Source organism: Ricinus communis, chromosome 4 (assembly GCF_019578655.1).
Source record: "Ricinus communis isolate WT05 ecotype wild-type chromosome 4, ASM1957865v1, whole genome shotgun sequence".
NCBI classification, from domain to species: domain Eukaryota; kingdom Viridiplantae; phylum Streptophyta; class Magnoliopsida; order Malpighiales; family Euphorbiaceae; genus Ricinus; species Ricinus communis.
Genome location: NC_063259.1, coordinates 8,395,609 through 8,539,787, shown reverse-complemented (window position 1 = coordinate 8,539,787; position 144,179 = coordinate 8,395,609). Strand labels below are relative to the sequence as shown.

The following is a 144,179-nucleotide window of genomic DNA, read 5'->3' as shown; positions in this document are numbered from 1 at the left end:
CCATGTCCAAGATCATAAAATCAGCAGGAAATATAAATTTATTGACTTTTACTAGCACATTCTCTATAATACCCCTAGGATACTTAACAGATCTATCAGCTAACTGTATACTCATTCTAGTGGGCTTGGTCTCTCCTAACCCCAACTTTACAAATAATTTGTACGGTATTATATTAATGCTAGCCCCTAAATCAACTAAAGCATAATTAACAGATAAGTTACCTATAACACAAGGAATAGTAAAACTCACTGGATCATGTCGCTTTTTCGGTAACTTATTTTGAAAAATTGCCAAACATTCCTCATTTAGCATAACGCACGCCAAGTCCTCAAACTTCCTTTTGTTGCTAAGAATCTTCTTTAAGAACTTCGTATACCTAGGCATCTGCGAAATAACTTCAACAAAAGGTAAGTTTATATGTAGTTGTTTAAAAATATCCAGAAATTTACCAAACTGCTGTTTGACTTGCACCTAATCTAGTAGGGTACGAAATTTTGGGCTGATATTCCCTTAGTGGAATCTCCTTTGCCTCTTCCTTCTCTAGTTCTTTCACCTTGGTAGATTCAACTTCCTTGCTTGAATCTACCTGCGCATCAGCATCATTGTTAAAAATAGAAGAAGGACTAGGAACATACTTACATGACCGCAACATGATTGCGTTCACATGCTCCCTCGGGTTGGACTCTGTACTGCTAGGCAAAGTCCTTGGCTGCCTCTCAGCCAACATCCTAGAAATCTGGCCTATTTAAGTCTCCAAATTCTAAATGCAGGCCTGCTGATTCCTAAGTGCACTGTCCGTCTGCTAGAACCTATTGTTAGTAGAGGACACAAACTTCATCACCAACTCCTCGAGATTGGGCTTCTTCTCCTAAGGTGGAGGTAGTTGGGATGGACCAGCCTGCTGCTAGGGCTGTTGCTGATGCAATCTTTGAAAACCTAGTGGTCCCTAGGTGTTATTGTTCCTCCAACTGAAGTTGGGATGATTGCACCAACCGGGGTTGTATGTGTTGTTGTAGGGGATTGTTCTACTGTCTAGGTGTATTACCCATATAGTCTACATATTCAGGGTCAGCAGAAATAATAGAAGATGGAGAAGGAGAAAAAATGGAAGGTGAAACAAACATACCTCCCGCATTACAGTTTGCACTATAGTACGGGCCACCACAGAACTCGCAGCCAATCTGTGCTGAATGAACCGGCATCTAGAGCTGGTCTATTTTCTTTGCCAAGAGCTCCACCTGAGCTGCTAAGGCTGCTGTAGAATCTAATTGGTTGACCACTCCCTGCTTAATTAGCCGACTCCTAAAGGATTGCCATTGGTAGTTGTTCATGGCCATCTCCTCTATCAGATTTTGTGCCTGCTCCGACATCTTACTGTTCAAGGACCCACCTGCTGCAACATCTACCATCTGCCTAGTAGCAAGGTTCAAACCACTATAGAAAGTCTAAACCTGCATCCATACTGGTAATCCGTGGTGCGGGCAACACCGAAGTAAGTGCTTGTACCACTCCCAGGCATCATACATGCTCTCGTCATCGAACTGCACAAAAGAAGATATGTCATTTCTCAATCTAGCTGTTTTAGCAGGAGGAAAATACTTATATAAGAACTTATCAGCCAAAGAACTCTATGTCGTAATAGTGTTGGTTGGGAGTGATTGCAACCATCTCTTCGCTCGGTCCCTCAATAAAAATGGAAACAGCCTCAACCAAATGGCATCATCAGTCGTTCCATTTATCTTAAAGGTATCATAGTTCTCCAAGAAATTGGCTATGTGAGCGTTTGGGTCCTCACTCGACAGTCCCCTAAATTGTACACTATTCTGGATCATTTGTATCACGTTCGACTTTATCTCGAAGTTATTGGCTGCCACAGGTGGGTGCAATATACTGGTCAGTGTCCCCTTAAGAGAAGGTCTAGCAAACTCGTACATTGTCCTATTTTCATTCGCAGCCTTGTTGTTGTTGTCTCCCATCTCTGCTGGTCTATTCACAAAGGCTTCAATCTATATCCGCGCCTCCTTTTCTTCTTACAGACGCTTCCTCAAAAGACGGAAGGATCACTCTAGTTCAATAAGAGGGTCTACAGGAATAGGATTAGAGCTCCTGGTCATAAACTACCTGAAATTAAGAGGCAGCAACCAAAGAACACATAAATGAATAAAAGAATAAAGAATCAAAAGATAGAAAACAAAAATGGCTAGAGTAACACAAACACAAATTCACTTTAGTTCACACAAAGAGTTCCCCGGTAACGGCGCCAAAAACTTGATGAGCTAATGATGCAGCTACAATCTAAGGTAGTGAACCTATCGATGCTGACTAGCACTAATGGCGAGTATCAAGGTCGTATTCTCGGGAAAGGGTGAGCCTAGAACTACTCCAGCATCTTATGTTATCTAACCTTAAACTAATAGTAAAGAAGTTACTAATCTATGACTAGGTGCAAGCTAAATGATTAACTAAATGCCAAGCAATCTGTAAAGGTTTAATGAAACAATCAAGAAAAGAAAGCAAACCCAAAGGGGGCCTAGGCTAGTTGGATTTTAACAAAGGCAGAAATTAGATTGATTACCAATTATAATACCCGTGAGCGAATTCTAAATTGAATTCGAGTTCCCTCTCGAGAACACCAAATTCCTAAGCCTAAGAACCTAAATGACGCAATCTCTTCCTAACGATTGATTTTAGGTTAGCCTTAAGATTAATCCACTGCTATTAAGAGTTGTTAATTGTTAATCCGGCTAGTTAATTACCCTTATCTCTAAGTGATTGTTAATCAGTTCTTGCTATTTAAAATTCTAATAACTTAATGAATTTCTCAATTACTGAAAGCAATCTAAAGAACACAATGCACAACGTCTCATGAATAATGCAATATCTTATTAATACTGAAGGCAAGAAGAATACAAGAATTGATAATCAAAATCTCATAAACATGAAGTACAATACAACAAACAAAGGAACCCCAATGGGTTCAGCACCTCTAACTACTCATGCTAATGAACAAAATAAAATAAAGAAGAAATACATAAGAGAAAATTAGAAACATGTACACCATTTTTCTTCAAATCAGATGAACAATCTTCAATCTCAAAGTCTGAATAATGAACCTCGAATTGCCTTTTGAATGCCTTAAAATCCACTCCTGATCTTCAATGCGATGCTTGAACCATTGAAATTCGTCCTTCAATGTGTGAAATTGTCTCCCAAAGTCAAGCGTCAAAGTCTGAAAAGAGATGGCTCGCGTGCGTATATGACATCTAAGGTCAGGAATGCCGAACCCCTCAAAACAAAGAGGAAAAGCCTATATAATTAATTCAACAGGGCCGTGGTCAAGCCCGTGTTGGACCAGCTCGGGCAGAGTCTAGGAAGTTCTGAGCCTCTAAGTCCAAAATCAAGCCCTCCCTCCCTAACCGTGTGCTCGCCGGTGCTGAGCCACCACGGGCCGTGATGGCCTAGGAAACCATGCCAAAAAGCCAAATTTAAAGATCAAAGTTCAATGGTTTAGCACGGCCAGAGTCTAGGCCGTGCTGATCAGCATTGCCTTGACCTAGGTCATGCTCAACCTTGAAATGCAAGCCTTTATCCAATTTTGTTGAATTCCAGTCCGTTTTCGCATGTATCGCCCTCAAACAGTAATAGTGTTCATCAATGATCACTTGAAACATGAAAGGAACTAAAAGACAGGTGATTCTGGCATAAAACAAGATAAATATGCACAAAACGCAAGTAATTAGGCATAGAAACATGTGTAAAACAATGCACATCAGATTTTCATCAGAAAACTCCAAATCCTAAGGGTCATCTCCCTAAATTGCATCCTGAGCTAAGAACTCTGCTATAGCCCTACCTTTTACTACTCGATATGAAACTCTGTTAGAAGTACCAACCATCTTGCCGACTTTCCTATAAGAGATAGAGCTTTGAACAGATACTTCAGTGGCTCTATTTTTGAAATGGCTTGCACCTTATAAGACTGGAACTGGTGTCTCGATTTCCTCGTAACCCATATCATGTCCAAACACGTCTTCTCCATGAGGTTATACTTTAACTCATAAGGCAACAACTTCTTACTAAAATAATAGACCGCATGCTCCACGTCATTAAAACCACACTACACTACCATTACCCCCATGGCTTCCTCTTCCAAGGCCAAGTATAGAATCAATGGTTTTCCATCTTTCCATGGCTTCAGTACTAGCAACTTTATCATATACTCTTTAATCTTATCAAAGGCTTTCTCATAATGTTCATCCCATATAATGGGTTGGTGTTTCCTCCAAAGCTTGAATATGGGATCAGAGACCATTATGATCTTGGAAATGAACCTGCTTATGTATTGTAGACATCCTAGAAATCCTTTGATCTCTTTCTCTATCTTCGGTGCTGACATCTCCTGAATAGTCTTTACCTTGTCGGATCGATTTCTATCCCCCACTAACTGACTATATGCCCTAGTAACTTTTGTGATGTTACTCCAAATATGCTCTTCTTTGGATTAAGCCTCAAGTTATACCTTTCCACTCATTCTAAGAACTTATTAAGAGCTTGGAAATATCCTCCCCTTGTTTCAGACTTTACCATCATATCGTTTACATACACCTCCACCTCCTTATGTATTATGTCATGAAACAAGATAGTGGCTACTCTCTGATAAGTTTCCCCTACATTCTTTAGTCCAAAAAGCATAACCTTATAGTAGTGCGTACCCCATTTGGTAATGGATGACGTCCTTCAGCTTGTCCACCACTGCCATTATGATCTGGTTGTACCTAGAGAAACCATCAATAAAATAGTACATCACACTTGAAGCGGCACTGTCGACTATCACATCTATGTGAGAAATGGGAAAGTTTTCCTTAGGACATGTCTTGTTCAGGTCCCGATAGTCTATGCACATCCTTACTTTTACATCTTTCTTTGGGACTAGGACGATATTCGCCAACCATTCTGAATAGTCAATCACATCGAGAAAATTGGCTTTCACCTGCGTAGGGACTTCTCAAATGTTTTATGCCTATTCAGGTCTTAATCTTCTGATCTTCTACCTAATCGGCTTGATGTGCGAATAGGTTGGAATGTGGTGCTCACTGTTTTTCTATCTAACCTTGGCATGTCGTAATAAGACCAAGCAAACACTTCTTTTCTTCTTTCTATTATTTTCTCTAATTCTCTCCTCTCCTCAGGAGTTATATCATGAGCTATCAAAACATTCCTTGGATTTTCATTTATGCCTAAATTAAATGAATCAATCTGAATGGAATTAATGTCAAACATACACATGTCATGATTATTAAAATACATATTACCATCAGAAAAAATATCGCATAAGCAAGCAAAGTCTGAGTTTATATCATTAATCTTAGAAATAAAAGAAACATCATCTTCATAAAAATCGGACGTGACTACATCGTCATAGAATACATCAATGACATACTCCTCTATCAGAGTAGCTAGCTCTTACTGACTCAGCTTTTCAGGTAGAGAGATGAACTCTTCTAGCTTCAGCCCCTCTACCTTGGTGGTAACCTTCTCACGGACTTCCATGATACTTAGCTTGGCCATCTTATCAATGATTAGGTTCTTGAATATCTCGAATCCTGGCACCTCAGTCTTAGCTACTGTAATAGGTTCAACTCCCTAGAGTAAGGTTTGTAGTCCTGAAAAAATATGTCTTTTAGAGTCTTACCCTTTAGTTTAGCCTTGTCTTCATCTTCGTGGTACCCAGCCTAGGTCAAGTCTTTTGACCTTTAAAGTTCGGCAACTCTATAATGCCCTATTAATTCTTTCTCAGCCCCATTCCAAGCATGGAATCCATCTTCTTGAACAAGCTGGCTACTTTTGGGTCCATATAGTCCTCATAAAGAATAGCAACATAAAATCCAATAGAGGCTTCCAGCTCCTTGACAACTTCTTAAATGGCCGAGACAACTTTACCACCTTCCACGTTGGTAATCACTATTTCGCCTTTATGAGGGAACTTGACCTTTTGACGTAAAGTGTAAGGAACTCCTAGGGCGTGAAACCGTGGCCTACTGATGTAGATGATTCTATGCATATTTATTGACTGTTTATCAGTCATTTATTCATGTATTTGAGTCATATTTATTCATGTTTGATCGCACTTTGGTATGTTTCTGAGTTTTTCAGGTTTTCAGACTCCTTGATGGGAAATTGATTGATTTTCGGGCAGAAACCAAGCTATGTGGATGATTTATGCATACTAGATGTTTTTCGGATTCAATTCCTTGTTGGTGCACAATTCAAGGCTTTTGCACAGGCAGTTGCATGGCCATGCATATTTGCATGGCCGTGCATATTTGCACAGCCTCTCTTGCCCGTTGAATGGGCAGTGCATATTGGCACGGGCCATGGCATGGGCTAGGGCACTTCTGCCTATAAGTAGGCGCACATAAAATGAGTCGGGGTTCCGCTTCTGATTTCTAGACTTCTCTACGTGCGCGACCCCTCACTTCTACACCTCTGTTCTTGACATTTTGGGAGACCACTGTCATTTCAGAGGATTGATTTGGGAGATTCAAGCAAAGATTGAAGGTTCTAGACGATTGACCTAGACATCCGAGATCCATACTTGAGGCTGGCTTCAGAGTTGGTGCTTGTGACATTTCCACTCTGATTCGAGAGAAGAGAGGTTACATGTTCTATTTCCTTTTTTGTTGTTTATTTCCTTTTATATTTGTTTCTTTCATTATGAATAACAAAAGCTGCCGAACCCATTGGGGTTCACCTTTGTTGATGGATTGTGCTTAGTTATTAGATTTTTAAATGTCATTCTTCTAATCTTCTTGCTGTTTAGTAATAAAGTTTGATGCAGTTAATTTGAGACGTTGAATTAATTGTCTTTTAGGTTGTTTCTTGACATTGAGAAATGCTTGTTACAACTGGAATTTGAACAGTAAGAACTGGTAGTTAACACTTAGAGATAAGGTTAATTTACTCGCCGGATTAAGAACTAACAACTTCTAATAGTTCTAAATCACGCTTAACGCTAATCTATAATAATCTGATAGGAGAGATTCCATTAGGTTAGTGCAGGTTTAGGAACTCGGTGAGCTCGAGAGAGGAACCGAGTTCGATTTAGGATTTAGGCACGGGTAAGCAAGATTGGTAATTTATAAAATCAACCTTAGAATTCCATCACTTAGGTCCCCTTTGGGTTTGTTTCTCTTGTTACAGTTGTCTTTCGATTATTAGTTGTCGTTCATTCATTTATTTGCATTCATAGTCATTAGTTAATTAATTTAGACTTCTCACACCTTATTTCATACTAGATAACTACAGTAGTAACTTTAGGTTCACCCGATCTCCAGGGATACGACCTTGATACTCACTAGTGCTAGGCCACATCGATAGGTTCACTACCTTAGGTGTAGGTTGCATCAGTAGCCCATCAAGTTTTTGGCGTCGTTACCGGGGAACTGTAACGGTGAACTAAAATGAATTATTTTTGTGTTACTTTAGTCATTGTTTGTTTATTTCTTTATTCTTTATTCTTTATTTTATTATTTTTGTTGATTGGTGGTTGTTTGGTTGTCTGTTTCAAGTAGTTTATGACTAGGAGCTCTAACCCTGATCCCATAGAACCCTTATCTGACCTCGAGCGCTCTTTCAGATTATTGAGACGACGTTTACAGGCAGTTGAGGAGGAGGATGGAGTTACAGTTCAGGTTCAAGGAGCTGACGTGATGGAGAACCACAACCCCTAGGCCGATGACGATCAGAGGATGATGTACGAGTTTGCTCGACCATCTTTGGATGGGACGAAAACTAGTATAGTCAGACCTGCTGTAGCGGCCAACAATTTTGAAATAAAAGCCAATGTTATCTAGATGATTCAGTAGAGCGTGCAGTTTGGAGGATTCCCCAGCGAGGATCCCAATGCTCATATCTCTAACTTTTTGGAGATTTGTGACACATTCAAGATAAATGGAACAACCGATGACGCCATTCGGCTGAGATTGTTTCCATTTTCCTTGAGGGATAGAGCCAAGAGATGGTTGCAATCTCTTCCACAGCAGACAATTACTACTTGGAAGGCGTTGGCCGAAAAAATTTTATATAAGTATTTTCCTCCCGCTAAAATGCTAAACTTAGAAATGACATATCTTCTTTTGTGCAATTTGATGATGAAAGCATGTACGAGGCATGGGAGAGGTTCAAGGACCTGTTGAGATGCTACCCATATCACGGATTGCCAGTGTGGATGCTGGTTCAGACTTTCTACAGCGGGTTGAACCTTACGACAAGGCAAATGGTGGATCCTGCAGCAGGTGGGGCGCTAAACAGTAAGACGCCCGAGCAGGCTCAAAACTTTATAGAGGAAATGGCCATGAACAATTATTAGTGGCAATCCTCTAGGAGCCGACTAGTGGTCAACCAAGTGGATTCTACAGCAGCCTTGGCAGCTCATGTAGAGCTTCTAGCCAAGAAGATTAACCAACTCCAGATGCCAGTTCATGCAGCGAACATTGGCTATGAGTTTTGTGATGGCCCGCACTACAATGCGAACTGTACTGCAGGAGGTATGTTTGCTTCATCTTCCTCTACTTTTTCATCTGTTTCTGGTGTATCTTCTGATGTTGAGCAGGTTGATTATATGGGGAATGCCCCAAGGCATCAGAACGACCCTTACAATAACACATACAACCCTGGGTGGCGCAATCATCCCAACTTCAGTTAGAGGAACAATAATGCTCACGATCCACCTGGTTTTCAGAGACTTCATCAGCAGCCACAGTAGCAGCTAGCTGGGCCTGCACAAGCTCCTCCTCCACTAGAAAAGAAATCAAATTTAGAGGAGCTTATGATGAAGTTTGTGACGTCTATGGAGATGAGGTTCCAGCAAACTGATAGTGCACTTAGGAATTAGCGGGCCTCGATTCAGAACTTGGAGACCCAGATTGGCCAAATCTCTAAGATGTTATCTGAGAGGCAACAAGGAGCGCTCCCTAACATCACTGAGTTTAACCCGAGGGAGCACGTGAACGTCATCACTTTGCATTCAGGTAAGTTAGTTTCAGCTCCTTCTAAGCTTGTTTTTTATGACTCTACTATTAATGTGCAGGTTGAGGCGAGCAGTAAGGTTAAGGAACTTGAGGGACAAAAGGTGAAATTAATCCCAGTCAGGGAATATTAACCTAAGATTCCTTATCCTGCTAGAGTCAAACAAGCAGAAGCACAAGAGCAGTTCAGTAAGTTTTTGGATATTTTTAGACAACTGCATATTAACTTGCCTTTTATTGATGCATTGAAGCAGATGCCGAAGTATGCCAAGTTCTTAAAGGACATACTTAGTAGAAAAAGGAAGTTGGAGGAGGTAGCCTATGTTAAGCTTAAAGAAGAGTGCTCCGCAGTGTTTTAGACCAAGTTGCCAGAGAAACGTCACGATCCAGGGAGTTTCACTATTCCTTGCACTTTAGGTAATCTGTTTGTTGATGATGCATTAGCTGATTCAGGGGCTAGCGTAAATGTCATGCCCACTAGTTTGTTCAATAAGCTAGGTTTAGGGGAGGCAAAACCCACTAGGATGTGCATTCAATTAGCTGACCGTTCTGTTAAGCATCCTAGGGGGATTGTAGAGAATGTGCTAGTCAAGGTAGATAAGTTCATATTTCCTATGGACTTTGTGGTTATGGATATGGATAATGAGCATGGTATACCGTTGATTTTAGGAAGACCTTTCCTTGCTACAGCTAGAGCTAAAATAGACGTATTTGAGGGAAAGTTAGAAGTTAATGTAAGGGATGACTGTGTTACTTTTAGTTTACCCCCATTTGATAGTTCTCCCATTGACCATGTTCATGCCATTTGTAGTATTGATGGAATTGGTTCTGCATGTAATAAGCAACCACAGGATGTACAAATGGATGATGCTATACATGTTTCTTTCCCTGTTGATATGTGTTATTCATCTGAAGAAAACAACCTGTATCAATTTGAGACTTTGTGCTATGATACACCCGAGAAGGGTAGTTGCAAGTTTGTTTATAACAGGTCACTTAGCCAAGATTTGGAGTGGATGAATGGGCATCCCAACTCGGTGTGGAGACCACCTCCTTGGTCATCTACTGCACACATTGGACCTCCTCTTTGTGCTTATATGCCTCAAGCCCCAACTTACATTGAGCCCACCTTCTCAATTTGCCCGCGATGCAGGAATGCTACTGCAGAGTCGAGCTAGACGACTCAAACAAAAAGAAGTGCCTTCGGAAGGCATTCCCGAATCTATTTATGCTTTTTGAGTTTTTGGACATATTTTATTTATGTAGTTATTTTTTTTAGTTAGATATTTCAGTTTGTTTTTAGTTTGTTTTATTTTGAGATGATTTTATTTTATTGAACCTTTTACTAGATGTTGCTTGGAATGTGTTTATTCTTGAGTTTTGCAGGAGTTAGCCTACTCGATGCTCATACATAATTTTGAGGACTAATATTTTGGAGTGTTAAAGCACACATCAAGGGCAGTATCCAGTAGACTTTCTAGTTTTTATCTCTTTCTGTTGTCTTGTTTTTCTTTTAGTTTTCTAGTTTTTTATGGACTCCCATAATTTACTTCTTTGTGCATATTTTATCTCCTTTTTTTGGAGTGCGTACCTTATTTCGCACTGAGGACAGTGTTTCTCTCAAGTGTGGGGTAGGTACCTTAATTTTGTGCAGGAACCAATTTTGTTTTTGCTGTTTTTATTTTGCTTTCATTTCCCTTATTGATTGAGTCCATTCATTCTTACTGTCCTTATCTTGAGTTTTATTTTCAAGTAGTTGATGATTTTTCTCTTTTGAATGGATACCCTTATAGCTTTTATCAAATCTTGTTGAAAGAATGCAATGAACGAATCTCTTAATTTCAATCAAGCCAAGTAAAACTGGTGTTTTTCCTTAATTTTTTTCATTTTACTTTATCTTGGATATAGAACACTGTTAATATTAATGCTTATTAGATTGTTTGATTGTTTAAACTTTGGTTTGAGAATTCATGCAATTTTAATCCACTCAAGTGGTGAAGTTTTTATGCTCCTTTTGTTTTTTATTAGTGAGCATTGTATAGAATTTTTGTTTCTAGAACTTGCTTTATGATGACTTTTGAGATTACATGAATTTTTGATAGTCATGAGATGATTTGGGCACTTAGGAATTACACAATTTGGCCAAAAGTCTAACCCTGTTTTTCCCTTAGTGAACCAATTTTGAGCCTTAGCCTTTTTCTTTCATTATAATTTACCTTTGACACTCATTTTATCACTTCTATGCATTCTACCATTCTTTCTACCATTATTGCTGGAAATTATGTATGTTTATGCTGCATTTCATTTTGGATCAATTTGCATATATTCTGTAACGCCTGCATTTTCTCATCATCCATGTTATGTGCATTTACATTTAATCATTGGGCATATGATGGTATATCAATGATATTTTTATTTTATGAGAACAGATATATATTAATTATAAGTAGAGAATAAGAAGAATGATATTAGATTATTAATTTAGATAAGTTGATTAAGTACTTGGGTTATGTGTATTAAGCCTTAAGACTTAATTGAACCAATAGTTGAAGGTTGGGTAAATAGATTGGACTTAAAAGATACAATTAAAAGTTAGTGCCTATATATGGTTAGTAAGAATTAATTTAGGGTGATAAAAATAGTTTAGTAGGTGGTGGCATTAAGAGAGGAATATTGGAAATTGGAACCATGAGCAAGCTCATTTTACCTCTTCATTTCTCTAAAATTCGTACTTGGCCAAAAACACAAAATTTGGAATAAGAGAGAGGAGTGGAATACCTAGAAAAACTTAAGATTAAGATAGGATTTTGCCAACTATTGAAGGAGCCAAGCTAAAGCTAAAGGATTTAAGCATATTAGCAACCCAAAAGCTGAAATTGGTAAGTTGTTACTTGAGTGTTATTAATTTGTCATTAGGGTTCTTGATTACAAATTGGAAAAACTTCATTTGATGCTCTCATTGATTAATTAAAGGTCTGATTATCATGAATTAGTAGAGTATTGAATGATTGCATAAAGATTAAGCTTGATTTAAGTTTAAGTATGTTAAGATAGAAAACTGTCAAAATTCCAGCAACCTTGATGTTCTGTATTTTAGGCATAACATGGGTTATATGATTCCAAATTAAGCTTAATTGGTGTCTATGGAAATTTTAAAGAGTCCTCTATAACTTTGTAGTTTTGTGATTTTGCTATTTTTGCCGTTTTGGTTGCTTAAATTGAGCAAACAGATTGCTGCTCGGGTACAACTAGCTGTATGACCCTTGCTCAGTAATTTGAAAATAATTAAATCTATAGAAGTCGGAATTGAGTAATTCTTCTTGGAGATGAAACTAGACGCATAAATGGATATGTCTATTTAATATGAGATTTTTTTATTAAGCCAATTTTGCCCAGCAATAAATATACCTTGGTACTAAATTCTGTCTAGAAAACAGAAATGTTGGAGATTAGTTTTATGCAATTTATTGATGTTAATTTGAGTTAAATTGGTATTTAACTAGATGGGAAATGTTTATAGGATATTAAAACAGTAATTGAGAGTCTTAGAGGAAGAGTTAGACCTATGAATTAGAGAGGGGATGATCTTGTAATGCATTAGAACTCGCATTTACATGAATATTTGTAATATGCATGAAATGTGAATTGATGAATATGTTGACAGGTACTCAAAGGCCTGGAAAGGAAGTTGTGGAGAAAGGAGGTTCTTATATGCTAAAGGAATAAGTATATTTTGAGTAAGTAAATAGTTAATATTTGCTATGTTCATATATTTAATCAAATGTTCCGCAAATGGTTGCGTTTGCTTAATATTGTTTATGTTTAAATGACTGAGATGGAAATGATTGGTGTTGAGTGGAACAATTGTTATTGCTGAAATATGATATAAGTGAAATGATTGAATTGTGATGTTAAGTGCATATGTGCATGTGAATGGTGGATTCCCCTGTGAAAAAAAATATATATATATAAAGCCTTGGGAGGCTAAAGCCTAGAGAGGCTATAAAAGTGTATAATGTGAGATGAGGCGAAGCAGCTTACGTGTGTGTGATATGTGAGGATGAGGCGGAGCAGCACATTAAAGGGGATCCACAAGCCGTGAGAACTAACCATGATTGTTGAATTGTATTTCTTCTATGATGGTTGTAATGAATTGAGTAGAATGGTATGACTTTATACCTAAACTATGAATATCATGGAAAGTTATGTGATTGGGTGGAAATTGTATTAAGTGTATGTGATATAGATTATGTTGATTATTTATTTACTGAGCTGGAGGCTCACCCCTCTCCAAAATTTTTCTTTTCAGGTTTGTAAATAGTAGTGCATCCGTTGGTTGTATGCGAAGTCTAGCTTTTAGCAGTTCTGTCAAGTTGGGCCAGTTTTGTGAAGTCTCCTCCTGATGCATTTTTGTATGCAGTTATGTGATATATATGGAAGTATGCCTTATAAGGCATAAAAAGATGTTTGTAATACTTGTTAAATAATGTTTAAGTATAATCATATGTTTATATGTTAATAACCTTGTGTCTGGATTCTTAACAACCTACATATTGACCTATCTACCTGTAGTATATATTCTACGACGCTTGTATGCTTCCTGGCTAATGTTTATTGGTTAGCATGTGATGGGGGTGTTACATATTCACTAAGTTGCTAGATTTTTTTCGTAGATGCTCTCTTCAATCCAAATGGTACATATCGTTTTACTACTTTTGATTGAGCATTGTATTACTTCATCCTATGTTATCTGTTGTTGCAGGAGTAGTTAAAATAATAATAATAATAATACATATATGTATAATTTTCTTTTAGTTCATTTCAAGCATCATCTTATTATTGGAGCAACTTAGTGTTCAATTTTGGTACAACATTTAATCCTTGGCCATATTCTTGCATTACTTGTATAATTTTCCTGCAACTTTTATCTTACTTTCCATATTTTTCCATACCCTACCTTAACCCCATTACAACCTGGCTCAAGACCCTTTGATCATGTTTATTGACTATTTCACAGTAGTGGATATTGGATCTATAAGCAAGCTTATGGTAAGCACATTTTTCTGTATTTTTGCGTTGAGAGCTTGGCGATATTCTTTCACCTATATACACTTGTGTGTTTTGAGTGACATCTTGTAAGGCATGGTTCTCAAATTCTCAATTTGGATAGTTTATCATTTTAATTTTAGCAACTTTATTAACTTTGTTCTCTCTCTCAAGGATTCAGTGATTTGGGGATTTTGAGGAAATTCATCACGGAGTTTTGAGACTTGTTTTGAGCTAACCTCCTGCAAAGTATTTGAATGGGTTATTTGGTATCTGTTTGAGGAGTGAGTTGTTGATTGCTTGAGGACAAGCAAACGCTTAAGTGTGGGGTAGTTTGATGTAGATGATTCTATGCATATTTATTGACTGTTTATCAATCGTTTATTCGTGTATTTTAGTCATATTTATTCATGTTTGATCGCACTTTGGTATGTTTCTGAGTTTTTCAGGTTTTCAGACTCCTTGATAGGAAATAGATTGATTTCCGGGCAGAAACCAAGCTATATGGATGATTTACACGTATTAGATGTTTGTCGGATTTGATTCGTTGTTGCCGTGCAATTCAAGGCTTTTGCACGGGCAGTTGTACGGCCATGATATTTGCACGGCCTTTCTTGCCCATTGCACGGGCCATGGCACAGGCTAGGGCACTTCTGCCTATAAGTAGGCGCACGCAAAATGAGACGGGGTTCCGCTTATGATTTCTAGACTTCTCTACGAGTGCGACCCCTCACTTCTACACCTCTATTCTTAATATTTTAGGAGACCAACATCATTTCAGAGGATTGATTTGGGAGATTCAAGCAAAGATTGAATCTCAGACGATTGACCGAGACATCCGAGATCCATACTTGAGGCTGGTTTCAGAGTTGGTGCTTGCGACATTTCCACTCCGATTCGAGAGAAGAGGGGTTACATGTTCCATTTCCTTTTGTGTTGTTTATTTCCTTTTGTATTTGTTTCTTTCATTATAAGTAGCTAGGGCTGCCGAACCCATTGGGGTTCACCTTTATTGATGGATTGTGCTTAGGTATTAGATTTTTAATTGCCATTCTTGTAATCTTCTTGCTGTTTAGTAATAAAGTTTGTTTCAGTTAATTTGAGACGTTGAATTAATTGTCTTTTAGGTTGTTTCTTGACATTGAGAAATGCTTGTTACAACTGGAATTTGATCAGTAAGAACTGGTAGTTAACACTTACAGATAAGGTTAATTTACTCGCCGGATAAAAAATTAACAACTTTTAATAGTTCTAAATCATGCTTAATGCTAATCTGTAATAATCTGATAGGAGAGATTTCATTAGGTTAATGCAGGTTTAGGAACTCGGTGAGTTCGAGAGAGGAACTGAGTTCGATTTAGGATTTAGGCACTGGTAAGCAAGATTGGTAATTTATAAAATCAACCTTAGAATTCCATCACTTAGGTCCCCTTTGGGTTTGTTTCTCTTGTTGCAGTTGTCTTTCGATTGTTAGTTGGTGTTCATTCATTTATTTGCATTCATAGTCATTAGTTAATTAATTTAGACTTCTCACACCTTATTTCATACTAGATAACATAGCGAATAGTAGTAACTTTAGGTTTACCCGATCTCCAAGGATACAACCTTGATACTCACTAGTACTAGGCTGCATCGATAGGTTCACTGCCATAGGTGTAGGTTGCATCAGTAGCCCATCACCTACCCAATAACGAAGAAAAGTTATTGGGATGTTCAGGACAGTAAATTCCACCCAGGATTCAATGAGACCCACTTTTACCACTACTAAAAATCTCCATTTCACATCTATCTTTGTTTCGTCATAGGCCCTTATAACCATATCCGATAGTATTAGGTCTTTCATAGTCATCTCCAATGTAGGGAGTATATGAGAGGAACACACAAAGATGGCTGACACATTGTCTACCATCACACATGAACTTCTTTTCCCCTTAACTTCTACTTCTATATAGAGAGCCTTGTTGTGGTCTTTTCCCTCTAGTGATAGGTCTTCGTCCGAGAAAGTGATCATCTCGATGGTCTTATTAGTTACCGGTTTGATCACCTCCTCGAGAGTAGTTATTGTGCTAATACTTATACCAAATAAGGCCTAGATTAGAGCCTTTTTATGATCTGATGAGTGCAACAGTAGTTCCCAGATGTTGATCATCTTCTATTCTTTCTTCAGCTGCTCTAATAACCCATTATCCCTCCTTCAAGGGCTTTCTCATCAACTTTTAAACCTTGTGTCTTCATTACCCACTAGCTCGGCTTATTTGTCTGAATCACTGTCTGCCAAGATATCCTTAGCCCTGGTGTCTTTGACTTCACACTCGTCCCTAGAGCTGTACCAAATGTTAATGGCCTTAACTAACTTCTTCTTACCCTCCTTCCAAACCTCTAGAAGACAAGGTTCATAAGCTGCTTGATCATTATCTCACCCCCAACCATTTGGCATGATATCCTCAATTCGAATGTTGGCCAAAGGAGGCCTCGAATATCAGACTTTGAAATCAAATTTTCCTAAGAGCTGCCCTAATGGGTCTTCACATTCATACCGAAGAAGTTGCTCAACTTGCCATTCCCCCTAGTCTATTAAGTCTCTAACCTCGTGCATGAGATTGTTGCACTAATTTGTCACATGTCCGAAAGCCTAGTGATACTCATAATACTGGTTGTTGTAAGGGTTAGGACTGCTTTTTAATGATTGGAGCTTGAGTTTTCCGCTCCATTTCAGATGTTGAAATACTACGGATAATGGTGCCCGTAGCTCAATGAAGGTTCTTTATGGGCTATTTGGCTCTAGCTTCGGCTCGGGTCGAGATACGTCCTGGAAAGAGTTCATGACCTCCTCTTTATTGAAGTTAAGGGTGATCATGGACACTTGGTTAGGAGATGGTGTGTTATTGTAGTTTGGTCGGGGGTTTGTTAGCACCCATTGTCTAGATCTAGATATTGATGGAATTACGAAAAACTCTATGATGAAAGTTACTGCCTTCTCGAGTCTTGGAAGACGAAGGACAGACGAATCCAAGGTTCGAGTTTGGGTTAATCCAACCAAAATTACATTATTAAAATCAATTTGGAGTTAATTCTCAAGCAAAATAAAGTTTGAGGGTCAAAAAAACGATAGATTTCACAAGTTTGGGGAAAAAATTATTTTTTCAAACTTTCCATATGTATAGCCAATCGGCTCTGCATAGACCCGAACAACTTTCACAATGCCGATTTAGATTTTCTCATTTCAACGTCGTTTCTTTCGACACTTTTACGTCCAAATACAGATTCTAGAAGGTATTTGATGACAATCGATGGATTTTAGTGATATTTATTTAAATATTAAAGATTTAGTAATGGATATTTATCAATTCTTTAAAATAATTTTAAATAAAACTAAAGTCATCTGTTCCTCTAGGATTTTCTTAGAACCCTAACTCTATAAATAGAATATGATGCCTAGGGTTAGAGAGGAGGAGAGAATGATAACAGAAGGCAACAATATCGATTAGAGTACTGTGGATTTAATAAACTCACATTAATTATTAAGTAGATATTATTTTGTTAACTAAGAGAGAAGGTCACTAAGAAAGAACTCAGATTTGGAAACTTTTTTTAAAGATGACAGAAGCTTTCTCAATACCTCATCCAGCACTAGATTCTTAACTGATCTTCGATTAACCGCTTCATCATCACCTTAGACTCGCATAACAATCAACTACAGTGACAACCTGAGGGTTCCCCAACATTCATCCATCATCATCAACATCATTCTCTTATTAACTAGTTTTTCTGTTCTTTATGTTTTTCCTTAGAAACATGATTAGGGTTTCTTATTTTGTGTTATTTCCATGGTTGAAGTTATTAGATTATTGTTTCTTATGAATTTGCATGTTATAAATTTATTGAGTTTTGAAATTTGATAATAAGAACATTAGGGTTTTGAATGAATATGGTTGATCACATGATTGGGATTATGTGATTAGATTTGCCTTCTCCTTATGATTTTATAATCAAATTAGTTTATTAGGGTTATATGATTAATCTGCCATGTTTGTCCACTATGTTTTTAGATTCTTAGAGTTTGTATAACCTTTTAAAATTTCTAGCTCAATCTAATGTTATTTGATATTTTATTTTATTTTTATTTTATTTCCTTCATATTCTAATCATTTTTTACCTTATACGTATGTTAAAATCGACTCTAGGATGTGAAAATTGCAAAGAAATTGCAGAAACCCTCTTGAGTATCCCTACAGCCGATCAGCTCTATGGCTATAGCTAATCGGCTCAGAACATTTTCCCTTGATTTTTTGGCATCTCATGAGTTCTTGATGTATTTTTGGCGATTTTTGGTTTAATGTATGTTAAATAAATGTAACATGACTGCTTAATTTAAATTGGACATATAGACTTTAGGTTAGAATTGGAACCAACATGAAAACTGTAGTCCATTATCAATATTAATCGAGCTTAAATTCTAAAATCAAAATAGATTTAGTTGGCTTTACTATATTTTAGATAGGATTGGGCCATATTAGAATTAGGTTCACACAAATGGGCCTTATCATAATAAGTAGTCCATCTAGGATTAAAAGCTTGGTAAAATAACTTGTAATTGGGCTAGACTAAGAAGGACTTGTACATAATTAATTAGTAAGCTAGATTAACAATTTTTATGTGGGCTGGGCTTAATAAAAATGGGCTAGACCTAGGTGGACTATATGTGTTATTTGATACGCTTATATATAAACTGATGTGTTTATAGGGAATGATTTGTTAAACAATAAAATTAAAGATTAAGATATACAAATAAGGAAGTTGGCTTCCAGATCCATCTCTGGATTTATGGTGTAAGCTTTCCTATGGACTATGGACTATGTGAAATGCCACTCATTAGTAAAAGTGTCCTGGTGAATGACCCGACTTGCGACTCCCATCTTCGTGCTAGTCTCAGTGACTAGTTAGCATATTCCTTATTAGGTTAAAAATCCTTACAATGTCATAGTCACTAAAGACACTTAGGTGCGTGCCGAAAACCGCTGACCACACTGCCCTTCCAAGCTCTCGTGGTCCCTCTAATGAAAACCCGAAAGGAAATTAGTTAGTGAATTTTATACATACATACATGCATACGTTGTACATTGCATAAACCATTTTCTTACTCACCAGTCCTCGCCGAGGATGAAGACCTGCCTCCTTGCAGCACCAACCAATCGATGAACGTGCTCGAACTAGTCTCTCTGAACCTGTGTGGTTATTTGTATTATATGTCACCAACCTTTCAGGAAAAGAGACATGAAAACACAAAGGAGAATTTTTTACTTACGTGCATGCAAATGCTTAAATTAAACTCCAAAGGATGCAATGATCTATCACGAGCCGGTGCTCCATCGCACCGTAAGGGCTGTAGTATAAGACCATCGAATCTGGAGGGAATGTGACACTCCTTGGAATCACATCAAACGTGGCTATAGGAGGTGCTTTGTTGGGAACATAGCAGAGGAACCTAGAATATGGGAGGGCCTGGAACATTGGGCGAAGACCTGCTAGGGTACCCTTCAAGAAAATTTGACTTTAATATCCAATATTCGAGGACTCCTTCTGCCGAAATTTGAATTGAGGATATTGTGCCAAGTGGTTGAGGGTCAGACAATGATCAAACTGCTTGTGAGCCTTGTCTTCTAGAGTTTAGAAAGAAAGGGAAAAGAAGTTGATCATGGCTATGGACATCTGGTATAGCTTTAGGGATAAGTGTGAAGTCTAAGACACCAAGGCCAAGGGCTTCTAGGTAGATAGTGATTTTGATAAAGAACCGAGCTAGTAAGTAAGGGTAAGGAAGTTAGGGTACAAGAGTTGAAGCAAGATAAGCAAGCGCCTAAAGACGGGGATGCCGGGTTGTTAGAGTAATGGATGAATAAGAAGAAGACAGTTGATATCTAGGAACTGCTGATGCACTCATCGAACCATAGAAAGGCTTTAATTAAGGCCTTGTCTGGTATAAGCATTAGCACAGGAGCCGCCCCCGAGGAAATGATCAAAATGGTGACTAAAAAAACCACCGAGATGATTACTTTCTCAGATGAAGACCTACCATTTAAGGAAAGATACCACAATAAAGCCCTTTACATAATAGCAGAAGTCAAAGGGAAGAGAACCCCAAGTGTGATGGTGGATGATGGGTCAGCCATCAACATGTGTCCTTCTCGCATACTTCCTAAACTAGGGATGACTGCGAAACACCTAAAGCCATAAGATGTAGTTATAAGGGCCTATGATGAGACGAAAAGGGATGTGGAAGGAATGTTTTCAGCACTAGTGAAGACGAATCCTATTGAATGGGTAGAGTTCATTATCCTAGACATCCAGTAACTTTTGCATTATTATTAGGAAGGCCATGGTTCCATACCCTAGGAGGAGTTCCTTCCACTATACATCAGAAGGTAAAATTCCCTCATGAAGGCGAGATCATCACCAGCAACATCGAAGGTGGTAAGGTTATCTCGGCTATCCAAGAACCTGTCAAGGAGCTGGATGCCCCTGCTGGATTCCAAGTTGATGTTCTCTATGAGGACTACATGGATCCTAAAGTAGCCAACATGTTCAAGAAATTGAACTTCAAGCCTAGAATAGGGCTGAGAAAGAATCAGTAAGGTATCACAGAGTTGCTAGACTTTAAAGGTTAAAAGACACAACATGGATTGGGTTATTCTGAAGAGGAAGACGAGGGCAAAGCAAAGGGTAAGACTCTAAAAGACACATTCATTCAGGAGTACAAGCCCTAATCTGGGGAGCCTGAACCTGTTATTATAGCTGGGATTGAGGTACCAGGGTTCGAAATTTTCAAGAACCTAATCATCGACAAAATGATTGAGTTGAGTATCAACGAAGTCCGAGAGAAGGTCACCACCAAGATAGAAGAGCTAAAAGCTAGAAGAGTTCACCACCCAGCCGGAGAAAATAAGTCAAGAGGAATTAGCTGCTCTTATAGAAAATAACATTTTAATGTTCTTTATGATGATGTAATTATATCTGACATTTATGAGGACAATGTTTCTTTCCTTTCTAAGATCAATGATTTGAATAATTTTGCTTACTTGTGCGATGTTTTTCCTGATGGTAGTGTGCATTTTGATAATCATGATATGTAAGAGATCAATTCCATACAAATTGATTCATTTAATTTAGGCACAAATGCAAATCCATGGAACATTCTAATAGCTCATGATATAACTCCTAAACAGAGGAGAGAATTCGAGAGAATAATAGAAAAAAGAAAAATAGTATTTGCTTAGTCCTATGATGACATGCTAGGTCTAGACAGGAAAATAGTAGAGCATCATATTCTGACTCATCCGCACATCAAGCCAATCAAAAAGAAGATGAGAAGATTAAGGCTAGAATGGGCAAAGAAAATATGAGAAGAGGTTGCTAAGCAAGTAAAGGCCAATTTACTCGATGTAGTTGACTATCCCGAATGGTTGGCAAACATTTGTTCCAATCTCGAAGAGGGATGGTAAGGTCTGATGTGCGTGGATTACCGGGACTTGAACAAGGCATTGCCATAAAGATAATATTCCTCTTCCTCACATAGATGTAATAGTTGACAGTGTCGCCTCGAATGTGATGTACTCTTTTATGAATGGGTGCTTGATGCGTACTAAACATGACTAGCAATCTATAGGCAAGTGCACCTATTGAATGTAATATAGCTATGACAAGTATCAATATCGTATCCCACGGGAACTAAGAAACTACTGCTACTACATTATTCCTATTATCTAACCGATCCAAAGGTAGTGAAACTTATTAATTAAAGATAATCGAGAATGCAATTGAAAGCTGAATTTTAACAAAGAAAATAAGAGATGAAGAAAGACAATAAGATGAGTTAACCCAATTGGGGATCACTTTAGCTAGTTGGCTTACAAATAAAATATTATGAATTAATTTATTAAGAATTGTGATATGTGGATAATTTCTTGAATGAATTGGTCTCTCTCTCGAGTTAACCAATCCCTAATCCTGAAGATCTAAAGCTGGAATCTCTTCCTAACAATTGATTTTAGAACAACATTAATCTCTAAATTACTGCTAATAAGAGTGTCTAATTCTTATTCCAATAAGCTATTACACCTATCTCTAGGATGCAAATCACCTAATCACACAAGCAGTTGTCCAAGCTCAATTGAATTTCTCAATTACAAAGGAGTTCTCAAATTGATTCAACATTGAAGGAGAAACAATAAATTTATTATACTTGAATGATAACTACAATCTAAAATCAATAATCCAATCATTTAAGCACAAAGCAAGCCTAACATGGCTAAAGATCGCCCCAAAATGGGTTTGCTAGAATTAGCTACACATGTTCATGATTAAACTAAAACAGGAATTGAATACAATGTAGACAAGAAACGAAAAGAACATGAACACCCTTTTCTCAAATGGTGAGATGCTATCCTCTCTTAACTTTCTATTAACACTCTACAGCTCAAATCTCTTTCTTCTTTCCCTTGAATCTTCGACCCAATCCTCAATGACAGCTATCTTGATGATGTTGAAGTGGAATTTGTCTCTGTTTTCCTCTTCTTGATCGTTTGGAAGTTAGCTCTGGGGCATATCTTGGATACTTTAAAGTTCTATTCTTTTTTCTCTCTATGCTGCCCCTTTTTCTTTTCTTTTAATTTAGGTTTCAGGATTCAACACGGCCTGGATTTGGGCCGTGCTAGTCACCATGGCCTGGATTCATGTCGTGTTGATCTAAAAGTGTACTTTTGGCCTTCTTCAGCATGGTTTGGATTCGGCCGTGCTGAGAGCACGGGCTTGCTCCTAGGCTATGTCACTCTCAGAAAACGTGTTGCAAATTGCTTCTTTTTCACCATAAGTAAGCATTTCAGCACGCCTTCTGACCTTGACCATGCTTCTCAACACGGGCATATGGCAGGGCGTGTTGAATAGTCTAACACGCACGATTCATCCATTTCTTCCCGATTCTGGTCCGATTTCTCTCTAACTTAGATAATGTGCCTAGAAAAATACTTGAGACACAAAGGAAATTAAAACAGGGTGATTCTAGTACAAAAACACATAAATTGCTCTAAAAATAACTCAAGATCAAGCATGCAAATATGTGTAAAATCAAGGATATCAGTTCTCTAGGTACATCAGATCATGACGGCAATGGTGGACAAGTTGAAGATATAGTTTATCACTAAGTAGGGAACATACTATTACAAGGTTTTGCCTTTTGGACTAAAGAACACGGGAGTGACTAATCAGAGTGCAGCCACCACCTTATTTCATGACATGATGCACAAGGAGGTGGAGGTATATATTGATGACATGATTCTAAAGTCCAAAACAAAGGAAAGGCACTTCCAACCTCTTGATAAGTTTTTAGGACAAGTAGAGAAGTATAACCTGAGACTCAACCGGAAGAAAAGTGTATTCGAAGTTACATCAAGGAAGTTATTAGGGCACATAGTGAGTCAACGGGGCATAGAAATCGATTCGGACAAGGTCAAGGCTATTCAGGAGATGTCAGCATCGAGGATAGAGAAAAAAGTCAGGAATTTTTTGGGATGCTTGCAATATATCAGCATATTTATTTCCAATCTCACAATGATTTATGATCCTATCTTTAAGCTTTTAAGAAAGCATCTACCTATTGTGTGGGATGAACATTGCTAAAGGCCTTCAACAAAATCAAAGAGTATTTGATGATGCCACCGGTACTAAACCCGCCAAAGGATGGCATCCCACTGATCCTATACTTAGCCTTGGAGGAGGAAGCAATAGGGGCAATAGTAGCACAATGTGGATCTAATGACATGGAGCATACTGTCTATTACCTTAGTAAGAAGTTGTTGCCTTATAAATCAAAGTATAACCTCGTGGAAATGACGTGCATAGCCATGATCTACAAGAAAATTGAGGCATTACTTTCAATCTTATAAAGTGTAGTCAATTTTAAAAATAGAACCCTGAGTACCTATTTAAAGCTTTATCTCTTATAGGGGAAGCTAGCTAGATGATTAGTCCTCTTAATAGAGTTTGACATTGAGTACATCACTAAGAAGGTGATCAAGGGTAGGGTGTTGAGTTTTTAGCTCAGAATGCAATTGAAGGAGATGACCCTTGGGATATAGAGTTTCCTAATGAAAATTTAGGGGCAATCGAGTACTTCAATGGAGTTAAAACACAAGAGGTGCAGACTTAGGAGTAGTTTTGATCACACTAGAAGGAGAAATGTTACTGATGGCCAAGAGATTGGACTTTAGAATGAATAATAACATGGCAGAGTATGAAGCATGTTTATTTGGATTAGAAACGATTATGGTAGCAGGAGCTAAACAACTGATGTTCTATGGTGACTCCATGCTGGTAATCTAACAAGTCCTCGAGGAATCAGAAGTAAAAGAAGAGAGGTCAAAGTCGTATGTCAACTATCTTAGGACTTTAGTATGTAATTTCTCCAAGTGTTCCTTTATATGCTTGCCTCAAAATGAGAATCAGATGATGGATGTGTTGGCTACCCTATCATCTATGTAGGTCAATCCCTTGCAACTTTTGATGAAGCCTTTGGTGATTGTGAAATCAGGTGCACTTATTATCAAGGGAATCAGATAATGCAAGTTCAATTGGGACCGGAAGAGAAGCCATGGTTCTACGATCTGAAGAGATTCATAGAAAACAAGGAATATCTAGAGGAAGCGACTATCATGAAATGATACACATTATGGATTCAAGCTAGGAATTATACCAGCCATGAGGGAGTCTTATATAAAAGGATGGTGTCGAGTGTACAGATCCGATGTGTGACTAAAACAAAAGCTCAAGTAGTGATGGAGAAAATGCATAGGGGAGTATTCGGGCCTCATATGAACGACATAGTGTTAACCAAGAAGATCATGTAGCGAGGTTATTATTGGTCAACAATGGAAAGGTATTGTATAGCACTACTAAGAAAATACCGCGAATGCTAGTTTTATAGTGACCTAAGTCACATACCTCCAACCGAGCTACACAACTTAACATCTCCTTAGCTCTTTACAGCTTGGGGATCGACATTATTGGTGAAATAAAACATTCCTAAATGGTCACAGGTTCATAGTCATAACAATTAACTACTGCTCAAAGTGGGTCGAAGCTGAGTCATTCACCACCGTAGGGCAAGACAAATGGCCAAATTTATATAAAGGAACCTGATCCACAGATACAGATTCCCATATCATGTCGTGACGAATAATGAGATGTAGTTTATGGGTGAGACAGCAGATCTGTTAGCAGAATACAAGATCGAGCATCATAGTTCTTCTCCTTATTGACCTCAGGCGAATGGAGCGGTAGAAGCAGCCAATAAAAACCTGAAGAAAATAGTGTTAAAGATGGTGTGGAATCATAAAGATTGATCGTTTCATTTACCTTTTGCACTTTAGTGATATCGAACAACCGAGTGGACATCGATTAGACAAACACCATACTCTATGGTTTACGGGACTGAAGCAATTTTGCCAGTCGAGTTGGAGTTGAAGTCTTTAAGAGTTGTATTAAAGGCTGAAATATTATAGTATCAATGGGTCGAGCAAATAGACCAATAACTGCCCTTGGTTGATGAATAAAGGATGAAAGCCTTATACCACATGCAGTTGTATCAGAGAATAACAGCCAGGGCATTCAATAAGAAAGTGAAGCTAAGAAATACCAAAGCTAGTGATCTAGTATTGAAGCACACCAGACCTACTGCATTCGACTTGAGAGGGAAGTTCAGGTTAGATTAGGAAGGCTTGTACTTAGAAAATAAGATTTTTCCTAAATGTGCTGTTAAGATCTCAGACTTGGAGAGGAACGAGTTCACTGAATCAATCAACTTAGATCGTCTCAAGAAATACTATGTATAAAAAATAAATAATAGAAAAAATAACCTGCTGATCAGAAAACCTAGAAAGGCTGGTCATGCGAAAATTAGGGCAAAAGAGAGAAAATAATCAGCTAGAAAATCTGAAAGGACTGGCTGATGACAGAAGTTATAACTTGAGAAATCAAAATGTAGCCATATGGGCTTTTACTAAATGAATAAATTGTTTAGAATTGTTATCGAACATATATATATATATATATATATATATATATATATATATATATATATATATATATATATATATATATATATATATTTACCATTCTACACACTAACTAAAAGAAAAGCAAAGCCAAAAGTTCTAAGCAAAATAAATGAGATCTAAAAGAAGCATATTTTATATCTTCTTTTTCTCTTCAAAATCTGCATTCCTAGATAGAGCAGCTAGTTCTCGAGTCCTCTTAAATTAGGCATAGCCATGAGAAGTGGAAAAGTCTCAAAGGTGTGTAAATGGTAAATGCCTATAGTCCAGGTAAAGATATGCAATCACCATACACCATGAGTGTGACATGCTTGATTTCCCAAGTTTAATCTAATCATCGAAGAAATCCAGCCATTGTGACCCCGTGGGGTAACAACAGATCGAGTTTACACGTACTTCGGCTCGTACTTGTCGATATTCCTTAGGATGATCAGTCTCTGAAGCTTCTTGTGCAGCCAAATCTAAAAGAAAAAAGAAAAAATAAAAAAATAAGAGAAAAAGAAAGAAGAAAACTAAGTTAAGTTGAATACCCAAAAGGGTAGCTCGGGCAAAAATAAAGTTTGCTTAGTCGAAAATCCAAAAGGGTGGCTTAGGCAAAAGTTAAAACAAAAAGCCTGCTAAGTTGAAAATCCGAAAGAGCGACTTAGGCAAAAACTAAGCCAAAAGTAAAAATAGTAAAAGAAAAGAGATTTGGTTGCATACCTATAAAAGAATAAGGCTGCCGCCAAACCGTTGATGGATTTTGTACGTGTCTAACCTAATGATGCTTTCAACTAAAATAATTGGAATTGGATCTACTTCATGCTCTGCTTGGTCAATAATTCAAGCAATTCTGATATCTCCCTCTCCTTGAGGAGAAATGAATAGAATTTTAGCATAAAGCCAAAAATCCAACATTTGAATCTAAAAGGGTTGCCTTTTTCCTTCTTTTCACAGTAAGAGATCAACGAAGTAAGGGTAATGTACTCGCCAACATAATAGGAAAGTACCTTAGTTGGGGCCATGTCGAACAATTCCACTAGTTTGCCAAGAAAAGGCTCATTGAGTTTTGGTAGGGCAATGGGATGAGTAGAATCCGTGGGAACTCCAAGAATAGCAGAGAATTCTTCAATCCTAGGGCACAACTCTTGCCCATTGAATCTAAAGACATGGTCCCTTGGGCACTAAAAGTTGACAGCAGAATAGAGAAACCCATAATCAAGTTTGGTATGATGCCTAGCTTTGAAAGTTGAAAGATGAAATTTCCCAAGTTTAATCTAACCATCACTTTTTAGGGTTTTGAAGAGAGTTTGCAGGCTTTTAGCACTCTTTTAAGACATATTTTTGGCCTTTTGAAGTGTAAAATCGCATATGAGGAATTGAGGGGCTCACAGGTATATATAGGCCTTAAATCAGTGTCCAAATCGAACTCTGCAACTACAGAGCCAATCAACACTGTGCACAGCCGGTTGACACAATGCACAGCTGATCGGCTATACGCAGAATCGAATCGGCTAAGCACACAGCCGATCGGTTGTGTAGCCTTCCAATGTATTTTTTTAGCCAAGTTTGACAATTTTTCGGGCATCTTTTCGATTTGCGTTGCATATAAGCTTATACAAATGCGATAATTAAAGGAAATAAGCCAAATGGAAGTAATTTGAAGGCTAAAATTGATGATTTCATATACCTTCAACAAGTCAAAAGTTCTACAAAAGATATAAGAGTCAAAAGTACAAGTAGTAATAGAAGTAAAAGTACAAGAAATGGAACGCTCCTGCTCGAGCCCCGACGACTCAAAAAGGGAAAGCCAGCAAGGTGCAGATGGGTTGTGAGCCCATTAAAAGCTCGATCTCCAAGACCTAAACCTGCAAAACAAGAATCAGCATTCACAATACCAATAAAAGAAATTAGAAAAGAGAAGTTAAAATAAAACTTACATGTACGACATGCCAAAAACCGTAGATCCTCTTACTACCCCTGACTATAATATCCATTTGGTGATACAAGTATGAGAGAGCCGCAGATCCCCAATTGTAGGAGGAGACTTGATCCAAATCTCACAATGGGGCTAAATGTTGGAAGTTTAGTCAATTCCCCGAGTCATTGAACAAAGTCATACTAAAGAGGTACACCAAGCAGGCTCGGGCCAGTTGATCTACCTCCCAAGCATTTCAAGGATCAAAGCCCTGATAGTGGAAGGGTATGCTCTGATAAGCGATGCAGTACGTGTTCTTAAATGCCGGCAAGAACCTATTAAATTAGTGATGAAGCGCTCTCAGATGTTGGATTGTTGATCATAGATCGCATCATGAAAAGGCTTCGGGCTTGCTGGTAAAATCAATACCCGTGATGGCAGCAAAGGAAAGAGAGGAAAGTGTCAGCTCACCGACCAGGGTGTTCAAGGTGTGAGTAGTGTCCATCCACCTCTTGAGCAAGGCATAGATAGAGGTGTGGTTAGTCCTCCTGGTGACTGATGAAAGTATAGCTACAAACCGACAAAAGCCGATATCTCCAATCCTAGCCTGGACAGAGCTAGGGAGCTCTTCAAACCACTCACAAGCTCCAAAAAAACTTTTAACTAACCGGATCGACACAACGTCATGATGCTTCACTAAACACGACTAGTAATCTATAGGCAAGTACCCCTATCGAATGTAATCTATCTATGGCAAGTATTAATGTTGTATCCTGAGGGAACTGAGAAGCTACTGCTACTGTGTTATTCCTATTATCTAACCGATCAAAAGGTGGCGAAGATCATTAACTAAAAATGAATGAGAATGTAAATGAAAACTAAATTTTAATAAAGAGAATGAAAGTTTGGCAAAGACAATGAGATAAGTTAACCTAATTGGGGATCATTTTAGTTAGCCGGCTTAAAAATAATAAATTATGAATTGATTGATTAAGAATTGCGATCTATGGATAACCAATTCCTAATCCTAAAGATCTAAAGTTGGAATCTCTTCCTAACAATTGATTTTAGAATAGCATTAATCTCTAAATTACTGCTAATAAGAATGTCTAGTTCTTATTCTAGTAAGTTATTACACTTATCTCTAAGATGCAAATCACTTAATCATATAAGCAGTTGTCCAAGCTCAATTGAAATTTTCAATTATAAAAGAGTTCTCAAATTGATTCAACAATGAAGAAAAAAAATAGATTTTATTATACTTAGATGAAAACTACAATCTTAAATCAACAATCCAATCACCTAAGCACACAACAAGCCTAGTATGACTAAAGATCACTACCAAATGGGTTTAATAGAATTAGTTATACATGTTCATGATTAAACTAATACAAGAATCAAATACAAAGTAAACAAGAATTAAAAAGAATATGAACACCCTTTTATCAAATGGTGGAAATGCTATCCCCTCTTGAATAACTCTGGATCCAATCTCTACAGCTCAAGATCTCCTTCTTCTTTCCCTTGAGTCTTTAAACCAGTCCTCGGGAACAACTATCTGGATGATGTTGAAGTGGAGTTCCTCTCTGTTTTCCTCTTCTTGATCGTCTGGAAGGTTGCTCTCAAGGTTTGTCTTGAATATCCCAAAATTCTCTCTCTCCGTCTCTCTTTTGCTCCCTCTCTCTTTCTTTTTCTTTTCTTTTAAATTAGGTTTCAGGATCCAACACGGTATGGATTTATGCCGTGTTGATTTAAAAGTATACATCTGGCCTTCTTCAGCACGGCTTGGATTTGGGTCGTGCTGCTCAACACGAGCATGCTCCTAGGCCATGTCACTATAGAAAACCGTGTTGCAAATCAAATCTTCTTACCATAGGTAAGGCATTTCAGCATGCCCTTTGACCCTGACCGTGCTCCTCAGCACGGGCGGGTTGCCAGTCTAACGTGCCCGATTCGACCATTTCTCTCCAATTTTGGTCTGATTTCTCTCTAACTTTGCTGATGTACCTAGAAAAACACTTGAGACACAAAAAAAAACTAAAACATGGTGCTTCTAATACAAAAATACATAATATGCTGTAAAAATAAGTCAAAATCAAGCATGCAAATATGTATAATATCAAGGATATCATATCACCCCACATTTAAGCTTTTGCTTGTCCTCAAGCATTCAACAGTTTAGACCATAAACATGCAATCAACCCTCCTTAAAATTCATGCATTGGATTATAATTAAGCAACATTCAATCTATCCCAAATTAAAACTCAACTAAAAACTAAACTAACAATCTAAACAAGAGTAATTATCATGTTAGTGTATGAAGAAATTAAATAATACATTCAACATTAAATATTCAAGAAACTGTGTGCCTCACAAGGGATCACTCTATGCACTCGGTGTTTAAAAGGTAGTCATATATCCCTCAACACAATTATATTCAACCTACTTACAATAGACTTGCTCATAAATCCCATCTCCGCTACTTCAAATAATCAAATATCATAATCAAAAGGTCTTCACAAGGGTTGTAATGGGGCTTAAGTTTAGGTATGGAAATTTGGAAGTGAGGTGTAAATAATTTCTAGAATTTTTCAATGCCTTACTGATAGGCTATTTATGTTAGCTACAATCTAAGGCGGTGAACCTATCGATGCAGTCTAGCACTCATGGCGAGTATCAAGGTCGTATTCCTCGGGAAAGTGACAGCCCAGAGTTACTTCTTTGTTAACCTAAAATGAATGATGAATAATTTCTAAACTAACTAATAGCTACAAGCTAAGTTCTAAGGGAGATGCAGGAATAAATGGATAAATGAAATAACCAAGACAAGAAAGCAAACCCAAAGGGAACCTAAACTAGTTGGTAATCAAATAAAAGATAAAGGATTGATGAGTCCAATTATGCTACCCGTGGATGAATTCTTAACTGAATTCGGTTTCTCTCTCGAGATAACCAAATTCCTAAACCTAATAACCTAAAGTTGGAATCTCTTCCTAACGATTGATTCTTAAATTAGCATTAAGCTAAAATCTGCCTCTATTAAGCTTTGTTAATTCTTAATCCGGCTAGTTAATTATCCTTATCTCTAAGTGATTATTAACCAGTTCCTGCTATTCAAAATTCCAATTGCCAAATGGACTTCTCAATCTCATAAAGCAATCTAAACACCACAATTCACAACGTCTCATGAATAATGCATTATCTTATTAATACTGAAATCAAGAAGAATACAAAACTAACTCAAACAATCCAACAATATAATATTAAGCCAACATAGTAAAGAAATCCTAATGGATTTAATCAATCTAGCTAAACATGTTCATGTTTAAAACAACTAGGAAATCAATTACAATGGAAGAATAATGAAAATGAAACATGTACACCCTTTTCTCTCGAATTGGATGAACAGCTCCAAATCTGGATCTGCACTATGATTAATCTCCCTAATTGCCTCTTGAATTGCTCCACTACTGTTTTGCACTTGGAACCTTGCGATTCCAGGATTCTTCCTCTCTATAACTCTCTCCCGAACTCAGCACTATGCAAAAACCGAACCAACCGCAAGGGCTGGCCACCATGGCTCGTGGTGGAGGCAGTGGTGGCCTCAAAAACTGTGCCCAAACCATTGTTTTGAAGACCAAGTTTCGATGGTTGGTCACGGCCAGAGTCCAAGCCGTGATGGTCAGCACGGCCTTGACCTAGGTCGTGCTCAATATGTGCAACGCAGGCTCTTGTTCGATCTTGATGAATTCTCATCCATTTCCGCACGTATTGATCTATAATTGCTTAAACACCGATGACGGTCCTATAAATGCTCCTGAAATGCAAAAGAATATAAAGCACGGGTGATCTGAGAATAAAAGCACAATAATTGCTAAGAACATACCCAATAATATGCAAGCAAATATGTGTAAAACTGTGCACATCAAATTACCCCACACTTAAGCTATTGCTTGTCCTCAAGCAATTAACAACTCACCGCATAAAACTGCAGTTAGCAATTCCTTACAGTTTACGCCCTTAGTCCACAATAAATAGTATTCGACACATCTAAAAGGATACTCAATCATAAATCAAATTGCAAATCATTAACAGAGAACGAAAATAATATTAATGCATGAATAACTTAAATGACAACTCAATACAAACATCACGAACTAGTGCCTCACCGGGATCACTCAAGTCACTCAAAGTGTATATAAGGTGAAAAAAAAAATCCCTCAAAGCAAATGCACAAAACCCGCTCACCATAGGCTTGCTCAGAAATCATATCTTCGCTACTGTGAATAAGTAAATACCAAAATCAAAGGGTCTTTATCGAGGTTGTAATGGGGCTAAGGTAAAGGTAAGGAGATTTGGACAGAAGTGTGAAAATGCTGGAATTCATGCGATAAACAATAGAATATGCTCAAAGGATTAAATGCCTAAGATCACAAAAAGAATCATTCACTAAAATCCCTACTTCATAGAATAACGCTCGCAAATGCTCTAAATCCAATAAAGAGATGAATAATTAAAGAATTTTGTTTATTATATTTTTCTTCTTCTTCTTCTCTTCTTTTTTTTTTTTTTGAATAATGAACTAGCAACTTATTAGCGACCACTGCATACAACTTGAATAAACATAAAGAATAACAAATACAATTTGGATCAAAGGGAGCATCTAAAATATAAAAAAAAAAAAAACTTAGTGAATTCACCAACATAGCAACTGGCATTTTAATCCCACATAAGGTTAAGCAAATCACAAAAAGAAATTCCAGCATAAGGGTAGGGGAAAGACAAATGTAAAGAATGGTATAATTGAAGTGTATAGGTGTAAATTATGAAGAAAGGGTTAAGGCTCAAAACTGGCTAACTAATGGAAATATAAATGGTAGGCTTTTGGCCAAATGTGGTGAATCCTAAATCGCCCAAATCATCTCATGGTATTCACAATATTCATAGAACTTCAATAAGTATTAAAAAGCAAGTTCTAGAAGCAAAGTACAATGCACACTCAAACAAGAAATATAAAGAGCATAAGTATATGCTCAACTGGCTCAAACTCTCACTTTGAGGTGTGGTATTAGGTGCAATTGGTTCGCAACATCATTAATTGAATCATTACTTAGGAAACACATGCATATGACATTATCAACGTTCTAAGTTAAAATTCGACAATTCAAACAATAATTAAATAACACCGGTTTAACCCGGCAGAGCTGATGTGTAAAACACCATTAATTATTTTCCAAGGACAATGAAAAACAAAGAAAAGTAACTACAATTCTACAAAATAAAGTCATCAATCAGCTCAAAAATAGCATACTCAAGTGCATAAAGACATAGTGTCCTAACATCCCCTAAAAATACACAACACCTAGCGATAGTAATTTTAGATATGTCTAGAAACCATATGAAAGAGTGGGATTATAAGGTTTACCCACAACCACCCCACACTTGAAGAACACACTGTCCTCAGTGTAAAATGTTATGGATACCTCGCATGGGATGCTAAACTAAGAGAACAAAGGCGATACAAATCAAGTGCATGACATGTATAAAAAATAAGGTAAATAATTGCAGAAAAATAAAAATATCTAGGGGACTGCCCTGATCATCCATCGAGGCTGATGTAGTGGAAATTCAGTGCCTCCTTGGTAGAATCTGAAAACAATAAAATAAAGAAATAAAATCGAAACTAAAACAAAAATTAAATAAAATATGAAAACTAAAACTAATAAAATGTTTCAAAATAAAAGGTTAAAATATTGGAAATTAAAGATAAAACTTGGGGTGCCTCCCAAAAGCGCTTCTTTTTTATATGATGAGTCTTCTTAGCTGGACTCGTGGTGAAAAGCAAATGGTGGGGATTGATGACCATCCATCTTTCTTCCAAGCAAATGGCTTCAAGTATCCGCTTAGAGGACTAATCATCAAATTCCTCTTCCCGACGGTCAAGCAAGCTGCCAGTATGATGGGCAAAACTCGCTCCTCATCTAGTTGCACGTAGTCATGATGCTCTAGGCGCTCTTCCAATTTGAAAGCTAGAGTTTCACCAATTGGAAGGATCGACGGTTGGGCAATTTCTTCAGGAATGTCGATGGTTTTGTCTAGTCCTTGGCTTGGTTCATTTACTAGAAGAAACTCGAGCTCCTCCAAGACTTCTTCATTGGATAACTCGTGCTCATCTTTCATCATCGAAGGGACTTGTGGAAAATCCACTAAAAACTCCTCTAACTGTAACTCAGCATCATCAACTGTACGTTCCTGTTGGTAGTCTTTCAGAGGAATCAGGTTTGCCTCTTCCTTTTCTGGTTCTATCTCCATGTTCAAGGAGTCGTCCTGCACATAAGCATCATCGTCAAACATAATAGATAAACTAGAAAAATTCTCACCTGAACGCAAAGTGACGGTGCTCAAATGTTCCTCGGATTCAGTAGTGTTTGATGGAGTTCCCAATTGCTCTTCAACTAGTAACTTGAAGATCAAGCCTACTTGATGCTCTATGTTCTCAATCGAGGCTTGTTGACTTTCAAGTACCCTCTCTGTTTGTTGGAATCTATCCTCAAGACTTGTATAGAACCTCATCACCAGCTCCTCTGACACTAACTCTTCATCTTGAGTTGAAGGTGCAAGATTAGGCTGCTGATGTGGTTGCCAAGATCTTGGTGGTTCTTGGCCATCTAAGCTCCATCCAAAGGGTGAATGAGTGCTCCACTCTTGATTGTAGGTGCTTCCATACGAGTCATTTGGCCAACTTTCCATATAATTCACCCTGCAAAATGATTCCACTCGAGCTTCTAAAGATGCACGGGTATCCCAATTTTTAGCACTCTCTTGGTTCCTAATCCCATTTTCCAACGTGTCATACAAAGACTTTAGCATTGAACCTCCTTATCATCCATTACCTGAATCATAAACTTAACTAAATAAATATGTAAAAATAAAACAGAAATTAAAAAAAATGAAAAAAATGGCTAAATTAACAAACAACAAATTTCACTCTAGTTTTCAAACATTCCCCGACAATGGCGCCAAAAACTTGATAGGCTATTTGTGTTAGCTACAATCTAAGGCAGTGAACCTAGCACATATGGCGAGTATCAAGGTCGTATTCCTCGGAAAAGTGAAAGCCTAGAGTTACTTCTTTGTTCTTTGTTATATTAATCTAAAATGAATGATGAATAATTTCTAAACTAACTAATAGCTACAAGCTAAGTTCTAAGGAAGATGCAAGAATAAATGGATAAATGAAATAACCAAGACAAGAAAGCAAACCCAAAGGGAACCTAAACTAGTTAGCAATCAAACAAAAGATAAAGGATTGATGAGTTCAATTATGCTACCCGTGGATGAATTCTTAACTAAATTCGGTTTCTCTCTCGAGATAACCAAATTCCTAAACCTAATAACCTAAAGTTGGAATCTCTTCCTAATGATTGATTCTTAAATTAGCATTAAGCTTAAATCCGCCTCTATTAAGCTTTGTTAATTCTTAATTCGGCTAGTTAATTATCCTTATCTCTAAGTGATTATTAACCAGTTCGTGCTATTCAAAATTTCAATTGCCAAATGGACTTCTCAATCTCATAAAGCAATCTAAACACCACAATTCACAACGTCTCATGAATAATGCATTATCTTATTAATATTGAAAGCAAGAAGAATACAAAACTAACTCAAACAATCCAACAATATAATATTAAGCCAACATAGTAAAGAAAACCCAATGGATTTAACCAATCTAGCTAAACATGTTCATGTTTAAAATAACTAGGAAATCAATTACAATGGAAGAATAATGAAAATGAAACATGTACACCCTTTGCTCTTAATTTAACCCAATGGATTTAACCAAACCGTTGTTTTGAAGACCAAGTTTCGATGGTTGGTCACGACCAGAGTCCAGGCCGTGATGGTCAGCACGGCCTTGACCTAGGTCGTGCTCAATATGTGCAACCCGGGCTCTTGTCTGATCTTGATGAATTCCCGTCTGTTTCTGCACGTATTGATCTATAATTACTTAAACACCAATGACGGTCCTATAAATGCTAATGAAATGCAAAGGAACACAAAACACGGGTGATCTGGGAATAAAAGCACAATAATTGCTAAGAACATATGCAATAATATGTAAGCAAATATGTGTAAAACTATGCACATCACTTAACTATAATTTCAGCTCAAAAAGGGCTAAATGCCAAACATAGATAATTAAATTCATTGTAGTTCCCACGTCTCTAGAACAAGATGCTAAAAAAGTGAAAAATGAATGAATACTCAATAAAGAACTGTTTGTTTTTCTTTTCTTACTTTAATAAAACAATAGAACATAATTACTTTGGATTGAAGGGAGCATCTAAACTAAATTCTTAAAGGACTTAGTGAATTCAAAGTACAAATAAAATCGACATTTTATCCAACAACTCAATGAACACATTGCAAAAATTCTAGAAAAAGGGTAGGGATCAACAAACGAAAGGTTTAACAAGGTGCGATGATAAAGCAAAATGGTAAAAATGAAGAAAGTGAATAGGCTCAAACTTGGCTAGCTAATGGAAAATATTAACATGTTGGCTTTTGGCTACAATGGTGAATCCTAAGTGCCCTTATCATTTCATAACATTTGATTGATGTGACCTCAACAAGCATTACTGAGCAAGTTATTAAATAAGAAGAATACAATGCACACTCAAACAAGAAAAAAGGACAATTTATGATGTATGCTCAATTAGGTTCAAAAACTCACAATTTAAGTGTGTACATTTGCATAAGGTGTCCAAATACCATCAATCAAATCATTATTTCATCAATTCATACACAAAACACAACAACTAATCAAATTCAAATTTACTGACTTAAAGAATGGTCAAGTAACACTGGTTCAACCCAGCCACTATGATAAACTAAAAATAATATTTCAAAAGCAACAAACAACTAGGAGGAATAATCTTATGCTTAAAATCATAACTATCAATCTTTCGAAGATAAACAAAAATCTAATAAACATCCTAAGTATCCTAAATATATACATCATCAATAATACAATACATAATAATTGGAAAACATAAGAAAAAAAAAGGCAAAACAAAGGCTTACCCACCCCACACTTGAAGGACACACTGTCCGTGGTGTATAAAAGAGTTGGGAAGCAACATAATAAGTACAAAAAGGAAAAGAGATAAATATGAAGAAATACTGCCCTACTCATCCTGCTGGGCTGGTGGCGGTGGTGGAGGTGGTGGTGCCTCAGCTAGTGGTGGTTGAAAATACTCGAATGGCATATAAGACTAAAAAAATTAAATGAAAATGAAAGACTAAAACTAAGAGAATGTTCCAAAACCAATGATCAAAATATCAAAAATATAAAATAAAAGTTGGGGTGCCTTCTAAAAGCGCTTCTTTTTCTTAGTTGGACTCGTTGACCACTCCCTTCATATACGGGTTCAACTTGCGCTGCAGTTGAACTGCCAGGTTATGGATGTCGTCCATAAGAATCTTGGGAGAGCAATAAGTGTGGCTAATTCCTAGAATGTCAGCATTTCTCCAAGCAAATGCCTTTTGGTACTTCCTTAGAGAGGGCAATGTCATCTCCCTCACCTCGGGTGTCAAGTTTGCTACTGAACAGGCAAATGTCTTTGTCTCAATATGCATAGTCGATATGCTTTGGGAGCTCTTTGAAATCAAGAACTGGTGATTCCTCAATTAATGGCCTCAACTTCTGCACACCAACCCTGTCAATTACAGCAGACTTATTATCCTCTTCGTTTGGCTCATTTACTAACAAAAATTCAAGCTGCTCCAACACTTTCTCATTTGACAACTCATGCTCATCTTCTATTGGCAAAGTGACTTGTAGAGGGTCTTCAACCAATATTTCCTGCAATTGTGTCTCAACAACATCATTAAGTACATTAATAGAATACACAACATCATCATGATCTAAAGACTGTTTCATAGAATTATTCAAGTTAAGGGTGACAGTCTTATCGCCTACCTTTAGTTCAAGTTCTCCATCACAAACATCTATAATTGCCTTAGATATTGCAAGGAGATGTTTACCTAGAATCAAAGATACACTAATCTCACCATCCATGTCTAAGATTACAAAGTCAACAAGAAATATGAATTTATCCACCTTAACAAGCACATTCTCAACAATACCCTTAGGATACTTGACTGACCTATCAGCTAGTTGTATATTCATCCTAGTAGATTTTGTCTCTCCCAGCCCCAACTTAGCAAACAAGTTGTACGACATTATATCAATGCTAGCTCCTAAATCAGCTAAAGCATCACTAATAGTTAAATTACCTATAACATAAGGGATAGTAAAGCTCATTGGATCACGTTGCTTTTTCGGTAACTTGTTCTGGAAAATTGCTGAACATTCCTCGTTTAGCTCACGCATGCCAAGTCCTCAAACTTTCTTTTGTTGCTAAGAATCTCCTTTAAGAACTTCGCAATACCTAGGCATTTGCAAAATAGTTTCAAAAAAAGGTAATTTTATGTGCAATTGTTTAAATACATCAAGAAATTTACCAAACTGCTGCTCGACTTGCGCTTGCTTCAACCTAGCAGGGTACAAAATTTTGGGTTGGTATTCCCTCAGTGGAATATTCTTTGCCTCTTCCTTCTTTAGTTCCTTCGCCCTATTATCTCCAACCTTTCTGCGCATTAATCTGTTGTCCCATTAATATTGAAGGTATCACAAATCTCCAATAAACTCGCTATATGCGCGTTAGGATCCTCATCTGGCAAGCCTCTGAACTGAACCATTTGTTGCACCATCTGAATCATATTATGTTTTATTTTAAAATTATTGGCCGCGACAGTTGGTCTTGTAATGCATGTTGACGTCCCCTCCAACGATGGCTTCACAAAATCATACATCATCCGGTTATTTTCATTATTGTCGTTCGTGTTTGCTATCTCTACTGTAATGTCTTCTGATTCACTCTCATGTACAGCGTTTCAAACCTGAATCTCTTCCTCCTCTATGTTCAACCGCTTCCTCAACTGCCTGAGGCATCATTGTGATTCTGGTGTAGGGTCTACTGGATCAGGATTAGACCTCCTAGTCATACACTACCTGAAATAATGAATAACCAACAACACAAATGAATAAAAGAATAAAATCAAACAAATAAACAATAAAGAATAAATTGCTAAATTAACAAGAACACACATTTTATAATATTTCTCAAAATAGTTCCCCGGCAACAGCGCCAAAAACTTGATGCTTCGCTAAGCACGACTAGCAATCTACAAGCAAGCGCACCTATCAAATGTAATCTAGCTATGGCAAGTATCAATATCGTATCTCATGGGAACTGAGAAGCTACTGCTACTACGCTATTCCAATTATCTAACCAATCAAAAGGTGGTGAAGATCATTAACTAAAAATGAATGAGAATACAAATTAAAACTAAATTTTAACAAAAAGAATGAAAGTTTCAAAAACACAATGAGATGAGTTAACCCAATTCAAGATCCTTTTAGCTAGCCGGCTTAAAAATAATAAATTATGAATTGAGGATAATTTCTTAAATGAATTGGCCTCTCTCTCTCGAGTTAACCAATTTCTAATCCTAAAGATCTAAAGTTAGAATCTCTTCCTAACAATTGATTTTAGAATAGCATTAATCTCTAAATTATCGCTAATAAGAATGTCTAGTTCTTATTCCAGTAAATTATTACACTTATCTCTAAGATGCAAATCACTCAATCATACAAGCAGTTGTCTAAGCTCAATTGAATTTCTCAATTATAAAGGAGTTCCTAAATTGATTCAACAATGAAGAAGAAACAATAGATTTTATTATACTTGAATGAAAACTACAATCTTATTAGCGATCACCCCAAAATGGGTTTACTAGAATTAGTTACACATGTTCATGATTAAACTAATACAAGAATCAAATACAAAGTAGACAAGAATTGAAAAGAATATGAACACCCTTTTCTCAGATGGTGGAAATGCTATCCTCTCTTGAATAACAATAGATCCAATCTCTACAGCTTAAGATCTCTTTCTTCTTTCCCTTGAGTCTTCAAACCAGTCCTCAGGAATAACTATCTGGATGATGTTGAAGTGGAATTCATCTCCATTTTCATCTTCTTAACCGTCTAGAAGGCTACTCTTAAGGTCTGTCTTGAATACCTTAAAATTCTCTCTCTCTGTCTCTCTTCTGCTCCCTCTCTCTTTCTTTTCCTTTTTTTCTAAATTAGGTATCGGGATCCAACACAGCCTGGATTTCGGCCATCCGGACCTGCGTGACCTGGATCCATGTCGTGTTGATCTAAAAGTGTACATCTGGCCTTCTTCAGCACGACTTAGATTTGGGCCGTGCTACTCAGTATGGTCTTGCTCCTAGGCCGTGTCACTCTCGAAAACCATGTTGCAAAATGATTCTTTTTGCCATAGGTAAGGCATTTCAGCACGCCCTTTGACCCTGACCGTGCTTCTCAGCATGGGCGTGTTGACAGTCTAATGAGCCTGATTGGACCGTTTCTTCTCGATTTTAGTTTGACTTCCTTTAACTATAATGATATACCTAGAAAAATGCCTTAAGCACAAAGAAAACTAAAACAGGGTGATTCTAATACAAAAACACATAATGTGTTCTAAAAATAACTCAAAATTAAGGATGCAAACATGTGTAATATCAAGGATATCACGTCACCTTGAAAAGCCAAATGCACAGGTATTAAACATGATGTATGCACGAAGAGAACCTAAACAGGTAAGTATATGTCTATTAGTTAATATTTTTTTACAAAAATCCCTAAAAACCCTTTTTCGGACTATGCATGGTCATTTCGGATTATGCAAAGCCGATTGGCTCTACCTAGAGCTGAATCGACACTATGTAGAGCCGATCAGCTCTATAGGCTAAGGCACATATTTTTTAACACTTTTCACAATTTTTTTCATATTTTGGACAAATAACATGTATATCCAGTACATAAGTCAAAGAAAACAAAGTTTAAAGCTAGGAAAATACCTCTCCGATGGCCAAAAATGCTCGATCGGTGTCCAATTTTGCCAAAAATGGGATTTCCTCTTCCTTCACAAGCCCAAGGTCATTTTGATGAGAAATTGGAAAGGAAAACTACCAATTTGGTACGATTATGGTACATCTAGCAAATCTTGAGGAAGAACTCACCATTTTAGGACTAATTTTGTGGAACTTAGTTAAGAAATGAAAGAGATATTACGAAAAGAGTGAAAAAGGGTTTGAGAGAGAAAAGTGAAGAAAAATGGATAAAATGAATTAAGGATATAAGAATATGTACATGTCTTGAAGAGGGAAAAAATGTCATTTAGGTCTATGACATATCAAAATCATGTTTTAATCCAGAAGATCGATACAAGTCCTCAAAAGACACATAGAAGGCCAGTTGGCATCTCAAAGTGAAATTTTTCTAAAAATTACAAGTTTAGTCCCTAACCCATCAAAATTACGCTTTAGTCCCTAAAGGGGACAAATACCAATATAGTTTCTAGAAGACATCAAAACAAATCAGATCGTACCACAAGTCAGGAATTCTAATTAAAAGTACTTGAAAGTATAATCATTACCGTGAGCTGAGCCTTGGGTAAAAATAAAAGGCTTCACAAGTAAAAAATATTCTTCCTTGGCTTGTTTCCCTACTCAAGGGTCCATGCGATGAAGGGAACTCAATCATTACTTGTGAGTGATGGTTAGTGAGTATCGTAATTTCAAGGTTCGAGTGAACCAAAGAACCACTAACTGAAGCCATCAGGACTATAGGGACCAAACTGCACAATGTATGATAATGGTGCAGTGATGCAAGAATCACTCGTTAAATAATAAAATTGAAGACAAAGATACACTGGAATAAGCTTTTCTTATCCCTAGTGAAGTCGCCATTGTAGGCGGCAGTTTCAGGCCCACATCTAAGTTTCTTTAGTGACTACGACACTACAAGGCTTTTCAACCTAATTGGAAACACGCTAATTAGTCACAGAGACTAACGCGAAGATGGAGTCGCCACCCGGGTAATTCTCCAGGACATTTTTACTAATTTGAGTGGCATACTAGATTCCATATAGAACCTTCACCACATCTAGAGATAGATCGAGAAGCCAACTTCCTTATTTGTGTATCTTAGTCTTTAATTTTATTTTTTAGCAAGTTATTCCATATAAACACAAACAGTTTATATTTACAAGCATCCAGTACATAATATGAAGTCTTCTTAAGTCTAACCCATTTTATTAAGTCCAATCTAGATTAAATTTATTAATCTATTTTACTAATTAATTATGTATAAAGCTTAACCTAGTCTAGCCCAATTACAAGTTATACTTTAATTCCAAGCCTTTAAGCCTAGATGGACTACTTTTTATGTAAAAGCCCAATTATGTGATATTAAATCTAATATGACCTAATTAATTATTAAAATATGGCAAAGTCCACTAAGTCTATATTGATTTTAGATTTAGCCTAATTACCATTTGATTTACCTAATGGACTATAATTTTTCTGTTGGGTCCGATTTTTAACCTAGGTCTATGTGTTCAAATTTTAATTAGACAATCACATTACAGTTATTTAGCATATCAAGCATAAAGCAAAAATAAAAGTACAAAAACTTAAATCCAGCTATTACAACATTTCCTACAACTAAAAAAACGAAGGAAAAATATGTAAATACTAAGTACAGTACATAAATCAGCAAAAATATATTAAAAACTCAAAAATTAGGCTAAAACTGATTGGTCCAAGGCATAGAGTCGATCAGCTCTGCACTGAGCCGATCGACTCTAAAGGTTTGGATGGTCTTTCTGTGAATTTTTTCAACTTTTCACACTCATAAGCCAATTTTTACATACATAAAAGATAGAAAATTCGACTATAATATATAAAATTTAATAACCAACATAAAAAATAGAATCAATAATGAAAGCCTAAAAGTATGCAAACCCTATAAATCATAACTGATAGTAAGTAAAAATAACATTCTAAAGTAGATTCCCAATTTTAATCATGCAATTCTAAGAATCTAATTCAAATAAACACAAGCAAATTAATTATATTTCCCTAATCATTAATCTTATCATATTTAAAACTCAATAAAATCATACTATCAAATTTAAAACCCTACATGTTGTTATTATCATATTCAAAATCTAACAAGTTGTAGCATGTTAATTCACAAGGAAGACCTATTCTAACCACATAGATCATATGAAATAATAGTAAAACATCCTAACCATGTTTCTAAATTCATAAATTAATTTAAAAAAACAATAAGGCAAAGGTGTTGATGATGTGGATATAGGGAAACCCTAAGATTGTCATTGTTTGTTATCATTCTACAAGTCTAAGGAGATGAGGAGGCAATTGAGTCGAAAATAGGATGAGAATCCAGTGTGGCTTGAGATTTAGAAAAACTATTGTCATTCTAAAAAAAAGGTTTCCTAATCTAGGGTTGTTTCTTAGTGACTTCTAAGAAAAACCTCTTTGTAGGGTTCTCTAAAAAGCTTTTGTCTCTAGAAAAAAATTTTAACGATGAAAATCGCTAATTAGAGAGTTGCTAATAATGAATGTTGCTTCCTAATAAAAGTTGCTAACCCTAGATATAGGGTATATTGTTATATTTATAGAGTTAGGGTTTGGAAACTCTAAAAGAATTAGAATGATACGCTTTAGTTGTTTTAAAGATTTTTTTCTTTATCAGTCAATAATATCCAATAAAAATCTCAATAATTATCACAAAAACTACCGAGAAACTTATTTTTATATTTTTGGGCATTTAAATATTAAAAATACGCGTAAAACAGTATCGAATCATGAAAAATAACTAATCGGCATTGTGTAGAGCCGATTGGCTTTAAGGGCTAAATTTTTAAAAAAATTATGGCAATTTGGTCCCTGAACTTGCTAAACGACCATTTTATCCCTCAAAGTTAATTTTTTCTAATAATTAAATCCAAATTGATTATGGAAAAGTGATTTTGATTCAATTATTCTCAATTCTAACTTGGATTCGCCCGTCTGCAATCTTCCAAAACTCTAGAAATGTAATAACTTCCATCAGAAGATTTTTTATAAATTTTCTCAATATCTGTATCCGAAAAATGGATGCTAATAAAAGTGTTAAGGTTTTTTTGTAACTTTTGATTCTCTACTTTCAGTTTTGATGAACTCCAAATTATGTTTAAATAAGATTTGAGTGAGTAGGATATTTTGTTTGGTTAAGATTTTTATTTTTCTTCTTTTTTACTATATCTATTAATAATTTCAAAATTAATTTTTTTATTAATAAAATAAAGCAATTGTAACAAATTCTTTTTATTTGTCAAAAAAAGTCCAAATAAACCAAAAATACTAAATTTTGAACTAAAATGATCCAAAAAAGTCAATGATACAAAAAATTCAAAAGGATATATTTGACCCCCCAAAAAATTCAAAAACCTATTTAAACTTTATTTCGATAATTAATATGTAAATTTATTATATAAAAAAGATACATTTAAATTTAAATAATACTACTTTAAAATATTGTATCTATTTATTACATTAAAAAACTATTTTATTTTAAATTTGATAATTATTTTTTTATTACATAAATAATAACAAATTCAACTGCTATTTGCATAACATGTGTCTAAGAAGTTAGTTACTTTAAATATATCAATCTTGTATTATTTTATAGTTTTTCGTTATGGTTTTTAAAACAATAACAGATATTCTTCATTATTTTAAAGACTGGACAACATACATTAGCAGCTTCCAAGCAAATTCAATTGCAAATCTCTTTTCGAATGCATGTTAATAGATGGGAATAAAGTGATAGATATTTATCAAATTGTTACATATATCGGAAGTTCAGAGACCTCCCACAGACTTCTAAACCTGTAAAGCTCCATATGTGTGGACTAACCCGCTTGCTTTTCCTCACTAACCTTCCACTTCCACTTCCACAAGCATTATCTACTTTGATACAAATTTTACAAACAAGTTCCAATTCCGTCAAGAAAATTCGGCAGCCTCTGGAACTCTTGCACTTCGCCTGTGCATCAAATTTGGACTTGAGTATTCAACACCATCATCGGTCGATGAAATGTTAGATGATACAGAAGACTCAGGTACTGTGGCTGATATTGGATTTGGGCGAGTTTGATTCCTCTAACTCTGAGAAGCCAGTGATTGTGCCGTTGGTGCTCCAGAAGAAGGATGCCCTTGAGCCTCTTCAGCAAGTCGTCTCAGAAGATTCACAAGGGTAGGAAGAAACCTTGATGAAATGGAGAGTATCCCAGCCAACTGGCAACAAAATAAAGAAATTACACAAGAATTCCCAATAAATAGATGCATGAATTCAGCAGCATCTCCACTATACTTCATCTCTTTCTATCCTTGTAAATTGTTACCAGTGGGCTGAAGTATAAACTCACTTCTGAGTCACAATTTTCAATACAACTATTAAGAGCTTTTTGCAATAAGATGATGCCCTAGACACTAGAACTGAAGCCCATTTTCTGTGATAGGAGTTTATTGGGACATGGAAAAGCTATCAATTTTCTCTTGTTTTCATGGAGAAGTTCTTATAGTTATAAATTCTAATGAACAAGAAAACACAAACTGCTACATGGAGGGAGCAATAAATTACAAAATAGCTTGTGCTTATTCCTATGGCAGATCTGCAGTGATCACAACATATATAAGAGCATATTAATATATGGAATTTATACTTACAGTGCCATTTTGAAATTCTCCAGCAATGTCCATCTGTACCCATAAGGCTTTTGAAAGTAAAAATGCAACAAACAAAATCACGAGGTATAGTGGATTCCTGTTCAATAGAAGAGAAATGTCAACAAATGGAAATATTGGCTGGAGGACAAAATAAGGAAATATTTTCCTTTATTGAGCATAGAGTTAAAAAAACTTATGTTAGCAGTGATTACTTTAGCAAAAGCATGAATTCATTAAAACCGAGGACAATCATTGCTACAATTGCCCATGGTGGAGGTAACCAGTTGTTGCTGCGCCTATGCGCCTCCTGTGGAAGTTACAAGAATCATTTGTAAGACTACAGAATTGGTTCCAATCATAAGATGAGCATCACAATTGTTCTTCCTTGCATGAATAATCAAATGATGATGAGAATGCAAAAGAGAAAGAATACATGTACTTAATATTAGAAATTTTCCTCCATTATATGAAGGCATCTTCCATCAAATTGTTATGATCCTTGGGTGAGCTCACCCTAGAAGCTAGCTACTAGGGGGAGAGAGCCCAAGGACTTGTATACCAACATCATATTCTTCAATTAACTGATGTGAGTTGGATCATAATATATCATCATGCTTCAACTCCAACGTCCTCGACAGCTTTGCTCTATCAAAACTGGCCTGGCTCGTGGACCTTACAAGGCTAGTAGTAATTTTAATCTGGCTATATGTTCAGCTATCAGCATGGTGCCTCATGAGGCTGCCAGTAGTTATAATCTGGGGTATCGGTACTTTTAAGTACTGCCCAAGCTCATTCCAACTCATGAGGCTACAAGTAATGGCCTACAGCTAGCCACATAAGCAACTATTGGTTCTAATACCAAATGTTGAGACTCTTGGGAGAGCTCACCCCAAAAGCTAGCTAGGAGAAAGCCCAAGATCATATATACCCATATCATATCTTCATTAACTAATGGAGATTTAGATCATAATACAAATATATAGACTCAGGGCTCTCAATTTAGCTGAAGATATAAAGATAATCAGATGGAATGCTGGAAAGACTTAGTCGAGTTTGGGATATAGACTCGGGGCTCTCAACTAGTTTGGGATTAAGACTTATTCGAGTTGACTCTGGAGTGTAGACACACAAGTTTAAATGTTGTGGTATAACACCACCATGTACTTGTTATGCACTGACCCAAATTACAGGGTAACATGCATAGTGGAAAAATGATAGCATAGAAGTGATAATAACGAACCTGTGCTGAAATTGCTTGAGTTATGGTATACTCAGTTTCTGCTTTGAATTGCCTCCATAATGACTTGCACTGAACTGGTGTAATTAGAGTATCTTTTGGAGAAACCTGCATCAAATTTTCTTTGCTTATTCTTGTCCTTATCCAAATCATTGTCGTTCTAATTTCCATTGTACAAAATAAGCACATAGATGCATACATAAACCAACTGAAATTTTCAACAACCATACCTCTTCCCATGTGCTTGAAGCAAGGGGGTCAGAAATACCTCCTATGATTCTATCACGCGAATATAAAACAGCAACAGTTCCATCCATGAGAGAAGAAAAAAGTACATTCTCAATTTTATCTGGCTTCTCATCCAAGCGAATGGCTGTCATGACTGATAATAGTTTCAAAGACTGCAAAATAATTGGAAGATATTTCAGATGCTACTCAAGTATTGACAGACAGTTGGTCATTCATTAAAAAATTATGTGTTCTACCGCAGAGCGCGCATCCTTTGTAATTGTTCTTATATCTTCTTTTCCAGTCCAAACCCTTGGCATAGAATCGTTGTCATGACTGAAAACTGTTGAGAACCTGAAAAATGCTCAAAAACAGTAATTAACAAAGTAGACAATCAAAAGAAGAAATAGTTAGTTTTCCAGTTAAGTTCTCTACCTATCCTTCATGCGTATCAGAACCTTCCCTGCTTCTTCTCTTGCTTTTTTCTCCACCACATTTCTAGCATAATCTCTCAAAGTTTGCACCATTGCATCAATTTTAACTTTATCCAACTCAAAACTAGCAACAGCAGTTGCAAATTCTGATACAGCAACCTCCGTCTGTTGTTGCAGTAGCATTCTTATTGAAGCCCATGTGTCTTTTCCACCAGCTTCAAATAGAGATTCTACAGGTTCAGTTAGTGCCTCCGCAAGTTGTTTCTGTGTAAGTATATAGAGATCCGGTTACTTGACCAAATACTGTGAGCCAATTTTAAGAATACTCATAGATAAAAGCAGTCATGGATCAAAAAAACTGCCAAGAAAATTACCTCATATTTGTTTATCATTTCTGACAACTTCGAACTGCATTCAGATGATGCATGTGCCTCAATATCACGACGAAGTTTCTCACGGACCTTTGAAGTATCCCAATCAGCCTGTCTAACGGCAGCATCTGATAGAGCAGCAATAAAGGTCATTTGACAAGTTGAGGCAATTAAATAAGCCAAACATATCTTGACTACTAGAAACGCTAAATTCTTAGGATCTCACTTAATAGCTATTAGTTTGAACAAATTATTTTGTATGGTATCAGTGCTTCTGATACCAAAATTTCTAGAATTTGAATCCCTAGTTGCCCCCCCTAAATAAATTTCAGCACAACATATTGTTGGTCCATGCTTGTTCAGGCTTCAAGCCCGATAGGCATTCATGTGACGAAGTGTTAGAAACATTAGCACTAGTCTTGGGGCGTCAGCTACAGCTTAAGCTTTTAAGGATCAACTTCAATGACAAGGCCTTCATTAAATTAAATTAGTTGTCCTTTTATTTTCTCAATTTAATACAAAAAGTATTTTAAAAAAGAGTTAAAAGAGTATATTTACGAAATGAAGATAAAAATCCCCACCGAAACAAAAACGTTCCTGGCCCCTCCACCCCACCCCTCCCAATTCTCTTTCCTATAGTTTCACATAAGAATTTATATGATAGATATTTGATAAATGGGCTTGGGTAGAACTCATTCCCAAGAGCTAGCTCAAAGAAAGAGGGTGCCTAATTCGCATATATGCACCATAACAGCCTAGTAACTCGTCGATATGCCGGGTCCAAACCCATCATTGCAGACAAAAAGCTGGCTCTGATACCATGGCAAATGGGCTTAGGTAGAACTCATTCCTAAAGGCTAATTCAAAGGAAGAGGATGCCCAATCCACATATATACAACATAGCAGCCCAGTAATTGGGCAATGTGAGATAAATACAACTTCTAACAACATTAATTGTTACTTGTCTCTTATTAAGAATAAGAACATGAATGCACCAAAGAAAGGGCTACAAGTTGTACTATTTATAAGCATAGTGAAATGATAGAAATAAGTAATTGAAAAAATCCTATTCATAATTGCTCTAACAGCTTTTATATCTCAGATTACTTCCAAATTATAATTTATAACGAGTGCAGAATATATCCAGCTTTCAAGTATCAAACTTTAGGCAAGGATTTGCAAATGGGGGTAAATTTCATATATAAGCTAAATTGTAACCTAAAAAGGAACAGGTAATCCACTAGAAAAGGCATAAGCAGCATTCCATTTCAGCGCAGAATAAGAACATCTAAAAGCATTTATAAATTCATATATTTAACAGTTAATCAAATATTTTCCAAATACAAGAGCAAGCATATGTGATCTACCATGCACATTGAAATACCTGCATATCCTCTTTCAAACTCAAGCATGCAAGACTGACCACAAGTACGAACAGAAGCAGCAAATCCTTCTCCAGATTTCAGGGATTGTTCCAGACTAGTCTTGAAATTTTCAAGTGTTTTAGAACGTAAATGTCCCAAAATCGAAATATAAGCAGGGTGTACCAGCTGCATAACACAGAAGCAACTTGATCTTCAGAAGTCTTAACATGATTTTTAGTAGATAATTTGAGAATCACATATCTGGCACACACAAAAGAAGTGAGTTCTCATCAACTATGTAATGGGACAAGCAGGGTAGAAAAATTTAATTTGAAAATTCAAGCAATTCAAACTAGAGAGAGATGCTGTCCACAAATTTATAAACCTGCAATAAGAGAAGGATATCAAAATGGAATCTTTTGAATTCCATACAGTGTTTCCCCAAACTCGGTGTCTCTGTTTTAGTTCCATGTTGTCATATTATATTATTATAACTATCATATCTTAACAATTCAAAGCCATCATGAAAAGCATAATGATTCTGATCTACTCTCACTTTTTGCCATTGACCTTTCGAAAATTTAATGAAGCAACAATTCCTTAGATCTTTAGAGAGAGAAAAAGAGATGGCTGAAAGTTAGATAAATGCCAATACTCTTCAGATCTTTAGAGAAACTAGTTTTCCATGTATGTGCGTTATCCCGTGAATCTTAACATATTGGACTCATTATTATTTATTCAATCAAACTGAAATAATTATTAAATTTAAATTTAAAACACTGTTAGTATTAAAAAAAAAATAATCTCTAAACATTTGAAAGAAAACATGGACATACAATGGAACTTATCGAGTAAAAATATATACTTAAAAAAATCTCGAGCATAATCATGATATTTTTAAGATTTATTACCAATACTAATACCTCTAAATTATAGTAAATTGAATTGAATTTCTTTATTAGTATTATTAGTTTAGAATTATGTTATTTTTTTGTTGTTTTAATTATTTTAATCAAACTGTATGTCAAATAATCATAATTTAAGTAATTAACCAATTTAACTCAATTTCACTCATATCACTATATTTTATTAATTGTATATTTGTTTCCATAGGTTTTAACTTAATTTCTTTTAGTACATCATATAATTTTTAGTCTCTTATTAAATAATAAATTTAAATAGTTTGGAATAATTAGATTCATTATTATTCACCTAATAAAAAAATTATTTATTATATAAATAATTCACATTTTAAATATTGCACAAAACTCGTTATATTTATAAAATTTATGAATCTTGTTATTAAACATTAAATCTAAAAAGTAGAAAAGTATAATATTATATTTTTACATTTAAATGATATCTATTAATTTTTAAATAGAATATTCATGGGCATTTAATATTATTTCAGTTAAGTTTGAATAAGTATATAAATAGAATATAGAGTTAAAATTTAGTGTTTATGTACTGCAAATTTAATTATAATAATTCATTATTAGTATCTCAAGAAATAAACATTTTCTTAATAACTATTTATGAAAATAATATTCTAAAATTATTAATAGTTAAATTGTCCTAGATCATATTTTTTCTTTTTTCTTTTTAATTTTGAATCTCCATGTCATATGATATTTTAATATTTGTAGCTTAATTACATTTGCCCGTGACTCGTTATATTTTAAACTTGTAAATTAAATTATTAAAAACATAATTCTTTTTTAAAACTTGTCAAATTTATTATAAGCTATTATTGGATAATACATAACAAATTTCTTAATTAGATAGACAATTATTCTTAATGGTTTACCCTAAAAATATGGTTTGCATCAAATGCTTCTTCCGCTACCTATAATGAATACAAAAACTCTTTTGTTATAATCTTCTATTGTTCTATCTCTATACAAATTTTATCCTATACTACTACCCTTCATTACCTTTTCTATTAAATTATACTAGTCCAAATACAATTCAACTTAACAATAATTAACATCCTAATCCAAATACAATCCAACTTGACAATTATTAACAATTGAACTCAAAACATTTCCTAGAACATGGAAGTTACCATGATGGTAGAATTGTATATAACCATTAACAATGGGAATTAATATAGTTATAACATTAAACTTCTTACCTCCAACGCTTTTGTTTCCAACTGTTTCCGTTTTGCATTTCTTACACCTTCATCAAAATAAATTGCCTCCATGTCATATCTAGTTAAAAAAAAATATAATCAGTAAGAGATACCAAATCAAGTTGAAGACCCAAGATTATAAATTTTAATAATTACTAAGTAGCAACGAAGCAAGGTATTAACTTCAATTATGAGATAATATCAGATATGCAATCAGTCTAAATACTCTTTAAGATAACATTGACAATATTTCACATAAGACAATATGCACAGATGAATCTAATTTTGAACAGCTAGACTCAGTTGAGCATCAACCACCACAGACAGATGCAGCATGGTTAACATTATTTAGAATTGCCATAGATGTATACTTACTCGGATAGATAGGTTTCCAAGATAGTGCTCAGCTTTTTCCCGAACCCTGGCACTGTACCAGCTTGTACTGCTTCCACCAATGCCAACCAATCCTATAGAAAACCTACTTAGCTCACCAGATAACAAATTTCAAAATAGTCCAGAAACTCTTAAAGAAAGATAAGGAATGAGAAAATTATGCCAACAAAATACCTCATCAGAGATCAAGCAATTAAGCTTCTCATTGGCAATCTCTTCACAACGAACGGTGGCAACCATCACCTGGTAAACAGATTGAAGAAACATTTAAAATTGAAAATAAAATATATATTCACCTATTTACACAGAAAGAAGGCATTTTATTCACCTTGTGAGCAGGAAGATCCAAATCCTTATTCTCTTTTATAATTTTCCATATCTGCTGAGCACTAAAAGAAAATCCTGAAGCAGGGACAACCCCACGCCTATCACCAGCAAGTCCTCCTGGAGAAATAGAATGGAAGAATCGCTGCCTCAGTTGAGCAACCTGTGTAAGACATCACATTAGATGATGAGCCTAAAACTACCAAATACAATCTTTGAATTATGTGAACCATAATTAAGAACTATTGAATTTGGCCTCGATTTCATAATGCTGATTAGGGTGTGCGCTATTCGGTTTAAACCGAAAAACCTAATAGAAGTTCAGTTCGGTTTACGGTTTTCATTTTAAGAAATTTTATGTATTTCGGTTCGGTACGATTTTTGTGGCAAAAAATTGAAAAAATCCGAAGCGACCGAACTATATATATATAAATCAGTGTGGAGAATTATCAGTTCCTTGTGGTTAGCTTGGTGGTAAGCATTACTCCACAAGGACCTAGGTTCGAATTGCACTTTTGAAATGTTTCCTTTATTTTTTTATTCAGTTTTTAATAAAAATAAAATATACTTTAAAATAATTTCGAAAATTAGATTATATTTTTAATAAGTTTATATAATTGATTTAGTTGTAGCTAATATATTAAATTTGACATAGAAAATATTAGAATAGAAGTTAGTACGTCAATTTAAACAAAAAAAATATATATATATTATAAATTTTTTTATAGTACTTTTTTGAAATATATAATAACTTATTTTGAAGTTATAAAATATGTATATCAACAAGAAAAAAATAGAAGAATGAAAAGAATGGAAAATACATCATTAAAATAGTTTTGTAAATTCTATAACACATTATCTTTTTAATAAGTAATTAAAATTGACTTAATTGTAGCTAATATATTAAGTATGATATAGAAAATATTATAATAGAAGTTAGTAGTTCAATTTAAACAAAAAACTATATAATAAGTTTCTTATAATAATTTTTTTGATCTATATAATAATTTATTTTAAAGTTATAAGATAGGCATATGAACAAGAAAAAATTAAAGAAAGAAAAAATGGAAATCTAGGTACCGAACCATGGGCATCATTGTGGAGCTTAAGCATCTCAACCACCTGAACTATGCCAATCTATTGACATAAAGTAGAAACTAAATATATATTAACCGAATTCCGAACTGGACCGAAATTTCTTGTTTGGTTCACTCCGATTTCGGTTTTAGAAAATTATCATATTTCAGTTCGGTTCGAAAACCGAACTGACCGATGCACACTTGCTGATGACCTTTTTCTCTTGTCACTTTGAAGTTTAAGCTCTATTCAGTAAGGCAAATATATTCAAACTACAAAAGACTGAGCAAGATCAGCGCCAGGATAATGCTATAACACACTAGTAGGATTTTATTGCTAAAATAACAGTCTGGAAGTTGAAAACTGGCACAGGTGACAAACATACGCATTTGAGGCTCAGTAAACTGCTATTTTCATTATACTGGTTACCTGTTCTTTAAACTGCTCCTCCTTTTCTTCATAGCTAGGCAGTGCAATGACCTCTACCTTCATGTCAGATCAAAGTGAAAATACAGCTTGAGCTATGAATGGGGGAGACAAAATGATGCAGAACACATATAAAAATAAGAGAGAATATGCCTTCATACATTGAAAAAGTCACTGAGAGGAGTGTACTTATGAGCTTCGGGTTTAGCAACAGTATGCCATATCTGCAGAAATTGTATAGTTTGAAGATGCTGACTGACACCATTAATTCACAAGGGATAAAAGGCATAACCAGTATATGCAAAAACTACCTTCTGGATATCTTCCCTTAGAACAGGCTCCAAATATTCAAGTGGTGTCTACAAGGATTGTAAGAAACAAAGGATAAAATCTTTATGAATTAAAAAGTCACATTTTAATGGAGCAAAGGGTACTTGGAAAAAATTTATAGAAACTTAAGATATCCAGACCTTCGTTTTATCACGTATAACAAAAAGTAGTGTCGTTTTGCGTGGGCTGAACAAACGCATCATGACCTATACAATACAGAAAATGGAATATCACATAAATGGTCCTATAGAAGCATATTGGGTATAATAAGACTACAGTACCTGAAAAACTGTTTTTAAAAGAGGTTTGTTGGCAGCCTGTTCCCGACCAATGTCATGGCACCACCTGTAAATAGTTTAATGCCTTATTAAAATGACCAGTGACTACTAGAAATTTTGTGTTGGTACACTTGTGTCTGCATGCCTTATTATCCTTTAGTTTCATCTCTCTATGTCAATGACTCAATGTTGATTAAAAAATATCTAAGAATACGTTAACAATTTATAAAGTATCTGATCTGAATTTTATGCAAGATGTGGTGCTATATCAAATAGTAAATTATTCAGAACTTTAAATGATGGAATCACTAAAATTTAAACAAAAGGAGCCATCCAACCGAAGTCAGATATGACTGCTGTCTTGTTTGATCAAGCTGAATTGAGTTAGGCATGTTTCAAGCCTGTCTAGAAATTAAATCACTCGTTGTCTAATCAATTAGACAACAGAAGAAAATAGAGATGTTGAATAGATAACCACATATCCCATTGGAAAGAAGCAAATGGTAAGGAATTCTTGATGAAATCACATCACAGTCACAGGCTCACAGCACATGATCCTTCCTAATCTATGAGCCTATAAACATCAACAGCTAGACTTAAAAAAAAAAGGGTGATTTTTCTGCACAAAAGCATGTCCATTGCATTTGATATACTTGCATATAAACATGAAAATTACAAATATTTTGAAAACCAGATAGGGGTTCTATGCACTTTTCCATTTTGTAAACATGTTTTTCTTTTTTATCATTTGGCTTCATTTATTTCTTCTACATCGCCTCCCCCTTTTGTACAAAACTAATATCCTAAAAGTAGTACCCAAATGCTTCATTTAACAGTAGTACTACATTGAGTTAGGCATATTTTAAACCTCTGTAGAAATTAAATCACACTCATTTGCTAATCATTTAGACAACAAATTATAATAGAGATGTTGAATAAACAACTGTGTCTCCCATTAAAAAGAAGCAAATGGTAAGGATTTCTTGACGAAATCACATCACAGTCGCAGGCTAACAGCACATCATCCTTTCTAATACATAAACCTATAAACGTTGATAGCTAGACTTAAGAAAAACCAAGTGATTTTTGTGCACAAAAGCATGTACATTGCATTTTGAATACTTGCATATGAAACAGGAAAAGTATATATATTTTGAAACCTAGATAGGGGTTCAATGCACTTTTTCATTTTGTAAACATGTTTCTTTTATCATTTGGCTTCATTTATTTCTTCTACAAATGTGACCTCCCCCTTTTGTACAAAACTAATATCCTAAAAGTGGCAACATGAAATCCCAAATGTTTCATGTAACAGTAATAATACATTGATATTCACATCTTTTCACAGACTAAAGCATATAACAGAAAGTTCACGGAAAGATAAAACCAAATACCGATGTGGGTAAATTTCATTTATATTTAATATTGGCTGTATGTCACAATGTACATGCAAACACAAAATTAATTAATGAAGAAAATAAAGTGTGAATATAACAGAGTCATTTCAATAAAGATCTGACAAGTTTAAGGGGAACAATTTCCAAACATGTCATTCAAGCGAGGCAAGGGCCACAGATTTTTTAGCAACTTTTCTCAAGGACTACCCTGAGTTGGCCTGAAGCCACCATTAACTTCATGCAGAAGCAGTTTCATAAATATACATATACATACATACATATTTATGTATGTGTATATATATATATATATATATATATATATATATATATAGATGATGCATCCATCAGTTTACTAGGAGAGAAAGCTTCCTAGTCCATAATGATGAACTTACAGAACTCACATGTTTATCAGCACAATGTCAGCAATTGCCAAAGCGAAGAGGGCACTTTGTTTCTCAAATGCAGTGTCATCCTGAAAATGTAAATCCGAGATTGCTATAGTCAGACTTTGCCTTGAACACGAGATCATTAAATGCAGACTAAAAATCCTTACTCGAACCCATCTGGCCTTTTATGAATCTCTTCTCTCTTCTGCTCTTTCTCTCTCACAGACCCACTAGCTTATGCAGTACCCTATACAGCTATTTGATTTCACACACGTGAAAATGCTATGGGTGATTATCAAATTTTCCATAAGAATAAATTCAATATAAGCACAGATAGAGAATCCATAATTACATTTGGCCTCACTCTGTCTATCTCCCTCCTCCCTTCATCAAGTGGCAGATGCCCACACGGAACCAGGCAGCATTGAATTACATACATGCACACAGAGAAACATGCAACAACGTTTGGCCTCTCCATCTCACAAAAACTATTTAATTTTTTTGAAATAAGGATGTTTCTCATGCATGCGCTCAAGCACAGAATTTAGTAAAAACAATTAGCTATGACAATATCAGACATAAGTATAAGCATATAGAATGCTAGCATTTTTAAACAGAAAATGCAAAAGGAAAAAGTAGATGAGCCACCATCACTAAAACAAAGCTAGAATGATATAAATAATTAGCTCAGCACCTCGCCCCTTTCCCTCCCATCAGTTCCTTCCAAATCCATTGCAATTGTGAAAGGTTCAATTCCAGCATACCTCGCAATCCAAATTCCCTTGGTTGTTTGACTCCTGAAACAGTATTAGATTGTCTTTTATATTATGATAAATGCAAAAGCAAAAAGTGGTAAGAAGAAGCAACAAGGGAAAATCAACTTTCTCTCAAAACTAAGAACTTGAGACACAAAGGATAACCAACCTTCCTGTGTACGCATTCATCTCTCTGAAATTTGTATAGAAAAGATGATTCAACAGGGTGCTCTTACCTATTCGCAAACAGGGGCATATCAACAATGACATAATAAGTTTACAAAAAGGCATTACTATAGAGGCTTGAAAATTTTGTGCATTATGTGTGAGACAATCATAAAAGTTTAAGATATTAAGCAAATTAAGGGAATCATAGACAAGATACAGTTTAAAAGGTTACCACAATTACAACAGAAACAAACTTAAAGCAGAGCTAAACCCCAGTAACATAAAACATTTCAACTGAGAAGGCTCACTTTCATATTTGTAGAATGTATGAAACATTTCAACCAAAATTACATTAAACCACGACCACCACCGGTCCTCTACCATCAGCATCACTACATCTACCATGTAATTACCTCCACACCACCTAAAAGAACTGAGATAAATATTTAAGTGGAAATGAAGATTTTCATATATCCCAAGGTTAGTAGCATTATCTGTTATTATGATTCAAGTTTTTGTACTAGAATCCCAATTTTTTATCTATGGAAGGATTCTGAGGATGGGATCATAATGTATCCTAGAGATTTTTAAAAAATTGTAGTAAAGGCTCAATTACAATTAGGGTCCTAATGAACCATGCACAATTGAACAAACCCAATCTAAATTATGGCAGAATTTGCTCTTTTTAATTGCTCTGAACTTTTAATTTTTGTTTTTAAAAAAATTGGGTTAAGGTTTTAATTACATGAAGAAAATAAGCTTCATTATGATATATGACCTGCTCGAAATATTTTACTTAACATATATTTGGAAATAAAATCAGATGTAAGGTTGAATCCTTTAACAATCTTTCACATATCAATACATAGTTGCTTTAGAAATTGAAAGCATAAACTTGTCCTACTAGATACAGTATCTTAAATAAAGGTCGTTACATAGTTGTTTTTGGGCTTGCCATTGTGTTACAGGCTAGAAACTGGTCCATTATAGCCATTATACACTATATATACCACAATTTTTCAAAGCTATATGTAAATATGAGAATATAAGAAAGAATCCGATCACAAATCTTACATCCCACTCATAGCACCCTAAAATAACCAAAATGTGTTTACCATTCAGAACCCTGACTGGGAACTTTTTCTTTATTTTTAGTGCTTCAACTGCACTATTTCATGAAGAAACTAGAGATATTTTTAGAAAGAAATTCTGCGTTAAAATTTTAAATTATTGAGGATATAAATTGTAATTTGTTAAACATTAGAATTTAGGGTCCTACTCGCAGCAGACACATTAACACAGGCTAATATCCAGATTTACACCAATGAATCCAGAAACCTAATATCTGTGATCAAAGTTATAGTAGACAACGGAAGGGGAAAAGAGAAAAGGAGCAAGTTTTCCACTTTTCGAACAAAATTGTAAACTAGCACAGAAAAGAAAGCGAAAGTTAGGCATTAAAATATAAAACAAATAACTGTATTAAGATCCCAAAACTTTAAGTTAGCAATTTTTCTCTGCTCCAATGGATAATGCAGGAAGGAAAATGTTACAAGACCCTAATTAACATTGCTATAGTCATAAAACTGCCAGGACATAAACTACATAAATTCCAGCCTACAATCATTACATATGAGCTCCAGAAATTTACCAAAGTTAGGACAACTAGCATTGGACTGGAAGTAGAAACCTCTTCTGAGTGCTGCATCAGTTTAGTTCAGGTTGCTAGAGATGGCTTATCTCTAGAATAAGAATAAAGAATCAGCTAGTTCAACTATACCTAGAAAGATCTAATATTCATGCTAAACCAGTTGCACAAATAACATAACATAGTTTGAAAGATCGAATATACCAAGACAATTGACCAAGAGTATCAGAAAATTCAATCTAGGAACAGAACATTGAAAATTCAATCTAGGAACAGAACATTCTTTTTTTTTGCTAAGTTGGCTTCTTAGAGAATCAGCTAATTACAGATCTATTAAACGATGTAACTCTTAAATAGAGCTCATTCAATCAGAAAATTGTTACATTTTTCTTCCCAAAGAAAAGACTCATTTCTAATATGTACATCAGAAAAGAAAATCTCAAGACTCTGTGCTTTCTAAAGATTTAACTTTGAAGTTCACTAACATAAAGATCCCAAAATCAGCTAAAGCTACCAATCTTAATAAAGTTCAATCAGTTGAATTCGACTACAATAAATAGAAAGATTAAAAAAACATGATATGGGTCTTTTCCACAAGAACAAGATTTAAGTTACAATGAGCTCAATTCTACTTAACTTTATTAAAAATAATAAAAATGAATAGCCAAAATCAATTCACATCAAAAACCAATCAAAAGCAATTGATTAAAACGAAAACGAAAATCAATAGGAAGAAAGACAGTACCGCTACTTTGTGGACCCATGATTGAAACAACTGCATAGGAAAGACCACAATCGGAGAGTTTAGTAGTCCTAACGAAGTTGTCAAGACCAACCACATTGAAAACGCCATTTCCGTCAATCAACTGGGTGGAGCAGCATTCTTCGGCCATCAATTTTTGCTCAAAAACAGTACCAAAAACACTCTTTGAATAAGTGTTTTTATTCAATTGATTCTCTTTATTAAGTAAGCAGAAGAGCGGAAAAAGTAGAGTAGGAGAAGCAAAATAGAGTAGAGAGGAAGCAAAGAGAAATAGCAGCCGACTTCTGTTTGTCTGTTTTCCGCATCATTATGTACAGGAGACATTAGATGGAAGAATCTCGTTATGCGTAAAATTGCTGTTTTTTTCCCTTTCCGACTGTGATTTTTTACTTTCTTTTCCATTTTTTTTATTTTGTTTATTATGGTTTCAGACCCGACTCCATCCGTGATCTACAGAAAATAAACAATTAAGGGACTGATTACCATTTGTCTCCTATTCTTTTACCTTTTTAACATTTAAAACTTATAATTTCTTCAACCGTTTATGTTATAATTTTATACTAGAAACTTTCATCAATATAAGTAAATCTAATTTTATATTACTTGTTTTTTATTTTAATATAATACATAATATTTTATAATTTATTTATTTCACTCAAACTTCCTTTATCTTTTAATAAAAATAAATACTACATATTTTATTCAAAGTTATAGTTATGATATTATAATTAATAAAAAAAATTATTATTTAATTATTAGATTTATTAAATATCGAATTAATTTGAAATTATTTTTTTATAAAAATAAAATAAGATTTATTTAGTAAAGATTAATTTTAGCAGTTTGTACAAAATAATTATTTAATATTTTTTGGGTCTTATTTAATGTAGTTGTTCTTATAATAAGTATTCACATATTTTATTTCAGTATTTTTATATTTCAATAATATGAAATTAGTTGTTTATTTTCGAAGAAAGATGATAAATTCATTATAATAGTCTAAAGGGTTTTAATGAATATACACATAATTGGTATTATTATTACAACCAAACATCAACTATGAACTAAATCTAGAAATAATACTTTATTATAATGCAAATCTCATAATCATAATCACTTTATAAATTTTTTTACAATGTATTATGCATTCCTTCAAATTCATATCTACTAGTTAATATAAACATATACAAGATAACATATAGATTTAAACATATCCCTTCTATTAGAAAGTATGCTAAAATATGGTTAATTATTTAAAAATAGCAGCGACTTTTGTTTGTCTGTTTTCTGCATTATATATCACAAGAGACAATAAATAGAAGAATCTCGTTAATTATTGTTTCTTTTTGTTTTCTCACTATGACTTCTACTTTTTTTTTATTTCTCTTATTATACTTTTTACGGTTCCAAAACCCAACTCAATCAATGATCGAGAGAAAATAAACAATTAAAATTTGACTAATTAATATTTGTCTCATATTTTTTTACTTTTTTTAACATTTAAAACTTATATTTTTTCAACTTTTTATTTTATAATTTTATACTAAAAAATCATTTCCTTAAAAATTTTTTGTTAAATAATCATTAACTAAGTTTGATTTGATACTAAATGCTTCTTATTTTTTGATGTAATACACAAATTGCTCTTTATAGTTCGTTTATTACACTAGAATTCTCTTATCTTTTAATAAAATAAACCATTATCTCTTTCATCCAAAGTCAAGATAATTAAGAGATTAAATTGATAAAGAAACTCAACTTAATCTTTAAGTTTATTATTAAGTAGCATACTCATCTAAAATTATTTCTTTTACTAAATTAAGGTAAAAAATTTTATTTTAGCAAAAACTAATTTTAGTGTTTGTACAAAATAATTAACTAATATTTCTTAAGGTCTTGTTCAATGTACTTATTCTTATAAGAAACATCTATATATTTTATCTCAGATCCCTATACTTCAATCATATGATATTAATTACTTACTTTTCGATTAATATGATAAACCCATTGTGGTAGTTTCAAAGGTTTTTATCAATATCCATATGATCTGTATCATTAACATGATCAAACATTAACTATGAACTGATTTAAGGAATAATATTATATTGTAATGAGAATCTCATAATCATAACTATTTTATAATTTCCCTTACAATGTATTATGCATTTCTTGAAATTCATATCTATTAGTTAATACATACATACACAAGATAACATATAGATGTAAACATATACCTTTTAATTAACAGAAAGTATGCCAAAATATCATAGATTATAAAGAACGACTCATTGTCTTTAAGGCGTATACTAACAGCTTTTACATTTAAGGATTCTAACTAACTCATGAATCATATTCTCATATTTGTTAATTTCAAAGTTCTTAACCAATTGCAAATATGATTTAGTTAGAGTTTAATTGAATCAATGGTTGATTCAAAATTTATAACCACTTAAAGATTTTTGAGATATTCTAATTCACTTGTATATTATTGAATGAACAATTGTCTCTTAGTCTCATACCTATCATCGTACATATCTATGATACACTTTATCATGGTGCGAGCATCTAAATTGAAAAACAGCTTTGGTGTTTGAGTTTCATATTAGCCAACATCATATTTACAACTTGATCATCGTGCTGAAGAAGCTTGTTATATGCTAATATTTATTCTTCACTGGCTACTACATTCAAAGGTTGTGGTAAAGAAATATCCAATACATAATCATTCTTGATGTTCTTAAGAACAACTCTTAAATGATGATACCAAATGGGATTGTTGGCACCAATAAGTTTATCAACGTCAAGTATATCCTAGTAGGTGATGTAATGAATCATACTGAAATAAATTAGGTAGACGATTTAGTTTGTCAATTGTATCTCCATACAACTTCTACATTAGTTAGGTGATAACTTTTTGTCAAAACATATCATTTGATGCTAATTTATTAATTATAGAAATCTAGCATATCTCTCTAAAAGTAAAATACCTCTTTAGATTAATGGTTCTATCATTATATTGTTTCATCTAATTCTTGCCTCTATTAACATATAATCATGAATGACTCATCTGAATTATATAAGATTGTTATTTAGAACCCATAATTAAAACAGAGAACAAGTTTAGGTAATAGGCAATCTTGGGTAACTCAACAAATTAACCATGAATAAAGCTCTCATTTCTATTTTAATTACAGAAGACAACTTAATCATATTCTTAATATGTGACTTAATATTTAAAATAAGGGATGTTGAGAATTTAAAATTGGTTTATTGAAAGTCTCATGCTTTGGTTTGAACATGCAATTATCATATAAAAGGTTTCATTATTTTGGCATATGATCATACAAATATTATAAATCACATGTATAAATAAGTCTCAATATTCCAATCTAACGTACATAATTATGGATAAATCTAAACTTGTTTTCTCGAGCTATTGAAGAAAACTAAATGGTAATTGCCTTCATGATCTCTAAGTCCTAAATGATATCTCCTTTTCAATTCCATTTAGCGCCATTGCTCCATATGAATTATAAAATAAAACTCTATCTAAATTTTTTAAAGCTATATAACTCCTTTACATAGTAATAAGAAACCTTGAGTTACATTCAAAGAAAGTTAGATGAAAAGATAATTTTACAACCTAGAAAAATAGAGAAAATGTGAGGTACACGGTTCTTATTTCAAAAATATCAAATTTAAGGAGCAATCAACCATCCAACACAATCATATTGCTCTACTAATTTCATAACCATCCATCATACCATAACTATAATTATATATAAAAGCATACTTCAAATTTGAAAACATAGTTCAAATTATTTGACCTTTTGCATGCAAGACTAGCTAAAAGAGGTATAATGAATTAAAATATTTAATCAAAATTGAAAATTGAAACTTCTCATTTTAATTACTAAAAATTTTGGCCATACTGAAATTTTAATCAAAGGTCAAATTTTGACAAGTCAAGTCAATTATCCTAGTCATATTAGGTGAGTCAAAAATAAGACATAAATCCTTGTCTTAATTAAAACATCTTTTTAGTTGACTTTGATAGGCTATTTACATAGCTACAATCTATGGTAGTGAACCTTTCGATGCAAACTAGCACAAATGGTGAGTATCAAGGTCGTATTCTCGGGAAAGGGTGAGCCTAGACTACTATAGCGTCTTATGTTATCTAACCTAAATAAATTAATGAAGTGTTATGCTATCATTAATTATGAACAAACAATAAATTAAATGTCAAATTATCTGAAAGGATTTAGAAAAACTCTCGAAGGAAAAGCAAACCCTAGAGGACCTAAGTTAATTGGATTTTAGTAAAGATAGAGATTAAATTGATTATCAATTGTAATTACCCGTGGACGAAGTCTTAACTGAATTCGGTCTCCCTCTCGAGATAACCGAATTCCTAATCCTAATAACCTAAAGTTAGAATCTCTTCCTAACGATCGATTATCCGATTAGCATTAAGGTTTAACCCGCCTCTATTAAGCTTTGTTAATTCCTAATCCGGCTAGTCAATTACCCTTATCTTTAAGTGATTATTAACCAGTTCTTGCTATTCAATTTTCCAATTACTAAACGAATCTCTCAATTACATAAAGCAATCCAAATTCCACAATTCACAATGTCTCATGAATAAAGTGACTTCTCATTAATAATAAAAGCAAGAAGAATCAAGAATTAACAATCAAATTATCATAACATTAAGATTAATCCAACAATATAGGAACCCTAATTGGGTTCAACAATTTAGCTACTCATACTAATAAGCATCACAAAATAAGGAATAAAATCAGAAAAGTAAATTAAAGGGATGTACACCCTTCTTCAATAAGTTGGATGAGAAACCCTAATTTTCCAATTCAGAATAGCAAACCCTAATTTGCCTCTTGAATGCTCCCAAATCTTGCCTTGATCTTCAAATTGATGTTGAAACAAGTGTAATCCTTCCTTCAATTGATGAAATTGATCTCCCAAAGTCGACAATTGAGGTTTGGAAACAAATGATTTAAGTTCGTATAACGGAAATCAAGTTAGAAAATCGAACCCTAATTCACCAAATCGTTTTTGCTTATATAGTCCCTTCAGCACGGCCGTGGTCAAGCCTGTGCTGATCAGCACGGGCGGAGTCCAAAATGTGTTGAACCTACGCATTCAATTTTGTTGACCTCTTCCAGGCCGTGCCCTAGCCGATGCTGAGCCACCACGGGCCGTGGTGGAGGCCTGGTGGCTATGGAAACCATGCCAAAATGGCACTTCTGGAGGGCAGCTACTTGACAATTCAGCACGACCGGAGTCCAGGCCGTGCTCAACCTCGGAATGCAAGTCCTTGCTCAATTTGATGGATTCTGGTCTATAATTGCATGTATTTTCCCTCGATTGTTGATAATGTCCTTCGATAATGACCTGAAACATAAAAGGAATCAAAAGACAGGTGATTCTAGCATAAAACGAGATAATTGTGCACAAGAATGTAAACAATTGGGCATGTAAATATGTATAATATGATGCCTATCAAATCACCCCACACTTAAGCTTTTGCATGTCCTCAAGCAATCAATAACTCAATACATGCACAAGCAACAATCACCTTCCGAATCCATGCTAAAGTTCACAACTCAACCCTATTCAACATATAAAGAATGAAACTCAAGTAACTAACAAGTTATACACCTTTAAGAAAGAATTATAATGATATCATCTCGAAACACAACTTGCATAACAAATCAGCATTAAAGACTAAGAACCATTGCCTCACAGGAACCTCTCAAATCACTCACAGTGTTTACAGGTAAATAAGAAAATTCCCTCCATGCAGCTACACAAAACCTGTTTACCATAAGCTTGCTCATAAATCTCATCTTCGCTACCGCGAATGATTGAATACCAAAATCAAAGGGTCTTTTCAAGGGTTGTAATGAGGCTGAGGTAAAGGTACAAATATTTGGATAGAAGTCTAAAGTCTACTGAAAAATTATGCACTTAATTGATTCAGGAACTGAGTGCTAAACAATAAAAGTATTTGATAAGCTATTTATGTAGCTACAATCTAAGGCAATGAACCTATCGATGCAGTGTAGCACTAATGGAGAGTATCAAGGTCGTATTCCTCGGGAAAGTGAAAGCCTAGAGTTACTACTTTGTTCTCTGTTATATTAAACTAAAATAAATGATAAATAATTTCTAAAATTTCCTAATAACTACAAGCTAAGTTCTAAGTGAGATGCAAGAATGAATGGATAAATGAAACATCCAAGACAAGAAAGCAAAACCGAAAAGAACCTAGACTATTTGGCAATCAAACACTAGATAATAGATTGCTCAGTCTAATTATGCTACCCGTGGATGAATTCTTAATTGAACTCGGTTTCTCTCTCTCGAGATAACCAAATTCCTAAACTCAAGAACCTAAAGTTGGAATCTCTCCCTAACGATTAATTATTAAATCAGCATTGAGTTTTAATCCACCTCTATTAAGCTTTGTTAATTCTTAATTTGGCTAGTCAATTATCCTTATCTTTAAGTGATTATTAACCAGTTCTTGCTATTCACAATTCCAATTGCCAAATGAACTTCTCAATCACAAAAAGCAATCTAAACACCATAATTCATAACGTCTCATGAATAATGCATTATCTTATTAATACTTAAAGCAAGAAGGATACAGAACTAAACTCAAGCAATCCAACAATTTAATACTAAGCCAATATAGTAAGGAAATCCCAATGGATTATACCAATCTAGCTACACATGTTCATGTTTAAAACAACTAGAAAATCAATTACAATGAAATAATAACGAAAATGAAACATGTACACCCTTTTCTCTCGAATTGGATGAACAACTCCAAATCTGAATCTGCACTATGATTGATCTCCCCAATTGCCTCTCGATTTGCTCCACTACTGTTTTGCACTAGGAACCTTGCGATTCCGGGGTTCTCACCCTCTACAACTCTCTCCCGCTCTTAGTACTCCGCAAAGACCGAACCAGCCGCCAAAACTCTCCTCCTCCTTTTTTTTCTCTCACCCTATCTTAAGAAATTGCTTTCCTTATATACTTGTCCCAGCACGGCTGGAGTCCAAGCTGTGCTGAACCTTCGGATCTCGCAAGTTAGGTTTTCTTCCTAGCCGTGCCCCCGCTGGTGCTGAACCACCACGGGCTGTGCTGGAGGTCGTGACAGCCTCGGAAACCGTGCCCAAAATGCCACATTTGAGGATCAAAGGCTAATGGTTGGTCACGACCAGAGTCCACACCTTGCTGATCAGCACGACCTTGACCTAGGCCGTGCTCAATGTTTGACATGCGAGCCCTTGTCCAATTTTGATGAATTCCCATCTGTTTTTGCACGTATTGATCTATAATTGCTCAAACACTAATGATGGTCCTATAAATTCTCCTGAAATCTAAAAGAACACAAAACATGAGTGATCTTGGAATAAAAGCACAATAATTGCTAAGAAAATACACAATAATATGCAAGCAAATATGTGTAAAACTATGCACATCAAATCACCCCACACTTAAGCTATTGCTTGTCCTCAAGCAATTAACAACTCACCTCACAAAACTGTAGTCAGCAATTCCTTACAGTTTATGCCCCTAGTCCACAACAGATAGTATTCAACACATCTCAAAGGATACTCAATCATAAATCAAATTGCAAATCATTAACAGAGAATAGAAATAATATTAATGCATGAATAACTTAAATGACAACTCAATATAAACATCACAAACCAATGCCTCACAGGGATCACTCAAGTCACTCAGAGTGTATATAAGGTGAAAAACAAATCCCTCAAAGCAAATGCACAAAAACCCGCTCACCATAAGCTTGCTCATAAATCATATCTTCGTTACTGTGAATAATTAAATACCAAAATCAAAGGGTATTTACCAAGGTTGTAATGGGTCTAAGGTAAAGGTACGGAGATTTGGGAAAGAAGTGTGAAAATGCTGGAATTCGTGCGATAAACAACAATATATGCTCAAAGGATTAAATGCCTAAAATACAAAAAGAATTATTCACTAAAATCCCTACTTCATAGAATAACGCTCGCAAATACTCTAAATCTAATAAAGAGATAAATAATTAAAGAATTTTGTTTATTTTCTTCTTCTTCTTCTTTTTTATGAATAATGCTAGCAGCTTATAAGCGAACCGCTGCATACAACTTGGATAAATGTAAAGAATAAAAAATACAGTTTGGATCGAAGGGAGCATTTAAAATATTAAAAAGACTTAGTGAATTTACCAACATAGCAACTGGCATTTTAATCCCATATAAGGGTGAGCAAATCACAAAAAGAAATTCCAGCATATTGGTAGGGGAAAGACAAATGTAAAGAATGGTATAATTGAAGTGTATAGGTGTAAACTATGAAGAAAAGGTTAAGGCTCAAAACTGGCTAACTAATGGAAACATAAAGGGGTAGGCTTTTGGCCAAATGTGGTGAATCCTAAATCGCCCAAATCCTCTCATGGTATTTACAATATTCATGTAACTTCAACAAGCATTACAAAGCAAGTTCTAGAAGCAAAGTCAAGTACAATGCACACTCAAACAAGAAATATAAAGAGCATAAGTATAACGAATGCTCAACTAGCTCAAAATCTCACTTTGAGGTGTGGTATTAGGTGCAATTGGTTCACAACATCATTAATTGAATCATTACTTAAGAAACATATGCATATGACATTATCAACGTTCTAAGTTAAAATTCGACAATTCGAAAAACAATTAAATAACACCAATTTAACTCGGCAGGGTTGATATATAAAACACCATCAATTGTTTTCCAAGGACATTGAACAACAAAGAAAAGTAACTACAATTCTATAAATCAAGTCATCAATCAACTCAAAAATAGCATACTTAAGTGCATAAAGACACAGTGTCCTAACATCCCCTAAAAATATACAACACCTAGCGATAGCAATTTCAGATATATCTAAAAATCATAGGAAAGAGAAATATTATAAGGTTTATCCACAACTACCCCACACTTGAAGAACACACTGTCCTCAGTGTAAAACGTTATGGATACCCTGCATGGGATGCTCAACTAAGAGAAACAAAGGCAATACAATCCAAGTACATGACATGTATGAAAAATAAAGTAAATAAATACAAAAATAAAAGATCTAGAGGACTACCCTGATCATTCACCGAGGTAATGAAAATTCAGTGCATCCTTAGTAGAAGCTAAAAATAATAAAATAAAGAAATAAAAACGAAACTGAAAATAAAAATTAAATAAAATATAAAAACTAAAACTAATAAAATATTTCAAAACGAAAGGTTAAAATATTAAAAAAATGAAAAATAAAATTTGGGGTGCCTCCCAAAAGCGCTTCTTTTTTATGTGATGAGTCTTTTTAGCTGGACTCATGGTGAAAAACAAACGGATGCGATCGACGACCATCCATCCTTCTTCTAAGCAAATGGCTTTAAGTATCCGCTTAGAGAGATAATTGTCAATTTCCTCCTCTTGACTGTCAAGCAAGCTGCCAATATGATGGGTAAAACTCGCTCCTCATATAGTTGCACGTAGTCATGATGCTCTAGGGGCTTTTCCAATTTGAAAGCTAAAGTTTCACTAATTGGAAGGATCAACGGTTGGGCAACTTCTTCAGGAATGTCAATGGTTTTCTGCAGTCCTTAGCTTGGTTCACTTACTAGAAGAAACTCGAGCTGCTCCAAGACCTCTTCATTGGATAACTCATGCTCATCTTCCATCATCGAAGGGACTTGTGGAAAATCCACCAAAAATTCTTGTAACTGCAACTCAGCATCATCAACTGTACGTTCATCTTGGTAGTCTTTCAGAGGAATCACGTTTGCCTCTTCCTTTTCTGGTTCTATCTCCATGTTCAAGGAGTCATCCTGCACATAAGCATCATTGTCAAACATAGTAGATAAACCAGAAAAATTCTCACCTGAACACAAAGTGACGGCACTCAGATGTTCCTCGGATTCAATAGTGTTTGATGGAGTTCCCACTTGTTCTGCAGCTAGTAACTTAAAGATCAAGCCTACTTGATATTCTATGTTCTCGATCGAGGCTTTTTGACTTTCAAGTACCCTCTCTGTTTGTTGGAATCTATCCTCAGGACTTGTAAAGAACCTCATCATTAGCTTCTCTGAAACTAACTCTTCATCTTGAGTTGAAGGTGTAAGACTAGGCTACTGATGTAGTTGCTGAAATCTTGGTGGTTCTTGGCCATCTAAGCTCCATCCAAAGGGTGAATGAGTGCTCCATTCTTGATTGTAGGTGCTTTCATATGAGTTATTTAGCCAGCTTCCCATATAATTCACCTGTTTAAAGTTATAAGAACAATGAGCAAAATCACTGCACAATGGACAATCATTACTTAAATGTAAACCACAACAAAGTTCACAAAAATCATGAGATGGAAGGATAGGAGTGGAGAGTTGATCGGTAGCCCTGCAAAACGATTCCATTCGAGCTGCTAAGGTTGCACAGGTATCCCAATTTATAGCATTCTCTTAGTTCTTGATCCCATTCTCCAACGCGTCATACAAAGAGTTTGAATTTAGCATTGAACCCCCTTATCATTCACTACCTGAATCATGAACTTAAACTAAATAAATATGTACAAAAATAAAATACCATAAATAAATAAATAGATAAATAAAAAAATAGCTAAAGTAACAAATAGCAAATTTCACTATAGTTTTCAAACATTCCCCGGCAACGGCGCCAAAAACTTGATAGGCTATTTATGTAGCTACAATCTAAAGCAGTGAACTTACCGATGCAGTCTAGCACTAATGGCGAGTATTAAGGTCGTATCCCTCGGGAAAGTGAAAGCCTAGAGTTACTACTTTGTTCTCTGTTATATTAACTTAAAATAAATGATAAATAATTTCTAAAATTTCCTAATAACTACAAGCTGAGTTCTATGCAGGAATGAATGGATAAATGAAACAACCAAGACAAGAAAGCAAACCCGAAGGGAACCTAGACTAGTTGGTAATCAAACACAAGATAACAGATTGTTGAGTCCAATTATGATACCCGTGGACGAATTCTTAATTAAACTCGGTTTCTTTCTCGAGATAACTGAATTCTTAAACTCAAGAACCTAAAGTTGGAATCTCTCCCTAACGATTGATTCTTAAATTAGCATTAAGCTTTAACCCGCCTTTATTAAGCTTTGTTAATTCTTAATCCGGCTAGTCAATTATCCTTACCTCTAAGTGATTATTAACCATTTCTTACTATTCAAAATTTCAATTGCCAAATGAACTTCTCAATCACATAAAGCAATTTAAACACCACAATTCACAACGTCTCATGAATAATGTATTATCTTATTAATACTGAAAGCAAGAAAGATACAAAACTAAACTCAAGTAATCCAACAATTTAATACTAAGCTAACACAGTAAGGAGATCCCAATGAATTTTACCAATCTAGCTGCACATGTTCATGTTTAAAACAACTAGAAAATCAATTACAATGAAATAATAACGATTAATCTCCCTAATTGCCTCTCGATTTTTGCTCCACTACTGTCTTGCACTCGGAACCTTGCGATTCTGGGGTTCTCACCCTCTGCAACTTTCTCCTGAACTCAGTACTTCGCAAAGACTGAACCAGCCGCCAAAACTCTCGTCCTCCTTTTCTTTCTCTCACCCTAGCTTAAGAAACCGCTTTCCTTATATACTTGTCCCAGCACGGCCGTGATCATGGTCGTGCTGGTCAGTACGGCCAGAGTCCAGGCTGTGCTGAACCTTCGGATCTCGCAAGTTAGGTTTTCTTCCTGGCCGTGCCCCCACCGGTGCTGAACCACCACGGTCTGTGCTGGAGGCCGTGACAGCCTCGGAAATCATGCCCAAAATGCCACATTTGAGGATCAAAGGCTAATGGTTGGTCACGACCAGAGTTCAGGCCGTGTTGATCAGCAGGCCTTGACCTAGGCCGTGCTCAATGTTTGACATGCGAGCCCTTGTCCAATTTTAATGAATTCCTGTCCGTTTTCGCACGTATTGATCTGTAATTGCTCAAACACTGATGATGGTCCTATAAATTCTCCTAAAATCTAAAAAACACATAACACGGGTGATCTTAGAATAAAAGCACAATAATTGCTAAGAAAATACACAATAATATGCAAGAAAATATGTGTAAAACTATGCACATCAGTATTCACTGAGCCTTATTTGAAGTAAAGGATGCTCATAAGAGTTAAATTCAGAAGAGCTAAATGCGAAGAAGTAAGTAATAATTTTTTTTCTTTCTCTTTTTTTCTTTTTTTTTCTATATATATATCTTCCCTTTGTAATATATATACTATGTATATATATTACAACAGCTTATATAGGGGCTGCTGTGGTTATTGACATAAAAAATAAGAATAAATATCCAATTTGGATTGAAAGGAGCATCAAAGAATGACTGAAAAGATTAAGTGAATTAAAAACAATGTTAGGCACTATGATTCCATAAATGAAGAAACATAACACATAATTACTTAGTACACAGGGTGAAAGGAAAGACAGATGTAAAAAATGGTGTATGCGTAGTGATTAGGTGTAAATTATGAAAAAAAGGTTACGGCTAAAACTGGCTGACTAATGGAAACAGAGGGTAGGCTTTTGGTCAGATGTGGTGAAATCCTAAGTTGCCCAAATCATCTAATGGTATTCAAAAATTCATGTAACCGCAACAAGCATTATAGAGCAAGTTCTAGAAATGAAAGTAAGTACAGCGTACACTCAAACAAGAAAATTCATGAGCATAATGTGCAATAGATGCTCAATTTTTTTGGTTCAAAAACTCATGTTTGAAGTGGCTAGAATTTGCAATTAGTTCCTAGACTTATCAATTGAATCATCACATAAATTGAATATGAGATTGACATAATCAAAGTTCACAGTCAAAGGTTGCAAATTCGTAAGGAACTCAAGTAACACCATTTTAACCCGGCCAAATTGACATGTTGAATACAGTGAAATTGCTTTTAAGAATAGAAGATAAAGAGGGACAATCAAGTACTAGTGTGTAAATTAAGTCATTAATTACAAAAGAATAAACTAAACTTGAATGTCATGCAAACCCTAGGTCCTAACATCTTAAGAATGGTCCATTATCATTGCTTTTAAACAATTAAGGGATACCCAACCCACACTTGAGTATAACACTGTCCATAGTGTTAGAAATTAAAACTGGGTATAGCACATAACTAGCACATCATAATCTTTGAAGACTAAGTATAGCATCATACTTAGTGTTCATTTTGAAATGGCAAAGCATAGTGTTCTACTAAAATAAATTAACCTGAAAGGAAAAATGAAAGGAAATAACATAAAATTAAACATGCAAAAAGACAAGAAAATAAAATAAAATAAAATAAAGGAAGGAAAATAAAAAGAAAAAGGAAAAAGAATATTAATTTTTTTTTTTGTTTCACTACTAGTGGTCTGCTGATGGCGTATCCTCACTAGTTAGATTTGCTGGAAGATGAGCGAGGGAAGTCAAGGAGGGGCGGTGGTGGCTCGGTGGTCCATGGAAGCATCCCGCCGGATCAAACTCCATATCATCGATGAACTGCTGATTTTGTGCTCCAGCATCCATCATCTTTTTCATCTGCTCCACTATTAAGTCTGTCTGGGTGGCCTGCCTCTCCAACCTTGTCATAAGCTGCTAAAGCATACTGTTCAAACCATGAAACTGTGCCCTAGTCTCCTCTTATAACTGCCCAAACTAAGTATAGTGTTGTTGCTGTACATCATAGACTTGATCTAGTCGATCAGCCAAAGCACTAATCTGAGCACTCGATGTCCCTGCAGAATAAGAGGATGAGGCTCCAGATGTAGGCATAAACACTCTAGCTGGGTTAGGAATCCTAACATCCGAAATCCCAGCCATCGGATCTTGGGCTCCTCTAGTTGCTGCCTCTCTAGCCTCGCTGACTATTGTGTTCATAAGCCTGTATTCTATACCATGTGGATGTTGAGTAGCCGTGATCATCTGCATGTTGATCATCTGTCTGATCCCTAGTGGTGTCATGTCACCAATCTTTAAAAGCTCTGACAGATAGTCGTCCAATACATCCAGTCTCTTAGCTAACCTAGTCACGTACGGGCCAAAACAACAATGAATCTTCTTCTGGGCGTCTACTATAAATGAACAGATTTGTCGAGCCAACAAATATCCCAAGTCAAGCTTCTTCTGATATTGCAAAGCCTAGAGGATGAAGACATTAGTCTGTGTTACTGCTCTAAAACTATCTCCTCTGCCTGTAATGGTGTAAGCTAATAGGGTATGGAGATAGTGGAGATGATCCGAAAGGCTAGACGCCTTAGACCTGTTGGGGTAGTACAATTCTGGCCTAAGTACCGATGAGTCCCACATGGTGTCGTATGATATTGAGTTGATGTAGAGACATCCCTGATACTCCTCCCCCAAGATCTTCTGTTCAGTCCATAATCCCAAGTGCATGTCGAATTGTGGGACTGACATTGAGAACTCCCTTCCCCTAAGTCTGAAATAAACTGCATCAGGCTGATGCCAGTTTGTGATCTGTTGCTGCAGGAAGAAGGTGCTGAGGAACTTAATCGTAAGCTCACGGTGGGTTGGCTCAATGATGTCAAAGAATTGCGCATATGGTAGAGTCTCGAATAGAGTGCACACATCCTGAACCAATCCCACTTTTTCCAGGGATACGAAGTCGATACAATGACCCGCCATCACTTGCTTCCATCTCATAACTTGGAATCGACTTTCGTTATCTGCATTAGGGAATGTCCATAATGGATGATGACCAGGTGCAGGTGGATTCGCAGCTGGTGCTCTTCGGGCTCGGACTAGTTGCTGTTACGGTGGAGGTGGAGGTGCTGGTGCTGGTGAAGTGGATGAAGATGTTCCTTCGCCACGTGATCACTTGTTAGTAGCGACGCATTTCGATTGCTTTCTTCGTGATTGATCGCGATCCCTCATATTACCTAATGTAATGAATCATTAGTTATTCGAACAAGAAATCAAGTTAATCAGAAATTCTACCCAAAATTTAACAGCATAACGACTATAATTCGACTAACAAAAAACTTTAGATTTAACAAAAGACTAAAGCCCCAATCTCCTGCATAAACTAATTAACAAATACATTCCAGCCTACTTTATCGTGCACCAACTAACGCAACTTTATGCTAACAATTGTTCATAATAAAATGCCATAGACAAACTTTATTTTTGCCAAACCGCACACTTATCGTTTCATAATCGAATTCACAACAAACATAGCAACTAATATAAATTAAATCTAGTTGAGGTCATATGGAAATAGTGTAACAAAGTAAAACTACCAAAACATACTAGCATGTCCTAAATAAAGTATACGCATAAAAGAAAAACCAAATTAAAACAAAAAAAGAAACAAAAAGTGAAGAGACTCACTTGGAATTGCTGAGAAAGGTAAGAAGAATTAGAGAAATGGAAGAAAATAGAACCTTGGAGCTTAGAAAGGGGTTAGCAAAAATTTTAAAAGCTCCTCATTTTATAGGCACGGGGGTCAGTACGGGTGAGGGCAAGGCCCTGCTGATCAGCACGGCTAGGACTCGGCCCGTACTGAGCCCTAAAGCTTTAATGTTGCACCATTTGGCACGGGTAGGGGCACGGCCGTGCTGACCAGCACGACCTGGTATTGCTGCCCGTGGTGCCTTCGGAAGCCGTGGTGAGGGCTGAGTTTTCCTTTTTGCTTAAGTGTATATTCATCACGGGCTTGGGCACGGGCATGGTGACCGGCACGGCTTGGTGATGTAACCTGTGGTGCCTTCGAAAGCTGTGGTGAACGGCTGAAATCCCCTATTATACATGTGTTCTCTCATCACGGGCTTGACTCTGGCCGTGCTAATGAGCACGGCCTAGTGTTGTAGCCTGTGATGGCCACATAAACCGTGGTGAAAGGGTTGATTCTAGGCTTTCCTTCGCCATCTCGAGTCGCCGAACTCCCTACCTGTATTTGACATATATATGCACACATTTAGGCCATAAATCAAGTAAGTGAATCAAACGGGAAAGTCCCACTTCACCGATTACTAAAAATCCAACATAAGTTATTCCAACCCTAAGTTTATATAACTATGTTTAAAATAAAAAAGTAATTGTTCTAAAGTTCAACAAGCATGCAATGAATGATAATATAAAAGTGGACCGAAGAAAAGAACATAAAATTAGAATGGGAATGCCTCCCAAGGGCGCTTCTTTTTTATTCTTGAGTCATTTAGCTGGACTCAATATGAATCATCGTTGCAGGTAAAGAATCATGTTAACCCGCTGCTCAGAATCCAACGAGTTTCCGTGATACACGTTGAGCCTATGTCCATTGACTTTAAAATCACCCTTCTCGGGATAATGAAGCTCGACTGTTGCCATATGGGAAAGCTTGCTTAACCATGAAGGGCCCCGACCATCGACTCCTGAGCTTCCCTAGGAACAACCGAAGGCATGACTTATATAACAATACTCTATCTCCACTCTGAAACTCCTTGGGACCTTTGAGCCTCTGATCGTGCCACTTCTTTGTCTTTGCCTTGTAAATTGAGGAGTTTTCATATGCTTGTTGACACCATTCCTCCAATTCACCCAGTTGCCACTGTCTTTCCTTACCTGCAGAATCAAACATCAAAATTGCAAGTGTTAAGGGCCCAAAGAGCCCTGTGTTCTAATTCGACAGGTAAATGACAAGACTTTCCATATACCAGCCTATAGGGCGTAAAACCTGTGGAGGTCCTATAGGAAGTTCTAAATGCCTATAATGCATCATCTAGTTTGAGGCCCAATCCTTCCGACTTACACCCATAGTTCTCTCTAATATACATTCTAAACCCCTATTAGTAACCTCAACTTGCCCACTGGTTTGTGGGTGATATGGAGTGGAGAACCGCTACGTTACACCATAGCGCCTGAGTGCCTTCTCTAATTGAGCATTGCAGAAATGCGTTCCCCTGTCACTAATTAGCGCTCTAGGTGTGCCGAACCTAGCAAATAACTTTTTAAGGAACCTGCAAACAACTCTAGCATCGTCAGTAGGTAAGGCTTGTGCCTCCGGCCATTTGGAGAAATATTCAACAGCCACTAGGATATACTTATTACCATTTGAGGAAGGGAAGGTTCCCATGAAGTCAATACCCCAAATTTCAAATATCACAACTGTCTGCATACTGTTTTAGGGCATCTCATCATGGGCAGAGATATTACCTGAGCACTGACAAGCATCGCAAACCTGAACAAAGGTTCTAGCATCCTGGAAGATAGTTGGTTAATAAAAGCCTGCATCCAACACCTTCCTAGCAGTATGGTTCGCCGCTTGATGGCCTCCTGCAGGTCCTTCATGACAATGCCTCAAGAATCTGAAGACTCTCTTTGCCATAAACACATCGGCGGATGACCTGGTCTGTACACACTCAATATAGGAAGGAGTCTTCGCAAATGTAGTACTTCAAATCGGCAAAGAATTTCTTTTTTTTTGTTGATAAGTCATACCCTTTGGTAAGACCCTAGCCACATGGTAGTTAGCATAATCAGAAAACCAAGGAGAATCAGAATATACCTTTAATGAATATAAGTGCTCCTCTAGAAATCAATCATCTGTTGTGCTCTCATCAAGTGCATCCAAGCTCGGATTCTCCAGTCTGGATACGTGATCTGCTGCTAAATTTTCTGCACCTTTCTTATCTCTAATCTCAAATCTCAATGTCGAACTCTTGCAACAATAAAATCCATCTGATCAATCTTGGCTTAGCATCATGCTTATTAAACAAATACCTCAAAGCTGAATGGTCAGTGAAGACGATGGTCTTTGATAAGACGAGGTATGATCGAAATTTGTTGAAGGTGTAAACGACAGCCAACAACTCCTTCTCTGTAGTAGTGTAATGTTCCTAGGCTCCTGTTAATGTCTTGCTAGCATAGTAAATGGGTTGGAGCTTTCTATCAAACCTCTGTCCAAGCACAGCTCCAACTGCATAGTCACTAGCATCGCACATTAGTTCAGAGGGTAGCCCCCAATCAGGCGAAGCCATGATAGGGGTTGTGGTCAAAAGTTTCTTTAATAACTCAAAAGAAGATACACATGCATCATAAAAAATGAAAGATGCATCCTTAACTAGCAATTGAGTAAGAGGCATTGCAATCCTAGAGAAATTTCTAATAAATCTTCTACAAAATCTAGCATGGCCTAAGAATCTCCTAACAGCCCTAACAGAACTAGGGGGTGGTAGCTTAGATATTGTTTCTATTTTAGCTCTATCGACTTCTATCCCTACATGTGAAATCTTATGCCTTAGAACGATTCTCTATCTCACCATAAAATGACACTTTTCCCAATTTAGCACCAAGTTAGCCTCAATGCACCTAGCTAACATGCGTTCTAGATTTGCCAAACAGTGAGAGAATGAGTTACCAAAAATAGAGAAGTCATCCATAAATACCTCAATCGACTCTTCAATCATATCATAGAAAATGACCATCATACACTGCTGAAATGTAATCGACACATTGTATAAGCCAAAAGGCATCCGTCTATAAGCGAATGTCCTATAGGGGCAGGTGAAAGTTGTCTTCTCTTGGTCTTCAGGTGCAATTGGGATACGAAAATATCCTGAAAAACCATCAAGGAAACAGTAAAACATATGTCTTGCCAATCTTTCTAACATCTGATCAATGAAAGGAAGAGGGAAGTGATCCTTCCGAGTTGCATCATTAAGCCTCCTATAATCGATGCACACTCGGAATCCTGTTACCATCTGTGTAGGTATCAGCTCATCTTGCTCATTTCGAATTACTATCATGCCTCCTTTCTTCGGCACAACCTGCACAAGGCTCACTCAAGAACTGTCACAAAAAGGGGTAAATTAATCCTTCATCTAGGAGCTTAATTACCTCCTTTTTGACTACTTCCTTCATGTTAGGATTAAGCCGCCTCTGTGGCTGAACTATTGCTCTATAGCTATCCTCCATAAGAATCTTGTGAGAATATAAATTAGGGATGATCCCGGGAATATTAGCAATCTTGTAGGCGAAGGCCTTCTTATACCTCTTGAGCACATCTAGAGTTTTTGCTCGCTCCTTAAGTGTTAAATCTGCTGCAATAATCACCGGTAACTTTTCTTCCTCATCCAAGAATCCATAGCTTAAGTGCTTAGGAAGCTCCTTCAATTCTAAGGCCTAGGGGTCCTCAAAAGAAGACTTCACTTTCCGCACTTCTGACCTGTCAAGAGAAAGAAAAGGATCAGTAGAACAGCTAGGCTCAGTAGCCAATAAACTAGCGAGTTGCTCCAACACTTGGCCATTGGACAACTCCTCCTCCTCTCCTTCTAAGGCTACTTGCAAAGGATCATCAAGTAACATTTCCTGTAAGTGAGACTCAACCAAATTATCCACAATATCGATAGAAAATACAACATCTTCATGGTCTAAAGAGTGTCTCATAATAGTCGCTAGGTCGAAGGTGATGGTCTCATCGTCTACCCTAAGTTTAAGCTTTCCATCACAAACATCTATTACAACCCTAGATGTTGCAAGAAAGGGTCTATCTAGGACTAAAGGTACAATACTCTCACTTTCCATATCCATAACTACAAAATCTACAGGAAAAATAAACTTGTCTACCTTAAAAAGCACATATTCAACAATACCCCTAGGAATCTTTACAGTTCTATCAGCTAACTGAATGCTCATCCTAGTGGGCTTAGGTTCATTCAAACCTAATTTATTAAACAGACTAGTGGGCATTAAATTTATACTAGCTCCTAAATCAGCTAATGCACCACTAATAGGCAAATTGCCAATGACACAAGGAACAGTAAAACTCCCTGGATCTCTTCTTTTGAGTTGTAGCTTGTTCTGAAGAATAGCCGAACACTCCTCATTCAGAGTCACGAGTCCCAAATCTAAATCAGCTAATGCACCACTAATAGGCAAATTGCCAATGACACAAGGAACAGTAAAACTCCCTGGATCTCTTCTTTTGAGTTGCAGCTTGTTCTGAAGAATAGCCGAACACTCCTCATTCAGAGTCACGAGTCCCAAATCCTCCAACTTCCTTTTGTTACTCAAAATTTTCTTTAAGAACTTTGCATACTTCGGCATCTGCAAAATAGCATCAACAAAAGGCAGGTTAATCTGCAGTTGTTTAAACAAGTCAAGAAACTTACCAAACTGCTTATCAGCCTTATCCTGCTTAAGTCGAGTAGGGTAGGGAACTGGTGGCTGGTACTCTCTCACAGGGCTCTTCTACCTGTCTTCCACCTTTTCTCCTTCTATTGTTTTAGGCTCTGGATCCTGCCTAGCTTGCTTATCCTACATACAAACATCCTCATCATCAGCTAAAGGTAGAGAGCTAGACAATTGCTTACTTGACCACAAGGTGACAGCCTTGCAATGCTCCCTAGGGTTTGACTCTGTTGTGCTAGGGAGATCCTTGTGGCCTTTCAGACAGCATCTTAGAAATCTGCCCAATTTGACTCTTTAAATTCTGGATGGATGCCTGCTGATTTCTAAGGGCACTGTCTGTCGGCTGGAATCTCGTCTCTGTCGACGTGACAAACTTCATCATCAGCTCCTCCAAATTATATTTCTTTTTGGCTGGTGGAGGGGGCTGTGATGGTATAGCCTATTGCTGCAGTTGTGGTGGCTACTGATGCAGTCTCTAAGAGCCTGGTGGACCCTAGGCGTTATTATTTCTCCACCCAAAATTTGGATGGTTACGCCAGCCGGGGTTGTATGTGCTGTTGTATGGGTTGTTCTGCTATCTAGCGGCATTACCCATGTAGTCTACCTGTTCCATGTCAATAGAAATAATAGAGGAAGAATTATTACTAGAAGCAAACATACCTCCCGCATTATAGTTTGCACTGTAGTGCGGGCCATCACAAAATTCACAGCTTATTTGGGCTGCATGAACAGGCATTTGAAGCTGGTCTAACTTCTTAGTCAGAAGCTCCACTTGAGTTGCCAAGGCTACTGTGGAGTCTAACTGGTTGACCGTTCCTTGTTTGATCGGCCGACTCCTAGAGGATTGCCACTGGTAGTTGTTCATGGCCATCTCCTCTATCAGGTTCTGTGCCTGCTCCGGCGTCTTGCTGAGCTCCACATGCTATAGCATCCACCATTTGCCTCGTAGCAAGGTTCAAATCACTATAAAAGGTCTGAACCTGCATCCATACTGGTAGACCGTGGTGTGGACAACATCTCAACAAGTCCTTATACCTCTCTGAGGCGTCGTACATGCTCTCGTCGTCCATCTGCACAAAAGAAGAAATGTCATTTCTTAATTTAGCAGTTTTAGCTAGAGGAAAATACTTGTAAAGAAATTTTTCGGCCAAAGATTTTCAGGTTGTAATAGTGTGCGGTGGAAAGGACTGTAGCCATCTCTTTGCTCTATCCCTTAAAGAAAATGGAAATAATCTCAGCCGGATGGCATCATCGGTAGTTCCATTTATCTTGAAAGTGTCGCATATCTCCAAAAAGTTGGCTATATGGGCATTGGGATCCTCGCTTGGCAGCCCCCCAAACTGTACACTCTGCTATACCATCTGGATCACATTTGGCTTTATCTCAAAATTGTTAGTTGCCACCGTCGGTCTGAGTATACTCGTTTGTGTCCCATCCAATGATGGTCTAGCAAACTCGTACATCGTTCTATTGGCATCCGCCGCGGCATCTCCATTGTGATTCTCCATCCCTTCTGGTTTATCAATAGGTACCTCAACCTCAATCTCCTCCTCTTCTAATTGCAAACGCTTCCTTAAAAGTTTGAGGGATCTTTCTGGATCAGATAGAGACTCTATAAGATTAGAGTTTGAGCTCCTGATCATAAACTACCTACAAATGGAATGTAGCGACCGAAGAACAAAAATAGTTAAAACAATGAAAGAATAAAATAAAGCAAAATAAAGACAGAAAAATAAATATGGCTAAATTAACAAAAACACAAGTTTGTTCTAGTTCACACAAAAAGTGTTCCCCGGCAATGACGCCAAAAACTTGATAGGCTATTTACGTAGTTACAATCTAAGGCAATGAACCTATCGATGTAGACTAGCACAAATGGTGAGTATCAAGGTCGTATTCTCGGGAAAGGGTGAACCTAGACCTACTGTAGTGTCTTATTTTATCTAACCTAAATAAATCAATGAAGTGTTATGCTGTCATTAATTATGAACAAACAAAAAATTAAATGTCAAATTATCTGAAAGGATTTAGGAAAACTCTTGAAGGAAAAGCAAACCCTAGGGGACCTAAGTTAATTGGATTTTAGTGAAGATAGAGATTAAATTGATTATTAATTGCAATTACTCGTGGATGAAGTCTTAACTGAATTTAGTCTCCCTCTCGAGATAATCGAATTCCTAACCCTAATAACCTAAAGTTGGAATCTCTTCCTAACGATTGATTATCCGATTAGCATTAAGGTTTAACTCGCCTCTATTAAGCTTTGTTAGTTCTTAATCCGACTAGTCAATTACCCTTATCTCTAAGTGATTATTAACCAGTTCTTGCTATTCAATTTTCTGATTACTAAATGAGTCTCTCAATTATATAAAGCAATCTAAATTCCACAATTCACAACGTCTCATGAATAAAGTGACTTCTCATTAATAATAAAAGCAAGAAGAATCAATAATTGACAATCAAAATCTCATAACATTAAGATCAATCCAACAACAGAGGAACCTCAATTGGGTTCACAATTTAGCTACTCATACTAATAAGCATCACAAAATAAGGAATAAAATCATAAAAGTAAATTAAAGGCATGTACACCCTTCTTCAATAAGTTGGATGAGAAACCCTAATTTTCCAATTCAGAATAGCAAACCCTAATTTGCCTCTTGAATGCTCCCAACTCTTGCCTTGATCTTCAAATTGATGTTGAAACAAGTGTAATCCTTCCTTCAATTGATGAAAATTGATCTCCCAAAGTCGACAATTGAGAACTGGAAACAAATGATTTAAGTTCGTATAATGGAAATCAAGTCAGAAAATCGAACCCTAATTCACCAAAACGTTTTTACCTATATAGTCCCTTCAGCATGGCCGTGGTCAAGCCTGTGCTGATCAGTACGGGCGGAGTCTAGGCCGTGCTGAACCTACACATTCAGTTTTGTTGACCTCTTCCAGGTCGTGCCCTAGCCGGTGCTGACCACCACGGGTCGTGGTGGAGGCCATAGTGGCTACGGAAACTGTGCCAAAATGGTACTTCTTGAGGGCAGCTACTTGACAATTCAGCACGGCCGGAGTCTAGGCCTGCTCAACCTTGGAATGCAAGTCCTTGCTCAATTTGATGGATTCTGGTCCGTAATTGTGCGTATTTTCCCTTGATTGTTGATAATCTGAAACGTGAAAGGAACCAAAAGACAGGTGATTCTAGCATAAAACGAGATAATTATGCACAAGAATGTAAACAATTGGGCACGTAAATATGTATTATATGATGCCTATCAGACTTCCTAATCATGTTAGGACAAGGTTAATCCTTAGTCAACTAGGATTTGACTAATTAGTTTTCATGTAATAACTTTAGTCTTATCCTTATCTAAAATCCTTGCAAATAAGGAAACAACTTGTTTGTTCAAGATTAATGCTAAATACATATATATTCCCTAAACTTATATTGATTAGTCAATTTAACATTCTAAGTTTCAATTTAACTTAACAGATACATGAATTTTACTTTTTCTAAATATTTAAACACCTTTAATTTCAATTTAACGTAACATACACTTGAACTTTATTCTTTAGTAATATTTAAACATCTTTATAAAATACGTGCAGACGTATTGAATGAAGACACATGTCAAATAGTATTAAAACATCATAAATAAAAGTAAGTTCATGTGTTTATTAAGTTAAATAGAAAGTTAGAGTGTTAAACTAACTAAATGAGGTTCAAGGCAGAAATATGAATTTGACCTAAAATTAAAGATCTAATAAGGCTAATTAATCAAATTAATTAATTTCATGAAATTCATATTAAGAAAGAATCATATTTTCTATAAAACAAATCAAGAACAACAAGATTTTAAAAGCAATAATCAAGAAACACAACATTTATGCAAGAAACACAGGTAAGACCCAAATCAACCTTCAAGATTGTTTAAAGAACTTATCATCTATATGATTTAGATATGATGTACTATCTTAAAAGACTTATCATTATATCATAATCAAAAAGGCCAAATTCTACAAAAAGACCCATAATATGCACATAACTCATAAAATCAACTCTAGATTTTGTATTGCTTGCATACATGATTATTTTAAAAATTTATCTTCGAAACTCTTAGAAACTTAAATGTTAATTAATAATCTTATAAATTACATTATTTGTTGTATAAAATTAAAATAAATCCAACCCACAAACATTACTCGAAAACCCAAACCTTAGTCTTCATCTCGTGCATATAGTTTTATTTTGATCTGTAAGAATCTAATTGATTTAACTACTTCATGAACATCAAAAACTCAAAAAAGTTATTGAACTAATTACCTATATGGTTGTATTAATTAATTTTACAAAATCAAACGTCAGACATAAATTTGGTGATGTTTATTGACAGTTTATTTTGTCAGTAATTTAATTAGGTAAAATATTGCATATTTGAGGCAAATTTTACCGATGAAAATATTCATCGCTAATCTATCTATAAATCACTTAAATAAAATGACAACATCGTAATTTACATTTTAGGAGTTAGGAGCCCTAACTACTCAAATGTAACAGTAGCAACCATTCGAAAGGAAAAAAGAAAACCTTACTCTTCCTCCCCCCAACCTTAACTCCTCATATTGTAAATTCTATAACTGAACCAATCATATTTTTTGTTGATGATTGCATATAATACTTTGAATAAGATCTATAAAACACTTTTGATAAACTTTATTCATACAACATTGGCCAAGGATTCCATGTTAAAGCATATAAAGAAACATTAGGATAAGGTTCCAATGACATATTATCCCGGGCAATGAATTCTTTATTGATAACTCATTATTTTCGTATGACTCTTAGTATACCCAATGACTATCCCTTGAATACTCCATAGTTAGAAGGACATAATATAGTATCAAAATATATCAATCCTTATATAAGATAAATATACTGTTGTTTCAAGTCTAAGGATCATATATTACATGATTGTCCATAGACACTTAGGATAAATTCCATATGAACTACTACATAGGTTCATGTTTAATGAACTTATTCTTGTAACAAGTACCTATATGCTTATCTTGGTATCCTTATACCTCAATCTTATAAGATATATTGCTTACTTTTTAAGTAAGTGATAACACAATTTGGTAGTCCTGAGCGTTTAATTAATATCCCACAATCAACATCTAATTTTTGATCAAATATCGACTGTAAACATAATTTAGGAATGTATGTAATGAGAACCTCATCGTTATAAACTTGCTTTACAATTTTTCTTATTTTGAGTTTACATTCCATAGAGTTCATCTCTAATAGTCTTAATTAGACCTTGATTTTACCACGATAAATCTATACCATTAAGAGTTGAACAATGCCTTTAGTGTAATTGCATGTCATCAATGTAATGTATAAATTAACACAATTATCAAGTAACTCCTTGTCTTTAGAGTATACTCTAACATCTCACTCCCCCTTCTTTCTCGTTAATGATTGCTTGTTAGTGTCTCTCTCTCTCCCTTTTCTTATTTTTTTCTTTATGCTTAGGTTTAATCTTTTTTTTTTCTTCTTCTTAACAATCGAGGGTGCCACTCCCTTATCGTTCCCAGTGCTAGTCTCCCCCTCTACTGCTTGCCAATGCCATTGTCCTCCAAATAAGTACAAATCCTATTTTTTTATTTTTTTATTTTCTTATGTTTTCTTATTTCTTTTTATGTTTTGTAGAATTTAGTTTTCATACATGTAAATCAGTTTAATTTAATTTTTAGTATTTTTATTTTTAATTTTTTTCTGTTTTGTTTAATTAAATATATGTAAATTTATTTTTTTACATTTACTTAATTTAATTAAGTAAACTTATGATTGTTAAATTAGGTAGTAAATTAATTTTTTTAATTTAAATATTTTAATTAAGTAAATTGATTATTGTTATAGTAGGTGGTAAATTTATTTTTTAATTTCGTTAATTTACTTATGTAAGTTTATGTTTGTTAAATTAGGTAGAAAATTAATTTTTTTAATTTCGTTAATTTAATTAAGTAAATTAATGATTGTTAAAGTAAGTGGCAATTTTTTTTTTGCATTTAGTTAATTTAAAGAACCGTTCTTGGGACTTCATCATCATGTTAAGGAACTATTCTTCGTACTAGGTCCATTTTAAAATGAGCTATTTGGTCGAGGGCCCTAAGACATCACAATGATTTTAAGACTATTAAAAAAGTGGAGTCACCACTCGAAAGATCGGGACAAGTAGATGGTCTTGTATCCCTTATGGAGAGCATAAGATTCCTCATCTCTAAAATCCGAGATTCTAGGTTCAAAAAGTTAGATATGGGTAGGAAAGGCTTAAGAAGCACCCCTATCTATCTAGCCTCCACTAGAGTAGAAACTCTAAAATTGCAAAACAAAGGCCAAAATCATAAAAACGATAAAAAATGAGGGTCTACCAGACTAAAATTGTGCAACTACAGGCTAAGCTTGTGCAAGGTCAGTCTTCAAAACCCTAAGAACCTTTAAACGATAATGTTTACCCATGAAATGGCAAAAATACTGATTAATAAAATTAAGCCTGTGCAAGTTCAAGCTTCCAAAATTCCAAAATCATAAAATTACCACGTTTATGCCAATGGTCTAATTCGATGGGTCTAGGGTTGAACTCGCGCGAGTATAGTGGTGAACTCATACAAGTTCAACTCATAAAGAGCAAAACAAATGTGTTTCTCACCCAAATCACAAAAAATCGAAAATTTTCAAAAGAAAATAAAGAATAGAATTTTAAACACACGAAATAAGCACCAATTATCAAGTAAAATTCGATTTGGCCCTCAAATAGTGGGCATTAATGTAGAAGATGAAAGAAAATACTTTTATAAGAAAAGAAAATGTATAAAACCTTAGAAATGCTACTTAAGATATTTAAGAAGTATAGGGAGGTAAAGGGTTTTATGGTGTTTCTAGGATTTTTAGATGTTGAAGAAGAAGAGAGAAAGGGCGAGTAGGTTCTGATTTTAGAAAATGGGTATATATACGGGTATGTCTAGTTTATGTGTATATGAAGAAAGAGATTAATGGTCATATTTGCAAGGACCATAGTTGGAAGAAAAAGAGTATCTTATGGGATTTGTCATATTGGAGTTAAGATCTAATTAGACATAACTCAGATATGATGAATATTAAGAATGAAAATGCAGAATAGATGTCCAAGAGGTCGGGGTGAATTGGACTTTTCAAAAATTTTAGGTTGGATATCTATTACATTTAATTAGAATTCTTAAGTATGAAATCAAATGATATGATTAGTCGATAATATTTAGATTATTATTCCACTGATAGTGGAATGATCAAAATTAATTACTCTTAAAGCAATTACGTATTAACTATTAGATGACTAAAGCAGACTGTACATATATCTAACTATACTAGAAAGCACTCTATTAGATACATACAATAGTAAGGAAACTATTGTAATAGATACCTCAACTGCTATGAATTAGAACATTTTTCAAGCAATTGTTTTTCAATAAGATAAGTAAAAGAGAACAAAGCTTTAAATATCTTATGAAGGTTTGAAAACAATCAGATGTCTATTTAACATATTTTTTCTTATTTTTCACAATAGATATCTAATGGATGAGATGACTATGTCATATATTTAATTGAAAGCATGAGTAAAAACAAACACAATGATTTTAATTAGTTCGATACTAAGACCTAAATCTAGTCTTTAAGGATCACACTTTACGATTTTCTCCACTAGTTGACTCTATTAATGACTAGAGATCAAGCCTCACAAGGTTCTAATACTTAGACAACTTACCCAGTTTGAGTTATCCCTACTTTAACTATCCCAAATATATTGTTAGGCTTCTATCAACCTCTCACTTGCTTTAATAGGTGTAAATGTACTTTTTACAAACTTTTCAATAGAAGGCTATGTCCCCCATATAAGACAATAAGCTTTATGTTAGGTGCTTGGAGACCTTACAAGAAATTTTGACTTTAAAATAGTAAAAGCACTACCACATAATTCCTAGACAAATTAAATGCAAGGAAAACTGATTTGGGAAGCAATAAATATAACTACTTAAGAATAAAATAAGAAGATGAAGGGTGATAAATGTTTATTTTCGATCTTGAGAGTTTTGGAGTTTAAATGCTATTATATCCTTATTAATTTTGTAGATTGAGGCTGACGTGCATAAAATACACACATCTAAATGGGGTTTTTAAGATCAATTTTATGGATATTTGGATGTGAATTAGTATCAACACTCACCCTATGTATCTGTTTGTGTGCATTAGGTCCAAAAGAAGTCAAAGAATGAAAAAAGGAAAGAATTGGAGCATAATTGGACGTCAAAGCTGCCGAAACGAGCTAAGTACGAGCATCAGGAAGCTTAACATGGCTGTGTTGGTTTCAACACTGGCCGTGTTCCTAACACGGGCATCAACACGGCCGTGTTGTGTGCATCAAAACATCAAAGAAAAGGAAGTTCTTAGGGAGCATGGGCCCAGAGAGTAACACGGCCAGGAACACCAGCCCGTGTCCCCAACACGGCCGTGTTGGCGGCGACAGGGGGAATAATTAAAAGAACAAAAAGAGGAAAGAAAAAGAGGAGGCTAGGGTTAGAACGTCAAAAACCCTAATTTTTCTCTTTCTAAGGATTTTCTGAGCTGAAACCAAGAAAAAAGGAGACTTGGATCAAGGTTTGAATCAGATTCCCTTCATAGATTGAAGATTGAGCGAGGTTCGCTGATTAGTTCTCAAATCGAGCAAGAGGCAACTAGGGTTTGAGATTTCGAATTTGCAAATTTAGGGTTTTTTCATTCAGCTTGAAAGAGAAGGGTGTACATGCCTTTAATTTTCTTTTCCTTATTTTGTTCCCCAATTGCTTTAACCATGAACATGAGTAGCTAGATCTTTTGAACCCATTGGGGTTCACCTTTGTTGATGGATTATGCTTAATTGTTAGTTTTATAATTATCGTTCTTGCAATCTTCTTGCTATTCAGTAATAAAAGTTTGATTCAGTTAATTTGAGACGTTGAATTAATTGTTTATTAGGTTGTTTCTTGACATTAAGAAATGCTTGTTACAACTGGACATTGAATAGTAAGGACTAGTAGTTAACACTTAGAGATAAGGTTGATTTACTCACCGGATTAAGAATTAATAACTCTTAATAGTTTTAAATCATACTTAATGCTGATCTATAGTAATTCGATAGGAAGAGATTCCATTAGGTTAGTGCAGGTTTAGGAATTCGGTAAGCTCGAGAGAGGAACCGGAATTCAATTCAGGATTTAGGCACGGGTAAGCAAGATCGGCAATCCATAAAATCCATCTTTAGAATTCCATCACTTAGGCTCCCTTTTGGGTTTGTTTTTCTCCTTGCAATTGTCTTTTGATTGTTCGTTGTCCTTCATTTACTTATTTGCACTCATAATATTAGCTGGTACGTTAGAACTTTCACACCCTATTTCAGACTAGATAACATAGTAAACGGTAGTAACTCTAGGTTCACCCGATCTCTAGGGATACGACCTTGATACTCACTAGTGCTAGGTTGCATCGGTAGGTTCATTGCCTTAGGTGTAGGTTGCATAAAGAGCCCATCAAGTTTTTGGTGCTGTTGCCGGGGAAACCGTAACGGTGAACTAGAGTGTATTGTTTTTATGTTAATTTAGTCATTGTTTGTTTATTCATTTATTCTTTATTTTTCTTTATTTATTGTTATATTATTTTTAATTGATTGGTGGTTGTTTGGTTGTCGGTTTCAGGTAGTATATGACCAGGAGCTCTAACCCTGATCTTATAGCACCATTATCTAACCCGGAGCGCTTTCTCAGATTATTGAGACGACGTTTGCAGGCAGTTGAGAAGGAGGATAGAGTTACAGTTCAGGTTCAAGGAGTTGACGCAATGGAGAACCTCAACCCCTAGGCCGATGATGATCAAAGGACCATGTACGAGTTTGCTCGACCCTCTTTAGATGGGACGAAAACGAGTATAGTCAGACCTGCTGTAGCGGCTAACAATTTTGAGATAAAGGCCAATGTTATCCAGATGATCCAGCAAAGCATGCAGTTTGGAGGATTACCTAGCGAGGATCCCAATGCACATATCTCCAACTTTTTAGAGATTTGTGACACATTCAAGATAAATGGAACAACCGATGATGCCATCCGGCTGAGATTGTTTCCATTTTCCTTGAGGGACAGAGCAAAGAGATGGCTGCAATCTCTTCCATAATGTATTTATCACTACCGGAAGGCGCTAGTCAAAAATTTCTATACAAGTATTTTCCTCCCGCTAAAACTGCAAAACTTAGAAATGACATATCTTCTTTTATGCAGTTTGATGATGAAAGCATGTACGATGTATGGGAGAGGTTTAAGGATCTTTTGAGATGCTGCCCACATCACGGATTGCCAGTGTGGATGCAGGTTCAGACCTTCTACAGCGGGTTGAACCTTGCAACGAGGCAGATGGTGGATGCTGCAGCAGGTGTGGTACTAAATAGTAAGACGCCCGAGCAGGCTCAGAACCTGATAGAGGAAATGGCCATGAACAACTATCAGTGGCAATCCTCTAGGAGCCGACCAGGAAGACAGGGAGTGGTCAACCAAGTGGACTCTACAGCAGCCTTGGTAGCTCAAGTGGAGCTTCTAGCCAAGAAGATCGACCAACTCCAGATGCCGGTTCATGCAGCGAACGTTGGCTGCGAGTTTTATGGTGGCCCACATTACAGTGCGAACTATACCGCAGGAGGTATGTTTGCTTCATCCTCTACTACTTTTCCATCTAATTCTGTTATGTCTTCTGATGTTGAGTAGGTTGACTATATGGGGAATGCCCCAAGGCAGCATAACGATCCTTACAGTAATACATACAACTCTGGGTGGCGCAATCATCCCAACTTCAGTTGGAGGAACAATAATGCTCAGGGTCCACCTGATTCTCAGAGACTTCATCACAATGCAGAACATTCACTGGCTCGCACAAGCTCCTCCCTCTACCGGAAAAGAAGTCAAATTTAGAGGAGCTTATGATGAAGTTTGTGACGCTCTACGGAGATGAGGTTCCAAAGAACCGATAGTGCACTTAGGAACCAGCAGGCCTCGATTCGAACTTGGAGACCAGATTGGCCAAATCTCTAAGATGTTGTCCGAGAGGCGGCAAGGAGCTCTCCCGAGCACCACTGAGTCTAATCCGAGGGAGCACGTGAATGCCATCACTTTACGCTCGTAAGTTAGTTTCAGCTCCTTCTAAGCCTATTTTTGATGACGCCACTATCAATGTGCGTGCCGAGGCGAAAGGTAAGGTTAGGGACCCGAGGACAAAAGGTGAAATCAATTCCGGATGAGAATATCAACCTAAGATTCCTTATTCTGCTAGAACTAAACAAGCAGAGGCGAAAGAGCAGTTTAGTAAGTTTTTAGAAATGTTTAGACAACTGCATATTAACTTGCCTTTTATTGATGCATTGGAATATATGCCGAAGTATGCTAAGTTCTTAAAGGACATACTTAGCAGAAAAAGGAAGTTGGAGGAGGTCGCCTATGTTCAGCTCAATAAGGAGTGCTCAGCGGTGTTTCAGAGCAAGTTGCCAGAGAAACGTCACGATCCAGGGAGTTTCACTATTCCCTGCACTTTAGGTAATTTGTGTATGGATGATGCATTAGCTGCTTTGGGGGCTAGCATAAATGTCATGCCCACTAATTTGTTCAATAAGCTAGGTTTGGGGGAGGCAAAATCCACTAGGATGTGCATTCAATTAGCTGACCGTTCTGTTAAGTTTCCTAGGGGAATTGTGGAAAATGTGCTAGTTAAGGTAGATAAGTTCATATTTTCTGTGGACTTTGTGGTTTTGGATATGGACAATAAGCATGGTGTACCATTAATTTTGGGAGACCTTTCCTTGCCACAGCTAGAGCTAAAATAGACGTGTTTGAGGGGAAGTTAGAACTTCATGTAGGGGATGACTGTGTCACTTTTAGTTTACCTTCATTTGATTGTTCTTCCATCGACTATGTTCATGCCATTTATTGTATTGATGGAATTGATCTTGCTTGTAATACACAACCACAAGATGTACAAATGGATGATGCTATACATGTTTCTTCCCCTATTAGTATGTGTTATTCATCTGAAAAAAATAACTTGTATCAATATGAGACTTTGTGCTATGATAGACCCGAGAAGGGTAGTTGCAAGTTTGTTTTTGACAGGTCACCTAGCCGGAATGCGGAGTGGATGAATGGACATCCCAAATCAGTCTAGAGAGCACCTCCTTGGTCATCTACCGCACACATCAGACCTTCTTGTTGTGCTTATATGACTCGAGCCCCAACTTACATTGAGCCTACCTTCTTAATTTGCCTGCGATGCAGGAATGCTATTGTAGAGTCCAGCTAGATGACTCGAACAAAAAGAAGCACCGTCGGGAGGCATTCCCGAATCTATTTTTTTTGCCTTCTGAATTTTTGGACATTTTTATTTATTTTATGTAGTCATTGGTAGTTAGATATTTCAGTCTATTTTTAGTAAGTTTGATTTTGAGGAGATACTATCTTATTGAACCTTTTACTAGATGTTGCTTGGAATGTGTTTATTCTTGAGTTTTGCAGGAGTTAGCCTACTTGATGCTCGTACCTAATTTTGAGGACTAACATATTTTGAAGTGTTAAAGTACACATCAAGGGCAGTATCTAGTAGACTTTCTAGTTTTTATCTCTTTATGTCGTTTTATTTTTCTCTTAGTTTTCCAATTTCTTTTATGGACTCCCATAATCTGCTTCATTTTACATATTTTATTCCTGCCTACCTTATTCACACTGAGGACAGTGTTTTTCACAAGTGTGGGGTAGGTACCGTAGATTTGTGCAGCTTTTATCGAACCTTGTTGGAAGAAGGCAATGAACGAATCTCTTAATTACAATCCAGCCAGCCATTCCTCTACCACAGACTAGCCAACCCCCTGATATACCTGCTGATGCACCTCCTTTCACTCTGGAGCCATAGTCAGGGCAGTATTAGTTCTTTTTCCTTTTTGATTTCTTATATTTTGTACACTGGGGACGGTGTGTCCTTCAAGTGTGGGGTGGGTGATATTTATCCCGTCTTAGTAATTTGCTTATTCTTTGTGCAATTTTTTGTAAAATTTTGAAAATTTTTCACTTTGTTTCGATGCTCTTACTGTTGACTTGCTTTTGAAATCCTGTTTATATCCATGTGATCGGGTAAAACCGATAGTGTTGAGTCTTGCGGAAGAATGTAAGATAATTAGTTTGAGTTGTGCAATAAGTTGCTTTGGTTTATTTAATTCTGTTTTGATGATTTTTGTTTGGAACCTACTCAAAGGCACACTTGTGAGAAATTGAGCCTAAATTGTAAGCGTACACTTTATATGCTTGTATTTATTTCTTGTTGAGAGTGCCGATTACTGTCTTTACTTTTAGAACTTGCTCGGTAATGCTTATGAGGGCCACAAGGAGAGTTTAATACTTTGGTATGATAGAGGCACTTAGGTTTTTGATTCTAGCTAAATAGCCTTCATTCGTTTATTGATTCTGTAGATAACCCCTTCTTTCACCATTTCCTGTATCATATTCCATTACCACTTAGTTTTGTTCTGCTTTGGGTTATGATTTTGCATATGAGTTGTTTTTATTGGGAATTTTATCTTTGGAATAGCGTTGGAATCTTGTAGCAGCTTACTTCAATCCAAAAAGAAATTCACTCTATTATGTGAATGTTCTTCCCTTATTAAAAAAAAAGATAGAAGAATAAGAGGGAAAGGTGATGAAAAGAAAGAAAGTAAGTGAGCTAAACATTTTGACTTGATTCCTATTTCCCACCTTGGACCATCGGCCCATTGTTTACCCCTTGTGATCATCATGACTTATGTGCAGGTCATGTATTTTATTGCAGAACACCATAGGTTCAACTCTGACCAAATTTACCTACCCTTACCTAATCCCCATTACAACCTTTATAAAGACCTCTTAACATGGTTGTTGACTCTCCATAAGTGGTAGGAGTAGGATTTAAGAGCAAGCATATAGTAAGTAAGGCAGTAGTTGATGCATTGAGCGATTAAACACTACCCTTTAAACACTTTGAGTGATTTAGAGTGAATTTGGTGAGGAGTTGGTTCTGAATAAATTCGTTGAGACAGTATTGTGTGAACTATTGGCATCTTGGTTGTGATACTTGAAATTGATTGCTTCTTTTCTTTTTCTTTGACTTACGCTCGTTAAGGATATGTGCAGGAGCTCTCTAGCTTGTCTGTCAGTTTAGGTATTGTTCTTTAGTGGTTTATTTTCCTTACTTTACTTTTGATTGCTTGAGGACAAGCAATGAGCTAAGTGTGGGGTTATTTGATGTGCGTAAAATACACACATCTAAATGGGGTTTTTAAGATCGATTTTATGGATATTTGGATGTGAATTAGTATCAACACTCACCCTATGTATCTGTTTGTGTGCATTAGGTCCAAAAGAAGTCAAAGAATGAAAAAAGGAAAGAATTGGAGCATAATTGGACGTCAAAGCTGCCGAAACGAGCTAAGTACGAGCATCAGGAAGCTTAACATGGCTGTGTTGGTTTCAACACTGGCCGTGTTCCTAACACGGGCATCAACACGGCCGTGTTGTGTGCATCAAAACATCAAAGAAAAGGAAGTTCTTAGGGAGCATGGGCCCAGAGAGTAACACGGCCAGGAACACCAGCCCGTGTCCCCAACACGGCCAAGAACACAGTCGTGTTGGCGGCAACAGGGGGAATAATTAAAAGAACGAAGAGAGGAAAGAAAAAGAGGAGGCTAGGGTTAGAATGTCAAAAACCCTAATTTTTCTCTCTCTAAGGATTTTCTGAGCTGAACCAAGAAGAAAGGAGACTTGGATCAAGGTTTGAATCGGATTCCCTTCATAGATTGAAGATTGGGCGAGGTTCGCTGATTAGTTCTTAAATCGAGCAAGAGGCAACTAGGGTTTGAGATTTCGAATTTGCAAATTTAGGGTTTTTTCATTCAGCTTGAAAGAGAAGGGTGTACATGCCTTTAATTTTCTTTTCCTTATTTTGTTCCCCAATTGCTTTAACCATAAACATGAGTAGCTAGATCTTTTGAACCCATTGGGGTTCACCTTTGTTGATGGATTATGCTTAATTGTTAGTTTTATAATTGTCATTCTTGCAATCTTCTTGCTATTTAGTAATAAAAGTTTGATTCAGTTAATTTGAGACGTTGAATTAATTGTTTATTAGGTTGTTTCTTGACATTGAGAAATGCTTGTTATAATTGGACATTGAATAGTAAGGACTAGTAGTTAACACTTAGAGATAAGGTTAATTTACTCGCCGGATTAAGAATTAATAACTCTTAATAGTTTTAAATCATACTTAATGCTGATCTGTAGTAATCCGATAGGAAGAGATTCCATTAGATTAGTGCAGGTTTAGGAATTCGGTAAGCTCGAGAGAGGAACCGGAATTCAATTCAGGATTTAGGCACGGGTAAGCAAGATCGGCAATCCATAAAATCCATCTTTAGAATTCCATCACTTAGGCTCCCTTTTGGGTTTGTTTTTCTCCTTGGAATTGTCTTTTGATTGTTCGTTGTCCTTCATTTACTTATTTGCACTCATAACCATTAGCTGGTACGTTAGAACTTTCACACCCTATTTCAGACTAGATAACATAGTAAACGGTAATAACTCTAGGTTCCCCCGATCTCCAGGGATACGACCTTGATACTCACTAGTGCTACGTTGCATCGATAGGTTCACTACCTTAGGTGTAGGTTGCATATAGAGCCCATCAGAGGCTTGTATAAGCAATCAGAAACTAGTTGTCAAAGATGTAAACAGTTAAAGATTGTATCTTAAAAATTCTGACAGCTAATAAGATAGGCTTCTGCAAAGTTATATCTTTCTGTTTGACAATCTATAAAAAGCTACTAAAGAAAACCTGTGACTTGATAGACACCCAATTTGACAATGTGCAAAGCTGCTTTTTCTTCGTTCAAGAAAAACTAGTTGTTAGGGCGCATGTGTGAAAAATGTGCAAGTGTGTGAGAAAAAGATATGACATGATATAAAGCAGTTAGATGTGTCACAAGTAATAAGTAGATATCTGATGAAAGACAGTTTTCTCAAAGAGAAGGAATTTTAAGAATTTTGCTTTTATGCATAAGATCCACTTTTAAGAAAAAAATATGATTATAAGCGCGGGTTTTTCAAGGGTGCCTCCAAGTGATTGCATCTATGTCACTGTGTTAGAGGTTTCCTCATTTGTACTAAGCTTCAATCAAAAGTGAGTCATCAGGGAAGAGGTCTCAAAGGATCACGACAATCACGGTGATTGTGAATTATCAAAGAAGACTAGGGGTCACCACCTAGTAAAATAACTAGGACAAATAGAAAGGGGCGAAGGATGGTGGCTCAGATTCCTCATGGAGATGCTAACATATTCCGCCTCTCTGAATCAGAGATTTGGGTTCAGACAGCTAGGTATGTGTTGGGAAGGGGTTAGGTACCCCAACACGCTCGGACACAGAGTCCGGCCTCCACTAGACTCTAAAGTTTTTAATTTCCCTAATCGTACTAATCCTAGCTTGGTTGCTACTAATTTTATTATGATGACATTTTGTTATCTTATTTAAGCATGCAAAAGTGAGGGAAAGAAAAGACTAGCCTAACATACATCTACTCAAAATAGGGAAGGCCCGTTAGTGCTACTAATCCTAGAGGAGGTACATTGGTACCTTAATTTTTATCCAACATGCCAAGGTGGCCAAATAGAAACTGGTTTTATTAAGCATATGGGTGTCAGGTTCATTTTATCTTGGATTGATTAGGTGACTGAAATAGGAAAGGCAGGGGACTCGCATTGGTAAGTTGATTTATTTTAGCTAACATGTGAAGTGATCAATCAACCTAATTTGGTTTATCCATTAGCATGTGAGGTGAAATCTAAGCATACTAAACAATAATCAAATTCAATCATAAAGAAGAGAATAGAAGAATTAATGGACTACAACATAAATTAACAATAAAAAGAAAAATTAACTAACACTTTAGATAGTTCTAAAACTCATACATAAATGAATAACATGTAAGCAATCAAATCCACATTTATCCTAAATCCAGTATAATCCTTATTAGAGAATTAGATCAAGCATAAGGAGTCCCAACCTATGATATGAAAGGATGAAGTTAATTTCATGCTCATAAATCCAATCAAGATAATAAAATGCAATTAAACATATTAATCATGCAAGTAATTTATAACACGCCAAAATTAGAAACTAATCATATAAGACTTAAACCTAGCTTATTATTAGAATAAAATAGAAAAATTCCACCTAATGAACCCTAGACATGCCCTTAATTACATTCTTAACTTACCTAAAATGCAAATTAGATATTAAAGACTTAAGATACCAAATTAGTCATTTTAAGCCTTAAAAAGGTAAACTTTATATTTATAACTTGAAACCCTAGCATGCAGCAACTAAACCAGAAATTAAATATACATATTTAATCTTAAACATCAAAGTAATCATGTATATTAACCTACTAAAACTCATTTAAACTCAAAAGCATATGCCAATTCTAAAAGCAACCTAAATATATCAAATAATATTAAATATACTCTAAAAAACTGCTAGACAAAAGCTAATCATGCATAATAGTCGGTATCTAAAACATATAAACACATATTTAGCCCTAGAAATACTAAAAACCTCATAAAAAAGGAAGTTTGAGGCTCCTATCTGCTTACCCTGCGTAGGGTAAGCCTTAACCGACATGGGCTAAGCAAAAGCCCATGTGGGGTAAGCATACATAAGCTTTAAGCTTTAGGTTTTTAAGGTTTTCACACAATATTCACCTTACAATTTGGTTCAAATCATCAAAAATGATAAAATATGAATAAATAAGTATGAAAGCAAGATTATCCCAGAGTTTGCAGCCCTCAGGGTACTACCTTTGGTAGATGAAGGCAAAAGATGAGCTTTGATGATGTGAGGATCTTCTTAAGCTTTTGGGATACTAACAGGATTTCTAAAGGCTCCTAGAATGGATGGAATGAACCTATAAAAAAGGAGAACGTGAGTAGTGTGAAGGTTGAGGGACTTGGGGTTTGGTTTTGAAAAGAGGAGAGGGAATAAGATATGTGTATCTCTTAGAAGCTAAAGATGAACATTTTAAGTGTTGCTTTAAGGCTTTTATTGCTGGGGAGATTTAGGAATGGTGTTTTAGTGATTTGGGATGTGTAAAGTCCCTATTTTTAGGTATGGGGTAGGGGTATTGAAGGTTGTAAGAATTTGTGTGCTTTAGGAAGAAAAAAGTGTAGCTTTTAAGGTTTTTCTAGTGTGTGTATGGAGCTCCAAGCTTATTGGAACTTTTGGGTTTCTCTTCTCAAGTGGTAGTGGTGAGTGTGATTGAAAATCCAAAATTTTATGGCTAGGGCTTATGGGAGAGAAAAGGATTTTTTATATGGATATTTTAGGGTATTGGGAGCACTTAGTTGTTGTTTTTTAATTGGTTTGAGCAATGGAAGGTAAAAGATTAATTTTTAGTGTTTTAAGAAAGGTATGAATTAGGACACGCGTCCCATATGGGGTGATCGCCTAGCCCACGTGGGCTTAGCTTAAGGCTTAGCCCATGTGGTCTAGGCCTTACCCACGTGGTTTAAGGTGGTTCTTTTAAGGTTTCAAGTCCTATATGCCTCAATTTGGAGTTTTTAGAGTTTTAAGCTCTTGGTTTAGGCTTTGTAAAGTTATAGAATTCTATTTCAAGGTTTTGATTTTAGGTTTTCAGTTTCAATTTTCAAGTTTTAGGGTTTCGGGATTTTATCAGTTCATTCCAAAGTTTTTGAGCATCCTTTGGTGTCTTTGAGAGTCTTTTTCCTCACTATATCAAAGCTCACTCTATTAGGCTTGTCCTAGTATCATCCTCCAGCATATATAACGGAAGAGCAAGAGTTAAGTAATAACAATGATGTTTACTGTGTGCACTAAAATCAAAATTTAAGATTTTTCAATATGCATGAAAATAGTTTTATTGAAAAATTGATCCATATACAATATATCTAAGAGAATCTTTAATCTATTTGGAGATAGCTGACTTAGACATCTATCCTTTGGATTTGTCATTCGCTTCAAATATGGTAGATGCCTGATGATGGTATCCACGCACAGTCTTCTCACTAGGACATTCTTATACCTGCATTGTTAATTATCTGCATATATAATATCAATCCACACAATGTTTAATTATCATCAAAACTTAGAATATTAACTTCTTGAGGCTAACAATCTCCCCCTTTTTTATGATGAAAAACAATCATAAAAAAACTCAGACACTATAAATATATTCATATATATATATTTAACTCCATGTAGATGACTAACTATGTCATAAGATGTTTGTACTTGTAACTTATATGGTTAAAACAAATAAATGTCTAATCAAACACAGTTTCAGAAGATTCACAAGGCTAGAAAAATAATCCATAAATTATATAAAGAAAGATTAGCTAGCACTACACTAGCAATGGATTAAATATATTCATATAAATTAGAAGAAATAAAGAGATCAAAATTACTCAAAATTCTATTAAGCATTGCTCCTCCTAAGGATATGCCTAATTATCTTGAAAACATAATAGCTCCTCCTGAGCCATTCATAATATCAACATAGATTTCCCCTCCTTGTCATCAACAAAAAGATGAGATACTTATCATGAATACATAAACTGCTCACGCTAAAAAATTGCTTGAAAACCATATAGATATGGAGGAGTTAGAAAGAAAGATTTTGAGGCTAGGTTGTAAAGGAACTGATTTAAACATTTTTCTCTTTCTTTGGTGGCTTGGATGCCTTAGCACTGTTGGTGCCCTTCTTTTCTATCTTCGCCTCAATAAGCTCCACTAGCTCTAGATTGACCTTCTTATGCTTTCTTCCCTTCTCGTCTTCAGTGGAGTTGTCAGTATTCTCATTCTCGGATGCCATCCCTTTCCTGCAGTAGCAACCTCTCCTACAAATGTCCCTTCTACATTAGGAAAGATGCGCCTAAGGCCTTTAAGTATCCAAAAGTCATATGTTTCCACATATATGCCTGACTATCCATGCTCATTTGAAACCCTTAACCACCATTGACTTAAAATATGGGAACTCATCCTTAATGCTCTTCTATAGGGAAAGGAACATCTTTTCAATCTCACCCTGCTTTTCCTAGATCTTCTTCATCTGCTTGAAGACTCCTACACTCGGCTCAAGATCTATAAACAGTTCCTAATTTGATAAAGCAGTTAGGCAACTATTGAGAGCTGTAGTGAGTCGACTAACCATCTCACTTAGAAGTTGTTGATCATCTCTTCTAACTAAGGACCAGACATTTGCCTCAGCTTTGCTCTTCCTCTCATTTTTTTTCTCAGTTAGATTTTGGGCTCATTTCTGAGGCTTCTGATTCATCCTCCTTAATATTAGACTCCTTACCCTTATTAGATGTCTGACTCTCAGTCTCCTCAAATCATTCTTCTTGGGCTTCTAATGGTACTTTAATGTAAGCTTTCTTGGCTTTCTTAAGCATTTTTTTCCATATAGGTCAAACTCGAGCAAAAAGGCCGTATTTAGGTTCAACAACCTTTCTTTCTTCTCTTTGACAGACATTTCATCTCTATCATATGTCTTATTTGATGCCTTAGGCTTCTCAACCTTCTTAGACATCTCATTCTTATCTGACTTACTGTTTGCATCAAATTCCTCATCAATCAAGTTTAAATCCATTTTAATCTTATACCTTTTTTTTCCTTACTTCACCAACATCCTCTAACGACTCACACTTTGTTTCAAGCAACTCTAATTCACCATTCTTTTTATACTTGCTATTCTTAATAGTGAAGTTCCTAGATACATCACTTGATTCTAAATCCGTTCCATCCTTAGGTGGAGCATTAAAATGCTTGAATAATTATGTCAAGTACATATTACAGGGCATGCCACTAGCATGATTACGGTTGGTCATCACATTTAGCAAAATATAGTATAAATAAAGTTTTTGCTTTTTGGCAATATGCCTTATGATCTTCAAGTCAAATTCGGTTATGTAATCCAAACTACCCATCCTAGCGCAAAATATTGAGTAAGAAACTTATGGAGCATTTTACTAATGTAAAGCATAGTTGGTAAATAATTATTACCAGGTGTGGGTTGATTAACTCTCAACTTTTAAATGAATCGCTTCTTGTTATAACTGGAGATCTCCTTGTCACTTGTGTGCTCGATTATCCTGGTTCCTTTAATCAGTAAACCCAATACCTTCCCTAGTAGCATAGGGGTGCTCTCCTTCACCTCACCATTGATGCTTACCTAAACAAGCTCATCTATCACTTTGAGAATGGAAAGGTAGAACTCGAAAATAGAATTTCTCTATCCTTTGAATAAATGGAACCCAACCTTGGAACTCAAACCATACTTTGAACTTTATGGACTCGTCACAAAAAAATTTCTAATAAAAAACCCTAGGTTGAACCATTTTATATTTATCATTTAGGATGGAAATTTTAGGTGGTTGGTTTGATGTGTTGAGGTGGAGGTGGTAGAGGTACTAAGCTCCTTCGCTTTTCTTTTTGACGCCATAGGAGAGGGAATATAGGTTTTAATGAGTGAGAAATAAAAGAGAGATTGTTTTAGTCTTTAGGGTTTCAGTGTGGAAGAGAGGAGAAAAGATGAATGGTTTTGATCTTTTAAAGTTTTGATATGAATGAGAGAATAAGGAAATAAAGAGACAGTTTTAAATGGGAAAGAAAAATTAAAAAGATCTGATGAGAATAAAAATAAAGATATGGTGTATCTCTTAATATCCTTTAGATAAAACCCTTGATGCACTTCTTTTTTTAAAATTTTCTTGATAACCAGTTTTCCTAAATACATGCACCCACTTTCTCCACTTTCTTTTTTCATTCTTTTTCCTTAGTCAAGTCAAGCCATTTCCTTTTCCAGTTTCTCTTTCTTCTTTTTCCCTTTTTATACGCAAGAATCTTTTTCTTTTTGTACTTATGATATTCAAATCTCAAAATACATTTTGACATATATAGGAAAGACACTTAAAATTAAAAATAAATTTTCCAAAGCAATTAAAATAATCACATAGTAGAAAGAAATAAAAATGATTTAATTTTAAAATACATGAGGGGGATCATGATGATAATTAAAAATAAATAATTATGACAAAGTAAGAATTATGAGATGATGCCAAGAGATCTTTTGATTTTGCAAAATTTATCTTCTTTAAGAAGCTTTATTTAGATGTATGTTAGTTGCTCATATGATGAAACAAAGTCTAATTGGATGTCTCCTTTCTGAACATGATCTCTGATGGAGTGATATCTTACTTCAACGTGCTTGGTCCTAGAGTGCTGAACATGATTTTAGATAAGTTGATGGCACTGGTGTTGTCATAACGAATAAGTATATGCTTATAGATTAGGCCACAGTTTTCTAATTGTTACCTCCATGCTAGTAATCCAACAAGCTCTCAAGGAATGAAAAGTGAAAGAAGAGAGGCTGAAGCTATATGTCAACTATCTCAAGACTTTAATGTGCAATTTCTCCAAGTGTTCCTTTATGCACTTGCCTCGAGACGAGAATCAGATGGCAGATGCATTGGCTACCCTATCATCTATGTGGGTCGATCCCTTACAACTTCCGATGAAACCTTTGGTGATTGTGAAATCGGCTGCACCTTGTTATCAAAGGGATCAAATAATGCAAGTTCATATGGGATTAGAAGAGAAGCCATGGTTCTACAATCTGAAGAGGTTCATAGAGAGTAGGGAATATCCAGAAGAAGCAACTGCCAGGGAAAGATACTCATTGTGGGTTCAAGCTAGGAATTACATCAGCCATTAGGGAATCCTGTATAAAGGGACGGTGTTCGGGTGTATAGCTCTGATGTGTGACTAAAGCGAAAGCCCAAGTAGTGATAGAGGAAATGCATAAAGGAGTATGTGGCCATATATGAACGACATAGTGTTAACCAGAAAGATCATGCGACGAGGTTATTATTAGTTGGTAATAGAGAAGAATTGTATAGCACCGGTGAGAAAATGTTGTGAATGCCAGTTGTACAGTGATCTGAGTCATGTACCTCCGACTAAGGTGCATAACTTAACATCTCCTTAGCCCTTTGCAGCATAAGGAATCGACATTATCGGTGAAATAAAACCTCCTTTGAATAGTCATAACTTCATAGTCGTAACAATCGAATACTTCTTAAAATGGGTCGAAGTCGAGTCATTCACCACCATCGAAGTAACGCAAATTGCTAGATTTATAGAAAGGAACTTGATCTGCAGATATAGGGTCCACATCATGTTGTGATGGATAATAGGGTACAGTTCATGGGTGAGACAGTGGACCTGCTAGCGGAATACAAGATCGAGCATCACAGATCTTCTCTGTATAAACCTCAGGTGAATGGAGCGGTAGAGGTAGCCAATAAGAACCTGAAGAGAATACTTTCGAAGATGATATGGAATTATAAGGACTAGTCGTTTCGGTTACCCTTTGCACTTTAGAGATATTAGACAATCGAGTGAACATGACTAGGCAAACACCATACTTTGTGGTTTACGGGACTGAAGTAATGTTGCCAGTTGAGTTAGAGTTGAAGTTTTTGAGAGTTGTATTAGAGGCTGAAATACCAGAGTATCAATGGGTCGAGCAAAGATACCAGCAATTGGCTTTGGTTTATAAGAAAAGGATGAAAGTCCTATACCACATGCAGTTGTATCATAAAAGGATAGCTAGACATTCAACAAAAAAGTAAAGCCGGGAAAGATCAGAGCTGGTAATCTAGTATTGAAGCATATAAGACCTACTGCATTTGACCCAAGAGGGGAGTTTAGGCCCAATTGGGAAGGCCCGTACTTAGTAAAGAAGATCCTGCCTAAAGTTGCTGCTAAGATCTCAAACTTGGAGGAGAATGAATTCATCGAACCAATCAACTTAGACTGTCTCAAGAAATACTATGTACAAAAAATAAAAAATAGAAAAAATAGCTTCTTGATAAAAAAACCTGAAAAGGCTGGTCAGGAAAAAGTCAAGGGCAAATTAATCAGCTAGAAGATCTGAAAAGACTAGCTGATAACATGAGCTATATCTTGAGAATCAAAATTTATCCACTTGGGGTTTTACTAAATGAATAAATTGTTTAGAATTTTTATCAAACCTACATATGTTTGTTTACTATTCTACACACTAACTGAAAGAAAAAAAATAAAGCTAAAAGTTCTAAGCAAAATAAATGAAATCTAAAAAGAAGCATAACTTCTATATTTTTCTTCTCTTCACATCTGCATCCTAATATAGAACATCTAGTTCTCGAGTCCTCTTGAATCAAGCAAAGCGAAGTGGAAATTTGGAGCTAAACCCAAGCCTTGAAATTGTCATATGTGGTCAGATCGTCCTTGAAGTCAAGGCTTTGCTCTATGTCTCAGCAGGGCTAAAGTCTCCTGATCTTACCCAGGAAATCTTGTCTGAGTGGGAAGCCTTCGAATTTAGGCGGGAATTCTAAGATTCATTGTTTTGCCCATACTAGCGCCAAAATCTAGAAGGTGTATAGAAAGTGGATGCTCATAGTCCAAGTAAGGGTACGAACTCACCATACACCATGAGTATGACATGCTTGATTCTCCATGAAGGGCAAGTCCAATAAATGAGTGTCTAGAATGCCTTTCATATAAGAAATCTAGCCATCATGACTCCGTGGGGTAACAGTAGATTGAGTCTACATGTGCTTCGGCTCGTACTTATCAATATTTCTTAGGATGGTCAGTATTTGAAACTTCTCCCACAACCAAATTCGCAAAAAGAGAAAATAAGAAGGAAAAAGGAAAAGGAGAAAGAGGAAAAAAGAAGAAGCTAAGCTGAAAATTCGAAAGGACGGCTTAGGCAAAAATAAAATCTACTAAGTTAAAAACTTGAAAGGGCGGCTTAGGCAAAAGTTAAGACAAAAGCCTGTTAAGTTGAAAATCCAAAAGGGCAGCTTAGGCAAAAATTAAGGCAAAAAGGAAATTAGTAAAAGAAAAAAGACTTAGTTGTGTACCTATAAGAGAACGAGGCTGCCACCAAACTGTTGATGGGTTTCGACATGTCCAACCCAATGATGGTTTCGGCCAAGATGATTGGATCTGCTCCATGCTCCACCTGGTCGATGATACCAGTAATTCTGATATCTCCCTCTCCTTAAGGAGAAATCGGTAGAAATTGGGCATGAAGGCAAAAGCCCAACATCCGAATCCTAAGAAGGTGTGCCCATTTCCTTATTCTCACAATAAGAGATCAATGAAGTAAGGATAATGTACTCACCAACAGAATAGGGAAGTACCTCAACCGGGGGCATGTCGAACAACTCCACTAGTTTGCCAGGAAAAGGCTCACTCAGTTTTGGCAAGGCAATGGGATACGTAGAATCCATGGGAATGCCAAGAATAACAGAGAATTCTTCGATCATGGGGCACAACTCTTATCCATTGAATCTAAAGACATGATCCCTTGGGAACAAAAATTTGACAGCAGAATGGAGGAACCCATAATCATGTTTGGCATGTTGCATGGCCTTGAGAGGTGAAAGATGGAATTTCCAAGTTTAATCCAATGAAAGAAAAAATTTCCAAGTTTAATCCAATGAAAGAAAAAATTTCCAAGTTTAATCCAATCTTCACCTATTAGGATTCTGAGGAGAGTTTGTAGGCTTTTGGCAGTATTTTGAGACATATTTTAGCATTTTGAAGTATAAAATCAATGTTAGGAAGTGAGGGTGCTCATAGATATATATAGGCCTCAAATTAGTATCCGATTTGAACTCTGCAAATGTAGAGCCGAATTGGCTAAGCACACAACTGATGGGCTGTGTGGTCTTCCGATGTGATTTTTGGTGAATTCCAATAGTCTTTCGGGTGCTTTGTTGGTTTTCATTGCATATAAGCTCATATAAATACAATAACAAAAGGGAAATAAGCACAATAGACATAATTTTAAAAGGCCAAAATCACAATTTTATATCTTTGAAAAGTCAAAAGTCTACAAGAGTTTTAAAAGCCAGTTCTACAAGTAAAGAAGGAAAGTACAAAGAAGATCAGAAGCTGGGCTTCTCTCCCAAATCCTCCATCCAATTGTCCGAGTCGGTGTCCATCTCCTAGGTCCGCAAGGCCGATAGTTGAAGTGTCAGAGTGTCAATCCAACGCTGTTGAGCATCAATCTGACACTGCCAATCGTCCACTTGCCCCTAGAACCCCTCATGGTCGCTCTAAGGAAAAATTGAAAGGAGATTAGTTAGTGCATTTCATACATGCATACATATGACATTGCATAAATCATTTTCTTATCGCTAGTCTTTGCCAATGACAAAGAATTGCCTCCTCGCGGCACCAACCAAATGATGTACGTACTTGAATTGATCTCTCTGAACCTGTAATTGCATAATATGTCACTAACCTTTTAAGAAAAGAAGATGTGAAAATTCAAAAGAGAAGAGTAACTTACATGTGTGCAAGTGCTCGAAGTGAACTCTACGAGGAGGCAATGCTCCATGGCGAGCCGATGCTCTATTACACCGTAAGGACTCCAATACGAGACCATTGGATCTGGAGGGAATAAAATGCTGCCCAAAACTACATTAGACATGGCTATAGGAGGTGCCTCAAAAGTAGCACTAAATGAAAGAGCCTGTGATGTGAGAAGGCTTGGAATGCTGAGCAGATCACCCCTCAGTTAGCTCACAAGCAGCAAGAGCCTGGTTGAGGCTCTTTAAATAAATGATTAGGAGAGCAGGATGTAAAATGAAGAATTCCAAGTAAATCTAGAAAATACCTGATAGCTTCCCTATAAAAGATGGAGCTTCAAATAGGTAATTCAAAGGGTCTATTTTTTAAATTGCCTGCACCTTGTAAGATTGAAAGTAGTGCCTCAACTTTTTTGTATTCCATATCATGGCTAGGCACGTCTTTTTTCCACGAGGTTATACTTCGACTCATAAGGCAACAACTTCTTACTGAGATAATAGACTGCATGCTACACATCATTGGATCCGCAAAGCGCTACCATTACTCATATGGCTTCTTCCTCCAAGGCTAAATATAAGATTAGCGACTTGCCATCCTTTGGCGGCTTGAGTACCAATGGCTTCATCAGATATTCTTTGATTATGTCAAAGGCCTTTTGATAATGTTCATCCCACACAACAAGCTGCTGCTTCCTCAAAAGCTTAAAGATAGGATCACAAACCACTGGTCATATGATGGTCTATGTTAAGCTTACCCATGAGACTCATCTCAAATTCATCCTAGATGTTATTAGAGAATTGCTCATATAAAGAATTATTAGTAGACCCGAATACATATAAATTTGAACTATTAACAAATCTTTTGACTTTCATTTTATAAAAAGGGTGGTATCAATTTTTCCTATTGAAAGTCCTTTTTTTATTTAAAAGAAATTTGCTTAGTCTTTCATACTAAGCCCTTGGGCTTCTTTTGAACTATAAAGAGATTTAGTGAGTTTAAGAATATAAAATCAAGTGGTTGCTTAACATAGACTTCTTTATTTAGATATCCATTTAACGATGTTTTTTTTACATACATTTAATAAAGTTTAAAAATCTTGAGACATGCAAAACACATTGAAGTCTAATAATTTCAAGTCTAGTTGTAGGAGTAAAAGTTTCATCAAAATCAATACCTTCTCCTTGGTTGTAGTTGTAACATCCCATTCCATATTGGAAAATAATTATGGGTTTGATGTGATTATAAGAGTTTAAATGAGTTACTACTAACACATAAGGGGTTAACTTTTAGGCCATATCGGTAGGCCTAACTTAATGCAAATCCTATAAGCACAAGAAATCCTACTCTAACTAGGAATTCTAATCCAACTACAATTAGACACGAGCCACTCAAATATGATGGACCAATGACTAGATCTCGCATGAAGAATTTTAAGGATGCCTTAGGAGTGCTCTTGAAGCAAGAGTTGAAGCTTGGGTTGGAGATCCAAAATCTAAATGAAATTGCGCTTAATCAAGATAATGGGCCTCAAGATACTCTTGTCAACTTAATTCAATATGATCAAGTCAAGATAGGCCCAAAATTACCAAATTAAATTGTTTGGAGTCCAATACTCAAGAATGGGTTGTCTATTACATATTACTTAAGCCCAAATGTCATGTTTAGTTTGTGCGCTAGGATTGGACAAATTTAGGAGGTTATTTATCTTTTAATTTAGTCAAATTTCTCTCTAAATGGGATGAGGATAGGCCACAAATGTATTTTAATTTTATTAGAAGTTTGTTTTACTTATATCTTTTAGTTGGGAAGGTTACCTTTATTCTATTCGAGATATAATGCCTTATTAGTTTAGAATTAGGGTTTTCTAAGGCCTATAAAAGCATAAAAAGAATTTTCTATGTTCTTAAGTCGTTGATATTGATTATTTGAGTTAATTCTCTTCTTTTGTTCTTTATGAACTTAGTGAAATTATTATGTGAAGGCTTGGTATTTTGCAAGCTTAGTTTAATCTAAACTTTTATTTATATTAAATATTTATAATTAAGGTTCTTAAGTACAAGTTATTTAAGGGTCTGTTGGAAGTTAGAGTTTGTTTGCTTGATTAGGTGAACAATCCCTGACAAATGCATCAAAATTGAATACGGGTTTGGCACAAGTTACCCACATTCGTATCATTTGGTATCAGAGCTTTAGCTAATGATTAATTATTATCCTCTAATTTTTTTGTTAATTCATTTTCGTTAGTATAAATTTTTTTAAAAAAATCTCAATTCGTTATTTTCTTCCTTGTTATTCATTTTCTTGTCTAGAGTATTTTTCTTATTCAATTCGTTTTCTGATGTGCGTAAAATACACACATCTAAATGGGGTTTTTAAGATTGATTTTATAGACATTTGGATGTGAATTAGTCCCAACACTTACCCTATGCGTTTGTTTGTGTGCATTAGGTCCAAAAGAAGTCAAAGGATGATAAAGGGAAGAATTGGAGCATAATTGGACGCCGAAGTTGCCGAAACAAGCTAAGTACGAGCATGAGGAAGCTGAACATGGCCGTGTTGATTTCAACACTGGCCGTGTTCCCAACACGGTCACCAACACGGCCGTGTTGGATACATCAAACATCAAAGAAAAGGAAGTTCTTAGGGAGCACGGCCACAGAGAGTAACACGGGCATAAACACCAGCCCGTGTTGGGAACACGGCCACCAACACGGCCGTGTTGGCGACGATAGGGGGAATTAGTTAAAAGAAAGAAGAGAGGAAAGAAAAAAAGGAGTGAGGGAGAACGTCCCAAAACCCTAATTTTTCTTTCTCAAAGGGTTTTCTGAGCCGAAACCAAGGGAAAAGGAGACTTGGATCAAGGTTTCAATCGGATACCCTTCAAAGATCGAAGATTGGGCGAGGTTCATTGATTGGTTTTCAAATCGAGCAAGAGGAATAAGAATCTATTCAATTCGAACAAGAGAAATTGGGGCTGTTTACTCTCATCCAAGGGTGTAATCGGTTTTCTCTACCTTTTTACTCATTGTTGTCATTGAATTCTTGTGGATTTTGATAATGAACATGATTAGCTAGATTGATTTAATCCATTGGGATTTCTTTACTATGTTGGCTTGATATTATATTGTTGGATTATTTGGGATAATTTTGTATTCTTCTTGCTTTCAGTATTAATAAGATAATGCATTATTCATGAGACGTTGTGAATTGTGATGTTTAGATTGCTTTATAAGATTGAGAAATCCGTTTGGCAATTGGAATTTTGAATAGCAAGAACTGGTTAATAATCGCTTAGAGATAAGGATAATTAACTAGCTGGATTAAGAATTAACAAAGCTTAATAGAGGCGGATTAAAGCTTAATGCTAATTTAAGAATCAATCGCTAGGAAGAGATTCCAACTTTAGGTTATTAGGTTTAGGAATTCAGTTATCGAGAGAGAGAAACCGAATTCGGTTAAGAATTCGTCCATGGGTAGCATAGTTAGACTCACCGATCCTTTATCTTTTGTTTGGTTGCCAACTAGTTTAGATTCCCTTTGGGTTTGTCTTCTTGCCTTGATTATCTCATTTATCAATTACTCATGCATCTCCCTTAGAACTTAGCTTGTAGCTATTAGTTAGTTTAGGAATTATTTATCGCTAATTGTAGGTTAATATAACAAAGAACAAAGGAGTAACTCTGGGCTTTCACTTTCCCGAGGAATACGACCTTGATACTCGCCATTAGTGCTAGACTGCATCGATAGGTACACTGCCTTAGATTGTAGCTAACACGATTTAGCACATCATTTTCCTTGTTCTTTTTATAGTCCAATTCATTTATATTTGTTTTATTTAAATGCCAAATTCGTTCTTTAACATATAAAAGTAAATCTATTCTTTTTCTTTATCCTAGCAAATTTATCATCTTTCAGTATATCTTTACTTTATTCATTTGTTTGCAAGTCTTAGTGTCTTGTCATTGTAAACTTGCAGCAATTTAACACAAATTATTATTTGGCTATAAGTTAGCGTAGCACATATAGAAAAAAAAAAGAAAGCAAAAGAAAAGAAAGAAAAGACACCAAATGAAAGAACTATGATTTGTGGTAAAGTTGAGTTTGTTGAATTCAATTCGGTCTAAAACACATAGAGTCATTGCTTGAGTTCAAATTCAATTCCTTTGTCATATTTCAATTGTGATGTTTCTTAGAGCTTCTCGTTTGGGGGGATTTTAAACACCTATTCCAAGTTTTATTATTGTTATCTTGATTGATTCTTGTCTTTGTTTGTTACATTTTCTTAATTCTTATAGTTAACTTTAAGTAAATTTTTTTGCTTTGTTGGATTGCATTAAGTTTAATTTGATAATTAGTAGCTTAAGTTCCATAAGAACTATAAGAAAATAATTCAAGGGGTAAGAGGCAAGTGGTGAGCTCATTAGAGGATAAAAGTCTAATTTAGTGAAACACAAATGTGAGTGGAATTCTTTGAGTGTAAACACGTGAAAAGTGTTACTTGTGAGGTTTATTTGTTTCTTTTGAGTTCTTATTATAGGTTATCATGGTTGATCCACCGAAGCCAACCATAGCACAAGTCATGGAGCATTTAGAGAGACAAGTGTAAGAATTTGGTGATCGAGTGTACATAGTGGATACATATCAAAATGCCACCAATTACAACACCAATAATATAAAACCAACACGTATTAGACCAGGTCATAAAAGGAGATGGTATGATGAAAAAGATGAGTCTATTGATGATAATGTACAAGGGCATTGAATGCAAAATAATAATCTTGGGAGTATGAAGATGAAGATTCTTGCTTTTCTTGGCAAAAGTGATCTCGAAGCTTATCTAGCATGGGAAAATAAGGTGGATTTTATGTTCGATTGTCATAACTACTCCAAGGATAAGAAAGTGAAGCTTGCTATTGTTGAGTTTACGGACTATGCATTGGTGTGGTGGGACCAACTAAAGTATCAAGGAGGCGAAATAAAGAGGAACCTATCTCTACATGGCAAAAGATGAAGAATGGCATGCGAAGGAGGCTTTTGCCGAATCACTAATATGGAGATTTGCATAACCAACTTCGTAGGCTTACACAAAGTTCATGAAGTGTTGATGAGTACTTTTAAGAGATGGAGGTGACTTTAATCCGTGACAAGATTGAGGAAGACCATGAGTGAACCATGGCTCGTTTCTTAAGCGGGCTAAATAAAGAAATTACTATTTTTATGGAATTGCATCCATATGTGGTGTTAGAAGACATGTACCATATGGCACTCAAAGTGGAAAGGCAATGGAAAGAAGAACTTTCAAGCCTAGTTTATCTATTACAAAATCCAATTGGAAGTAAAATTGGAAAAGTGGAGACAAAAACACCTCCAATTCTAAATTTGATAATAATAAAGGAGGCAATGAAGGAGGGAGTGCAAAGCAACTTGAGACGCCTCTAACCCAAGATTAGGAACATTGAGTGTTTCAAGTGCAAGGGAAAAGGGCATATGCAATGAGCTTGTCTAAATAAGAAGACCATAATTCTTGTTAATGGAGAGTTTTATAGTGAAGATAAGGAGGATGAGATGTCACCTCTTGAAGCCGCAAGCGAAATAGAAGATGACTTAAGCAAAGTTAATGAAAAAGAGTTTCTAGTTGCGAGGCATTCTTTAAGTGTGCAAGCAAAGGAAGAAGAGAAAGATATGATAATATCTATCATCAAAGATGTCAAATTCAAGATAGGGTATATTGTTTGATCATTGATAGTGGGTGTTCTACCAATGCTTGTAGCACTTATTTGGTGGAAAAACTTAACTTGCCTTAGGCCATATAATCTGCAATGGTTATATGATTGTGTGGAAGTTAAAGTTACCAAACAATATCTAATTTCTTTCTTTCTGGATAAATATGTAGTTGAAGTACATTGTGATGTTGTACCCATGTAAGTTGGTCATGTACTTCTGGAGTGTTCATGGAAATCCGATAGGAGGGTAAAGTATGATGGATAGTCTAATAGGTATTTTTTATAATGAGTGAAAAGATATTGTACTTTCACCTTTATAACCAAAAGAAGTGTATCATGATTAAAGAATTTTAAGAGAGAGAATGAATATATATGAGAGAAAAGGAAAAGAATGCGCAGCAAAATGGGAGCTGTGTGAAAAATAATGAGAGGTATGAGCAAAGAGTAGAAAAATAAGGGCAAAGAGTGGATGCACAAAAAAGAGGAGAGGCGCATGTGAAAGAAGAGATTGATAAAAAAGAAACAAATAAGCTTTTATGTAAAAGAAGTGATGTTAAGAGAGCCTACTTTTCTTGCATGCCTATGATTATACAAAGAGGCATGTGTTACTACTAACGATCTTAACAACTCTTTACCTAGTGTATTTGTTTCTCTTTTGAAGGAATATGAAGATCTATTTCTCAAGAAAGTTCTAAAAGGTTTACCACCTTTAAGAGCGATAGAACACCAAATTGACCTCATTCCAAGTTCACAAATTCCAAATAGACCACCTTATCAAAGTAATCCCGAGGAGACAAAGGAGTTATAATGAAAAGGGGAGGAGTTAATAGATAAAGACTTGATTTGTGAGAGCATGAGTCCATGTGCCATGCCCATTATGTTAATACCCAAGAAGGATAGAACTTGGAGGATGTGCATTGATTGTAGAGCCGTGAACAAAATAACGGCAAAATATGCACATCATATTCCTTGTTTAGATGACATGCTTGATTAGTTGCATGACGCATTAAGAGTGGTTCATACCAAATTAGGCTGAAAGGGGGTAATGAGTGAAAAACTGCTTTTAAAATAAAATGTGGCTTATATGAGTGGTTCGTTATGCCTTTTGGATTAACTAATGCGCCTAGTACTTTCATGAGATTAATGAACCATGTTTTACATTATTGTTTGCTAATCTTAAGAAATGTTCTTTTTGCATGAGCAATCTTGTGTTTCTTAGGTTTGTGGTGTGCATGCAAGGCACTGAAGTAGATGAAGAGAAGGTTAATACAATCAAAGAGTGGCCTAGACCTAAGTCTATTGGAGATGTTCACTCGTTCCATGGTTTGGTAAGCTTTTATAGAAGATCTGCTCGTGATTTTAGTACTATTCTCGCTCCATTGACTGAAGTAATCAAGAAGAGTGTGGGATTCAAGTGGAGAGATGCTTAAGAGAAAGTGTTTAACACATTTAAGGATAAGTTGATTTCTACCCCTTTACTTTATTTGTCCAACTTTTCTAATACTTTTAAAATTGGATGTGATGCTTCAGGTTTAGAATTTAGAGCCATTCTTTATGCAAGAAGAAAAGCCAATTGCTTAGTAAAAAGGTAAGTGGGGCAGCCTTGAAGTATTCAATTTATGACACGGAGATGTATGCATTAATGAGGGCTTTGCAAATGTGGCAACATTATCTTTGGCCTAAAGAGTTTATGATTCACACTGATCATGAATCCTTGAAGTATTTGAAGGGTCAACAAAAGCTTAACAAGCGTCATGCAACTTAGAGTGAGTTTAACAAATCCTTTTCATATATTATAAGGTATAAACAAGGTAAGGACAACATAGTTGGTGATGCGTTGTCTCGAAGGTATGTGCTTCTTAACGCTTTTGATGCTAAATTACTTGGTTTGAGTATATTAAAAATTTATATATTGATGACCATTATTTTAGCAAGTTTTGTCATGCATGTGAAAAGGTTGCATTTGAAAAGTACTATAGGCATAATGGATTCTTATGTAAGGATAATAAATTGTGTCTGCCTAAGAGTAACTTTTGCGAACTTTGGTAAGGGAAGCAAACGAGGTTGGACTTATTGGGAATTTTGGAGTTGCTAACACTTTGGATGTTTTGCATGATCACTTTTATTGGCCTAACTTGCACATAGATGTGCAAAGAATTTGCGATAAGTGCATTGTGTATATACAAGCTAAGTCTAAATCTAAGCCTCATGGATTATATATACCACTACCTATACCTAGTATGCCTTGGATTGATATTTGTATGGATTTTTTTAGGGTTTACCTAAGTCAAAACATGGGCATGATTCTATTTTTATGGTTCTAGATTATTTTTTCTAAGATGGCACATTTTATTGCTTATCATAAGACTAGCGATGCACTACATATTGCTCATTTGTTCTTTAGAAAGATTTTACATTTACATGATATGACTATAACTATTGTTAGTGATAAGGATACAAAACCCTTAGTTATTTTTGGAAGAACTTGTGGGATAAATTGGAGACTACGTTATCATTTCTACTACATGTCACCCCCAAATTGATTGTCAAACTGAGGTAGTAAATCACACTTTGGGTCAATTATTATGGACATTGATTAAGAAGAATTTGAAATCTTTGGAAGATTGTTTGCCATATATTGAGTTTACTTATAATTGTAGTGTGCATTCATCTACTTATTATTATCCTTTTGAGATTATTTATAGTTTTATTCCTTTGAGTCCAATAGTTTTATCTACTTTGCCTTTGCATATGAGAGATGATTTTAATGGTCAAAAGAAAGCTGATTTTGTTGGAGCATTACAAGAAATGGTGTGCTTGAACATTGAGAAAAGGAATGAGAAAGTTGCCCAAAGAGCTAATAAGGGGCGTGTGAAAGTGGCCTTTGAACCTAGTGATTGGGTTTGGGTTCACTTTAAAAAAGAAAGATTTCCTAGTATTTGGAAGTCTTAATTAAGTACTAGAGGTGATGGTCCTTTCCAAGTTTTAGAAAGGATTAATGATAATACTTATAAGTTAGACTTGCCCGGTGATTATGGTGTTAGTCCTACTTTTAATATTGCTGATTTATCTTCTTTCAATTCTGATGAGGTTGATGATTCGAGGATGAGTCCTCATGAGGAAGGAGTGAATGATGCGAATCCTACAAGCACAAGTAATCCTACTCGAACTGGGAGTCCTACTCCAATTAGGAATCCTACTCCTATTAAGAGTCCTAATCCAACTAGGAGTCCTCCTCCAACTAGGAGTCCTATTCCATTTAGGAATTCTACTCCAATTAGGAGTCATACTCCAACTAGGATTGTGCATAAGTCACTTAAATATGATGGACTAATGACTAGAGCCCGCATGAAGAAATTCAAGGATACTTTAGGAACATTTGTGAAGTAACAATTGAAGCTTGGGTTGAAGATTCAAAGTCCAAGTGAAATTGGGCTTAGTCAAGATAATGGGCCTCAAAATATTCTTATCAACTTAATTCGATATATAGAGGCATGATCAAGTCAATATAGGCCCAAAACTATCAAATCAAGTTGTTTGGAGTCCAATACTCAATAATGAGCCGCTTATTATATGTTTAAGCCCAAATGTTATATTTGGTTTGTGGGCTAAGGTTGGACGAATTTAGGAAGTTATTTGTAATTTAATTAAGTTAAATTCCTCTCTAAATGGGATGAAGATAGGTCACACATGTATTTTAATTTTATTAGGATTTTATTTTACTTATATTTTTTAGTTAGAAAGGTTGCCTTTATTCTATTTAAGATATAATTCCTTATTAGATTAGAATTAGAGTTTTCTAAGGCTTGTATAAGCCTAGAGTGAATTTTTTATATTTTTAAGTTGTTGAATATTGATTATTTGAGCTAATTCTCTTCTTTTATTCTTTATGAACTTAGTGAAATTATCAAGTGAAAGCTTGGTACTTTATAAACTTAGTTTAATCTAAACTTTTATTTATGTTAAACGACCTTTAATTCCTTATAATTAAGGTTCTTAAGTACAAGTTATTTAAAGGTCTTATTCGGAGTTAGAGTTTCTTTTCTTAATTAGGTCAATGAACCTTGGTAAAGGCATCAACATTGAATACAAGTTTGGCAGAAGTTAGCAGTATTCATATCACAACACCACCTCTAGTTGTTGGATCAGTAATTCATGTAGGCTCGGGACCAAATAGTATCAGAGCAACTTGCTAGCCAGTTCGAGTATAGAACTAAGTGTTATATAGATCTAAGTGCTATATCCTAGGAAGTCAGTGGGAGCCACCTTCAGAAGCCATGCGAGCCACCTCTAGAATCCATGACTCACTTGGTGGGCTATGATTTCAGGCTATTAGGCTATGGCCTGGCTCTAATGAGGATGTTAAAGATTTGATTTAGGGAGAGATTGTAACACCTTATCCCACACTGGAAAGTAATTCTGGGTTTGATATGATTACAAGAGTCTAAATGAGTTACTACTAACACCTAAGGGTTGACTTTTGGGCCACATGGACAGGCCCAACTCCGCCTCTAGCTGTTAGATCAATAATTCATAAAAGCTGGGTCTTTATAAATCTCTAGAATCTGTACGAGCCACCATTAGAATCCATGACCCGCTTAGTGGACTACGATTCTAGACTATTGGGCCATGGCCTAACTCTTAAGAGGATGTTAGAAGTCTGAATGGGAAAGATTATAACACCCCATCCTATCTTAGTAAGTGATTGTGGGTTCGATGTGCTTATAAAAGTTAAATGAATTACTACTAACACCTAGGGGTTTACTTTTGGCCTATATGAGCTACCCAACCCTGCCTTTAGTTATTAGGTCAGTAATTCATGCAGGTTCGGGTTTTACAGTAGCCTTGGGTGACTAATCTAGCATTTTGATAACATCAACTTGCTTATCCAGTGTATCTATATACCTATTTTGTTCTTATGACAAATTACTTCTTTAGCTGGGTACCAACTTTCTTACTTGATTTCTTTCAAACTGATTTAGCTCTTCCTACAGAGAAGATATCCAATTTTCATTAGTTTGAGCTTTCATACTTGATTTCTTTCAATTTGCTTATAAAAAAGGCAATTTTTTCATGTAAGCGTTTGTAAGCAACTCTAGTCCGCCTTCCTTGTGATGGACTATCCAGGATATTGTCTCTTGGATAGTTTCGATGATATTTCCAATCTTTAAGTAGATTTGATGTCTGTTGATTAAGAGATGTCTACTAGTGTAGGATTAGATGTCTCAACCTTATCGTTAGATGTCTCCTTATTGTTGTAGACGTCTACTTCCTCTTCTTTCTTTTCTTCCTAGACATTTGCATCCTTTTCATCACCTTTTATTTCTTCCTTATTTGAATCAACATTCTTAATATTTATTTCTTGAGCATGGTTAGATTCATAGAAGATTACATGCATAGAATTAGAGTATGATTATTGAACACTTTATATGGTTTACTAGACATTAGATAATAAAAAATACACCCTCATATGATTTTGAATAAATTTTTCTAAGGTAATCCTTCTTATTATTCAATATGAAACACTTACATCTAAATGCATATAAGTAGGTGTTTTACTCATGATTATGACGCTATTTAGTATGTAGTTGGCTGTATTTGTGGCTTTCGCCTAGAAATATTTTGGTAGGCTTCTCTGATGTAATACAGTTTTGTCCATTTATGCTAGGGTACTATTTTTTCACTTTACTACTCCATTTTGTTAAGGGGTTCTTAGGTTTGAGAAATTGTGAGATATCTTATGTTCTTTGTAGTATGAATCAAATAACTTATTCTCAAACTCCCTCCTATGGTCACTTCTAATGGAGGTGATAGAATGCCCTTTCTCATTTTAGACTCTTTTACAGAAATAGATGAATGTAGAGTAGATGTCTACTTTTGATGTAATGAATAGAACCTATGCAAATCATGAGTAGCCATCTACTATCACAAAAGCATATTTACTACCATTTAGACTTTGAGGAGTGATAGACCAAATAAGTCACAATGCAATAATTCCAATGGCTCAGATGTGGATACAATGGATTTTGATTTAATAGTGGATCTTGTTTGTGTCCCTTTTTGGCAAGCATCTTATATGTGATCTTTCTCATTCTTCAGCTTACGTAGACCTCTAATAAGATCCTTTTGACCCAACTTTGAAATCAAATGCATGTTGATATGTCCTAGACATCTATGCCACAACCAATTGGTATCCTCAATAGTAATCAAACATATATCATTGACTCTTTATGAACTTAGATTGATTTTGTTATGCACACGAGGATGAGTAAACAAGGTTAGCTATCAATAGTTGATGGCACCTCATAGTGAGTGTGGGTGGCAGTTTCAGGCGCGCACCCAAGTGTCTTTAACGACTATGGTACTGCAAGGCTTTTCAACCTAATCGGGAACATGTAATTAGTCATAGAGACTAGCACGGAGATGGGAGTCGCCACCCTATTAACCAGGATACTTTTACTAATGAGTGACGTTTCTCGATTCTATAAGGAAGCTTACACCACAAATCTAGAGATGGATCCGAAAGGCAACTTCCTTATTTGTATATACTTTATCTTTAATTTTAGTATTTAATAGGCTATTCCTTATGAATGCAGCATAATATATTTCTACATATCAAACACTACAACATGTGAGGTCCACTTAAGTTTATCCCATTTTATTAAGCCCAGCCCATGTTTGAAGTTATTAACCTAATTTACTAATCAATTATGTATAAGACCAGCCTATTCTAGCCCTATTACAAATTATGCTTTAATTACCAAGCCTTTTAAGCCTAATTGACTATTCTTTATAGAGAGACCTAACATAGTGACCCTAAATCTAATGTAGCCCAATTTAATTTAACCATGCATCGAAAAAACTATTAAATCTATATAGATTTTAATTAAAGCCCAATTACCATTTTAATTAAGCTAATAAACTACAGTTTTCATGGCAGGTCCAATTTTAATGCCTAAGTCTATCCATCATATTTTAATTAGGCAATCATATAGTATATATTTGGACATCCATCACAGATAAAAAAAATAAAGTACAAGAAATTAATGTAGCTATTACAACCTATCTACAACTAAAAGAAATGAAAAGAAAATCCTAAAACTAAGCTACAGTGCTAGAAACTGCCAAAATATATCAAAAAACCCAAAAATCTGCCTAATTATATATAAAGCCGATTGGCTCAGGGTGAAGAATTGATCGGCTTTAGAGCCTTGGAAAGGCTTCTTACGGCCTTAACTCGATCTTCGCGCCAAAAACAGATTTTTTACATGCACAAAGGGAAAAACTTAGGTTAGAATATGTATAATTGACAAGAAAGAAAATATAACCTAATTACCTGATCAAATTCAAAATCTAATCAAATCAGTTTCAAAATCCTAAGTGTTCTTATTATTAGATTCAAAATCCAATAAAATCAGCATGTTCAATAAAAAAGATAATCCTAATCTAATCATGTGGAATATATAGAATAATCATTTTAATACATTCCTAATATGTTTTCATAAATAAAAAAGATAAAAATTAGAAGCAAAGAAAGAAAAGATGTTGATGATGCTGATGCAGGGGAACCCTCAAGTGTCATCGTTATTCGTTATTCTGTGAGTCCTAAGAGATGAGGAAGCTGTTGAATCAAAAAGGGGATGGGAATCCAATTCTACCTTTTTCGGGTTTAAGAAAAGTTTCTATCGTTCTTCAATGAGTTCCCTAATTTGGGAGTTCTTTCTTAGTGGGTTGCATAGGGTTTTCTCTTTGTATGTATCGAATGTAATTGCTTAGCTTTATTGCTTGATGTCTTTTGCTTATAATTAATTAGTATAGCTAGCTCTAAACCTAGGTCATATTGTTCTATTTATAGGAGTAGGGTTAGAAAACCCTAGGGGATGTTGATAATTATTGAATAATTAAGATAAATGGACTCAATTATCCCTTCCTTTAGTAGATTAGTATCAAATAAGAAGGAATTTTATTTTTAATTTCAAACAATTATCATCAACAAACATTTAAAATCCTAATTGTAGGCGGCAGGTTCAGTTGCGCACCCAAGTGTCTTTAGTGACTGCAACACTACAAGGCTTTTCAAGTAATTGGGAACAAGCTAACTAGTTTCTAAGACTAGGGCAGAGATGGGAGTCGCCACCTGGGTAATTCACTAGAACACTTTTACTAATGAGTGACATTTCTTAGATTCTATAAGAAAGCTTACGCTACAAATTCAGAGATGGATTTGGAAGCCAACTTCCTTATTTATGTATCTTAATCTTTAGTTTTATTGTTTAACAAATTATTCCTTATAAATACAACAGTTTATATACAAGCATACCATACAACACATAAAGCTCTCCTAAGTCTAGTCTATTTGTTAAGCCTAAACCACGTTTAAGTTGTTTATCTAGATTACTGAATCGATGATATACAAGGCCTAGTCTAGCCTAATTACCAATTATTTCTTAGATTCTGATCTTTAAAGCCTAATGGACTACATATTATGATAAGGCCTAATTATGTGATTCTAAATCTAATATGGCCCAATTGTCCTAACCTAAAGCATGGCAAGAACCCACTAGGTCCACATCGATTTAGATTTTAAGTCTAATTACCATTAATTAGCCTGGTGGACTACAGTTGATAGGCTATTTATGTAGCTACAATCTAAGGTAGTGAAACTATCGATGCAAACTAGCACTAATGGCGAGTATCAAGGTCGTGTTCTCGGGAAAGGATGATCCTAGAACTACTACAGCGCCTTATGAAATCTAACCTTAACAAAATCGATGAAGTTACTATTATATGATTAGATGCAAGCTAAGTGATTAACTAAATGTCAAACAGTCTAAAAGGATTTCGTGAAACAATCAAGGGAAAAAGCAAACCCAAGGGGACTGATGTGTGCTACTTGTATTAGCTACAATCTAAGGCAGTGCACCTGTCGATGCAGTCTAGCACTAATGACGAGTATCAAAGTTGTATTCCTCGGGAAAGTGAAAGCCCAGAGTTACTCCTTTGTTCTTTATTATATTAACCTCAAATTAGTGATGAATAATTTCTAAACTAACTAATAGCTACAAGCTAAGTTCCAAGGGAGATGCAGGAGTAATTAATAAATAAAATAACCAAGACAAGAAAGCAAACCCAAAGGGAACCTAAACTAGTTGGCAATCAAACAAAAGATAAAGGATTGGTGAGTTTAATTATGCTCCCCGTGGACAAATTCTTAACCGAATTTGGTTTCTCTCTCTCCATAACTGAATTCCTAAACCTAATAACCTAAAGTTGGAATCTCTTCCTAACGATTGATTCTTAAATTAGCATTAAGCTTTAATCCGCCTCTATTAAGCTTTGTTATTCTTAATCCGACTAGTTAATTATCCTTATCTCTAAGCAATTATTAACCAATTCTTACTATTCAAAATTCCAATTGCTAAATGGACTTCTCAATCACACAAAGCAATCTAAACACACAATTCACAACGTCTCATGAATAATGCATTATCTTATTAATACTGAAAGCAAGAAGAATACAAAACTAACCTAAACAATCCAACAATATAATACTAAGCCAACATAGTAAAGAAATCCCAATGGATTTAATCAATCTAGCTAATGATGTTCATTATCAAAATCCATAAGAATTCAATTACAACAATGAGTAAAGGTAAAGAAACCCGATTACACCCTTGGATGAGAGTAAATAGCCCCAATTCCTCTTGCTCAATTTGAAAACCAATCAACGAACCTCGCCCAATCTTTAATCTTTGAAGGGAATCCGATTGAAACCTTGATCCAAGTCTCCTTTTCCTTTGGTTCCAGCTCAGAAAAGCCTTAGAGAGAGAAATATTAGGGTTTGGGACGTTCTCCCCCCACTTTTCTCTTTCTTTCCTCTCTTCTTTCTTTTAATTAATTCCCCCTGTCGCCGCCAACATGACCGTGTTGATGCCCGTGTTCCCAACATGGGCTGGTGTTTATGCCCGTGTTACTCTCTGTGGCCGTGCTCCCTAAAAAGTTCTTTTTCTTTGATGTTTGATGCATCCAACACGGCCGTGTTGGTGCCCGTGTTAGGAACACGGCCAGTGTTGAAACCAACACGGCCGTGTTCAGCTTCCTCATGCGCATACTTAGCTTGTTTCGGCAGCTTCGACGTCCAATTATGCTCCAATTCTTCCCTTTATCATTCTTTGACTTCTTTTGGACCTAATGCATAAAAACAGACGCATAAGGTGAGTGTTGGGACCAATTCACATCCAAATGTCCATAAAATCAATCTTAAGAACCTCATTTAGATGTGTGTATTTTACGCACATCAAATAATCCCACACTTAGCTCATTGCTTGTCCTCAAGCAATCAAAAGTAAAATAAGGAAAATAAATCACTAAGGAACAACACTTAAACTGACAGACAAGCTAGAGAGCTCCTATACATATCCTTAACAAGCGTAAGTCAAACAAAAAGAAATGAAGCAATCAATTCAAGTATCACAACCAAGATGCCAATAATTCGCAAAATACTATCTCAACAAAATTATTCAGAACCAACTCCTCACCAGATTCACTCTAAATCACTCAAAGTGTTTAAAGGGTAGTGTTTAATCGCTCAATGCATCAACTACTGCCTTACTTACTATATGCTTGCTCTTAAATCCTACTCTTACCACTTATTGAGAGTCAACAACCATTTCAAGAGGTCTTTACAAGGGTTGTAATGGGGATTAGGCAAGGGTAGGTAAATTTGGTCAGAGTTGAACCTATGGTGTTCTGCAATGAAATACATGACCTGCACACAAGTCACAATAATCACAAGGGGTAAACAATGGATAGTAGTCTAAGGTGGGAAATAGGAATTAAGTCAAAATGTAAACTTCGAAAAGCAATTAAACAATTAGCTCACTTACTTCCTTTCTTTTCATCACCCTTCCCTCTTATTCTTCTTATTATTATTTTTTCTCTTTTTTTTTTCTCTTTTTTTTCATAAGGGAAGAACATTCACATAATAGAGTGAATTTCTTTTGGATTGAAGAAAGCTGCTACAAGATTCCACACTATTCCCAAGATAAAAATTCCCAATAAAAACAACTCATATGCAAAATCATAACCCAAAGCAGAATAAGACTAAGTGGTAATGGAATATGATAAAAAAATTGGTGAAAGAAGGGGTTATCTACAGAATCAATAAACGAATGAAGGCTATTTGGCTAGAATGAAAAACCTAAGTGCCTCTATCATACCAAAGTGTTAACTCTCCTTGTGGCCCTCATGAGCATTACCGAGGAGGTTCTAAAAGTAAAGACAGTAATTGGCACTCTCAACAAAAAATAAATACAAGCATATAAAGTGTATGCTTACAATTTAGGCTCAATTTCTCACAAGTGTGCTTTTGAGTAGGTTCCAAACAAAAATCATCAAAACAGAATTAAATAAACCAAAGCAACTTAGTGCAAAACTCAACTAATTATCTTACATTCTTCTGCAAGACTCAACACTATCAGTTTTACCCGATCACATGGACATAAACAGGATTTCTAAATCAAGTCAACAGTAAGAGCATCGAAACAAAGTGAAAAATTTTCAAAATTTTACAAGAAATTGCACAAAGAATAAACAAATAACTGAGATGGGATAAATATCACCCACCCTACACTTAAAGGACACACTGTCCCTAGTGTACAGAATATAAGAAATGAAAAAGGAAAAAGAGCTAATACTGCCTTGACTATGGCTCCGGAGTGAACAGAGGTGCATCATAAGGGATATCAGGGCGTTGGCTAGTCTGTGGTAGAGGAGTGGCTGCAAATAATAAAATAAAGAATTAAAATCGAAACTGAAACAAAAATTAAATAAAATATGAAAACTAAAACTAATAAAATGTTTCAAAACAAAAGGTTAAAATATTAGAGATTAAAGATAAAAATTGGGGTGCCTCCCAAAAGTGCTTCTTTTTTATATGATGAGTCTTCTTAGCTGGACTCATGATGAAAAGCAAACGGGCGTGATCGACGACCATCCATCCTTCTTCCAATGAAATGTCTTCAAGTATCCGCTTAGAGGGATAATCGTCAATTTCCTCTTCCCGACTATCAAGCAAGCTGCCAGTATGATGGGCAAAACTCGCTCCTCGTATAATTGCACGTAGTCATGATGCTCTAGGGGCTCTTCCAATTTGAAAGCTGAAGTTTCACCAATTGGAAGGATCGACGGTTGGGCAATTTCTTCAGGAACATCGATGGTTTTCTCTAGTCCTTGGCTTGGTTCACTTGCTAGAAGAAACTCGAGCTCCTCCAAGACTTCTTCATTGGATAACTCGTGCTTATCTTCCATTACCGAAGGGACTTGTGGAAAATCCACCAAAAATTCCTCTAACTACAACTCAGCATCATCAACTGTACATTCCTGTTGGTAGTCTTTCAGAGGGATCATGTTTGCCTCTTCCTTTTCTGGTTCTATCTCCATTTTCAAAGAGTAGTCCTGCACAGAAGCATCATCATCGAACATAATAGATAACCTAAAACAATTCTCACCTGAACGCAAAGTGACGGCGCTCAAGTGTTCCTCGGATTCAATAGCATTTGATAGAGTTCCCAATTGCTCTTCAGCTAGTAACTTGAAGATTAAGCCTACTTGATGCTCCATGTTCTTAATCGAGACTTGTTGATATTCAAGTATCCTCTCTGTTTATTGGAATCTATCCTCAAGACTTGCAATAAACCTCATCATCAGCTCCTCTGACACTAACTCTTCACCTTGAGTTGATGGTGCAAGATTAGGCTGTTGAAATTCTGGTGGTTCTTGGTCATCTAAGCTCCATCCAAAGGGTGAATGAGTGCTCAACTCTTGATTGTAGGTGCTTCCATACGAGTCATTTGGCCAACTTCCCGTATAATTCACCTGTTCATAGTTATAAGAACAATGAGTAACATCACTATATAATGGACAATCATTACTCAAATGTTAACCACAATAAAATTCACAAAAAACTTGAGATGAAAGGATAGGAGTGGAGAATTGATCGGTAGCCCTGCAAAACGATTCCACTCGAGCTTCTAAAGATGCGCGGGTATCCCAATTTTTAGCACTCTCTTTGTTCCTGATTCCATTTTCCAACGTGTCATACATTTTTTAGCACTCTCTTTAGAAATTATTCATCGCTAATTTTAGGTTAATATAATAAAGAACAAAGGAGTAACTCTGGGCTTTCACTTTCCCGAGGAATACGACCTTGATACTCACCATTAGTGCTAGACTGCATCGATAGGTACACTGCCTTAGATTGTAGCTAACACGAGTAGCACACATCAAGTTTTTGGCGCCGTTGCGGGGAATTATTTGAAAACTAGAGTGAAATTTGCTATTTGTTAATTTAGCCAATTTTTTTTCTTATTATTTTATGATTTTTATTTTTATTTGTTTATTTATTTTATTTTATTTCTACATATTTATTTAGTTTAAGTTTATGATTCAGATAGTGAATGATAAGGAGGTTCAATGCTAAACTCAAACTCTTTGTATGACGCATTGGAAAATAGGATTAGGAACCGAGAGAGTGCTAAAAATTGGGATACCCTTGCATCTTTAGAAGCTCGAGTGGAATCGTTTTGCAGGGCTACCGATCAACTCTCCACTCCTATCCTTTCATCTCAAGTTTTTTGTGAATTTTGTTGTGGTTTACATTTGAGTAATGATTGTCCATTGTATAGTGATGTTGCTCATTGTTCTTATAACTATGAACAGGTGAATTATACGGGAAGTTGGCCAAATGACTCGTATGGAAGCACCTATAATCAAGAATGGAGCACTCATTCACCCTTTGGATGGAGCTTAGATGGCCAAGAACCACCGAATTTCAGCGTACTTTAATCTTGCACCATCAACTCAAGGTGAAGAGTTAGTGTTAGAGGAGCTGATGATGAGGTTTATTGTAAGTCTTGAGGATAGATTCCAACAAACTGAGAGGATACTTGAAGATCAACAAGCCTTGATTAACACCATAGAGCATCAAGTAGGCTTAATCTTCAAGTTACTAGCTAAAGAGCAATTGGGAACTCCATCAAACGCTACTGAATCTAAGGAGCATTTGAGCGCCATCACTTTGCGTTCAGGTGAGAATTTTTCTGGTTTATCTACTATGTTTGACGATGATGCTTCTGTGCAAGACGATTTCTTGAACATGGAGATGGAACCAGAAAAGGAAGAGGCGAACATAATTCCTTTGAAAGACTATCAACAGGAATGTACAGTTGATGATGCTGAGTTGCAGTTAGAGGAATTGTTGGTAGATTTTCCACAAGTCCCTTCGATGATGGAAGATGAGCACGAGTTATCTAATGAAGAAGTCTTGGAGGAGCTCGAGTTTCTTATAGCAAGTGAACCAAGACAAGGACTAGAGAAAACCATTGACGTTCCTGAAGAAATTGCCCAACCGTTGATCCTTCCAATTAGTGAAACTTTAGCTTTCAAATTGGAATAGCCCCTAGAGCATCATGACTACGTGCAATTATACGAGGAGCGAGTTTTGCCCATCATACTGGCAGCTTGCTTGATAGTCGGGAAGAGAAAATTGACGATTATCCCTCTAAGCGGATACTTGAAGCCATTTACTTGGAAGAATGATGGATGGTCGTCGATCACGCCCGTTTGCTTTTCACCATAAGTCCAGCTAAGAAGACTCATCACATAAAAAAGAAGCGCTTTTGGGAGGCACCCCAATTTTTATCTTTAATCTCTAATATTTTAACATTTTGTTTTGAAACATTTTATTATTTTTAGTTGTCATATTTTATTTAATTTTTGTTTTAGTTTCAATTTTAAGTCTTTATTTTGTTATTTGCAGCCACTCCTCCACCACAGACCAGCCAACGCCCTGATATACCTGCTGATGCACCTCTTTTCACTCTGGAGCTATAGTCAGGGCAGTATTAGTTCTTTTTCCTTTTCATTTCTTATATTTTGTACACTGGGGACAGTGTGTCCTTCAAGTGTGGGGTGGGTGATAGTTATCCCATCTCAGTTATTTGTTTATTCTTTGTGCAATGTTTTGTAAAATTTTGAAAATTTTTCACTTTGTTTCAATGCTCTTACTGTTGACTTGATTTTGAAATCCTGTTTATGTCCATGTGATCGGGTAAAACTGATAGTGTTGAGTCTTACGGAAGAATGTAAGATAATTAGTTTGAGTTTTGCACTAAGTTGCTTTAGTTTATTTAATTCTGTTTTGATGATTTTTGTTTGGAACCTACTCAAAAAGCACACTTGTGAGAAATTGAGCCTAAATTGTAAGCATACACGTTATATGCTTTTATTTATTTCTTGTTGAGAGTGCCAATTACTGTTTTTACTTTAAGAACTTGCTCGGTAATGCTTATGAGGGCCACAGGGAGAGTTTAACACTTTGGTATAATAGAGGCACTTAGGTTTTTTATTCTAGCCAAATAGCCTTCATTCGTTTATTGATTCTGTAGATAACCCTTTCTTTCACCATTTTTTATCATATTCCATTACCACTTAGTTTTATTCTACTTTGGGTTATGATTTTGCACATGAGTTGTTTTTATTGGGGATTTTTATCTTGGGAATAGCTTTGGAATCTTGTAGTAGCTTACTTCAATCCAAAACGAAATTCACTCTATTATGTGAATGTTTTTCCCTTATGAAAAAAAGAAAAAAAAAAGAAAGAAGAAAAATATATAAAAAGAAGAATAAGAAGGAAAGGTGATGAAAAGAAAGAAAGTAAGTGAGCTAAACATTTTGACTTGATTCCTATTTCCCACCTTGGACTACTATCCATTGTTTACCCCTTGTGATTATTGTGACTTATGTGCGTGTCATGTATTTCATTGCAGAACACCATAGGTTCAACTCTGACCAAATTTACTTACCCTTACCTAATCCCCATTACAACCTTTATAAAGACCTCTTGACATGGTTGTTGACTCTCTATAAGTGGTAGGAGTAGGATTTAAGAGCAAGCATATAGTAAGTAAGGCAGTAGTTGATGCATTGAGCAATTAAACACTACCCTTTAAACACTTTAAGTGATTTAGAGTGAATCTGGTGAGGAGTTGGTTCTGAATAATCTCGTTAAGACAGTATTGTGTGAATTATTAGCATCTTGGTTGTGATACTTGAATTGATTGCTTCTTTTTCTTTTTGTTTGACTTACGCTTGTTAAGGATATGTGCAGGAGTTCTCTAGCTTGTCTGTCAGTTTAAGTATTGTTCCTTAGTGGTTTATGTTCCTTATTTTACTTTTGATTGCTTGAGGACAAGCATCATTAGGGTTTTTCGTAATCTTCTCGATATCTAGATTTGAAAAATGGATGTTGACAACTGTCCCCAGTTTGTCGAGTTTTATAAGCATGCAATGCGTTTAAATAAATTGAGATAAATCATAATATTAAGGATACAGTAAAAGCATATCTTTGTGAGTTGTAGAAGCTACGCCTCGTAAGCTCGAACTTTGATTGTTAATTTGATGTGGGGACCATGCCCGCTTGAATTTTTTTGAGGACTTCACCTGCTTAGATTGAGGACTTCACTTGCTATTTAGGAATCATGTCCAATGATTTCAGAACCATGTACATTGATACAGGGACCATAGGGACCACGCCCACTAATTTAATATTTGTAGAGACTTCTCTCTCGCTATTTCACCACTTCAAGTCGATTTGGTAATTTTTCACTTTTGCATACTTTTGATTAGAATTTACCGCCTCAGGGTACGATCTGATTCGTTCGATGTCTTCTGAAAGATATGTTGATAACTAGTCCACTAACGGACTAAAATGTAATTTTGATGGGTCAAGGACCCATTTTGTAATTTCTTAAAGATCTCCATCTCAGGATGCAAACCAGCCTTCCATGTATCTTCTAGAGACTTGGATCAATTTTTGGACTAGAATGTGATTTTGTTAGGTTGGGAACCTAAACAACACTTTTGCCCTCTTTAGGCCCTATATAAGCCTTCACATGCATTCATAAAAGACCGTATCTCACTTTCCCTCTTATTTTCTCTGAAATCCCTTTTTGTTGTTTCTCTGATTTCTCACTCTTTTCTTAAACAAATTTCATAAAACCAGTCTTAGAATGATGGCCTCCTTTAGATTCTCCAAGCGTACTCCAATCGCACCCAACTAGGTGTTCTTACCACCGATTTCTCGCCAAAATGACTTAGGGCTTATGAAAGGCGAAATTGAATACTCACCGGGCGTTTTTAGGCATCGACGAGGTATTTTTCTGGCTTTAGACTTTATTTCCTGTTAGTTATATACTAGATACACGCGTTATTTGCTCAAAATTCATGAAAAATATCAAAAAAATCACGTGCCCTAACCCATAGAGCCGATCGACTCTACACAGTCCGAATTGACCGTGCACATGTCGAAATAGGATTTTCAGGGCATTTTTACACAATATCAATAAAAAAATGTATACTTACCTATTTAGAGTCTTTTATTTGTAAATTGTGTTTAGTACTTATGTGTTTGGCTTTTTAGAGTGACATTGTATCGATCTGGTTCACCAAAAACTTTTATGGGGCCCATTAGTGGTTTGATGAGCTCCCTAGCTTTGTCTAGGCTAGGATTGGTGATATCGGCTTCCATCAGTTTGGAAGGATAGATCATACCTCCGTATACGCTCTTCTCGAAAGATGGATGGATACTACTCACACCTTTCACACTTCGGTTGGTGAGCTAACTCTCTCTCCTCTCTCGTTTACTGCCATCATGTGCATTGATTTCACTGGCATGCCCATGCCATTTTATTTCTTATAGCCCTTCATTACTGATTTACCTAGATTCTTGCCAGCATGGAAGAACACTTGCTGCATCGCTTACCAACAAATCTTTCCAATACCGGGGCTTTGTGCATCGGAATGCTTGGGAAGTGGATCAGATCCCGAGCCTTTCTAGTGTACCTCTTTAGTATGACTTTGTTCAGTGACTCGGGGAATTCACTGAATGTCCACTATTTGGCCCCTCTGTGGGATTTGGTCAGTCTCCTCCTATAACTAGGGATCCACAGCTCTTGCATACTTGTATCACTAGATGGACATGCAGTAAGAGATCTGCGGCTTTTAGCATAAAATCCATGTAAGTTATGCTCTGACTTCACTTTTCTAATTTTTTTTATTGGTATTGTGAATGCGGATTCTTATTTTGCAGGTTTGGGCCATGAAGATCAACCTTCTGGTGGGCTCACAACCAATTTTCACCTTATGGGCTTTCCCTCGCTTAAGTCGCTAGGGCTCGAGCAGGAGTGTCCCTCTAGAGTAGGCATAGGTCCATGTGTGCTGCATGTGGACCAACTCCCTAACCTGGGACAAGGAAACAAAATCTGTTAGTCATACTCATGATTTACATATATAGTTACTTACCTTTTCGGTTTACATATTCGGGGTCATTGGCTGGGGGAGCACCGTCATTAGGACGCCTACATGCTTTCTGCAGTTGACCTTGAGAAAAGAAAGATTCTGCTGGCTAGAGTTGCCTATCAGGTGTGGTACCTAAGCGAGAGGATCTATGAGTGTGAGCGAGGCCCTAGCAGACACGAGTTCCCTTGCCTCCACCTCTCTCTATGTTTTGGACAGTGGACCTCGTTGTGGAGGAACTAGCGAAATGTTTAGCAAGGTACGACGAGCCCGAGGATCTCACTGTCCAGTCTCGAAGGACAGACTACACTTCTTTTATTCCTTAGTTGTTGGGGACTATGCCTTTTGATGATGATATCATGGCTCAAGTACCTCTTCTTGTCTATTTTGAATTCTTCATCTTTTATATTTTGCTTTTCTAACTATTTTATTTGGAGTTCATCCAATGTGCTCCCACTACTTGTGAGTCGACCGAGGGGCAATCTGCCCGACGTTCTAGGCCTTCCCATGTTTCGGGCTCCTCTACCGGTGTTGCCTTTGAGGCACCTCTTATAACCATATTTGATGTCGTTCTATGGAGCGTCACATTCCCTCTAGATCTGATGGTCTCATACTAGAGCCCCTATGGTGCGATGGGGCATCGGCTCGCCATAGAGCATTGTCTTCCTCCAGAGTTCACTCCGAGCACTTGCACATAAGTAAGTAACATTCTCCTTTGTGTTTTCACGTCTCCTTTCCTAAAAAGTTATTAACATATAATGCAAATAACCATGCAAGTTTAGAGAGACTAGTTTGAGTACGTCCATCTATTGGTCAGCTCCGCGAGGACTGGCTAGTAAGAAAATGATTTATACAATATAAAATGTATACATGTATGTATATATAAAATACACTAACTAATTTCCTTTTAGATTTTCATCAGAGGAATCACGAGAGCTTGCAAGGGCAAGTGGATGACCAGCAGTGTTAGATTGACTCTCAACAACATTGGATTGACAGTCCAACACTTCAATTATCAACCTTCAGACCTAAGTGATGGACATCGACTCGAATGATGGGATGGGGGATTCGAAAGAGAACACCAGCTTTTGATATTTCTATTATTACTTGTACTTCCATTCTTTTATAAGCTTTAGATCTTTTTTTAAAAGATATGAAAAATTTTATGCTTCTTGGTGTTGCACTTAATTCCTTCTTTATATCATGCATTTTGGATTTACGCACAAATGAGGATGGGAAAATGCTTGAAGAAGCCCTAAAGAAGCCAAAAATGCACATGATGACATCATATAGTCGATTAATTATGCACTCAACTGATTCAGTTTTATGGTTGCGTAGTCTGAATTTAGCTCCGATTTTAAGTCTATAAGTACACATGCACCCACACACTTCCTCATACGCGATTGCCTCTTCTAAAAGTCAAGGAATATGCCTCAAAAGTGCAAAAAGCCTACAAACCCTTCTCAAAATTCTAACTGGTGATGGTTTCTTCATTCTACTGTCATGCAAAGCCATGCAACACATCAGGCTTGATTATAGGTTTCTTCATTCTACTGTTAACTTTTGGTGCTTAAGGGACCATGTCTTTAAATTCAGTGGGCAAGAGTTGTGCCCCATAATTGAAGAATTTTTCACCATTCTTAGAGGCCCCATGGATTCTACTCATTTCGTTGCCTTACCAAAACTTGATGAGCTTTTTCCTGGCAAACTAATGGAGTTATTCGACATGCGCCCAGCTGAGGTACTTTCTTATTCTGTTAGCGAGTACATCACCCTTTCATCTTTAATCTCCTGTTATGAGAAGAAGGAAAAGGGCACACCTGCTTGGATTCAGATGCTGGGATTTTATCTTTAATGAGCTAATAATGTAGCTACAATCTAAGGCAGTGAACCTATTGATGCCGACTAGCACTAATGGCGAGTATCAATGTCATATTCTCGGGAAAGGGTGAGCCTAGAACTACTTCAGCGTCTTATGTTATCTAACCTTAAACTGATAGTAAAGAAGTTACTAATCTATGACTAGGTGCAAGCTAAATGATTAACTAAATGCCAAGCAATCTGCAAAGGTTTAATTAAACAATCAAGGAAAAGAAAGCAAACCCAAGGGGGACCTAAGATAGTTGGATTTTAATAAAGGTATAAATTAGATTGATTACCAATTATGATTATCCGTGAGCAGATTCTAAATTGAATTCAAGTTCCCTCTCGAGAACACCGAATTCCTAAGCCTAAGAACCTAAACGACAGAATCTCTTCCTAACGATTGATTTTAGATTAGCCTTAAGATTAATCCACTGCTATTAAGAGTTGTTAATTCTTAATCCGGCTAGTTAATTACTCTTATCTCTAACTGATTATTAACCAGTTCTTACTATTCAAAATTCTAATTACTTAATGAATTTCTCAATTACAAAAAGCAACCTAAAGAACACAATTCACAATGTCTCATGAATAATGCGATATCTTATTAATACTGAAGGCAAAAAGAATACAAGAATTGATAATCAACATCTCATAAACATGAAGTACAATCCAATAAACAAAGGAACCCCAATGGGTTCAGCAGCTCTAGCTACTCATGCTAATGAATAAAATAAAATAAAGAACAGATACAGAAGAGAAAATTGGGAACATGTGCACCCTTCTTCTTCAAATCAAATGAACAGTCTTCAATCTCCAAGTCTGAATAATGAACCTCAAATTGCCTCTTGAATGCCTCAAAATCCACTCTCGATCTTCAACGCGAAATGATCTCCCAAAGTCAAGCGTCGAAGTTTGGAAAGAGATGGCTCGCGTGCGTATACGAGTTCCAAGGTCAGGAATGCGGAACCCTCAAAACAAAGTGAAAAAAACCTATATAATTAATTCAGCATGGTGTGGTTAAGCCCATGCTTAGGCCGTGCTGAGCCTCTGAGTCCAAAATCAACCCCTCGCTCTCTAACTGTGCTCTCGCCGGTGCTGAGCCACCACGAGCCGTGCTAGAGGCCGTGGTGGCCTCAGAAATTATGCTAAAAAGCCAAATTTGAATATCAAAGCCAATGGTTCAGCACGGGCAGAGTCCAAGCCGTGTTGATTAGCACTGCCTTGACCTAGGCCATGCTCAACCTTGAAATGTGAGCCTTTGTCCAATTTTGATGAATTCTAGTCTGTTTTCGCACGTATCACTCTCAAACACTGATAATGTTCATCAATGATCACCTGAAACATGAAAGGAACTAAAACACAGGTGATTCTGGCATAAAACAAGATAAATATGCAAAAAAAAAAACGCAAGTAATTGGGCGTAGAAACATGTGTAAAACAATGCATATCAAATCACCCACACTTAAACTTTTGCTTGTCCTCAAGCAATCAATAACTCAATACATATACAAGCAATAGTCAACCCTCAAAACCGATGCTAAGGTTCACAATTTAACCTTTTTCAACATATCAAGAATGAAACTCAAGTAGCTAAACAAATCATACACCTTCAAAGAAGAACAGTGATAATACCATCTCAAAGTACAACTTATATAACAACTTAACAATAAAGACTAAGAACCATTGCCGCACAGGGATCTCTCAAATCACTCAAAGTGTTACAGGTAAAACAAAGCGATTCCCTCAATGTAGCTGCAAAAAAACTGTTTACCATAAGCTTGCTCATAAATCCTATCTTCACTATTGTGAATAAATGAACACCGAAATCAAAGGGTCTTTACAAGGGTTGTAATGTGGCTAAGGTAAAGGTAAGAACATTTGGATAGAAGTGTAAAGTATACTGCAAAATCATATAATTATTTAGAATGAATGCTCAAGGAACTGAATGCCAAATCAATAAAAGTACTCACTCAGTCTTATTTGAAGTAAAGGATGCTCAAAGAATTGAATCCAAAAAAGAGACAAGAACTAAGAAAGAAGCACAATAAACACTTAATTAATTTTATTATTATTTTTTCAAATGCCACAGCAGCTTACACAGGGGCTGCATGGTTAATGAAACAAAAAAAGAGAATGATTATATAATTTGGATTGAAGGGAGCATCAAAGAATGATTAAAAAGTACTAAGTGAATTTATAACAAAATTAGGCACTATAATTCCATAAAAGAAAAAGCATGTCACATAATTATCCAGCATACAGGGTGAAAGAAAAGATAAATGTAAAGAATGGTATAAATGTAGTGTATAGGTGTAAATCATGAAGAAAAGGTCAAGGCTCAAAACTGGCTGATTACTGGAAACAAAGGGTAGGCTTTTAGCCAAATGTAGTGAATCCTAAGTTGCCCAAATCATTTAATGGTATTCAAAAATTCAAGTAACCTCAACAAGCATTACAGAGCAAGTTCTAGAAACAAAATTAAGTATAGCACACACTCAAACAAGAAAAATAATAAGCATAATTGCAATGGATGCTCAAATTTTGGTTCAAAAACTCATGTTTGAAGTAGCTAAAATTTGCAATTGGTTCCCAAACTTATCAATTGAATCATCACATAAATGGTATAAGAAATTGACATAATCAAAGTTCAAAGATAAAGGCTAGAAATTTGCAAAGAACTCAAGCAACACCGGTTTAATCCGGCCAAGGTGACATATTGAACAAAGTGAAATTACTTTCCAAGAACAAAGATTGAGAGGGATAATCAATTACAAGTATGTGAATTAAATCATTAATTATAAAAGAACAAACTAAGCTTAAGCGACATGAAGAATATAGGTTCTAACATCCTAAAAATATTCCATTATCATTACCTAAACACATGCGAATAAACACAATCAAGGGATAATAAAACCACAGGTTCCCACCCCACACTTGAATTGAACACTGTCCTAAGTGTTGGAAGAAGTGGGTATATAACATAGATAATACATAATAGGAGTGAAGATCATATCAAATATACATATCATAAGGACAAGGCAAAGTGTTCAAATAAAAGAACATAATATGAAAGAAAAATAAAATAAAATAAAAAATGCAAAAGAAACAAAAATAAAAGAAAATTAAAGAAAGAAAATAAAAAGGAAAAGGAAAAGAAATAGAACACAAGATTTCATTACTGGTAGTCTGCTGGAGGCACATCCTCACTAGCTGGATCGGCTGGACAGTGAGGAGGAAGGAAAGGTGCTAAGGGAGGGGGCAATGGTGGTGGCACAGGATCCGTGAAACAACCTCCTAAATCAAACTCCGTGTCATCAAAGAACCACTGAGATTGTGCGCCTGAATCTGCCATCTTTTGTATCTGCTCCGCCATGAGGTCCGTCTCGGTGGCTTGCCTATCCAATCCATGCATAAGCTGCTGGAGCATATCAGTTAACCCCTGGAGCTGTGCCCTAGTATCATCCCGAAACTGCCCAAACTCCTTCTTGTACTATACAAACTCATTATAGTGTTGCTGCTATAAATCACACACTCGATCTAATCGGTCAACCAAAGCACCAATCTGAGCACTCGATGACCCTGTAGAGTTAGAAGAAGAAGCTCCAGGTGTAGGCATGAATACTCTAGCTAGGTTAGAAATCCTAACATCTGGAATCTTGATAGTAGGGTCTTGAGCTCCTCTAGCTGCTGCCACTCTAGCCTCTTTAACTATTGCACTAACGAGCCTATACTCAAGTCTCTATGGATGTTGGGTGGCCATAATGTTCTGCATATTGATCATCTATCTAATCCCTAATGGTGTCATGTCACCATCTAAGAAAGCTCGGCTAGACAGTCATTTAGTACACCCAATCTCTTGGCCAATCTAGTCACATATCGGCCAAAGCAATAATGCATTTTCTTCTAGGCATCGACTAAAAAGGATCGTACTTGACGAGCAACCAAATACCCCATGTCAAGCTTCTTACGATGTTGCATAGCCCAGAGAATAAACACATCGGCCTATGTGACTGCTCCAAAGCTATCTCCTTAGCCCGTAATGGTGTAAGCTAGAAGTGCATGAAGATAGCGAAGATGATCTGGAAGGCTAGATGCCTTAGACCTACTGGGATAGTACGGTTCTAGCTTGAGTACGATTGAATCCCACATGGCGTTGATGGGCTACTGATGCAACCTACACCTAAAGCAGTGAACCTATCGATATGGCCTAGCACTAGTGAGTATTAAGGTCATATCCCTGGAGATCGGGTGAACCTAGAGTTACTACTGTTCGCTATGTTATCTAGTCTGAAGTAGGTATGAGAAGTATAAATTAACTAACTAATGACTATGAATGCAAATAGATAAATGAACAGCAACTAATAATCGAAAGACAACCGCAACAAGAGAAATAAACCCAAGGGGGACCTAAGTGATGGAATTCTAAGGTTGATTTTATAAATTACTAATCTTGCTTACCCGTGCCTAAATCCTGAATCAAACTCGGTTCCTCTCTCGAGCTCATCGAGTTCCTAAACCTGCACTAACCTAATGGAATATCTTCCTATTAGATTATTACAGATTAGCATTAAGCGTGATTTAGAACTATTAAGAGTTGTTAATTCTTAATCCGGCGAGTAAATTAACCTTATCTCTAAGTGTTAACTACCAGTTCTTACTATTCAAATTCTAGTTGTAACAAGTATTTCTCAATGTCAAGAAACAACCCAAAAGACAATTAATTCAACGTCTCAAATTAAATGAATCAAAATTTATTACTAAATAGCAACGAGATTACAAGAATGGCAAATAAAAATCTAATAGCTAAGCATAATCCATCAACACATGTGAACCCCAATGGGTTCGGTAACCCTAGCCACTCATAATGAAAGAAACAAATACAAAAGGAAATAAACAACACAAAAAGAAATGGAACATGTAACCCCTCTTCTCTTGAATCGGAGTGGAAATGTTGCAAGCACCAACTCTGAAACCAGCCTCAAGTATGGATCTCAGATGTCTCGATCAATCGTCTAGAACCTTTAATCTTTGCTTGAATCTCCCAAATCAATGCCAATCTTCAAAATTGTCCAAGGGAGGCTGTGCCACGACCCGTGCAAATATACATGGGCCATGCAACGGCCCGTACAAAAGCCTCGAAATGCGCGCCAATAAGGAATCAAATCCGACAAACATCTAATATGCGTAAATCATCCAAATAGCTTGGTTTCTGCCCGGAACTCAATCAATTTCCCATCAAGGAGTCCGAAAACCTGAAAAACTCATAAACATACCAAAGTGCGATCAAACAGGAATAAATATGACTCAAATACATGAATAAACAACTGATAAACAGTCAATAAACATGCATAGAATCATCTATATCAAACTACCCCACACTTAAGCATTTGCTTGTCCTCAAGCAATCAACAACTCACTCCTCAAACAGATACCAAATAACTCAATCAAATACATTGCAGGAGGTTAGCTCAAAACAAATCTCAAAACTCCGTAACGAATTTCCTCAAAATTCCCAAATCACTAAATCCTTGAGAAATAGAACAAAGTTAATAAAGCTGTTAAAATTAAAATGATAAACCATCCAAACTGAGAATTTGAGAACCATGCCTTACAAGATGTCACTCAAAACACACAAGTGTATATAGGTGAAAGAAGATCGCCAAGCTCTCAACGCAAAAATACAGAAAAAGATGCTTACCATAAGCTTGCTTATAGATCTAATATCCACTACTGTGAAATAATCAATAATCATGATTGAAGGGTCTTGAGCCAGGTTGTAATGGGGTTAAGGTAGGGTATGGAGAAATATGAAAAGTAGGTTAAAAGTTGCTGGAAAATTATGCAGGTAATGCAAGATAATAGCTAAGGATCAAATGTTGTACCAAAAATGAACACTAAGTTGCTCCAATAATAAGATGATGCTCGAAATGAACTAAAAGAAATTTTATTTTTTATTATTATTATTTTTTTAACTACTCCTGCAACAACAGATAACACAGAATGAAGTAATACAATGCTCAATCAAAAGTAGTAAAACGATATGTACCATTTGGATTGAAGGGAGCATCTACGAAAAATCTAGCAACTTAGTGAATATATACAAAAAGAATGCAAATTGATCCAAAATGAAATGCAGTATAAACTTACATAATTTCCAGCAACAATGGTAGAAAGAATGGTAGAATGAATAGAAGTGATAAAATGAGTGTCAAAGGTGAATTACAATGAAAGAAAAGGCCAAGGCTCAAAATTGGTTCACTAAGGGAAAAACAGGGTTAGGCTTTTGGCCAAAAATTGTGTAAATCCTAAGTGCCCAAATCATCTCATGACTATCAAAAATTCATGTAATCTCAAAAGTCATCACAAAGCAAGTTCTAGAAATAAAAATTCTGTACAATGCTCACTAATCAAAAACAAAAGGAGCATAAAAACCTCTCCATTTGAGTGGCTTAAAATTGCATGAGTTCTCAAACCAAAGTTTAAACAATCAATCATAATAATAAGCATCAATATTAATAGTGTTCTATATCCAAGATAAAGTAAAATGGAAAAATTAAGGAAAAACACCAGTTTTACCTGGCTTGATTCAAATTAAGAGATTTGTTCCTTGCCTTCTTCCAACAAGGTTCGATAAAAGCTATAAGGGTATCCATTCAAAAGAGAAAAGTCATCAACTACTCGATTAAAACAAAACTCAAGATAAGGACAGTAAGAATGAACATGCTCAATCAATAAGGAAAATGAAAACAAAATTAAAACAGCAGCATACCATCCTTATAGAGGTTCGAGATAACAAAATTGGTACCTGCACAAAACTAAGGTACCTACCCTACACTTGAGAAAAACACTGTCCTCAGTGTGAAACAGGTATAGTACCCCACATGATCCAAAATAACATTCAATAACTAAGACTAAAACAAAATTAATAGCATCCATAACAAAAATAGAAAGAAAATAAATTGTCCAACAATATAAAGAACTAAATAAAGAAAACAAACATCCAATAATGGAAGAGGATCCTCAATCCTCAACACGATCAACTAGACTACCCTAGTCCTGCTGGGTGAAATCCGGAGTAAACAAAGGATCATCCAGCTGAGGAGACATCGGGGCATCAGCACTGGTAGAAGTACTCGGGACTAGGGCTGGAGCAGGTGGCGGTGGAGGAGAAGTAATGGACAAGTAGGGGTCACCAAAACTATCAAAGAAACCCTTAAGGTCAAAGGGTGATATCGGCACAGACGGTGGTGGAGGCGTAGGCACATGTGGTGGCATATGAGAACTGGATACTCGCATCCCAGCTAACTGTTGAGAGATATCTTGTAAAGAAAAATAAAAAATATTATGGTCTTCTTTCATCTCGGTGCCTGAGGCCACAGGTCATCCAGAAGGTGGGTGCGTGTATTATGCAGAGCATCTCGCGCAAGGCTCTCATTGAATCCCTAGCCTTGGTACGGAAGGTTTGTGTAAGATCCCACTGCTGGGTCATCCGGGCCTCCATCCTATCCAATCTAGATGCTACTGATGTGCTTGGTGAAAAAGAAGAAGAGGCACCAGCTGCTGATGGACTAAAGAACATAGATGGGTCAGGAACATCTGTGGGCCTTAGTGAGGGACGTGGTGGAGGTACAAGCTGCTCCTCGGTGATGTCAACATCATCATCATCACCCTCATCAGCACCGTCGCCACCCATCTGGCTAGCTGAATTGGACCCTGTCAAGTGGTACTCGAAACCGCTAGAGGTAGACTCGATCCAATAACCATTTGCATGTTGTACATCTGCTGTGTCCCAACAGCTGGCATAAAACCTAATTCTGTCATACTCTGAACAGCGGTTGGAGTCAATACCCCCATATTCCTAGCTAGCCTAGTCACACAGGGTCTAAAACTAATAACTGCCTTCCTAGCCGATTTCTGAATCCTATCCATCTGTGTAGCTATCAGAAACCCTAAATCCAAATAGGTCCTCTGCCGAATATGCCAAAGTAAAGGAACATCAACCTTGTTGAGAGCTCCCCAACTCTCACCCCTACCAGCCAATGTGTGCGCCAATATATTGTGGAGGTATCTCAAACTGTCTGAAATACATGAAGCCTTGGTCAGGCTCGAAGAGAAAGAGCGTCGGACCACCCTAATATCCTCCCAATACAAGTCTATATTCGTCCCCAAATGTCTAAATGCCTGATCAAACAAATTGGGATCCACCTCCGCTCTAGTCCATATCCCTAAAGCTATACCAAACTCAGCTAGGGACATCCTGTAAGTCCTGCTAGTCACCCTAAAGGAAACCATGTTTGGTGAAGTAAAATCCTAACAATGGTGAAGCCAAAAGTCTTTGAAGAACTCCAAAGTTAGCTCTCTATAAGTGAATAAAGAACCTATTCCATGGTACTGTCTCCAACAAACTAGAAATCTCCTCAAAAAGCCCAACATCCATCAGGGCCTGCCAATCGATGCACCTCCCAGTCAGAAGCGTCTTCGTCCTCACCACTCGAAATCTATCAATATGCGCCTGGTTGGTGAAGATCAAGTAAGGATGCCTGCTAGTTGCAGGTGTGGGGACAGGTCGAGCTCAGGTTCTTGGGCGATCCCGTGCTGAGGGTAAACTTGTTGTCGGAGGTCTTGGAGGCGATGAGGTCGGCACAGTGCGGGGACTAGAAGAACCATCGTCAACTCTAGCTCGCTTCCCAGCGGCTCTCTGATCGTCGGTCATACTACCTGATAAAATGCAATGTCAGATAACAAAATAAGTAGCAAAACATTATAATCAATCATGCATGTTCAATTTACATAAAATTTGACAGAAATTCGGTAGTATAACGGGTTGGTTGTTAACCCAGGAAGCTAAGGGTAAGGTACCCTAACCGCTGAAATCCTACAAGGTTGAAAATTTAGAGTGGAGGGGGAGAAGAGAAAACAGATAATAACAGATATAATGCACAATGGCATTTCAGCGCATAACATCATAATGTACCCAATGGTACAGCCAGCACATCCAAGATTCTATGTCCAATGACACAGCCAACAACGGAGAATGTAAAAATAAAATAACAGAAATGGAGAACAATAAAAAAACACATAAAAACTAGTGAAAGAAAAAGAGTAGAAAAAGAAGTGAAAAAACATAATTGAAATAATTAACAGAAAATAGAAAAAGCACAATAAAAACAGAATGAGGATAGACTTAATAAAAAGGAACACAATTGAAAAAAGAAACGGAATAAACTCAAAATACGAAAATGAAACAAGGATACAAAAACGAAATAAAAATTGAACATACAAAAACAGAGAAGTAAAGACAAGCAAAACATAATCGAAATAAAGCAAATGAACCAAAATAAACAATAGAATAGGTACTAAAGTCAAATATTGCAATAGAAAATAAATAAAGTGGAATGAGATGACATACATGAGGTGAAGAATCAAAAGAAAATGTAGTTTGTAGGAAAGTAAGCTACAACAGGAGAGAAATAATGCAAAAATTAACAAAAGTATAAGAAGAACTGAATGAAAATTATGCAAGAACGGAACAAAAACAAGCAAAATTAAGTGAAAAACATGAAATTAATGAAAATTATGCAAGAACGGAACAAAAAACAAGCAAAATTAAGTGAAAAACATGAAATTACTTACTTGGATTGTCTCTGACAAGAAGTAGAAGAGTAGAGAAAGAGTTAGGAAGAAGAGAAAATCGGCTAAAAGAGTGAAAAGATGTGAAAAACCTCGTTTAAATAGGGTTCATTTAAATATACTGGGTGATGCAGCAGGACATTCCAGGTCCGAACCATGAAGCAGACTAAAATTGCCAGAATGCAATCCAAATCACCTGTAACACATAACAATATTCTTCCCCGACACCAAATATCCTCAAAAACTTCGAAACAGAGGAATCAAAACAAGTTAAAAGAGTAACACTAAACATATAAACAATCAAGCAAACCAAAATGAATAAAGTCAAAATAAAATAACGAAATAATAAAAACTAAAAAAAACGTGAAAGCATAACCAAAGTCGAATGTACAAAGTGCTTATTTTTCAGGAGTCTAAACTTGACCTCGTCAGGATCGACCCTCTGTATGCAAAGCCGGAATTGACTCGAACATGCCATCGATGAGTTACTGTGGTAAAGCTTCAATAGATGGCCACTTTCAGCAGAAATCTAAGCTTCTGGGATGATCTGACTCTACCACTCCCATACGAAAAAGACATCGACTGAAATGGTCCAAACAGCGACTGCGACTTCGGAAACACATGAGGCGGAGGTGTAAGCGACACTTTCGATCCAGGCACGAAACTCCTTAGGCCCATAAATCCTTTAATCATGCCATTTCTTCGTCCTTGCTTTGTAAGTTAACGAGTTTTCATACGCCTGCTAGCGCTACTCATCTAACTCACTCAGTTGCCACTGTCGCTCCTTACCTGCAGAATCAATATCAAAGTTACAAGTCCTAAGGGCCCAAGTGCCCGTGCTCTACAACTTTGGCGAGGGCAAATGACATGACTTTCCATAAACAAGACGATAGGGCGTAAAACCTATAGATGTCCTAAAAGTAGTCCTAAACGCCCACAATGCATCATCCAACTTAAGAGCCTAATCCTTCCTATTGGTACTAACGGTTCTCTCTAAAATATGCTTAATACCCCTATTAGTTACCTCAACCTGCCCACTAGTTTAGGGGTGATAGGGAGTAGAGAACCCGCTGAGTAACCCTGTACCGCTTAAGTACCTTATCTAATTGGGCATTGCAGAAATGTGTTCCTCTATCACTAATAAGCGCCCTAGGTGTGCCAAACCTAGCAAACAATCGCTTAAGGAACCTGCAAATAACCTTGGCATCACCAGTGGTCACAGCCTGAGCTTTAGGCCACTTAGAAAAGTACTCAACAGCAATCGGAATATACTTATTACCATATGAAGAGGGAAAGGGTCCTATGAAGTCGATGCCCTAAACATCAAAAATCTCAACAACTTGCACACTAGTTTGGGGCATCTCATCACGAGAAGAGATATTACCTGCGCGCTGACAAGCATCATAAACCTGAACGAATTTATGTGCATCTTGGAAGAGCATAGGCCAATAGAATCCTGCCTCTAGCACCTTCCTTGCTGTATGGTTTGCCGCTTGATGACCTCCAGTGGGTCCCTCAGGGCAGTGCCTAAATATTTGGAGAGTCTCTTCGCCATACACACAATGGCGAATCACCTGATCTGCACACACTCTAAATAGAAAGGGATCTTCCCAAATGTAGTATTTCAAATTAGTAAAGAATTTCTTCTTTTGCTAATAAGTCATACCCTTTGGTAGAACCCTAGCAACCAAATAATTAGCATAATCTGAAAACCAGGGAGTGTCAGTGAATACCTGAGTGACATATAATTGCTCCTCTGAAAATATATCGTCTATGGTCGTCTCATCAAGTGCATCCAAGTGAGGATTCTCCAATCTCGATAAATGGTCCGCTGCCATATTCTCTGTGCCCTTCTTATCCTTGATCTCGACATCAAATTCCTACAACAAAAGAATCCACCGAATTAATCTTGGTTTCGCATCATTTTTCAGGAATAAGTACCTCAATGCCGAGTGGTCCGTGAAGACAATGGTCTTGTAGAGAATAATGTACGATCTAAACTTGTCGAAGGCATAAACAACAGCCAACAACTCCTTCTCTATGGTGGTGTAGTGCTCTTGGGCTCTTGTCAAAGTCTTGCTAGCATAATAAATGGGTTGGAACTTCTTTTTAATCCTCTATCCAAGCACAGCTCCAACTGCATAATCACTAGCATCGCACATCAACTCAAAAGGCAGCCCCCAATCAGGCGAAACCATGATCGGGGCTGTAGTTAGAAGTTTCTTAAGTAACTCAAAAGCAGCCAAGCATGCATCATTAAAAACAAAAGGTACATCATTAACTAACAACTGAGTAAGAGGCCTAGCAATCTTAGAGAAATCTCTAATAAATCT

The 144,179-nt window shown here is 36.0% G+C and overlaps 3 protein-coding genes and 4 non-coding genes across 10 annotated transcripts in view; 2 read left to right on the top strand and 5 right to left on the bottom strand.

Annotated features, from left to right (window-relative positions):
- The window catches only part of LOC125369830, a 1,219-nt gene extending 491 nt beyond the window's left edge, over positions 1 to 728 (bottom strand). Inside the window, exons 1-2 of the mRNA XM_048373100.1 lie at positions 451 to 728; positions 1 to 377 (exon numbers count right to left, since the gene is read on the bottom strand). The exon at positions 1 to 377 is cut by the window's left edge and continues 95 nt beyond it. Of these exons, the coding sequence (XP_048229057.1) occupies positions 1 to 377; positions 451 to 728 (655 nt within the window). The remainder of the gene's footprint in view (positions 378 to 450) is intronic.
- A 740-nt stretch (positions 729 to 1,468) lies between these two features.
- On the top strand, positions 1,469 to 1,575 carry LOC112534319. The gene has a single exon (XR_003078615.2). It is a non-coding gene; the product is annotated as a small nucleolar RNA R71 (small nucleolar RNA).
- A 6,536-nt stretch (positions 1,576 to 8,111) lies between these two features.
- On the bottom strand, positions 8,112 to 8,218 carry LOC112534326. The gene has a single exon (XR_003078622.1). It is a non-coding gene; the product is annotated as a small nucleolar RNA R71 (small nucleolar RNA).
- A 29,482-nt stretch (positions 8,219 to 37,700) lies between these two features.
- Positions 37,701 to 38,468, bottom strand: LOC107260988. The gene has a single exon (XM_015717263.2). The coding sequence runs from the start codon at positions 38,466 to 38,468 to the stop codon at positions 37,701 to 37,703; it is 768 nt and encodes a 255-aa protein (XP_015572749.1).
- A 6,365-nt stretch (positions 38,469 to 44,833) lies between these two features.
- LOC8286556 (protein ROOT HAIR DEFECTIVE 3 homolog 2) lies at positions 44,834 to 59,959 on the bottom strand. 4 transcript variants are annotated; one of them, XM_002515778.4, is made up of 22 exons: positions 59,483 to 59,959; positions 57,091 to 57,157; positions 56,861 to 56,963; positions 56,182 to 56,252; positions 54,387 to 54,450; positions 54,246 to 54,311; positions 54,087 to 54,134; positions 53,937 to 53,999; positions 53,779 to 53,835; positions 52,277 to 52,435; positions 52,123 to 52,191; positions 51,931 to 52,022; positions 51,556 to 51,634; positions 49,442 to 49,607; positions 48,061 to 48,185; positions 47,688 to 47,950; positions 47,510 to 47,606; positions 47,255 to 47,425; positions 47,028 to 47,132; positions 46,000 to 46,094; positions 45,788 to 45,884; positions 44,834 to 45,355 (listed from the first exon to the last, which is right to left on the bottom strand). In XM_002515778.4, exons 1-22 carry the CDS (start codon positions 59,628 to 59,630, stop codon positions 45,221 to 45,223), a joined length of 2,340 nt encoding a protein of 779 aa, XP_002515824.2. In that variant the 5' UTR covers positions 59,631 to 59,959; the 3' UTR covers positions 44,834 to 45,220. The 4 variants fall into 4 exon arrangements, with proteins under 4 accessions (XP_002515824.2, XP_048228843.1, XP_048228844.1 ...); XM_048372886.1 differs by lacking the exons at positions 56,861 to 56,963; positions 57,091 to 57,157; positions 59,483 to 59,959 and adding exons at positions 56,334 to 56,421; positions 56,519 to 56,824; XM_048372887.1 differs by lacking the exons at positions 56,861 to 56,963; positions 57,091 to 57,157; positions 59,483 to 59,959 and adding exons at positions 56,334 to 56,413; positions 56,519 to 56,824.
- Positions 59,960 to 80,714: 20,755 nt separating this feature from the next.
- Positions 80,715 to 80,821, top strand: LOC112534219. Its single transcript, XR_003078520.2, has one exon. It is a non-coding gene; the product is annotated as a small nucleolar RNA R71 (small nucleolar RNA).
- A 9,199-nt stretch (positions 80,822 to 90,020) lies between these two features.
- Positions 90,021 to 90,127, bottom strand: LOC112534325. Its single transcript, XR_003078621.1, has one exon. It is a non-coding gene; the product is annotated as a small nucleolar RNA R71 (small nucleolar RNA).
- Positions 90,128 to 144,179: the final 54,052 nt, after the last annotated feature.

Coding starts and splice junctions, on each gene's coding strand:
- LOC107260988 (XM_015717263.2), bottom strand. CDS start 38,468: ATGCGTGAGCTAAACGAGGAATGTTCAGCAATTTTCCAGAACAAGTTA.
- LOC8286556 (XM_002515778.4), bottom strand. CDS start 59,630: ATGGCCGAAGAATGCTGCTCCACCCAGTTGATTGACGGAAATGGCGTT. Junction 47,607..47,687: donor CTGATACGCATGAAGGATAG/GTAGAGAACTTA, acceptor AGCATTTTTCAG/GTTCTCAACAGTTTTCAGTC. Junction 45,885..45,999: donor GAATTCATGCTTTTGCTAAA/GTAATCACTGCT, acceptor TCTATTGAACAG/GAATCCACTATACCTCGTGA.